General features: G+C 42.5%; 5 protein-coding genes and 1 pseudogene across 12 annotated transcripts in view; 3 read left to right on the forward strand and 3 right to left on the reverse strand.

The window, feature by feature from the left end:
• Nucleotides 1-19388: 19388 nt before the first annotated feature.
• LOC100554398 (riboflavin transporter 2-like) lies at nucleotides 19389-26400 on the reverse strand. Its single transcript, XM_062979848.1, has 3 exons — nucleotides 25035-26400; nucleotides 22819-22942; nucleotides 19389-19601 (listed from the first exon to the last, which is right to left on the reverse strand). The coding sequence occupies exons 1-3, from the start codon at nucleotides 25973-25975 to the stop codon at nucleotides 19389-19391; spliced, it is 1278 nt and encodes a 425-aa protein (XP_062835918.1). The 5' UTR covers nucleotides 25976-26400.
• A 17884-nt stretch (nucleotides 26401-44284) lies between these two features.
• On the reverse strand, nucleotides 44285-81132 carry LOC100564758 (solute carrier family 52, riboflavin transporter, member 2). Its single transcript, XM_062979855.1, has 7 exons — nucleotides 81035-81132; nucleotides 69050-69215; nucleotides 55912-56011; nucleotides 51006-51143; nucleotides 49185-50070; nucleotides 47604-47727; nucleotides 44285-46583 (listed from the first exon to the last, which is right to left on the reverse strand). The coding sequence occupies exons 4-7, from the start codon at nucleotides 51133-51135 to the stop codon at nucleotides 46371-46373; spliced, it is 1353 nt and encodes a 450-aa protein (XP_062835925.1). The 5' UTR covers nucleotides 51136-51143; nucleotides 55912-56011; nucleotides 69050-69215; nucleotides 81035-81132; the 3' UTR covers nucleotides 44285-46370.
• LOC134298601 (bromodomain-containing protein DDB_G0271118-like) lies at nucleotides 44764-45633 on the forward strand (annotated as a pseudogene).
• Nucleotides 81133-81331: 199 nt separating the features above from the next.
• fbxl6 (F-box and leucine rich repeat protein 6) lies at nucleotides 81332-110843 on the forward strand. Of its 5 annotated transcripts, none has more exons than XM_062979850.1 (10): nucleotides 81332-81455; nucleotides 87963-88549; nucleotides 91728-91886; nucleotides 94934-94997; nucleotides 95515-95646; nucleotides 98006-98113; nucleotides 100538-100651; nucleotides 102145-102376; nucleotides 105371-105626; nucleotides 110408-110843. In XM_062979850.1, the coding sequence occupies exons 2-10, from the start codon at nucleotides 88020-88022 to the stop codon at nucleotides 110574-110576; spliced, it is 1764 nt and encodes a 587-aa protein (XP_062835920.1). In that variant the 5' UTR covers nucleotides 81332-81455; nucleotides 87963-88019; the 3' UTR covers nucleotides 110577-110843. The 5 variants fall into 5 exon arrangements, with proteins under 5 accessions (XP_062835920.1, XP_062835921.1, XP_062835919.1 ...); XM_062979851.1 differs by lacking the exon at nucleotides 81332-81455 and adding an exon at nucleotides 81577-81777; XM_062979849.1 differs by lacking the exon at nucleotides 81332-81455 and adding an exon at nucleotides 83235-83288.
• Nucleotides 110844-115565: 4722 nt separating this feature from the next.
• tmem249 (transmembrane protein 249) lies at nucleotides 115566-127536 on the forward strand. Of its 4 annotated transcripts, XM_062979857.1 has the most exons (7): nucleotides 115572-115986; nucleotides 118342-118503; nucleotides 119403-119500; nucleotides 123600-123795; nucleotides 124699-124784; nucleotides 127081-127275; nucleotides 127380-127536. In XM_062979857.1, the coding sequence occupies exons 2-6, from the start codon at nucleotides 118377-118379 to the stop codon at nucleotides 127231-127233; spliced, it is 660 nt and encodes a 219-aa protein (XP_062835927.1). In that variant the 5' UTR covers nucleotides 115572-115986; nucleotides 118342-118376; the 3' UTR covers nucleotides 127234-127275; nucleotides 127380-127536. The 4 variants fall into 4 exon arrangements, with proteins under 4 accessions (XP_062835929.1, XP_062835927.1, XP_062835926.1 ...); XM_062979859.1 differs by having other exon boundaries at nucleotides 115566-115986; nucleotides 127144-127536; XM_062979856.1 differs by having other exon boundaries at nucleotides 115574-115986; nucleotides 127081-127536.
• Nucleotides 127537-133322: 5786 nt separating this feature from the next.
• The window catches only part of LOC100560890 (cytochrome P450 11B, mitochondrial), a 21445-nt gene continuing 10588 nt past the window's right edge, over nucleotides 133323-144179 (reverse strand). Inside the window, exons 4-9 of the mRNA XM_062979854.1 lie at nucleotides 143608-143811; nucleotides 141921-142075; nucleotides 141469-141635; nucleotides 139607-139685; nucleotides 137097-137288; nucleotides 133323-135718 (exon numbers count right to left, since the gene is read on the reverse strand). Of these exons, the coding sequence (XP_062835924.1) occupies nucleotides 135605-135718; nucleotides 137097-137288; nucleotides 139607-139685; nucleotides 141469-141635; nucleotides 141921-142075; nucleotides 143608-143811 (911 nt within the window). The 3' untranslated portion in view covers nucleotides 133323-135604. The remainder of the gene's footprint in view (nucleotides 135719-137096; nucleotides 137289-139606; nucleotides 139686-141468; nucleotides 141636-141920; nucleotides 142076-143607; nucleotides 143812-144179) is intronic.

Genomic DNA, 144179 nt, shown 5'->3' on the forward strand with positions numbered 1-144179 from the left:
GGTTGCTAGGAGACCCAAGTTGGAGGAGCTTAGCCTTCTAACTGGCAGCAATTGGATAAAAGCAATTATTCCTCTCTCTCTCTCTAATTAGGACTTTATTTTTCTTTTCTTTTTGTTGTATCAACCTAGAGGCATGGATGATGGGTTGTGTTGTCAAATTTCGAGGTTGGAGGGCCTGTAGTTTTGTTGCTTTGTGGGTCGCCGTGATGCCATTACTCTTTTAAATATATAGATCAGGGGTCCCCAAACTAAGGCCCGGGGGCCGGATGCGGCCCTCCAAGGTCATTTACCTGGCCCCCGCCCTCATTTATAATATAATATTTTTATATCTGTTTAAATAATATAATATATTGTATATACATATTATATTGATAATATTATTTTATACAATATAATACTAATACCATATAATATTAATTATATGTTATATATTACATATAATATTACAGTATAGTGATATAGTTCAATATAGTAACATATAATGCTAATATTGTGCTATGCTAATACAGTAGAGTCTCATTTATCCAACACTCGCTTATCCAACATTCTGGATTATCCAACGCATTTTTGGAGTCAATGTTTTCAATATATCATGATATTTTGGTGCTAAATTCATAAATACAGTAATTACTACATAGCATTACTGCATATAGAACTACTTTTTCTGCCGAATTTGTTGTCTAACATGATGTTTTGGTGCTTCATTTGTAAAATCATAACCTAATTTGATGTTTAATAGGCTTTTCCTTAATGCCTCCTTATTATCCAACATATTCGCTTATCCAACATTCTGCCGGCCCGTTTATGTTGGATAAGTGAGACTCTACTGTAATATAATATACTGTATGTACATACAGCTGTTCTGAGTCCCCTTCAGGGTGAAAAGGGTGGGATATAAATGTAGTAAATAAATGTAGTCAATGAATAAATAAATAATTTTGGACTTAGGCTCGCCCAAAGTCTGAAATGACTTGAAGACACAACAACAACAACAACAACAACAACAACAACCCTAATTAACTTGACTATCTCATTGGCCAGAAGCAGGCCCACACTTCCTATTGAAATCCTGATAGGTTTATGTTGGTTAAAATTATTTTCATTTTTAAATATTGTATTGTTCTTTCATTGTTATTGTTGTTGTTTTGCACTACTAATAAGATATGTGCAGTGTGCATAGGAATTTTTTTTCCCAAATGATAATTTGGCCCCTCAACAGTCTGAAGGATTGTGGACCGGCCCTCTGCTTTAAATGTTTGAGGACCCCTGATATAGATTGTGAATACATACCGTGTTTCCCCGAAAATAAGACATCCCCATAAAATAAGACCTAGTACAGGTTTGGGGGAATTGCCAAATATAAGACCTCCCCCGAAAATAAGACCTAGGAGGGAGCCGCCGCCGCTGCCGCCGGGGCTCCTTTCTCCTTCCTCGGCTGGTGCTGTGTGTGCCAGATAGTGTTTGAGAACCAGTGTCAGGACCCAGGCAGCAGAGCACCAATAACCATGCACAGAGGCCAGAATCTATCTAATATCTTTATTAAAGAAATATGTAAAGTTAATAAAAGCAAGCGTATGAATTAGTCCAGGAGTAGACCTTTCAGGAAAGGTCAAAATTAGTCCAAAGAAGCAATGTCCAATATGAAATATTAAGGTCCAAAGTTGTAATCCAATAACCGAAACACTCACTTTGCCAGGCAAAGTGAGGGGAGATGACAAGGTCTTTTAGTCCATGAACTTGAACGAGGCTAGGAAGTAACTTGATTCTTGGAAAAACAAGGCTTGGATACAAGGCAGCAAGGAACGAGGAGCAAGGACAAGATCCGTGGTATTTACTTGGCAAAATCCGGGAAACAAGGCAAGGCTGGGTCTTGGAAAGCAAGGCAAAATCCGTGGAGGAACAAGGCTGGAAAACGAAGGCTTGAATCAGGAACAAAGGCTTGGAAGCGAAGTAGCTGTCCACACACACTACTCCAGTTGCTGACGAAATTGACTCCGCAAGATCCCTCCGGGAGCAAGGAACCTAAATAGGCCTTGTTTTCCCCACCAGAGAACACTTCTCTGGGGAACCAGAAACGAAAGTCAATCTCTGTGTCCAGATGTATGACTCCCTAAAATTTCTCATGGGAACAGGCTTTAATCATCTGAATGCTTTGCTGCTATTCTCAAACTCCTGCGATTAGCCTGTTGCACTCCCTTCTGCTGGAGAATGTAATTACGGCGCGAAAAAGGGGGAGAAAAAGGGGGAGAACTCGACTCCGGGCTTGTTTGGGAGATTTCTGGAAGACAAGCCTCCTGCAGGTGCAGAGGCTCAATTTCTGGCTGAAATGGTTCCCTTTCTGGCTGAAATGGAGGAAAACCCAAGTTCTCCTCTTCGTCAGTCACAACAGCACTAGGAATGGGACTACATGACCCATGAGTCATCACAACCAGGTACATTTTTCAAGAAAGGTCTATTATTATTATTTCTACTTTTTGGAAGTGGGTTTTGCACTACAGGTCCCATCAGGCCTTAGCTATGGAATGGTGGGAGTTGCAGGCCAGCAATGTCTACAGCAGAATGCATGCAAAGAATGGCTTCCTCTGGGTCAAAATGAGCCACATATGGAGTGAATGCTTTTTCTTTCTTCCTAAGCCAGGGGTCCCCAAACTAAGGCCCGGGGGCCGGATGCGGCCCATCGAAGCCATTTATCCGGCCCCCACGGCACAAGGGTATTAGGGGGTTGGGCTAAATGACCCAAGGGGTCTCTTTTTCTCTTACAACCCCTATTATTATTATTATTATTATTATTATTATTATTATTATTATTATTAACATTAAGGCTGGGTGGCCATCTGTCAGGGGTGCTTTTGGTGCACAGAGGCAGACAGGGGTTGGACTCAATGGCCCAAAGGGTCTCTTCCAACCCTTTTTTTATTATTATTGCTATTATTATTATTATTATTATTATTATTATTATTATTATTATTATTAACATTGAGGCTGGGTGGCTATCAGTCAGGGGTGTTTTGCTTGTGCTTTTGGTGCACAAAGGCAGACGGGTTGGACTCAATGGCCCAAAGGGTCTCTTCCAACCCTTTTTTTATTATTATTGCTATTATTATTATTATTATTATTATTAACATTGAGGCTGGGTGGCCATCTGTCAGGGGTGCTTTGCTTGTGCTTTTGGTGCACAAAGGCAAAAGGGGGTTGGACTCAATGGCCCAAAGGGTCTCTTCCAACCCTTTTTTTATTATTATTGCTATTATTATTATTATTATTATTATTATTATTATTATTATTATTATTAACATTGAGGCTGGGTGGCCATCTGTCAGGGGTGCTTTGCTTGTGCTTTTGGTGCACAAAGGCAAAAGGGGGTTGGACTCAATGGCCCAAAGGGTCTCTTCCAACCCTTTTTTTATTATTATTGCTATTATTATTATTATTATTATTATTATTATTATTATTATTATTATTAACATTGAGGCTGGGTGGCCATCTGTCAGGGGTGCTTTGCTTGTGCTTTTGGTGCACAAAGGCAAAAGGGGGTTGGACTCAATGGCCCAAAGGGTCTCTTCCAACCCTTTTTTTATTATTATTGCTATTATTATTATTATTATTATTATTATTATTATTATTATTATTATTATTATTATTAACATTGAGGCTGGGTGGCCATCTGTCAGGGGTGCTTTGCTTGTGCTTTTGGTGCACAAAGGCAGAAGGGGATTGGACTCAATGGCCCAAGGGGTCTATATTATTATTATTATTATTGCTATTATTATTATTATTATTATTATTATTATTATTATTATTATTATTAACATTGAGGCTGGGTGGCTATCAGTCAGGGGTGCTTTGCTTGTGCTTTCAGTGCACAAAGGCAGAAGGGGGTTGGACTCAATGGCCCAAAGGGTCTCTTCCAACCCTCTTTTTATTATTATTGCTGTTATTATTAATTATTATTATTATTAATTATTGCTCGGTGGCCAACTATAGTCCGGCCCTCCAACAGTCCAAAGCATTGTGAACTGGCCCCCTATTTAAAAAGTTTGGGGACCCTTGTCCTAAGCCATGACCATGCCTCCAAAGCATTTACTCCATATGTGGCTCATCTTGACCCAGAGGAAGCCATTCTTTGCATGCATTCTGCTGTAGACATTGCTGGCCTGCAACGCCCACCATTCCATAGCTAAGGCCTGATGGGACTTGTAGTGCAAAACCCACTTTCCATTGACCTTAAAAGAGTGCTCTGACCATCCACCTGAATGCTAAGTGTATGTGTGAGATGGGCAATCTGCAAACCCCACAAGCTGTTTCCTGTGGCCCTCCATGTACCATAGATTGTGGCAGTAACAAGAAATTCTTGATAGGTTTCACAGTTTGTCTGGTTATGTTAGCTTGTAATGTTCATTTTTTTTGTTCAACAATAAATGTGAATTCTTCTTCATGAAAAAATAAGACATCCCCTGAAAATAAGTGTCTTCATTGTGTCTTTTCTGCATGGCAAAATAGCGTTGGACTGGATGGCCCCTGCAGTTGCTCTTTATTATTATTATTATTATTATTATTATTATTATTATTATTATTATTATTATTATTATTATTACTACTACTACTACCACCCTGTTTCCCCTAAAATAAGACATCCCCAGAAGTAGAGGTTTTGCTGAATTGCTAAATATAAGGCCTCCCCGAAAGTAAGACCTAGCAAAGTTTTTGTTTGGAAGCATGCCCGGCACCCGCCAAATGAAATACCAGAACTTGCAGGATCGGTAAATGTACATACCAGTTGTACATGGAAATAATGGTGATAATATATTAAAATGTTATATTATTTATATATATACAGTAGTAACAAGAAATTCTTGACAGACGTCATAGTTTGTCTGGTTTGGTTATGTTGGTTTGTGATGACAACTACTGTACAGTATATAATAAATGTTCATTTTTTTTGTTCAACAATAAATGTGAATTCTTCTTCATGAAAAAATAAGACATCCCCTGAAAATAAGACCTAGCACTTCTTTGGGAGCAAAAATTAATATAAGACACTGTCTTATTTTCGGGGAAACAGGGTATAATATTGATCATATTATAATGTAATACAATATAATGTTTGTTTATTTATTACAGTATTTCTACCCCACGCTTCTCACCCAGCATGGGACTCAGGGTGGCTAATAATAATAATAATACAACATAATAATATTGTATAATGTAATAATATGAATTATATATTATATATCAAATGTAACATTACTAATAATATTACGGTATAGTGGTATAGTACAATATAGTAATATCTAATGCTAATATTGTGCTATGCTAATAATATAATATATTGTTTGTACATACAACTTTTAAGCCCCTTCGGGGTGAGAGAGGGTGGGGTATAAATGTAGTAACAACATAAATAAATACATAAATAAATGTTGGGTTTTTTTTATTTTGCACTACAAATAAGACATGTGCAGTGTGCATAGGAATTTGTAATTTTTTAATGATAATTCGGCCCCTCAACAATCTGAGGGGCCATGAACCGGCCCTCCACTTAAAAAGTTTGAGGACCCCTGCCCTAGACTTTCCACAGACATTACCTCTTTGCTTAATTTTCTCCATACCTCACAGCGTAGCCAGCGTTAATGTTTCAGTTAATCACTCTAATTAGCATTGGAAAGGTTTTGTCTCTTGCCTGGGGGGCATCCTTTGTTCAGAGTCATTAGCCATCCTTGGGGCTCCTCTGCCCTCAGAGTGTTGCCTCCCATCTACTGTTTTGATTTTAGAGTTTTTTTAACACTGGTAATATAATAATAATAATAATAATAATAATAATAATAATAATAATAATAATAATAATTTATTCTTGTACCCCGCCCCATCTCCCCGAAGGGACTCGGGGCAGCTCACATGGGGCCTTGCCCAACATCACAATATAAAATCAAAACAAAAACACAAATTTACAACAATAAATCAACAATGGTAGCCAGATTTTGTTCATTTTCATCGTTTCCTCCTTTCTGTTGAAGTTGTTCACATGCTTGTGGATTTCTAACTGACAAAGGACTCTTGTCACACCCTGGACTCTCCACAGATATATATATATATTTTCCTTTCCTTGCCTAGTTTATCCATGCCTCACAACCTCTGAGGATGCCTGCCATAGATGTGGGCGAAACATCAGGAGAGAATACCCCGTTTCCCCGAAAATAAGACAGTGTCTTATATTAATTTTTGTTCCCAAAGATGCTGTAGGTCTTATTTTCAGGGGATGTCTTATTTTTCCATGAAGAAGAATTCACATTTATTGTTGAACAAAAAAATGAGTTGTAGTTGTCATCACAAACCAGCATAACCAGACAAACTGTAAATTCTATCAAGAATTTCTTATTATTGCCATTATTTCCATGTACAGCAATCTATGGTATGTACGTTTACCGATCTTGCATGCTCTGGTGTTCTGTTTGGCGAGCATAATTCCAAACAAAAACTTTGCTAGGTCTTACTTTCAGGGGAGGTCTTATATTTAGCAATTCAGCAAAATCTCTTCTAGGTCTTATTTTCTGGGGATGTCTTATTTTTGGGGAAACAGGGTACTTCTGGAACATGGACATACAGCCCGAAAGACGTACAACAACTCTGTGATCCCGGCCACGAAAGCCTTTGACAACATACTATCAAGATCTCACCTATTTGTTTCCGTATCCAGTCCCCAGAAAATCCGGATCCTGGCGGCCACGTCAGACTCAGATGTATATTCTCAATACTGGAAATAATACCAAGCTGGCTGGAGGACCCCTGGGGGTTATCGCCAGCTGTCGGACCCCCATTAAGCCATTTTAATCCACTCAAATTCCACTCCCGGTCCTTTGTTTCCTGCGTGGACCCCCCTCGCTCTTGATTGGCCGAGAGGCTGAAGCGGCGCTGGCTTTCTGATTGGCCGAGGCATCCACGCCTCCCCCCCAGATGATTACTACAACCAATCAGCGCGGAGCCGGCAGAGGGGGGCAGGGGTGGGAAATACAAAGTTGATCGCCCTGTTTTTTTTTACTATAAAATGTACTGTATACTAGCTTTGCCCGGCCACGCATTGCTGTGGCTTATGGGAATCCTTTGTTGACCAGGTGGAATAGCACTGAATAGCCTTGCAGTCTCAAAGCCTGGCTGTTTTCTGGAGCTGTTTGTTGTATGAACGTAGAGGCATGGATGAGGGGTTGTGTTGCCAAGTTTAGTGTTTCTGGGATGTGTCGTTTTGTTGTTTTGTCCTAGGCCGAAATCTCATTACCCTTTTATATATATAGACTAGCTGTGCCCGGCCACGCGTTGCTGTGACAAAGTCTGGTGGTATGGGAATTGGTGGTAGTTAAGGTAAAGGGTAAAGGTTTTCCCCTGACGGAGCTTAGCCTTCTAACTGGCAGCAATTGGATAAAAATAATTATCACTCTCCCTCTAATTAGGACGGATGAGGGGTTGTGCTGCCAAGTTTAGTGTTTCTGGGATGTGTCATTTTGTTGTTTTGTCCTAGGCCGAAATCTCATTACCCTTTTATATCTATAATAATAATAATATAATAAAACTTTATTTATACCCCGCCACCATCTCCCCAACGGGGACTCGGGGCTGCTTACATGGGGCCATGCCCAAGACAATACAATAAACCATAACATAATACAATTAAATAATACATTACATAAAATAAACAGTACAACATAAGATCAAAACAGCAATATAACACGAGCGGGCCGCATGAATATAGACTAGCTGTGCCCAGCCACGTGTTGCTGTGGCAAAGTATGGTGGTGTGGGAAATAAAGTATTGAGGTCTTGGTGGTAGTTAAGGTAAAGGGTAAAGGTTTTCCCCTGACGGAGCTTAGCCTTCTAACTGGCAGCAATTGGATAAAAACAATTATTCCTCTCCCTCTAATTAGGACTTTATTTTTCATTTCTTTTTGTTGAATGAACGTAGAGACATGGATGAGGGGTTGTGCTGCCAAGTTTAGTGTTTCTGGGATGTGTAGTTTTGTTGTTTTGTCCTAGGCCGAAATCTCATTACCCTTTTATATATATAGACTAGCTTTGCCCGGCCACGCGTTGCTGTAGCTTATGGGAATCCAGGTGGAATAGCAGTGAATAGCCTTGCAGTCTCAAAGCCTGGCCGTTTTCTGGAGTAGCTGGAGCTGTTTGTTGTATGAACGTAGAGGCATGGATGAGGGGTTGTGTTGCCAAGTTTAGTGTTTCTGGGATGTGTCGTTTTGTTGTTTTGTCCTAGGCCGAAATCTCATTACCCTTTTATATCTATAGACTAGCTTTGCCCGGCCACGCGTTGCTGTAGCTTATGGGAATCCAGGTGGAATAGCAGTGAATAGCCTTGCAGTCTCAAAGCCTGGCCGTTTTCTGGAGTAGCTGGAGCTGTTTGTTGTATGAACGTAGAGGCATGGTTGAGGGGTTGTGCTGCCAAGTTTAGTGTTTCTGGGATGTGTCGTTTTGTTGTTTTGTCCTAGGCCGAAATCTCATTACCCTTTTATATATATAGACTAGCTTTGCCCGGCCACGCGTTGCTGTAGCTTATGGGAATCCAGGTGGAATAGCAGTGAATAGCCTTGCAGTCTCAAAGCCTGGCCGTTTTCTGGAGTAGCTGGAGCTGTTTGTTGTATGAACGTAGAGGCATGGATGAGGGGTTGTGTTGCCAAGTTTAGTGTTTCTGGGATGTGTCGTTTTGTTGTTTTGTCCTAGGCCGAAATCTCATTACCCTTTTATATCTATAGACTAGCTTTGCCCGGCCACGCGTTGCTGTAGCTTATGGGAATCCAGGTGGAATAGCAGTGAATAGCCTTGCAGTCTCAAAGCCTGGCCGTTTTCTGGAGTAGCTGGAGCTGTTTGTTGTATGAACGTAGAGGCATGGTTGAGGGGTTGTGCAGCCAAGTTTAGTGTTTCTGGGATGTGTCGTTTTGTTGTTTTGTCCTAGGCCGAAACTTCATTACCCTTTTATATATATAGATGGCATGTCTGCTTGACGAAATATTGCGATTTGACATCCTTTCCAGATGGATCGCAATAAACAACTCGGTGGCATTTTCTTCATCTTTGGTGAGATTTATTTGGGAAATTCAGGGAAATTAGGCTCTCTTTTCTCGCCAGAGTACCGAACCCTCCTTTTGATGGGTATGTGGGTTCTCTCCCACTGGGTGAGACCCTCCAAATTCTAGCTCAACTGGTTGTAGCTGCGTAGTTTTAGCATCACAAACCACAAAATACTTCTTTGTATTATTACAATTGCCTTTCTATTATGCTCTGTTTTTCTCAAATAATATTTTTTTGCAAAAGTATAAAGAAAAGAATAAAGAATGTGAAAATATAAACTGCAAATAAAGTATAAGTCATTTGGAGTTGCAGTCCAAAACACTCTGAGGGAGGGCCAAAGTTGTCCCGTGCCTGCGATAAACATACAATACATAATGGTAATGTTCTATCGTTGAATACAAAAAAACAATGCAGATTTATTTCAAACTTTAGCCCTTGAGACATTATAAAAGATAAAGGTTAAAAAGCAGGAACAACAGTATCTGCATTGTGTTCAGTTTGCACAATGGTTCCATTGCCAATGGAAGTGAATTCATGTTTGCACTCAGATGGACCTTCACTCAGTAAGAAAGCAAAAAAGCCATTCATGACCAAGCATTAAGATGCAACACAACACAGATGGAGCTTCACAGATTTGGAGTCCAACAGAATCTCCTTCCTTCTCCGGAGGTTTTATAAGAAGAGGCTGGATGGCCAACTGTCGGGAGGGTTTAAGATGGTGCCTTCTTTCAGGGCAGGTTGGAATAGATGACCTTTGGGGGCCCCTTCCAACTTGAGGATATTAAAATTCTATCTTTGAACTTCTTTAAATAGAGTCGAGATAGCCATTTGTCAGAAGGGCTTCCTGGATAGAAGGTTGGGGCTGGGCTAGATGGCCTTTGGGTGCCACTTCCAACTCGAGGATATGAAAACTCCATCTTTGGAGGTCTTTAAATAAAGGCTGGATAAAAGGGATTTAATGGTTAAAAAAGCTTGAATGGTTAAACGGGCTTGAATGGTTAAAAGGGCTTGAATGGTTAAAAGGGCTTGAATGGTTAAACGGGCTTGAATGGTTAAAAGGGATTGAATGGTTAAAAGGGATTGAATGGTTAAAAGGGCTTGAATGGTTAAAAGGGCTTGAATGGTTAAACGGGCTTGAATGGTTAAAAGGGCTTGAATGGTTAAAAGGGCTTGAATGGTTAAACTGGCTTGAATGGTTAAAAGGGATTGAATGGTTAAACGGGCTTGAATGGTTAAAAGGGCTTGAATGGTTAAAAGGGCTTGAATGGTTAAACGGGCTTGAATGGTTAAACGGGCTTGAATGGTTAAACGGGCTTGAATGGTTAAAAGGGCTTGAATGGTTAAACGGGCTTGAATGGTTAAACGGGCTTGAATGGTTAAAAGGGCTTGAATGGTTAAACGGGCTTGAATGGTTAAAAGGGCTTGAATGGTTAAACGGGCTTGAATGGTTAAAAGGGCTTGAATGGTTAAACGGGCTTGAATGGTTAAAAGGGCTTGAATGGTTAAACGGGCTTGAATGGTTAAACTGGCTTGAATGGTTAAAAGGGCTTGAATGGTTAAACGGGCTTGAATGGTTAAACGGGCTTGAATGGTTAAAAGGGCTTGAATGGTTAAACGGGCTTGAATGGTTAAACGGGCTTGAATGGTTAAAAGGGCTTGAATGGTTAAACGGGCTTGAATGGTTAAAAGGGCTTGAATGGTTAAACGGGCTTGAATGGTTAAAAGGTATTGAATGGTTAAACGGGCTTGAATGGTTAAAAGGGCTTGAATGGTTAAAAGGGATTGAATGGTTAAAAGGGATTGAATGGTTAAAAGGGCTTGAATGGTTAAACGGGCTTGAATGGTTAAACGGGCTTGAATGGTTAAAAGGGCTTGAATGGTTAAACGGGCTTGAATGGTTAAAAGGGCTTGAATGGTTAAAAGGGATTGAATGGTTAAAAGGGATTGAATGGTTAAAAGGGCTTGAATGGTTAAACGGGCTTGAATGGTTAAAAGGGCTTGAATGGTTTAACGGGCTTGAATGGTTAAACGGGCTTGAATGGTTAAAAAAGCTTGAATGGTTAAACGGGCTTGAATGGTTAAAAGGGATTGAATGGTTAAAAGGGCTTGAATGGTTAAACTGGCTTGAATGGTTAAACGGGCTTGAATGGTTAAACGGGCTTGAATGGTTAAAAGGGCTTGAATGGTTAAAAGGGCTTGAATGGTTAAACGGGCTTGAATGGTTAAAAAAGCTTGAATGGTTAAACGGGCTTGAATGGTTAAACTGGCTTGAATGGTTAAACTGGCTTGAATGGTTAAAAGGTATTGAATGGTTAAACGGGCTTGAATGGTTAAAAGGGCTTGAATGGTTAAACGGGCTTGAATGGTTAAAAGGGCTTGAATGGTTAAAAGGGCTTGAATGGTTAAAAGGGATTGAATGGTTAAAAGGGATTGAATGGTTAAAAGGGCTTGAATGGTTAAACGGGCTTGAATGGTTAAAAGGGCTTGAATGGTTAAAAGGGATTTGAATGGTTAAAAGGGCTTGAATGGTTAAACGGGCTTGAATGGTTAAACTGGCTTGAATGGTTAAAAGGGCTTGAATGGTTAAAAGGGCTTGAATGGTTAAAAGGGCTTGAATGGTTAAAAGGGCTTGAATGGTTAAACGGGCTTGAATGGTTAAAAGGGCTTGAATGGTTAAACTGGCTTGAATGGTTAAAAGAGCTTGAATGGTTAAAAGGGCTTGAATGGTTAAACGGGCTTGAATGGTTAAAAGGGATGAATGGTTAAACGGGCTTGAATGGTTAAACGGGCTTGAATGGTTAAAAGGGCTTGAATGGTTAAACGGGCTTGAATGGTTAAAAGGGCTTGAATGGTTAAACGGGCTTGAATGGTTAAAAGGGCTTGAATGGTTAAACGGGCTTGAATGGTTAAAAGAGCTTGAATGGTTAAACTGGCTTGAATGGTTAAAAGGGCTTGAATGGTTAAACAGGCTTGAATGGTTAAAAGGGCTTGAATGGTTAAAAGGGCTTGAATGGTTAAAAGGGCTTGAATGGTTAAACTGGCTTGAATGGTTAAAAGAGCTTGAATGGTTAAAAGGGCCTGAATGGTTAAACGGGCTTGAATGGTTAAACGGGCTTGAATGGTTAAACGGGCTTGAATGGTTAAAAGGGCTTGAATGGTTAAAAGAGCTTGAATGGTTAAACTGGCTTGAATGGTTAAAAGAGCTTGAATGGTTAAAAGGGCTTGAATGGTTAAAAGGGCTTGAATGGTTAAAAGGGCTTGAATGGTTAAAAGGGCTTGAATGGTTAAACGGGCTTGAATGGTTAAAAGGGCTTGAATGGTTAAACGGGCTTGAATGGTTAAACTGGCTTGAATGGTTAAAAGAGCTTGAATGGTTAAAAGGGCTTGAATGGTTAAAAGGGCTTGAATGGTTAAACGGGCTTGAATGGTTAAAAGGGCTTGAATGGTTAAACGGGCTTGAATGGTTAAAAGGGCTTGAATGGTTAAAAGGGCTTGAATGGTTAAAAGGGCTTGAATGGTTAAACGGGCTTGAATGGTTAAAAGGGATTGAATGGTTAAACGGGCTTGAATGGTTAAAAGGGCTTGAATGGTTAAACGGGCTTGAATGGTTAAAAGGGCTTGAATGGTTAAACTGGCTTGAATGGTTAAAAGAGCTTGAATGGTTAAAAGGGCTTGAATGGTTAAACTGGCTTGAATGGTTAAAAGGGATTGAATGGTTAAACGGGCTTGAATGGTTAAACGGGCTTGAATGGTTAAAAGGGATTGAATGGTTAAACGGGCTTGAATGGTTAAAAGGGCTTGAATGGTTAAACGGGCTTGAATGGTTAAAAGGGCTTGAATGGTTAAAAGGGCTTGAATGGTTAAAAGGGCTTGAATGGTTAAAAGGGCTTGAATGGTTAAACTGGCTTGAATGGTTAAAAGAGCTTGAATGGTTAAAAGGGCTTGAATGGTTAAACGGGCTTGAATGGTTAAACGGGCTTGAATGGTTAAACGGGCTTGAATGGTTAAAAGGGCTTGAATGGTTAAAAGGGCTTGAATGGTTAAAAGAGCTTGAATGGTTAAACTGGCTTGAATGGTTAAAAGAGCTTGAATGGTTAAAAGGGCTTGAATGGTTAAAAGGGCTTGAATGGTTAAACGGGCTTGAATGGTTAAAAGGGCTTGAATGGTTAAACGGGCTTGAATGGTTAAAAGGGCTTGAATGGTTAAACGGGCTTGAATGGTTAAAAGGGCTTGAATGGTTAAAAGAGCTTGAATGGTTAAACTGGCTTGAATGGTTAAAAGAGCTTGAATGGTTAAAAGGGCTTGAATGGTTAAAAGGGCTTGAATGGTTAAACGGGCTTGAATGGTTAAAAGGGCTTGAATGGTTAAACGGGCTTGAATGGTTAAACGGGCTTGAATGGTTAAAAGGGCTTGAATGGTTAAACGGGCTTGAATGGTTAAAAGGGATTGAATGGTTAAACGGGCTTGAATGGTTAAAAGGGATTGAATGGTTAAACGGGCTTGAATGGTTAAAAGGGCTTGAATGGTTAAACGGGCTTGAATGGTTAAAAGGGCTTGAATGGTTAAACGGGCTTGAATGGTTAAAAGGGATTGAATGGTTAAAAGGGATTGAATGGTTAAAAGGGCTTGAATGGTTAAACGGGCTTGAATGGTTAAAAGGGATTGAATGGTTAAACGGGCTCGAATGGTTAAAAGGGCTTGAATGGTTAAACTGGCTTGAATGGTTAAAAGAGCTTGAATGGTTAAAAGGGCTTGAATGGTTAAACGGGCTTGAATGGTTAAAAGGGATTGAATGGTTAAACGGGCTTGAATGGTTAAACGGGCTTGAATGGTTAAACGGGCTTGAATGGTTAAAAGGGCTTGAATGGTTAAAAGGGCTTGAATGGTTAAACGGGCTTGAATGGTTAAAAGGGCTTGAATGGTTAAACGGGCTTGAATGGTTAAAAGGGCTTGAATGGTTAAACGGGCTTGAATGGTTAAACTGGCTTGAATGGTTAAAAGGGCTTGAATGGTTAAAAGAGCTTGAATGGTTAAAAGGGCTTGAATGGTTAAAAGGGCTTGAATGGTTAAACTGGCTTGAATGGTTAAAAGAGCTTGAATGGTTAAAAGGGCTTGAATGGTTAAACGGGCTTGAATGGTTAAACGGGCTTGATTGGTTAAACGGGCTTGAATGGTTAAAAGGGCTTGAATGGTTAAAAGAGCTTGAATGGTTAAACTGGCTTGAATGGTTAAAAGAGCTTGAATGGTTAAAAGGGATTGAATGGTTAAAAGAGCTTGAATGGTTAAAAGGGCTTGAATGGTTAAAAGAGCTTGAATGGTTAAAAGGGCTTGAATTGTTAAACGGGCTTGAATGGTTAAACGGGCTTGAATGGTTAAACGGGCTTGAATGGTTAAAAGGGCTTGAATGGTTAAAAGAGCTTGAATGGTTAAAAGGGCTTGAATTGTTAAACGGGCTTGAATGGTTAAACGGGCTTGAATGGTTAAACGGGCTTGAATGGTTAAAAGGGCTTGAATGGTTAAACGGGCTTGAATGGTTAAAAGGGATTGAATGGTTAAACGGGCTTGAATGGTTAAAAGGGCTTGAATGGTTAAACGGGCTTGAATGGTTAAAAGGGCTTGAATGGTTAAACTGGCTTGAATGGTTAAAAGAGCTTGAATGGTTAAAAGGGCTTGAATGGTTAAACTGGCTTGAATGGTTAAAAGGGATTGAATGGTTAAACGGGCTTGAATGGTTAAACGGGCTTGAATGGTTAAAAGGGATTGAATGGTTAAACGGGCTTGAATGGTTAAAAGGGCTTGAATGGTTAAACTGGCTTGAATGGTTAAAAGAGCTTGAATGGTTAAAAGGGCCTGAATGGTTAAACGGGCTTGAATGGTTAAACGGGCTTGAATGGTTAAACGGGCTTGAATGGTTAAACGGGCTTGAATGGTTAAAAGGGCTTGAATGGTTAAAAGAGCTTGAATGGTTAAACTGGCTTGAATGGTTAAAAGAGCTTGAATGGTTAAAAGGGCTTGAATGGTTAAAAGGGCTTGAATGGTTAAAAGGGCTTGAATGGTTAAAAGGGCTTGAATGGTTAAACGGGCTTGAATGGTTAAAAGGGCTTGAATGGTTAAACGGGCTTGAATGGTTAAACTGGCTTGAATGGTTAAAAGAGCTTGAATGGTTAAAAGGGCTTGAATGGTTAAAAGGGCTTGAATGGTTAAACGGGCTTGAATGGTTAAAAGGGCTTGAATGGTTAAACGGGCTTGAATGGTTAAAAGGGCTTGAATGGTTAAAAGGGCTTGAATGGTTAAAAGGGCTTGAATGGTTAAACGGGCTTGAATGGTTAAAAGGGCTTGAATGGTTAAACGGGCTTGAATGGTTAAAAGGGCTTGAATGGTTAAACGGGCTTGAATGGTTAAAAGGGCTTGAATGGTTAAACTGGCTTGAATGGTTAAAAGAGCTTGAATGGTTAAAAGGGCTTGAATGGTTAAACTGGCTTGAATGGTTAAAAGGGATTGAATGGTTAAACGGGCTTGAATGGTTAAAAGGGCTTGAATGGTTAAAAGGGCTTGAATGGTTAAAAGGGCTTGAATGGTTAAACGGGCTTGAATGGTTAAAAGGGCTTGAATGGTTAAACTGGCTTGAATGGTTAAAAGAGCTTGAATGGTTAAAAGGGCTTGAATGGTTAAACGGGCTTGAATGGTTAAACGGGCTTGAATGGTTAAACGGGCTTGAATGGTTAAACGGGCTTGAATGGTTAAAAGGGCTTGAATGGTTAAAAGGGATTGAATGGTTAAAAGAGCTTGAATGGTTAAACTGGCTTGAATGGTTAAAAGAGCTTGAATGGTTAAAAGGGCTTGAATGGTTAAAAGGGCTTGAATGGTTAAACGGGCTTGAATGGTTAAAAGGGCTTGAATGGTTAAACGGGCTTGAATGGTTAAAAGGGCTTGAATGGTTAAACGGGCTTGAATGGTTAAAAGGGCTTGAATGGTTAAAAGAGCTTGAATGGTTAAACTGGCTTGAATGGTTAAAAGAGCTTGAATGGTTAAAAGGGCTTGAATGGTTAAAAGGGCTTGAATGGTTAAACGGGCTTGAATGGTTAAAAGGGCTTGAATGGTTAAACGGGCTTGAATGGTTAAACGGGCTTGAATGGTTAAAAGGGCTTGAATGGTTAAACGGGCTTGAATGGTTAAAAGGGATTGAATGGTTAAACGGGCTTGAATGGTTAAAAGGGATTGAATGGTTAAACGGGCTTGAATGGTTAAAAGGGCTTGAATGGTTAAACGGGCTTGAATGGTTAAAAGGGATTGAATGGTTAAACGGGCTTGAATGGTTAAAAGGGATTGAATGGTTAAAAGGGATTGAATGGTTAAAAGGGCTTGAATGGTTAAACGGGCTTGAATGGTTAAAAGGGATTGAATGGTTAAACGGGCTCGAATGGTTAAAAGGGCTTGAATGGTTAAACTGGCTTGAATGGTTAAAAGAGCTTGAATGGTTAAAAGGGCTTGAATGGTTAAACGGGCTTGAATGGTTAAAAGGGATTGAATGGTTAAACGGGCTTGAATGGTTAAACGGGCTTGAATGGTTAAACGGGCTTGAATGGTTAAAAGGGCTTGAATGGTTAAACGGGCTTGAATGGTTAAAAGGGCTTGAATGGTTAAATGGGCTTGAATGGTTAAAAGGGCTTGAATGGTTAAACGGGCTTGAATGGTTAAAAGGGCTTGAATGGTTAAAAGGGCTTGAATGGTTAAAAGGGCTTGAATGGTTAAAAGGGCTTGAATGGTTAAACTGGCTTGAATGGTTAAAAGAGCTTGAATGGTTAAAAGGGCTTGAATGGTTAAACGGGCTTGAATGGTTAAACGGGCTTGATTGGTTAAACGGGCTTGAATGGTTAAACGGGCTTGAATGGTTAAAAGGGCTTGAATGGTTAAAAGAGCTTGAATGGTTAAAAGGGCTTGAATGGTTAAACGGGCTTGAATGGTTAAACGGGCTTGAATGGTTAAACGGGCTTGAATGGTTAAAAGGGCTTGAATGGTTAAACGGGCTTGAATGGTTAAAAGGGCTTGAATGGTTAAACTGGCTTGAATGGTTAAAAGGGCTTGAATGGTTAAACAGGCTTGAATGGTTAAAAGGGCTTGAATGGTTAAATGGGCTTGAATGGTTAAAAGAGCTTGAATGGTTAAACGGGCTTGAATGGTTAAAAGGGCTTGAATGGTTAAACGGGCTTGAATGGTTAAAAGGGCTTGAATGGTTAAAAGGGCTTGAATGGTTAAAAGGGCTTGAATGGTTAAAAGGGCTTGAATGGTTAAACTGGCTTGAATGGTTAAAAGAGCTTGAATGGTTAAAAGGGCTTGAATGGTTAAACGGGCTTGAATGGTTAAACGGGCTTGAATGGTTAAACGGGCTTGAATGGTTAAAAGGGCTTGAATGGTTAAAAGAGCTTGAATGGTTAAACTGGCTTGAATGGTTAAAAGAGCTTGAATGGTTAAAAGGGCTTGAATGGTTAAAAGGGCTTGAATGGTTAAACGGGCTTGAATGGTTAAACGGGCTTGAATGGTTAAACGGGCTTGAATGGTTAAAAGGGCTTGAATGGTTAAAAGAGTTTGAATGGTTAAACTGGCTTGAATGGTTAAAAGAGCTTGAATGGTTAAAAGGGCTTGAATGGTTAAAAGGGCTTGAATGGTTAAACGGGCTTGAATGGTTAAACGGGCTTGAATGGTTAAACGGGCTTGAATGGTTAAAAGGGCTTGAATGGTTAAAAGAGTTTGAATGGTTAAACTGGCTTGAATGGTTAAAAGAGCTTGAATGGTTAAAAGGGCTTGAATGGTTAAAAGAGCTTGAATGGTTAAAAGGGCTTGAATGGTTAAAGGGGCTTGAATGGTTAAACGGGCTTGAATGGTTAAAAGGGCTTGAATGGTTTCTTCCTGCCAGGCGGAAACTGGTTGGACTAGATGGACTTTGGGTGCCCCTTCCAACACTAGGATGTGAGGATTCCATCTATTGAGGTTTTTAAATAGAGGTTGGATGGTCATCTTTTGGGAGGGCTTTGACAGTGTACATCAGAAGGGGCTGGAGTAGATGACCTTTGGGTGCCCCTTCCAACTCTAGGATATGAAAATTCAATTTTTGGAGGTCTTTAAATAGAGGCTGGAGAGACATTTGTGAGAAGGGCTTGGATAGTGTCTTCCTGGATGGCAGATTGGGGCTGGATTGGATGGCCTTTGGGTGCCCCTCCCAACACTAGCATATGAGGATTCCATCTTTGGAGGCCTTTAAATAGAGGCAGGATGATCATATTTTGTCTTCTTATGTAGTTGTAATGAAGTACGAATTTTGGTTTACAGATATTATGTTTAATTGTGTGTTTAGGTTTTAAAAGGGTAAGTATTACAGTTATTGCATCTCAGCACTCAGAGGTTGGTTGCCATGGAGAAGTAGGCGGAGCCAACTGCCGTTTAGTGGAAGAAGTGCAGAGTTTTAAAAAGTCAGTCAGTCTGTGCTCTGATGAGGCACAGGGAAGATTGATTCCAGGTTGATGGGATCAAGGAGACTCAATTGTTCATTTTGAGTCGGTTTTAAATAAGTTTGGTGACTTATTTAATGTAGTCTGTGTCTTGGTAAGGAACAGAGAATCTGTGATCGTATATCACAAGGGTGACTGTGGTTTGAAGTCACTGGAAAGTCCAAGTTTCAGACTTTGGGAACCAATCCCAGCTGGACTCGCAGAGATCCATTGAAGTAACCATCTAAAAGTGGCAGAGGAAGAAGTTTTACCTTCTTTAAGTAAAAGAAGTGATACTTTAGAGAGTTAATTCATCTCATTCTAGTATTGTAACTGTTAATAAGAATACCTCTAAGTGAGAAACAATATTGTAACCAGTAAGCTCTGTGCCTGAATAAACTTGTTATTGTTCTTCCAACATCTAAGCCTCTGTTGCATATAGTCTAAACCAAATTACGCTACCCTTTGAAGTAAAAGGTCTCCTCCCTGGGTCTTTGGTGGTTGCATCTTTATAGTAGTGAAAAGGGCTCAGACTAGATAGCCTTTGGGTGCCTCTTCTAACTCGAAGATATTTAATTTCCCTCTTTGGAGGCCTTTAAATAGAGGCTGGGTAGACATTTGTGAGAATGGCTTGGATGGTGTTGTCTTCCTGGATAGCAGAAGGGGTTTGGACTAGATGACCTTTGAGTGGCCCTTCCAGTCGGGTCAGATTTCCTTCTTTGGGGGCCTCTAAGTGGAGGCTGAGTGGCCGTCTGTGAGAAGGGCTTGGGAGGTGTCTCCCTGGACAGCGGATTGGGGCTGGACTGGATGGCCTTTGGGAGCCCCTTGCACCCAACTCTACGCGGTGCAGCTGTGTCCGCAGGGCTGCCCGGCTTGGAAGAGTCCGTAGACACTGACCAGTGGGAACATGGCCATGGCCCCAATCATGGAGCCCAGCTGGACCACGGCCCCGCACCAGACCAGGGCGCTGCGCCCCTCGTCCCGCAGGATGACCCCGATCATCAGCTTCACGTAGGAGAGCAGCCCCACAAAGAGCACCCAGCACAGCACCTGCAAAGGCACAGACAGCGCATCATTCAAACCCATAAAGGTGGCTTCACAAGAAGAAAGCGGGAAGCCTCTATGCACCTTCTCCTGCACATGGAAATCCCACTGGGTTGCTTCCATTGGTGACAAAATAGTCGTGCAAAAACTCTGCACTGGGGTCACCATGCACTGACTGGCACAAACTCTGCTTTGATATTTTGGAAGAACATCGAGCATTTTTTCTAGTTCCTTTTGCACTGTTGCGATTCCGTGCATATCCCCATTACTCTTCATGGATGTGCTGTTCTATCTTTAGTATTCCAGTATTTTATTATGTGTTATTATTGTGTTTCTATATTATTTATATGAGGGTTGAATGAAAAGTAATGCCTCCACCTTCATAACTCCTCAACAGATGGCAGTCTTGGTCTACGGCAGGTCCTGGCTTGTTCAGGAGACTCTCCTCTACAGTTAGTTCCATTTGGCGGGAAGCCTTAGCATTGAACGGTTGTGTTGTTAAAGGGCAAAGTATGGAACCCTGCGCAGACAGTCGGTCAATGCGACTTAAGCAACGTGCAGTCATTGAATTCCTGACAGCAGAAGGTGTCACCCCAAACAAGAAAGTGTCACCTTCATTCTCATAATGTGAGAGGAGTTCCTGGCAAATTTCAAATCTGTGCACTTTGACTTCAGGCGTCAGCATCCTGGGTTCCCAGGATCTTCCAATAGCCAAGCAAAGCAATAATGTGACCCACATGTTCTTGTGAAATGCCGATGATGCTTGAAATTTCTCTCTGAGCAATACGACGATCATCCTGAATCAATCAATTGTGAAACACAGTGTTTGCTGTCACAGGACGTCCAGCTCTTGTCGCGTAAGTCAGATGTTCCCACCTCAACATCCTTGAACTTACTCACCCAACGACAACCAGGACTCACATCAACACAATCACCATACACAGCTTGCATTCTCTGAGGAATCTCCTTTGGGGTGACACCTTCTGCTGACAAGAATTCAGTGACTGCACGTTGCTTAAGTCGCATTGACCAACCGTCTGCACAGGGTTCCATACTTCGCACTATAACAACACAACCATTCAATGCTAAGGCTTCCCGCCAAAGGGAACTGTAGAGGAGAGTCTACTGAACAAGCCAAGACCTGCCGCAGACCAGGACTGCCATCTCTTGAGGAGTTAAGAAGGTGGAGGCATTACTTTTCATTCAACCCTTGTACTTCCCTTTCTCAAACAAGACTCTCTCCTGCAAATGGAAATCCCATTGGGTTGCTTCCATTGGTGCAAAAACAATCGTGCAAAAGCGGTGTAGTGTAATGCTGTGTATTAATATTGTTTATATTACATTATTACTATTATTATTATATTTATTTATACCACACTTTATCTCTCCAGAAGGAGACTCAAAACCACTTCGAAAAAAGCATCAGCTGTTGGAAATAGCAACCTTCCAAGCCTTCACTATGTGTTTGTTAATGAATATATTTGCTAATCTGTATTCTATGTATATGTTGATTTGCCAGTTTGACTGAACCTCTTTGGTGAAGGAGGGGCTAGAGACATGGGATTGTACTGAGCATGTTCAGATGCAAGACTCAATTTTGTATTCAGTATATTCTTGGATTTCAATAGAAACAGTCTGCTTTGGACCTCAGTGGAGGCGGATGCATGTATGCTTTTGGACTTCAATGGATACAGTATGAATTTGGACTTCAGTGAGTACAATGATACTTTGGGCTATGGGCTATTGGTTAAAAATGATACCCCGTGTTCACAATACAGACAGGAACTACATCCTATCTATAACTGAACTTTAATAAGAAATATACCTGTATGGTCAATTAATACAAGATGTTTATGAGTAAACAAGATATGTTGTTTTTCAAAGAAGACTTTGTTTTTATTTCTGAATGCATAATTTAAACTAAGAGGTTTCAAGGGAGTGTATATGTTTTGGGCAAATGCGACTGCAATTTCAACTTCAAAGAAACATCTTTAAAACTCTGCTCACCAAATATATTTCTGTAGAGGCGTGTCTTTGTTCTTGGCAGTTCAAAGACATGGTTCTTCAGTTTAACAGCTGAGTAACCTGTGTGCCATTACATGAATGCTTATGAACATCACTTGTTCATAGGGCTGACTTCTAACAAGATCATGGTTTTCTTTTCTTGACTAGTGGTTTTCAAAAGATGGTCTCCACATGTTCATGGTGATTCACATTTGCCAAATGGTTGCGACATCATTTTTCCCCTTTTCAATAAGGTTATAATTGCCATTTATTTCCAAAGGGATATCTGCCCAGAGACTGGGTGCAGATATTTCCAAAATCAGCATAGGATTTAAAGTATGCAAATATACACCTCAGGGTATATATTGTTGTGACTCAGCTGGAGCCTCAGAGTGACTTTGATGGGTATTATGGGATTCAGGTTCAAGATGATGGGATTCAGGTTCAATATGACTCTGATGGGAATTTTGGGAGTCAGGTTCAGAGTGTTTCTGCTGTGGAAGATGAGGGACAGGGAGGCTTTCCCATGGCAGGGAATGGGGTTGATGATACCGAAGCTAGCCAGGTGCAAGTTGACTCAGGAAGGGAGGACAGCTGTCAGTCAGATAGCATGCAGACAGACGTTAACGCTAACGAGCTGTCTGGCCTTGACAAAACAGAATCTTTGGATTGAGCTGGTCGTTTGGTTCGCAGAAGTGTTAGAATAGCAAACCAGAGGGAGGTCAGAGGCCAAAGAAATGCTTTCATGCTGTGCAAGGGGTATTAAAAGAGTGTGCTGAGAGAGAAACCTTTGTCAAAGCAACTTCTGGTTCGAGTCAAGAAGCAAGCTCTTGCTTTCCCGAATTATCTTATAGCCTTTGTGTGTTCATGTTTATGGGACTTTGTCATGCATTAATGGAACCTTGTTTTATGCCTAATGTTTTCTTGGATTATTCTTTATAGCCTCGTTTTGCAACAATCTTTTGGAACTTTACTTTTGCTTTTTAAGAACGATTTATTCCCTATTTCCTAATAAATTACAAAAGACTTCAACCTGTGTGCAGCCTGGTGTATTTAGCAAGGTAAAGCTACCCTGAGGTGCAACATATATAATATATTAGTAGTGGTGGTAGAAGTAATATTCCATGTACATACACACAGCCCTCTTTGGGTGCATCTACACTGCAGAGCTAATGCTGGATTTTAATCCAGGTTAGGATTCGAACTGGCGACTACTCACGATGAGGATGACCCCAAGAGATGACCGCATCAGAGGAGGGCAGGGGCTGAGGATGGCCATGGCCATGATGTAGGAGGCCACCAAGGAGCCGGCCAAGGAGAGGCCGCCCAGCAGCACCAGAGACCTGGAAGGAGAAGGAAGAGAAAGCGAGGAAGAGGAAGGTGACGGAATGGCTAAGGAAAGTGACACTAAAACTATAGGACCACCCAGGGTGTTGGACTAGGTGGCCCATGTGGTCTCTTCCAACTCTTCTGTGACTCTGATTCAGTCCTTTTACTTGGCTTTCTTTAAATCTACTCTGCCCTCCAAGAGTCCAGATTTCTGGGCGTCCAACTCCATTGCGTATTTGCTCACCTTCTCCTTCTCTTTCCTCCTTCTCATAGAATCCTAGAGTTGGAAGAGACCTCATGGGCCCTCCAGTCCAACCCCATTCTGCCAAGAAGCAGGACAACCGCCTTCAAAGCACCCCAACAGATGGCCATCCAGTCTCTGCTTCAAAGTCTCCACCACACTCCAGGGCAGAGAGAGAGTTCCACTGATGAACAGCTCTCACAATTAGGAAGTTCTTCCTCACATTCAGGTGGAAATGTTCTCCTCCATTCCCATCTCCTTCCTCCTCTTTCATTTTCCTCCTGCCTCCTCCTCTTCTTTTCCTTCACTTTCCTTCACCATCAGTGGTTCCCAAACATTTTTGACCAACAACCACTTGACCAGGGATCACCTTGACCAGGGACCACTTTGGCCAGAGACCACCCTCCAACATGAGTACCTAAAGGGTTATGAATCAGTTTTTGGTCAACTTTAGATTTGGCTTGGTTATCTGTGGTGCTGATTCAGAAAATGGCATTGGATAGACCACATCAGCTCTAGTTTCTGATACAGAACATATACCATCCAGTAGTCGCCATCTACTCACCCACGGAAAACCATATTTAATCATCTAGAGATGATTTCACCACGTGTCTCAAGGACCTTATTTTAGATCTCAGGCCCACAGGTTGGGAACCACGGCTCTACCTCTTCCTTTCCTTCTTCATTAGCTCCACTTTTTTCTCGTCTCCCTCTGCTTCATTCTCTCCTTCTCTTCCTCTTCTTTCTTCTCCTCTTGTCCTTCTTCCTCCTCCTCCTCTCCTTCTTCTGAGTCTATTTCCCTTTCCTCTTCCCCCGTTCCTCTCTTTTTCCACCTTCTTCTCCTCTTCTCCTTCCTCCTCCTCTGCCTCTCCTTCTTTCTTCTCCACTTCTCCTTCCTTCCTTCCTTCCCCCCTCCTCCTCTCCTTCTTCTGAGTCTATTTCACCTTCCTCTTCCCCTGTTCTTCTCTTTCTCCACTTTCTCCTCCTCTCTTCCTTCCTTCTCTGTTGTCATCCTGGACTACACAAGTCTCATTTTTACTAGGCAGGTCGTGGATAGAATAGACTGAGGGAATCCTCTCCATAATCCCACGCATGCCCAAACAGGCTTTGCTGTTTTCTCTCTTCTATCTTGTTTACATCCACTCCCTCCTCTTGTTGTTTTAGCAATGTGATCTCTGCAGGGATGAGGTTACATCCTCTACGTAGATTAGAATTTTTATGGCCCAAAAGAGAAGGCACAGACCATGCGGTGGGTCGCCATTCCCTCCACATTCTTCCTCCCTTTGTTTCACCAAGAAGGATGCATTTGCCCATCTCTTCAGCAAAATGTAGCTATCTAGAAATCTTTGTTATTTTTACCTACCTACCTACCTTAGAAGCTAGCTTAGACAGCTAGTTAGCTCCAAACCCTTTGCTATCTACAACGGATTTCTTTTTACCTCAATAAATACCTTTTGAACTTTTAAGCTGACTTTACAATCCTTTGCCATCCTAAAGAAGAAAGGCTTTCCCTAAACTCACCTCACGTAAGTTTCCTGTTGTTTTGGATGTGTGCTTCTGCACTCTGTTATATTCTTGGGAATCTACCTCACAAAGAAGGTTATTTTGAGGCTAACAGCTCAGAGATTCTCAACATTCTCCCCTCTTCCTCCTTCCTCCTTTGGGACTCCTTCCTTCTCTCCTCATTCTCCTTCTTCTCCTTTTCTCCTTCCTTCCTCTCCTCTTTCTCCTTCTTTCACCTCTTTTCCCCAAGGGAGATATTGATCCCTCTGCTCTGGCCAAAGGACCCCATTCATCCTCTTCCTTTGGCTTTGCAGCTCTATGTCCGGTCCCCCCCCTACCCGCTTTGGCCACTGACCGCTCACCGGCTGGGCAGGAACCTCCCCAGGAAGCAGGCCATTGGGTTGGCCAAAGCGGCCAAGGTGGCCGAGAGGTGGTAGGCGGTGTGGCCGTAGGGCAGGCAGGAGTAGGACTGGACGGCCGGCAGGACCCCGTTGGTCAAGGCGTTGACCCAGGCCAGCAGGACAAAGATGTAGGCCAGTTGCGGCCTGGAGTAGACCCCGGAGCCGAAGCAGCGTCCTGCGGATCCCTGGACCATGGAAGGCTTTTCTGCCTTGACCTTTGCTCGCAATGCGTTGTCCTCCTTTGTGTAGCCGGTCTCCTTCTCTCGCTCCTTTTTGGCCACCGGGAGGTGGTTGAGGAGGATGAAGGAGGCCAGCGAGAGGCCCATCATGGCGGTCAAGAAGAGGAAGAAGGTCTGGACGGAGAAGTGGGGCGCTTGGTAGTTCCCAGTGGTGTTGCTGCCGTTGCCGTGACACTGGGGAGTGCCCACTCCTTGACCCAAGGCCACCAAGCCGGGCAAGAGTCCGCTCAAGCCTTCGCCGATGAAGTAGGTGGTCAAGTACACCGGCTGGAACCTCCGCATGTAGGGCAGGAAGGTGACCGAGGAGGTGCAGTCCACCAAAGCCAGGAAGAAGAGCAGGGCCAGGAGGGCCGTGCTTCGTGGGACCCCGGCCACGACACTGGTGGAGCCCCAGAAGAAGGCCAGCAGCAGGCAGGACAGGCAGCCCAGCGCCAGCACGCCGTAGATGACCCCGACTTCTCCCAGCCGGCCAAAGCGGTGGGCCAAGGTGAAGACCAGGGGGCCCAGGTTGGCCAGCTGGATGATGACCGTCAGGTAGGAAGGCAGGAGCCAGCCCTCGGGGGCCGCGGCCACCACCAGTGGCAGCTCCACCCACACGCCGTTGATGGCCACCCAGGAGCCGGTGCCCAGCAGGCAGGACAGCAGGTGGACCACCAAGGCCATGGCCGGAGGGAGGCCCAGTGGTCAGCCCTGGGAAACAAGGGGAGCAAGGGTCATTGGGTTATTATCATTGCTTACATCTATATAGCAACAACAACAATAATAACACTTTATTTATATTCTGACCTATCTCCCCAGAAGGGGGTGCTGTTGCTCTATTCTCTATGACGAAGATCCATCAGGACTTCCTCCTTCCTTTTGATCGCCGGCATTTTCATTCCTTTTATGGTGTCTAAAATCCTTCCTCTGCTAATTAGTGGTACAGTAGAGTCTCACTTATCCAACATAAACAGGCCGGCAAAACATTGGACAAGCGAATATGTTGGATAATAAGGAGGCATTAAGGAAAAGCCTATTAAACATCAAATTAGGTTATGATTTTACAAATTAAGCACCAAAACATCATGTTATACAACAAATTTGACAGAAAAAGTAGTTCAATACACAGTCATACTATGTAGTAATTACTGTATTTACGAATTTAGCACCAAAATATCATGATATATTGAAAACAGTGACTACAAAATTGCGTTGGATAATCCAGAACGTTGGATAAGCGAGTGTTGGATAAGTGAGACTCTACTGTACCTAATTTATCTACTTACAGAGAGATGGGCTTGACAGTCAGGTGCTCACCCCGACCAAGCTTCGAACCGGGCACCTTTCGGTTGGTGGATCTTATTACTGCTGGTGATTTACGAGCTTTGCTAAAGCTCAGCCCAGCTAAAGCTTAACCTAACAACACCGCACACATGCATATAATAATAACTCACATACATGCACATACGTTGTTTTGGTTGTTATTTATACCCCGCTTTATCTCTCCTGCACCTGCAATGGGAGCGGGGCAAAAACAGCGCATCATTCGGCGCAAATAGAAAGCACAAAGGGATACCCATAGCCACCCCATAAAGGCTGTGTTGATAGACTCATAGAACAATATTGGAAGAAACCTCATGGGCCATGTAGTCCAACACCATTCTGCCTTCATGCAGTAAAGCACAATCAAAGTATCCCTGACAGATGGCCATCCAACCTCTGTTAAAAAATTTCCAAGGAAGTAGCTGTTGGAGTTATGGTTTGTGTAGTATGAAATTTTCACTTATGGTTTAAAGCTAGTGTGTTGGAGTTATGGTTTGTGTAGTATGAAATTTTCACTTATGGTTTAAAGCTAGTGTGTTGCGCGTATGCCTGCAATGTGCAATGTAGTGCAACATTCCAGTAGGGTAAAAGTTAAATGCATAGAGAAAGATTAATTGCTAGAGTGACACCGTGAAGTTTCCGCAATGCTGCCAGACATAAGTCACTGTTGTGGAATGTGGGCATTGACATGTTTAGAGATAATGTTCTTTGCTCATCCCCATCAATCAAGCCGGACATGTAGATGGTCTTCTCCGGCTGTGCTGTGTATATCGATGCAATTAACTCAATAAAGATAAGAACCGCCAGGTTCAGCTGACAGCTGAAAGTGTGGATTTATGTTTGTGCAACTAAGCAGATTGCTAGATTGCCGACGAAGAGGAATTGAGACAGAAAGGTGAATGTGTCTCAATTAAACTCTCACACCAATAGTATTCTCATATTCCTTCTCATTTTGGATGCTAAGCAGGGTCAGCCCTGGTTTGGAATCGGATGGGAGACCACTAGACAGTGGGTCTCAATGTAAAGAACTTCTTATTTTCCTTCTCATATTCCTGCTCATTTTGGATGCTAAGCAGGGTCAGCCCTGGTTCGGAATTGGATGGGAGACCACAGTATGCTGGATTCCAGTGTAAAGAACTTCTCATATTCCTTCTCATTTTGCATGCTAAGTAGGGTCAGCCCTGGTTCAGAATCGGATGGGAGACCACTAGACCCTGGGTCTCAATGTAAAGAACTTGCAAAACCACCTCTGAGTCCTCCTGGACTCAGAAGAAAACCCCATTAAAGATAGGTATAGGACCATATAAGCACATGGATAAAAACGAATAATTAAATGGAAACAAGTCATGCCAGACTAATCTGATCTCTTTTTTCGATAGAGTTACGAGTTGGGTCGATACAGGGAATGCTGTGGATGTAGCGTACCTGGATTTCAGTAAGGCCTTCGACAAAGTCCCCCACGACCTTCTGGCAAACAAACTAGTAAAATGTGGGCTAGGCAAAACTACGGTGAGGTGGATCTGTAATTGGCGAAGCGAACGAACCCAAAGGGTGATTCTCACCAATGCGTCGTCTTCATCATGGAAAGAAGTGACAAGTGGAGTGCCGCAGGGCTCCGTCCTGGGCCCGGTTCTGTTCAACATCTTTATTAACGACTTAGACGAAGGGTTAGAAGGCACGATCATCAAGGTTGCAGACGACACCAAACTGGGAGGGATAGCTAACACTCCAGAAGACAGGAGCAGAATTCAAAACGATCTTGACAGACTAGAGAGATGGGCCGAAACTAACAAAATGAAGTTCAACAGGGACAAATGCAAGATACTTCACTTCGGCAGAAAAAATGGAAATCAAAGATACAGAATGGGGGACGCCTGGCTTGACAGCAGTGTGTGCGAAAAAGACCTTGGAGTCCTTGTGGACAACAAGTTAAACATGAGCCAACAATGTGATGCGGCTGCTAAAAAAGCCAATGGGATTCTGGCCTCATCAATAGGGGAATAGCGTCTAGATCCAGGGAAGTTATGCTCCCCCTTATTCTATTCTGCCTTGGTCAGACCACACCTGGAATCACACTGTGTCCAATTTTGGGCACCACAGTTGAAGGGAGATGTTGACAAGCTGGAAAGCGTCCAGAGGAGGGCGACTAAAATGATGAAGGGTCTGGAGAACAAGCCCTATGAGGAGCGGCTTAAAGAGCTGGGCATGTTTAGCCTGCAGAAGAGAAGGCTGAGAGGAGACATGATGAGAGCCATGTACAAATACGTGAAGGGAAGTCCTAGGGAGGAGGGAGGGAGCTTGTTTTCTGCTGCCCTGCAGACTAGGACACAAGGGAACAAGGGCTCCAAACTACAGGAAAGGAGATTCCACCTGAACATCAGGAAGAACTTCCTCACTGTGAGAAAGGCTGTTCGACAGTGGAACTCTCTCCCCGGGGCCGTGGTGGAGGCTCCTTCTTTGGAGGCTTTTAAGCAGAGGCTGGATGGCCATCTGTCGGGGGTGCTCTGAATGCGATTTCCTGCTTCTTAGCGGGGGGTTGGACTGGATGGCCCATGTGGTCTCTTCCAACTCTACTATTCTATGATTCTATGATTCTATGATTCTATGAAACTGTATTTTAAAAAACAAAATAACATTGCAACCAGAAACATTTCTATTAGGATTATTAGATAAGAAAACGTTGTTGTTCTGTACATATCCCCACTGTTTTTGCATGGATATGCTGTTCTTATTTTTATGATCCCAAAGAACTGGGACCAGGAGTGACCTTTGATTGGGCTTTTCCTGCATGGAAGGGGTTGGACTAGATGTCCCATGGGGTCCCTTCCAAGTCTATTATTCTATGATTCCAAGCTATGAGTGTTTTGTTTACTAAAAGCGGGTTCATCCTAACAGAGGATCCAATAATCTTAGGTTACAGAAAGCATCTTTTCCCCTCTAAATTCACTTCCAAAGGGAGGTAATATGGCCAGGAGACCCTAGAGATGGAAGGGGCTCCCAAAGGCCATCTAGTCCATCCCCATTCTGCCAGGCAGGGAAAAAATTGGAGCTAAGGATGCCCAACCTCCAGATTCGTATTCACGATCCCTGTGCATTCAATTGAGAAATTCCTTCAAACCTGATAGGCTGCAAGAAATGCAGAGGGGCTGGACTAGATGGCCACTGGGAGACCCCTTCCAACTCTCCAGCTCTAAGATTCTGCTTTGGGATGTGTAGGATTCGAAGCAGAGTTTAGAGACAGCCAACATTCAGGAGAGCCTTATATTTTTTAATCCACTTTGACAGGGGATGGGCTAGATGCCCTCTAGGGTCCCCTCTCCGAATGGACATCTGTGTTGTCCCCAATGTTTAGAAAATCTTGGCCAAATTCACCGTCCATCCTTCCTTCCTTTTTGGGTGCGGAAATGGGAACCACGGGTAGTTATCCCCGCTTTAAAACCCAGGCATTGATGGCCTCATTTGCTACAACAGCAATTACTACTACTATCATGTGTAGTCACTTGCAAACAAGCAGAACAAATGACCAGAGAAGCACACGACAACCCTGGCACCAGAGGGTCAGGGGGCACCCAAAGGCCATCTAGTCCAACCCAATGCCATAAAGTGCCTGAAGAGAGATGAAAATACAAACCAATGGGTGCAAAGTCCAAGAAACAAGATGATTTTAATTGCTTGTGATTAATAATAATAATATGAACCAGATGATGCCAAATCCTGAAATTAGAGGGTCAGAGGGGCACCCAAAGGCCATCAAGTCTAACCCAATAGCAAAAAAGTCCCTGGAAAGGGATGGGAATACAAACCAATGGGTGCAAAGGAGACCTTGCCCAAAAATTAATAATAATAATAATAATAATAGAACTAGATGATGCCAAATCCTGAAATCAGAGGGTCAGAGGGACACCCAGAGGCCGTCTAGTCCAACCCAATAGCAAAAAAGTCCCTGGAAAGAGATGAGAATAAAAACCAATGGGTGCAAAGGAGACCTTGCCTGAAAATTATTATTATTATTATTATTATTATTATTATTATTATTATTATTATTAATAATAATAATAATCAGATGATGCCAAATCCTGAAACCAGAGGGTCAGAGGGGCACCCAAAGGCCATCTAGTCCAACCCAATAGCAAAAAAGTCCCAGGAAAGCGATGGGAATACAAACCAATGGGTGCAAAGGAGACCTTGCCCGAAAATTAATAATAATAATAATAATAATAATAATAATATTAACCAGATGATGCCAAATCCTGAAACCAGAGGGTCAGAGGGGCACCCAAAGGCCATCTAGTCCAACCCAATAGCAAAAAAGTCCCAGGAAAGGGATGGGAATACAAACCAATGGGTGCAAAGGAGACCTTGCCTGAAAATAATATAATAATAATATAGTAAGAATAATATGAACCAGATGATGCCAAATCCTGAAATCAGAGGGTCAAAGGGGCACCCAAAGGCCATCTAGTCCAACCCAATGCCATAAAGTCCCCGGAAAGAGATGAGAATACAAACCAATGGCTGCAAAGGCCAAGAAAGGAGATATTTTAATTGCTTGTGAAAATTACTTAAAAAATAATTTAAATAAACCAGAGGATGCCAAATCCTGAAATCAGAGGGTCGGGGCACCCAAAGGCCATCTAGCGCAGCCGAATGGGTGCAAAGTCCAAGAAAGGAGATTATTTTAATTGCTTGTGAATAATAATAATAATAATAATAATAATAATAATAATAGAACCAGATGAAGCAAAATCCTGAAACCAGAGGGTGAGAGGGAAACCCAAAGGCCATCTAGTCCAATCCAATGGCATAAAGTCCCCAGAAAGAGATGAGAATACAAACCAATGGGTGCAAAGGAGACCTTGCCTGAAAATTAATAATAATAATAATAATAATAATAATAATAATAATAACAACCAGATGACGCTAAATCCTGAAATCAGAGGGTCAGAGGGGCACCCAAAGTCCATCTAGTCCAACCCAAAGCCAAAAGTCCATGGAAAGGGATGAGAATACAAACCAATGGGTGCAAAGGAGACGTTGTCTGAAAATTAATAATAATAATAATAATAATAATAATAATAAGAAGAAGAAGAAGAAGAAGAAGAACCAGATGATGCCAAATCCTGAAATCAGAGGGTCAGAGGGGCACTCAAAGGCCATCTAGTCCAACCCAAAGCCAAAAGTCCCTAGAAAGGGATGAGAATACAAACCAATGGGTGCAAAGGAGACCTTGCCTGAAAATTAATAATAATAATAATAATAATATAAGAATAAAATGAACCAGATGATGCCAAATCTTGAAATCACAGGGTCGGGGGGAACCCAAAGGCCATCTAGTCCAACCCAATCCCATAAAGTCCCCAGAAAGAGATGAGAATACAAACCAATGGGTGCAAAGGAGACCTTGCCTGAAAATAATAATAATATGAGGGTCAGAGGGGAACCCAAAGGCCATCTAGTCCAACCCAATAGCAAAAAAGTCTCTAGAAAGGGATGAGAATACAAACCAATGGGTGCAAATGAGACCTTGCCTGATAATAATAATAATAATAATAATAATAATAATAATAATAATAATAATAATAATAATAATAATATAAGAATAATATGAACCAGATGATGCCAATCCTGAAATCAGAGGGTCAGAGGGGCACCCAAAGGCCATCTAATCTAACCCAAAGCCAAAAGTCCCCGGAAAGGGATGAGAATACAAACCAATGGGTGCTAATTCCAAGAAAGGAGATTATTTTAATTGTTTGTGAATAATAATAATAATAATAATAATAGAACCAGATGATGCTAAATCCTGAAATCAGAGGGTCAGAGGGGAACCCAAAGGCCATCTAGTCCAACCCAATGCTGTAAAGTTTCCTGGAAAGAAATGATAATACAAACCAATGGGTGCAAAGGCCAAGAAAGGAGATGATTTTAATTACTTGTGAAAATTAATTTAAAAAATAATTAAATTATCAGAGGGGCACCCAAATTATCAGAGGGGCATCCAAAGGCTATCTAGTCCAACCCAATAGCAAAAAAAGTCTCTGGAAAGGGATGAGAATACAAACCAATGGGAGCAAAGGAGACTTCACTTGCAGCTTTCTGAGCCCCCCATTAATGCAAAGGCCCCCTTTGCCTTCCTCTCTGTTTCCTACCTTGGTTTATATCTGAAGATGCTCCCAAGGACCGGCTCTGCTTTCCATGATGCCTCCGGCTGGCAAATGCCACTCAGAGCCTGGTTTTGGAAGGAAGGGGGTGGCGGTGGAGGCGTGGCATGGGCTCCAGGGACACGTCCCACCCTCCTTGGCTTCTTTGGGGCCAGCCAAGCCCCCCATTAACCCATATATAATTGCAGGAAGGGGCTGAACCCCTCTGGAATCCCACCCAATGCTGCAATGATGGGTTCTCAGCTTCTTCTATTGGATGTTTGCACTAAAAAAGCAAACGGTCTCAGGCTGTGAGGGTGGCCACTTTAACTGTTACCCTTGGGTTTGGGTCTGCCAGAAATTAGTGCAAGTAAAACCAATCAATTCTTCCAGGAATGCTTTGTAGAATCGGGTGGATAAAAGTTATGTCGGAAGCCACAGTAGAAGGAACAATAGAGCCATACTTGTCTTATCGTCTCCACTGAGCCAACTGTGGTCAGTCAGTCATGTTAGCAAGTCATCTTAATATTTGTAACCCGTCCAAAATACAGAAAAGCAATAAAAAACCCTAGCAAAATTCAATGTATTGCCTTCAGCCTTATTAGAGGAGAGGCATAATCATGTTCCCTATGATGCACGCTTATGTCCTTGTGGTGTTGGCTCAGTGGACAGACAGACAGACAGTAGATAGATAGATTTATAGATAGGCAGATAGATAGAAAGGCAGATAGATAGATAGATAGATAGATAGATAGATAGAGGATGGATGGATGAATGGATAGATAGATTCATAGATAGAGAGTAGATAATTGAATGGATGGATGGATAGAGATTCATAAATAGATAAATGGATGGATGGATGGATGGATAGACTCATGGACGGATAGATAGAGATTCATAAATAGACAGATGGATGGATGGATAGACTCATGGATGGATAGATAGATAGATAGATAGATAGATAGATAGATAGATAGATAGAGATTCATAAATGGATAGATGGATGGATGGATGGATGGATGGATGGATGGATGGATGGATGGATAGACTCATGGATGGATAGATAGAGATTCATAAATAGATAGATGGATGGATGGATAGACTCATGGATGGATAGATAGATAGATAGATAGATAGATAGATAGAGATTCATAAATAGATAGATGGATGGATGGATGGATGGATGGATGGATGGATAGACTCATGGATGGATAGATAGAGATTCATAAATAGATAGATGGATGGATGGATAGACTCATGGATGGATAGATAGATAGATAGATAGATAGATAGATAGATAGATAGAGATTCATAAATAGATAGATGGATGGATGGATAGACTCATGGATGGATAGATAGATAGATAGATAGATAGATAGATAGAGATTCATAAATAGATAGATGGATGGATGGATGGATGGATGGATGGACTCATGGATGGATAGATAGAGATTCATAAATAGATAGATGGATGGATGGATGGATGGATGGATGGATAGACTCATGGATGGATAGATAGAGATTCATAAATAGATAGATGGATGGATGGATGGATAGACTCATGGATGGATAGATAGATAGATAGATAGATAGAGATTCATAAATAGATAGATGGATGGATGGATAGACTCATGGATGGATGCATGGATAGCTAGATAGATAGATAGATAGTGGATGGATGAATGGATAGATAGATTCATAGATAGACAGTAGCTAATTGAATGGACGGATAGATAGAGATTCATAAATAGATAGATGGACGGATGGATGGATGGACTCATGGATGGATAGAAAGATATTCATAAATGGATGGATGGATGGACTCATGGATGGATAGAAAGATAGAGATTCATAAATAGATAGATGGATGGATGGATGGACTCATGGATGGATGGATAGATAGATAGAGGATGGATAAATGGATAGATAGATTCATAGATAGACAGTAGCTAATTGAATGGACGGATAGATAGAGATTCATAATAGATGGATGGATGGATAGACTCATGGATGGATAGATAGAGATTCATAAATAGATACATGGATGGATGGATTGACTCATGGATGGATAGATAGATAGAGATTCATAAATAGATAGATGGATGGATGGATGGATGGATAAAGATTCATAAATAGATAGATGGATGGATGGACTCGTGGATGGATAGATAGAGATTCATAAATGGATGGATGGATGGATGGATGGATAGACTCGTGGATGGATAGATAGATGAATCATTTGAGCCACATGGTTGTGCCTCTGTTTGTAGTCTGTCTGTGCAATTTTAAAAGCCTGGCCGCCTTCTACCAAAGTTAATCCTTTGTTGGTCTGGTTAAATCGCACTGAATATCCTTGCAGCTTCAATGCCTGGTTGTGTTATATCTAGACCAATCCGCTTTTTTTTTGGGGTGGGCGTTGAGTGAAGGACATTGGGGGGATGGGGGGGTTGAGTGAAGGACATACCTTGGATGTGTTGGTGTATTGTGGCCAAATTTGGTGTGATTCAGTTCAGTGGTTTTGTTGACATGACCTTGGAGGTGTCTACGGACAACGCCGGCTCTTCGGCTTAGAAATGGAGATGAGCACCAACCCCCAGAATCGGACACGACTGGACTTAATGTCAGGGGAAAACCATGACCCTTGACCTTAACTCCCACCAATTCCTCAATACTTTATTTCCCAGACCACCAGACTTCGTCACAGCAACACGTGGCCGGGCACAGCTAGTACAATATATAAAAGATTTCATGCTATAACAAGATTGAGAAAAGCCAGTAAAACCGCAGTGTATCCTTCTTGGTTATTCTAATATAATTATAACTCACACCGACGTTCCGAACGTGCTTATGGAACTTCTCACAGAAATAACAATTGGTCCTTACAGGGAGAAAACTGAGAGCTGAGATCTTCTAAACCAGGAAAACATATTTTATTTAATGTTTCAATATGATTCACCCTCTATTTACAAAAAGTGACTATAAAACAAAGATTGCAGTTCTGTTCAGGTGGAACAGACACCACATTTGCAGTACTGACATAAACCATAAAGCACCTGAATTTCCATCCCCAATAAATAAATTCCTGACAAGCAAAGAGAATTCAACTTATGCTAAAATCCTGCATAAATACGAAATAACTACTTAATACATTAATGTGTACTCATAGCCATATATATTTATATACACATACACATACACACACTAGCTGTGCCCGGCCACGCGTTGCTGTGGCGAAGTATGAGGCCCCTTCTTCACAGCTGTATAAAATGCACACTGATATGGATTATATGGCAGTGTGGACTCAAGATAATCCAGTTCAAAGCAGATAATATAAAATTATAAATGGGTTATATAGCTGTGTGGAAGGGCCTTGAGTCTACACTGCCATAAAATTCAGTTCAAATCAGATAATCTGTATCTTATAGGCAGTGTGGAAGAGGCCTAACTCTGCCTGTCCCCTGGGCTGAGTGGGTTGCTAGGAGACCAGGTGGGCAGAGCTTGGCCTTCTAACTGGCAGCAATTGGATAAAAACAATTCTTCCTCTCCCTCTAATTAGGACTTTATTTTTCTTTTCTTTTTGTTGTATCAACCTAGAGGCGTGGATGATGGGTTGTGTTGTCAAATTTCGAGGTTGGGGGGCCTGTAGTTTTGTTGTTTTGTTGGTCGCCGTGATGCCATCACTCATTTATATATATAGAAGATGTGGACTCAATATTATCCAGTTCAAAGCAGATAATATAAGATTATAAATGGGTAATATAGCTGTGTGGAAGGGCCTTGAGTCTACACTGCCATATAATCCACTGCAAATTAGATAATCTGTATCTTATAGGCAGTGTGGAAGAGGCCTAAGTGAGGCCTAACTCTGCCTGTCCCCTGGGCTGAATAGGTTGCTAGGAGACCAAGTGGGCAGAGCTTAGCCTTCTAACTGGCAGCAATTGGATAAAGACAATTATTCTTCTCCCTCTAATTAGGACTTTATTTTTCTTTTCTTTTTGTTGTATGAACATAGAGGCATGGATGAGGGGTTGTGCTGCCACGTTTAGTGTTTCTGGGATGTGTAGTTTTGTTGTTTTGTCCTAGGCCGAAATTTCATTACCCTTTTTTATATATAGATACACACACACACCAGGAAAATGAGAACCCAAGAGTTGCGGATGCAAAATATTATTTTGCCTGCATGGCATCACAAGGTTGGACTAGATGGCCTTTAGAGGTCCCTCCCACTCTCTGAGCCTGTGGTTCCCCAGTGGGTGCCTGCAAGTTGCACAACCAGGAAAAGCTTTCTATATAAAGGCCAGCCGTGGACCTCGGAGCATGCAATGCCCTGGGGTCCGGACACTCTTTCTCTGCCTCGTGGGCAGATTGCCACGGCCGCCTTGTGTCTTGCCCATGTGGCCCCACCTGACCGGGCCCACAACAAAGAGGGGGCCTGTTTGGCAGGGGTCAAGGAGGGATACATTGCGTAGGCTGGTGTATACATTAGAAGTGCGTCAGTGCGTTACTACATGGAGTAGTTTGGCAGAACTGGAAAAGATCAGGCGGGCGTATCACCCTTTCCACACTGGAGAGAGTGATGCTTCCCATACGATGTCTTAGGAGACTAAGGATAAACTTGCAGTGTTGCACTAGAGCAGGCATGGGCAAACTTGGGCCCTCCAGGTGTTTTGGACTTCAACTCCCACAATTCCTAACAGCCGGACAAAAAACCAGTACAAGAAAACCGCACTACAAACTAGAGCTGACAGCTGGCACAACAAAGCATTGCATGGAAAGTTCCTTGACAAAATTGAAGGAAAAGCTGACAAGGAGAAGACCTGGCTCTGGCTCACGAATGGGACCCTGAAGAAGGAGACAGAAGGCCTGATCCTTGCAGCCCAGGAGCAAGACATCAGGACAAAGGCCATTAATAATAATAATAATAATAATAATAATAATAATAATAGAAGACCTGGCTCTGGCTCACGAATGGGACCCTGAAGAAGGAGACAGAAGGCCTGATCCTTGCAGCCCAGGAGCAAGACATCAGGACAAAGGCCATTAATAATAATAATAATAATAATAATAATAATAATAATAGAAGACCTGGCTCTGGCTCACAAATGGGACCCTGAAGAAGGAGACAGAAGGCCTGATCCTTGCAGCCCAGGAGCAAGACATCAGGACAAAGGCCATTAATAATAATAATAATAATAATAATAATAATAATAGAAGACCTGGCTCTGGCTCACGAATGGGACCCTGAAGAAGGAGACAGAAGGCCTGATCCTCGCAGCCCAGGAGCAAGACATCAGGACAAAGGCAATTAATAATAATAATAATAATAATAATAATAATAATAATAATAATAGAAGACCTGGCTCTGGCTCACGAATGGGACCCTGAAGAAGGAGACAGAAGGCCTGATCCTTGCAGCCCAGGAGCAAGACATCAGGACAAAGGCCATTAATAATAATAATAATAATAATAATAATAATAATAATAATAATAATAATAATAGAAGACCTGGCTCTGGCTCACGAATGGGACCCTGAAGAAGGAGACAGAAGGCCTGATCCTTGCAGCCCAGGAGCAAGACATCAGGACAAAGGCCATTAATAATAATAATAATAATAATAATAATAATAATAATAATAGAAGACCTGGCTCTGGCTCACGAATGGGACCCTGAAGAAGGAGACAGAAGACCTGATCCTTGCAGCCCAGGAGCAAGACATCAGGACAAAGGCAATTAATAATAATAATAATAATAATAATAATAATAATAATAATAATAATAGAAGACCTGGCTCTGGCTCACAAATGGGACCCTGAAGAAGGAGACAGAAGGCCTGATCCTCGCAGCCCAGGAGCAAGACATCAGGACAAAGGCCATTAATAATAATAATAATAATAATAATAATAATAATAATAATAATAATAGAAGACCTGGCTCTGGCTCACAAATGGGACCCTGAAGAAGGAGACAGAAGGCCTGATCCTTGCAGCCCAGGAGCAAGCCATCAGAACAAAGGCAATTAATAATAATAATAATAATAATAATAATAATAATAATAATAATAATAGAAGACCTGGCTCTGGCTCACAAATGGGACCCTGAAGAAGGAGACAGAAGGCCTGATCCTTGCAGCCCAGGAGCAAGACATCAGGACAAAGGCCATTAATAATAATAATAATAATAATAATAATAATAATAATAATAGAAGACCTGGCTCTGGCTCACGAATGGGACCCTGAAGAAGGAGACAGAAGGCCTGATCCTTGCAGCCCAGGAGCAAGACATCAGGACAAAGGCAATTAATAATAATAATAATAATAATAATAATAATAATAATAATAATAATAATAGAAGACCTGGCTCTGGCTCACGAATGGGACCCTGAAGAAGGAGACAGAAGGCCTGATCCTTGTAGCCCAGGAGCAAGACATCAGGACAAAGGCAATTAATAATAATAATAATAATAATAATAATAATAATAATAATAATAATAGAAGACCTGGCTCTGGCTCACGAATGGGACCCTGAAGAAGGAGACAGAAGGCCTGATCCTTGCAGCCCAGGAGCAAGACATCAGGACAAAGGCCATTAATAATAATAATAATAATAATAATAATAATAATAATAATAATAATAGAAGACCTGGCTCTGGCTCACGAATGGGACCCTGAAGAAGGAGACAGAAGGCCTGATCCTTGCAGCCCAGGAGCAAGCCATCAGGACAAAGGCAATTAATAATAATAATAATAATAATAATAATAATAATAATAATAATAATAGAAGACCTGGCTCTGGCTCACAAATGGGACCCTGAAGAAGGAGACAGAAGGCCTGATCCTTGCAGCCCAGGAGCAAGACATCAGGACAAAGGCCATTAATAATAATAATAATAATAATAATAATAGAAGACCTGGCTCTGGCTCACGAATGGGACCCTGAAGAAGGAGACAGAAGGCCTGATCCTTGCAGCCCAGGAGCAGGACATCAGGACAAAGGCCATTAATAATAATAATAATAATAATAATAATAATAATAATAATAATAATAATAGAAGACCTGGCTCTGGCTCACAAATGGGACCCTGAAGAAGGAGACAGAAGGCCTGATCCTTGCAGCCCAGGAGCAAGACATCAGGACAAAGGCCATTAATAATAATAATAATAATAATAATAATAGAAGACCTGGCTCTGGCTCACGAATGGGACCCTGAAGAAGGAGACAGAAGGCCTGATCCTTGCAGCCCAGGAGCAAGACATCAGGACAAAGGCAATTAATAATAATAATAATAATAATAATAATAATAATAATAATAATAATAGAAGACCTGGCTCTGGCTCACGAATGGGACCCTGAAGAAGGAGACAGAAGGCCTGATCCTTGCAGCCCAGGAGCAAGACATCAGGACAAAGGCAATTAATAATAATAATAATAATAATAATAATAATAATAATAATAATAATAATAGAAGACCTGGCTCTGGCTCACGAATGGGACCCTGAAGAAGGAGACAGAAGGCCTGATCCTTGCAGCCCAGGAGCAAGACATCAGGACAAAGGCCATTAATAATAATAATAATAATAATAATAATAATAATAATAATAATAATAGAAGACCTGGCTCTGGCTCACGAATGGGACCCTGAAGAAGGAGACAGAAGGCCTGATCCTTGCAGCCCAGGAGCAAGACATCAGGACAAAGGCCATTAATAATAATAATAATAATAATAATAATAATAATAGAAGACCTGGCTCTGGCTCACAAATGGGACCCTGAAGAAGGAGACAGAAGGCCTGATCCTTGCAGCCCAGGAGCAAGACATCAGGACAAAGGCCATTAATAATAATAATAATAATAATAATAATAATAATAATAATAATAATAGAAGACCTGGCTCTGGCTCACGAATGGGACCCTGAAGAAGGAGACAGAAGGCCTGATCCTTGCAGCCCAGGAGCAAGACATCAGGACAAAGGCAATTAATAATAATAATAATAATAATAATAATAATAATAATAATAATAATAGAAGACCTGGCTCTGGCTCACGAATGGGACCCTGAAGAAGGAGACAGAAGGCCTGATCCTTGCAGCCCAGGAGCAAGACATCAGGACAAAGGCCATTAATAATAATAATAATAATAATAATAATAATAATAATAGAAGACCTGGCTCTGGCTCACGAATGGGACCCTGAAGAAGGAGACAGAAGGCCTGATCCTTGCAGCCCAGGAGCAAGACATCAGGACAAAGGCCATTAATAATAATAATAATAATAATAATAATAATAATAATAATAATAATAGAAGACCTGGCTCTGGCTCACGAATGGGACCCTGAAGAAGGAGACAGAAGGCCTGATCCTTGCAGCCCAGGAGCAAGACATCAGGACAAAGGCCATTAATAATAATAATAATAATAATAATAATAATAATAATAATAATAATAGAAGACCTGGCTCTGGCTCACGAATGGGACCCTGAAGAAGGAGACAGAAGGCCTGATCCTTGCAGCCCAGGAGCAAGACATCAGGACAAAGGCAATTAATAATAATAATAATAATAATAATAATAATAATAATAATAATAGAAGACCTGGCTCTGGCTCACGAATGGGACCCTGAAGAAGGAGACAGAAGGCCTGATCCTTGCAGCCCAGGAGCAAGACATCAGGACAAAGGCCATTAATAATAATAATAATAATAATAATAATAATAGAAGACCTGGCTCTGGCTCACGAATGGGACCCTGAAGAAGGAGACAGAAGGCCTGATCCTTGCAGCCCAGGAGCAAGACATCAGGACAAAGGCAATTAATAATAATAATAATAATAATAATAATAATAATAATAATAATAATAGAAGACCTGGCTCTGGCTCACGAATGGGACCCTGAAGAAGGAGACAGAAGGCCTGATCCTTGCAGCCCAGGAGCAAGACATCAGGACAAAGGCCATTAATAATAATAATAATAATAATAATAATAATAATAGAAGACCTGGCTCTGGCTCACGAATGGGACCCTGAAGAAGGAGACAGAAGGCCTGATCCTTGCAGCCCAGGAGCAAGACATCAGGACAAAGGCCATTAATAATAATAATAATAATAATAATAATAATAATAATAGAAGACCTGGCTCTGGCTCACGAATGGGACCCTGAAGAAGGAGACAGAAGACCTGATCCTTGCAGCCCAGGAGCAAGACATCAGGACAAAGGCAATTAATAATAATAATAATAATAATAATAATAATAATAATAGAAGACCTGGCTCTGGCTCACGAATGGGACCCTGAAGAAGGAGACAGAAGACCTGATCCTTGCAGCCCAGGAGCAAGACATCAGGACAAAGGCAATTAATAATAATAATAATAATAATAATAATAATAATAATAATAATAATAGAAGACCTGGCTCTGGCTCACGAATGGGACCCTGAAGAAGGAGACAGAAGGCCTGATCCTTGCAGCCCAGGAGCAAGACATCAGGACAAAGGCAATTAATAATAATAATAATAATAATAATAATAATAATAGAAGACCTGGCTCTGGCTCACGAATGGGACCCTGAAGAAGGAGACAGAAGGCCTGATCCTTGCAGCCCAGGAGCAAGACATCAGGACAAAGGCAATTAATAATAATAATAATAATAATAATAATAATAATAATAATAATAATAGAAGACCTGGCTCTGGCTCACGAATGGGACCCTGAAGAAGGAGACAGAAGGCCTGATCCTTGCAGCCCAGGAGCAAGACATCAGGACAAAGGCAATTAATAATAATAATAATAATAATAATAATAATAATAATAATAATAGAAGACCTGGCTCTGGCTCACGAATGGGACCCTGAAGAAGGAGACAGAAGGCCTGATCCTTGCAGCCCAGGAGCAAGACATCAGGACAAAGGCCATTAATAATAATAATAATAATAATAATAATAATAATAATAATAATAATAATAATAGAAGACCTGGCTCTGGCTCACGAATGGGACCCTGAAGAAGGAGACAGAAGGCCTGATCCTTGCAGCCCAGGAGCAAGACATCAGGACAAAGGCCATTAATAATAATAATAATAATAATAATAATAGAAGACCTGGCTCTGGCTCACGAATGGGACCCTGAAGAAGGAGACAGAAGACCTGATCCTTGCAGCCCAGGAGCAAGACATCAGGACAAAGGCAATTAATAATAATAATAATAATAATAATAATAATAATAATAGAAGACCTGGCTCTGGCTCACGAATGGGACCCTGAAGAAGGAGACAGAAGGCCTGATCCTTGCAGCCCAGGAGCAAGACATCAGGACAAATGCAAATAAGTCCAAGATCGAAAAGTCAGCTGATGACCCAAAATGCAGACTGTGCAAGGAAACCGACGAAACCATTGATCATATCCTCAGCTGCTGTAAGAAAATTGCACAGACAGACTACAAACAGAGACACAACTATGTGGCCCAAATGATTCATTGGAACTTATGCCTCACGTACCACCTCCCAGCAGCAAAGAACTGGTGGGATCACAAACCTGAAAAAATATTGGAGAATGAGCACGCAAAGATTCGAACCTGGCAGCCTTCAGGTCAGCAGCCCAACCTTCAAGACACGAGGTTTTTATCCCCTAGGCCACCGGTGATAAATCCATGTCACAACTTCGACATGGATTATCACAAGGTTTTTGGACGAAGGGATTCATGCACTTTATATGCTTTAAGTTTAGTAAATTGTTTTCATGTGCTTTAATGCCTAATGTAAATTGTTTTTAATTGCTCTTTTCGCCCCGGTGGCAAAGTGTGTTAAAGTGCTGAGCTGCTGAACTTGCAGACCGAAAGGTTCCAGGTTCAAACTCTGGGAGTGGCGTGAGTGGCTGCTGTTAGCTCCAGCTCCTGCCAACCTAGCAGTTCGAAAACATGCCAATGTGAGTAGATCAATAGGTACCGCTCCGGCGGGAAGGTAATGGCGTTCCATGCAGTCATGCCTATGGCCACATGACCTTGGAGGTGTTACGTATTGCGCCAAAATGCTAATGTGTATATGTGTGTGTAAAAGAAATCCCTTGAAAGATTCTTGCAAAGAAAGAGCTCTGCAAAAAGGGAGCTGATCTTTTTGCAGAGGCAAGCCATGCCTCAAACAATGTATCGGTTTGATGGCAGATGGCTGGTTTTGTCAGTTGGAATTTGAGCTTGCTGGGAGAGCACAGAAAAAGACAGGCTCTCTAATAGCTACGGTCAAGTAGCTGATTTAAATAGGCTATGCTGTATATATTTTGAATGCTGATTGATTGGTTATTGATCCTGAGCAACTACAAGGACATTGTATGATTGCTGAACTGTTTATTTGACTTCAACTCAACAAGTAAAGTTTCCTTTTGTTCTTTCAATTCCTCTGCCAGGTCTGAGTCTTTTGCACATGGTGTTAACTGCACGCTGCTGATTCCGCTGCACACTCACCTGGTAACATTACGGACAACGCCGGCTCTTCGGCTTAGAAATGGAGATGAGCACCAACCCCCAGAGTCAGACATGACTGGACTTAATGGCAGGGGAAACCTTTACCTTTTATTGTTGTTTTATTGGCATTGCGTCTTTGCCAGATCTGTACGCCGTCTTGAGTCCCCTCAGGTGAGGAAGGCGGGATAGAAATGACGTAAATAAATAAATAAACAAACAAACAAGGATGTTTGGATCCTATGATGGACCATAAAGGATTCTTCAGAAGCCAAGTCTCAAATAGAAAATAAAACTTTAATTGTCCCGCAGCGCAGCCTGGAACCCGCTACCAATCGCAAGGCTGTGCCCACCTTGGGACCACTCCCCCCCCCCCCATAAAACGTAAGGCTAAGACCCCAAGAGCTTCATGACTGGCTGGTGCACAAGGCAGCCCCCCATCAGGGGTTGGTTTTGGTCCCAAAGGGAAGAGGGGGCTGCTGTTAAGGCAAAGCGGGCCAGGGAAGGGACCCCATCCCCAGGCCGGGAATGAAGCAGCCCCCCCAAAAAAGGAATGAGGAAAAGTATCATGACGGTGATCAGATTCAGAGTCACCCATGGCCTGGGCCCTGGAGTGGGAGAGAGCGGCACTCATCCAGTATGTGCACACGTGCATACGCATTAATGCTTATGCACACACATATACATACATATACATATGCATTGATAGTTATGCATACACATATACATACATATGCATTGATACTTATGTATTTCTGCACATGTATACATATTAATACATATGCACACATTTATACATACATGTGCATTAATACTTATGCATTCACATATACATACATATGCATTAATAATTATGCACACACATGTACATACATATGCATTAATACTTATGCACACATATATATATATACATATGCATTAATACTTATGCATGCACATATGCATACATGTGCATTAATACTTATACATACATGTGCATTAATACTTATGCATATGTATATATATTAATATATATGCACACATTTTTACATACATGTGCATTAATACTTATGCATACACCTATACATACATATGCATTAATAATTATGCAACGTATGAATATTAATACATATGCACACAGATATACATACATGTGCATTAGTACTTATGCACACATATATGCATACAAATGCATTAATACTTATGTACATATATCTATACATATGCATTAATTATGCACACACATATGCATGCATATGTATTACTACTTATGCAATGTATGAATATTAATACATATGCACACCTATATACATACATGTGCCTTAATAATTATGCACACACATATGCATACATATGCATTGATACTTATGCAACATATGAATATTAATACATATGCGCACATATACACATACATGTGCATTGATACTTATGCACACACATATACATACATATGCATTGATATGTATGCACACATGTACGTGAGCCACTCCAAGTCCTCTTGGGGAGATGGGGCGGGATACAAAGGATTATTATTATTATTGTTACTATTATTATTATTATTATGCATACACATACATATGTATTATACATACATATGCATTAATACATATGCACACACACACACACACACACACACACATATATATATATATTCAATGGTGAATAGGGAGTTCTTTTTCAAACACCCTGAATATTAATGTGTGTGTGTGTGCATATGCACACACACACATTAATATACAGAGTGTTTGAAAAGGTACTCCCTATTCACCATTGAAATTCAATGGTGACTAGGGAGTTCTTTTTCAAACCCCCTGTATATGCCCACAGGTATGCATCCATGCTCTTCCCTTCTGATCAGAGGGTCAGTGGACTGAGAGAAAGGAGTCACTTAGTGTTGCTGCATTAGTTCGGCCTGGCCATTCAAGTGCTAGCTGGACATTCACCAAAAGGTCACATTGGCACCGTAAGGCCACAAAGAGCAATGATCCACACGTCCTGGGAGCCACAGGGTTTGTGGGAAGGCGCATAGGAGTGTGTGTGCCGTATAGGGAAAGGCCAGAGGAGAACGAGAGGGCTCAGTGGCCTTACTGGACAACGGATGTCCAGGACAGGGAGAGATTTCCCCCAAAAGTCTGGGGAAGCCCCACTGCCGCAAGTGCTGAGATGCAGCCGGGGGTCCTCTTGGGGGTCCGTGGCTCAGGCCGTGCAGTTGTCCACGCAGTCCTTCCCGCTCTGGAAGAGGTGGTAGATGCTGGTGAGGGGGAACATGGCCAGGGCCCCCACCAGTGAGCCGGCCTGGATGACCGCCCCGCACCAGACCAGGGCCGAGTGTCCGGCCTCGTGGAGCAGGCTCCCAATCACCACCTTCAGGTAGGAGAAGAGGCCCAGGAAGAGCGTCCAGGAGACAATCTGCACGGGAAGGAAGGGCATCGTCAGCCAGTCTCACTCCTCACCACTTGGACAGACATCGGCATTCATAGTCATGCTCACACATACACATACGTATGCAATAATACTTATGCACACACATACATACATGTGCATTGATACTTATGCATGGGCATATATACACATATGCCTTAATACTTAAGCACACACATACTAAAACTTATGCACACATAAACATGAATATGCATTAATACTTATGCATGGGTATATACATATGCAGTAATACTTAAGCACATACATACATATGTTTGCATTAATACTTATGCACATGCACATACATACGTTCACATTAATACTTATGCACACATATACATGCATATGCATTAATACTTAAATACACACACACATATGCATTAATACTTATGTACACATATACATGCATATACATTAATACTTATGCACATGCATATACATACATATGCAGTAATACTTAAGCACATACATATATATGTATGCATTAATTTCTATGCACACATATACATGCATATGCATTAATACTTATGCAAATGCATATACATACATATGCATTAATATTTATGCACACATATACATGCATATGCATTAATACTTATGCACATGCATATAAATACATGTGCATAGATACTTATGCATGGGCATATACATATATGTGCATTGATACTTATGCATATGCATAATTCATATGCAGTAATACTTAAGCACACACACATTTACATATGCATTAATATTTATGCACACATATACATGCATATGCATTAATACTTATGCACATGCATATAAATACATGTGCATAGATACTTATGCATGGGCATATACATGCATATGCATTAATACTTAAGTACACACACATGCATATTCATTAATACTTATGCACATGCAGTGCAAGGGGGCACTACTGGAAGGTAAGCTGCTGCCTTGAGGTGTGGGGGGTCTCTTTCAGGTCTCTTGGAGAAAAAGAGAAGCAATGTCTCTGAATGCAACCACGACTGTTACTATACTTACCACCAAAGCGGCTCCGGCTGTGCTCCCGACCAGCGGCGGGCAGGGGCTCAAGGCCGCCAGAGCCATCAGGTAAGCAGCAAAGACACACCCGGCTGCGGAGATGACGGTCAAGCCCACAAGTGACCTGGAAGGCAAAAGAAGAGGCAACCAATGCATTGGGGTGGCCACATCTGGAATCCCAACCAACCATTCACTACTGCAGGCATGGACCAACTTTGGCCCTCCAGTTGTTTTGGACTTCAACTCCCACAAATCAATTCCAACTCTATGATTGGATGATTCTTGCATAATTACATCTGGTTGTATACCACTTGAGAAGATTCTACTCAAATGGGTTTTTGGCTCTTCTCTAAAAGTTAATGAATACAATTTTCTAAAAGGTTATGATCACTAAAAGGTCATGCTTGTTAGGGATTCCTCTTCTTCAGAAGAGGAAGGGGAGCAGGAAAGTGTTCATGAATCCGAGGGTTAGTTGGAATCTGAGGGGGAGATTTTGCAAGTACCCACATTTCAGGAGAGACGAAAGGAAACAGCAGAGACGAGCTAGAATAGCTGCCAGAAATGCAGCTGAGTAATTAGGAACTGCCCTAGCAGCTGTGAGGGGACTCAGGTCCGTAAAGCAGAAGGAGGTGCAGCCAGCTCTTGCTGGTAACAAACTGACTCTAATACCTAAGCCTTTGCTCCCCGTGTGCCTGCTCTGAGTCTGCATCTGGATTTATTGCTGTTTCTTTGTCTGAAGTAAGACTGCTATTTGATTTGGGAGTTTATCAGAGACTGTGTTTGCCCTATGACTTCCATGCTTCCTTTTGCATTATTCCACTGAGTGTGCGGTACTTTATGTTTTGCTGAAGTAAAGCAGTTTTCATTTACTTAACACAGTGTTTTAAGGCTGTTCTTGAAAGACAAAACAGGACAATGCTTTTTTAAAAAGCTTAGATGATCTGTAAGTGTTTACCTTCTTTCTAAAAGTTGCCCTGATATACTCTCTCACTGAAAACGCAATTAAAAGGACCTTTGTTTAAAAAGTGTGGGTGACACTTGGAGGTCCCCTTCCTGTTGTGCGAAGTCTGGCAAATACTAGAATTCCCATTATCCCCATAAGAAGAACTTGGGGATAAGGGGCTTTAGATTTTCCTTTGTTTGGTTCTATTTCAAGCCTTGCTGGCCTCTAAAACACATCAGCTCGTTCTGCAAAGTCTGGCAAATACTAGAATTCCCATTATCCTCATAAGAAGAACTTGGGGGTAAGGGGCCTGGGGTTTTTCCTTTGTTTGGTTCTATTTCAAGCCTTGCTGGCCTCTATAACACATAAGCTCATTTTGCAAAGTCTGGTAAATACTAGAATTCCCATTATCCCCATAAGAAGAACTTGGGGGTAAGGGGCCTGGGGTTTTTCCTTTGTTTGGTTCTATTTCAAGCCTTGCTGGCCTCTATAACACATCAGCTCGTTTTGCAAAGTCTGGCAAATACTAGAATTCCCATTATTCCCATAAGAAGAACTTGGGGATAAGGGGCCTGGGGTTTTTCCTTTGTTTGGTTCTATTTCAAGCCTTGCTGGCCTCTAAAAAACATCAGACTCACCGGCAGAGCAGGAACATGGCGAGGAAGCAGGCCACGGGGTTGGCGATGTTGCTGAGCACCACGGAGAGGTGGTAGGCCATGGATCCGTAGGGCAGGCAGGAGTAGGTCTGGACGGAGGGCAGGACCCCGTTGGTGAGGGCGTTGGAGACCCCCAGGAGCACCAGCAGGAAGGCGTTCCGTCTCGTCCAGAAGGGGACGGTGGTGGCGGTGGTGGTGCCGGGCTTGGGGGGTCCGCCCGTGGCCACGTCCCCCGGGGCGCACTCGGAGGAGGGCGTGCTGTCCGTCTGCAGCGGGAAGGACTCCTCGGTGGCCACGCTCTCTTTGGAGGAGCCTGTCTCCCCGCTCCCTCCGTCACGGTCGTGCCACATCACCAGGGCCAAGAAGGCCAGCGCCGAGACGGCCAGGAGTCCCACCAAGAGCCAGAAGTAGGTCGTGGCTGAGAAGTTCTCCTCCAGATAGCGTGGGAAGGAGGCGTTGGCGCCTTGCGTGGCGTTGGGGCACTCCAGCTGGCCCACCCCCTGCCCCAGGGCCAGGACGCAGGGCAGGAGGGCGCTCAAGCCCTGGCCGATGAAGAAGGTGCGCACAAAGAGCGGCGGGAAGCGGTACATGAAGGGCAGGAAGGAGACGTTGGAGGTGCAGCAGGCCAGGGCCAGGGCGAAGGCCAGCGCCAGGTAGGCCAGGCTGTGCTCGGCGGCCCCCATCACCACCGTGCGCTCCCAGAAGGCCGCCAGCAGGACGGAGCCCCCCACCAGCAGCACCTGGATCCCGTGGATCAGCCAGCGCTCCTTCAGCCGCCCCGGGGCAAAGTGGTGCGCCAGCGTCACGCTCACTGGGCCCACGTTGCCCAGCGCAATCAGCACCGACAGGTAGGCCGGCAGGTTCCAGCCTGTATGGAGAGGGAGCAGAACACAAAGCAGGTGAGCAGCGGCAGTAAGCATATCTGGTCCTACACCAGGAACACTGGGAGGATATGTGGTCCTATAGCAGAGCGGAGGGCTGCGGAGCATTTTGTCCCCCAAAGGCTCCTCCTTCGTGTCTTGATGGATCTTGACCAAACTTGGCACACAGACCCTTCATTATCCAACCTGGGGATCACAACCAGGCACAGTGAAGACATCTGCCCTGCTGCTGAATACACATGCCCAGTGTGGAATAATAATAATAATAATAATAATAATAATAATAATAATACTCATGACCATTCATCATTCACTGCCCCCTCGCAGTGATGTTGACCGGCTATATCTGCCTAGAAGGTCAGGGGGCAGAGGACTCTTACAAGTAAAACAAGCAGTCAAAGAAGAAGAACATGCCCTGGCAGAATATGTAAAGCAAAGTGAAGAACCTGCTTTGATTGATTTTGAAAAATCAGAAACTCCTCAAAACACAGCAGACAAAAAACCAGTACAAGAAAACTGCACTACAAACTAGAGCTGACAGCTGGCACAACAAAACACTGCATGGAAAGTTCCTTGACAAAATTGAAGGAAAAGGTGATAAGGAGAAGACCTGGCTCTGGCTCACAGTAATCCTAAAAGGCACATTTCTGGGTTTTTCTTATCCTTTATGGCGATTATATTATTTTTTTTCTATAGCCACCTTTTCCCAAAAGTGTTGTATTATTGCAGGACCACCAGATGTAAAAAAAGAGAGTCTTTCTGCGTCCTGCACCTCCAGCATTCCTCTCGACAAGTTTTATCTATTTTGGCCGTTCACTCTGGGGTGGTATAGCTTCTGCAAAACATTTTATACATGTTTTGTCTAACTGAACGATCTATGGAGAATGTAGACCCCCTTTCCCAGAGATGTTCCCAGTCCTACCTTCCGGGAGCCTCTTGACCACCACGGGCAGCTCCACCCACAAGGAGTTGATGGCGACCCAGGAGCCCATCCCAAAGAGGGCCACCAGGAGGTGGGAGACCGCGGCCCGGCCACTCAGCCAGGGAGACATCTCTGCGCCTGGGAGGGGAGGAAACACATACACAAACAAACAAGTAAACAATGAGCGCTGCCTTCATTTCCCACTCAAGCCCATGCACAGACAACTGTCTCTTCTCATGCCTGCTTCCATTACGTTACCCAAGCCTCTGTGGCACCTGAAATTGCATTTATTTATTTTCACTCCACTTTTACCCTGATGCAGGGACTCAAGGCGGCTGATAACAATCATGCGGCCTACAATACAATTAAAATAGAGAATCATAAGGTTGGAAGGGATCCCAAGGGCCAACCAGTCCAACCCCCTTCTGCCATGCAGGAAAACACAATCAAAGCACCTCCAACAAATTGTCATCCAGCCTCCCACAAGTGTTGGAAATAGCAACCTTCTTCAAGCCTCCACTAGTAATTTGTTTATATATGGTTCTGTTTGCTTACTGTATTGTATATGTATGTTTTGGTATGCAGCTTTCCCTTTACTCTATGTTTCCTGAGGTTGTGGGAGGGGCTGCAGACCACATGATCAGATCTGGGACTGCTCAGACTCCATTTTAGAACACAGAATGATGCTTTGGATTTCAGACTCCATTAGACACCATGTAGACTCTGGACTGTTAAGAGCAAACTCATATTGCTTCTGATCATAAGAGAGATGCCCTCTGTTATCTGCACAGAGAAACTACAAATCCTATCTGTAACTGGATTAACACGTTATGTCCCTGTATGCAGGATACATGAAGTGTTGCACCCCAAGGTTGCGGGAACACTCTGAGAAACAGGAAACCCTAACACACAAGCGGTTTATTGAGATATATATATATATATATATATATATATATATATATATATATATATATATATATCTGCAGTTAGCGAAATAAGTCAGTATTAAAAGTAATCCTTAATATAAAGTCTATAGCATTTTCAAACAAATTCAGCAAAGTCCTTTCTGTAATCCACCAGTGAAACTCGATAGTTTCACCCAAAAGTCAAGGATAGTTCTTAAACCAGAACCAAGAACCAAACACTGCAAACTGCAACTGTAATCCACTTGGTGAGTCCCATCTCAGAACAAGGAAAGCAACATAAACAAGGCAAAGTCAGTCTCAACTCAGGAGCAAGGAGAGCAAGGTAACAAGGTGAAGTTTACTCAGGAGTAGCGGCACAGCATGGCTTGCAAGGAACTGGAAACCTGGCTTGGTTTCCAAACAGGAGTCAAGGCTGGGAGCTGGATACTGGAACCTCTTCCGAGGAAAGGCAAAGTTGACACCGCAATGAGGAACACAAAGGGGAACACTTTTAAGGAGATTCCAAGGTTGTGAGATTAAGGGAGTGCAGGACCCACAAAACTTCCCACGGGAAACAGTTAGTCATTATCAAGCTTCAGAGCTAACCTCTTGCTTCTTCGAACCCCCTCCTTCTTGCTCCTATCTCTAGTAAAACACTCCCTCCGACTGAAAACCCCACCTTCGCCCAGGACAGCACCATCTGGTGTAGGCAAGATTGCCGAGGCATCGGACTGTTCTCCAATTATCGGATCCTCCTGTGTAATAATATCAGGCAGCTGCAAGGCCAAGGGGCCTCGTTCTGGGCCTGGATCCGTAGCATAGTCTATTTCCAACTCCAACTCTTGATGAACTATAGGCCGCGATGGCTGAGCTACAACATGAAGGTTGTGAGTAAACCAAATATGTTACTTTTAATGAAGTCTACCTTCTTTTTTTTTCCTCTTGAGAGTATGATATAGAAACAAGAGGTTTTATGGGAGAGATGTTTTTGGGCACTGAAGAGAACACTTCTGAAACTCTGCTGTTTCTGTGCATTGGCATAATTGTTGCTGGTTGAAGATGAGAAACAGAAGCTCTTACATGTGCCCATGAACCCAGAGTCACCCTGCAGAGCAATGATGCACCACTCAGCTTTATAGAACAAATAATACAGGAACTTTACTAACTTCAAGTGAACAACAGAACAATGGTATTTACAATAGTTCCTCTGATTGCTTACAGAAATTCACAGTCATAAACAGTCCTTTCTTAGTCCCTAAATCTGTTTCAGTGAAGGATTGGTAGCAGCAGCCATCTTGTCCAGGCAGTGCTCAGCAAGAGCACACAATCTCTCTTTCTGACTGAACTAAACCTGCTCAAACCGGTTCTCCGGCAGCCGAATAGAAAAAATAACAAATCAAATTCCCGGGTCTTTGCAGGCTCGGCCAATCGGTTTCATGCACTTCATTTCCCAGTTAATGCATACATCACAATGTCTTTTGCAAACCATAACAATAATCTCTGTTCCTAACAGATCAGAGACAACGAGGTTATCAGTCTAACAACTGAAAGTCGAATTGCCTTGCATAAGTACATGTGAATATTGAGATTTTACTCAAACGAGATTTTGGCTTTGCTCTGGAAGATTATATTTTTACAAAAGATACTGATTTCCAAATGGTTGTGAAAGCCATTGTTCTCCATGAGGCTATGGAAATTGTGCTTTTTTCAAAAGATCTCTAACAAGGTCATGCCTTTCCAAAAGCAAGGTCCATTTGATGAAGGTGTATTGGGAAAATATAATACTTGTATTGGAAACTATATATTGAATGTAATCATATTAGAAATAGGAATAGGAAAAATGTAATCACAAGTAGAATGTGTGCATATAGCCCCAAAATACACTTTGCCTAGCAAGACCCAGCAGAGACCAAAGTTCACCCTAAGTGCCAGGGACATATGTTAAGTGTCAACAAGAATAGATAAGCTAATGGACAAGAGACAAATTAAGGCTTTTTGGGATGTCAAGATAAGACCTGGCACTATGGAGAAGTGTGAATGACTCTCTGACAGCTAAGGTAGGGGGAAATTCCTTAATTAATGGATCCTGAGAGCTTAGATGGGATTTCCTTAGATAAGGCCTAATAGAGGGTCAGAGGTCTTGAAAGTAACCGATATTTTAGGAAAATGCAAAATTAGCTTTTAGTAAAGTGCAAAGTAAGACTTTTTTGACACTAATTGGTGATGGATAATGCCTCTATGACGTAAATAGATGAATGCAAAATAGTATATAAGGACCTGTGTTTCTTTGTTTCGTACCTTCGCTTTCCTGATTACAGGGGAAGGTCATTTTCTTATTGCTTATTCTCTCTGGCCACTGAGAATAAACGTCTTTTTTTCTACAGCCACCGGAACTCTTTTTGTCTCATTACCTCAAACCTTTGTCTGCCATTTCACATTCTCAGGGCCGGCCCTAGGTAATTTTCAGGTGTAAGCAAGGAGTATTTTGCCCCCCCCCAAACCAAGTGCTCCTTTGCTCTCCCCCCCCCATCTCTCGGCTTTGGAGGGTTGGTGGGAAAACAACAGAAGCACCTCAACTGCACCCACTAGAGGATTGTGCCTTCCGCAATTGCGTAGTTCGCGTATAGCTTGAACTGCCCCTGTCCATTCTCCATCCCCTCCTTGTCAACGCTAAGCTTGTAATCTCCTTGCGGCAGAGCCCGATGCTTCCACTCCTTGTCTCCTCTACGCATGGACACTAGTTAGTTCAAGTTGTTTCTGTCTTACGGGAACTGTAAAATGACTCCATCATGATGCGACTTGTCTAGGGTCACGCAGTGGGTTTCCAAAGCTAGACAGAGAATCAACCCATGACCTCCATAGCCTTTGCTTAACGCATGCATGGTAGAGGATTGGACTGGATGTCCCTAGGATTCTAGGATTCATGGAAAGAAGGGTGCAGAGAAGAGACGTCGGAATGTTTATTTAATTTATATTATTATATTATAACTGCTGCCACTACTTGTAAAGATGGTTATAATGCGGCCACCAGATGTAAAGGGGATTATCCACGCTTGCCACCACTATGGGAAGATATAGCCACTAACTACTTAGAGAGCAGACCTTTAAATTTTTGTTTTTCTTCTTTCTTCTTGTTTGTTTTTGATGGTAATATATATATGACAGAAGCTGAGATGTTTAAAAGAAAAATAACACGTTTATTCTGGCACAAAGCTTAATGGTTATACAGTAGAGTCTCACTTATCCAACATAAACGGGCCAGCAGAATGTTGGATAAGCGAATATGTTGGATAATAAGGAGGCATTAAGGAAAAGCCTATTAAACATCAAATTAGGTTAAGATTTTACAAATTAAGCACCAAAACATGATTTTATACAACAAATTTGACAGAAAAAGTAGTTCAATACGCAGTAATGCTATTTAGTAATTACTGTATTTACGAATTTAGCACCAAAATATCATGATGTATTGAAAACATTGACCACAAAAATGCATTGGATAATCCAGAACGTTGGATAAGTGAGACGCTACTGTAGTAACTTTCTCTTTAGAGGCACTTTGGTTAACAGTTGCAAAGCTAGAATGAGGTGTTTCAAACTTCTTAAAATGTCACTTCTTCCTTTACTGCTCTAAACTGCAGTCACCCTATGAATTACAATCACAGATTATCTGTTCCTCATCAGGAGACAGTCTACCTTAAAATAAGTCACCAAACTTATTTTAAATTGACTCAAAAATAAGCATTTGAGTCTCCCTGATCCCTTCAACTGAGGGTCAGTCTTCACTGTACCTCATCAGGGCACAGACTAACTGCTTCTTTTTCAAACCTGCACTTCTCCACCAAAATGGCAGTTCGCCCACTTCTCCATGGCAACCAACTCATGAGTGCAGAGTAACTGAAATATTGACCCTTTTAAAACGCAATTAAACATGACATCTGTAAACTAAAAAATTCACACTTCGTTACAAAGGGGAAAGGCCACGAGCGGGGTAAGCGTACCTTTGATGAATGGAGATCTCCAGCCACGGAAACCAAAGGAAGGCTGGGTCTGGCAGCCGGAGCTACGAAGGGCGTTCCTCAGGAGCACCGCTGCTCATCCCTATGGAAAGGAGACATAATTAAGTGGTGAGATGAGAGCCACCTCTAAGCATCTGCAGGGATGTCACATGGACAACGGAGCCAGGTTGTCTCCTGCTGCTCAACAGGACAGGACACAAAGCAACAGATTCAAATGGCAATTTACTAATGCACATTGTTGTACTTGTGGGTATATATTAGTTTGGTGTGTAACCAGGAATCCATTTACTTAATGTTTATTTCATATTGCCTTTGTGAAAAAGTAGTTGAGGAAGTGAAGAAGGGAATGAAATGTCTCTCAACCTCAAATGAAGCTACGAGGGTTGAATGAAAAGTAATGCCTCCACCTTCGTTACTTGGGTTTGGATGGGAATATTTTAATAAACCAAACGCAGAAATAATCCTTAGAATGTGCTCTTTAACTACCACTGTTCACTTTTCCACATCATCGCCAGACAATTGGATACATTTCTGCCAACGATGAACAGGTTTTCTGAAGCCGTCACGGAAGAAGTCGACACTCTGTTTCCGCAACCGGCGTCTCGCAGTCCCCACTGTGCGCAGATCTTCCGATAGCCAAGCAAAGCAATAATGTGACCCACACGTTCTTGTGAAAGGCCGATTATGCTTGAAATTCTTCTCTGAGTGATACCACGATCGTCCTGAATCAATCTGTCAACCTTTTGCTTGTGAAACTTGGTTGCTGTCACAGGACGTCCAACTCCTTGTTTGTCACACAAGTCAGATGTTCCCACTTCAACATCTTTAAACTCACTCACCCAATGATGCACAGGACTCACATCAACACAATCACCATAAACACCTTGCTTTCTCTGATAAATCTCCTTTGGGATGACACTTTCTGCTGCCAAGAATTCAGTTACTACACATTGTTTAAGTTGCATTGACCGACTGTCTGCGCAGGGTTCCATATTTTGCACTTTAACAACACAACCGTTCAATGCTAAGGCTTCCCCGTCTGCGCAGGGTTCAATACTTCACACATTAACAACACAACCGTTCAATGCTAAGGCTTCCCTGTCTGCGCAGGGTTCCATACTTGGCACTTTAACAACACAACAGTTCAATGCTAAGGCTTCCCCGTCTGCGCAGGGTTCCATACTTTGCACTTTAACAACACAACCCTTCAATGCTAAGGCTTCCCCGTCTGTGCAGGGTTCCATATTTGGCACTTTTACAACACAACCCTTCAGTGCTAAGGCTTCCCCATCTGTGCAGGGTTCCATACTTCACACATTAACAACACAACCGTTCAATGCTCAGGCTTCCCCGTCTGCGCAGGGTTCCATACTTTGCACTTTAACAACACAACCGTTCAATGCTAAGGCTTCCCACCAAATGGAACTAACTGTAGAGTCTACTGAACAAGCCAGGACCTGCCTCATACCAGGACTGCCATCTGCTGAGGAGTTACGAAGGTGGAGGCATTACTTTTCATTCAACCCTCACACTAGCAAGCATGTTTGCCTGAACAAGGTGGAGACATCTGCTGTTTTACTGAAAAAGGTTGAAAAATGTGCTCTTTGCCTCCTCATCTGGAAGCGCCCGGGATCAAGTTGAAAGTGGCCTGGAAAAAGCAAGGCAAGTACTTTTCGCCCTTGGGTGGATGCTTGCTCACCTGTGGCTCACCTGGCTGGTCTGACCTGTCAATGTCACCTGGAGCAAAGCCTTTGCCAGGAAGGAAGGAAGGAAGGAAGGAGGGGAAGGAGTTGCAAAAGGAAGAGGAGGCCCTTCTTTGCACCACGGAGAGGTCAGGATTTGATCAAAAATGACAGCACATCCAGGTGATTGATTGCTGAGTCAGGATGACAAAGCAAGCGTCTGATGCAACCAGGAAGGTGTGTTTGCATCAGGTAGTGAATTATGAAACCAGGAAGGCATCATTGCACCACGTGGATGAGTATAAAAGCACGACAGGCATCGTGTACTGTGCAGAGCACTTGATGAACCAACCTGGGCTCAGAATAGTATTATTTGGGAACACAGAAATGGTGGGCCACTGAGAAGCCACTGAAATCCATATGAAGCATATGGACAATGTCAACAGAAAGGAGGAGACCATGAAATCTGATTTCTAGTATTAAAAAAACACCAGAATCAAGACAGTAAATAAAGGATGCCACATAGAAAGAGGGGAATTGCAGACAGCGAACAATCAAGTGCCAGCGAACACCTCCCAAACAGAGGGCGCCTCCAGGCAACAACAGCCAGGCTCCCTCTTGGAACATCAAAGGGAACCTGTGCCTTCTCCCGTCTTTTAATTATTATTATTATTTCGAAAGAGTGCACATTATAACATACTCTTGGTACAATAAAGCCACCAATTAACAGTAGTAATTTCACACCTTCTAATAATATATATATATATATATATATATATATATATATATATATATATATTTATATATTATATATATTTATATATACAGTAGAGTCTCACTTATCCAAGCTAAACAGGCTTCTAGGCTATATCTGCCTAGAAGATCAGGGGGCAGAGGACTCTTACAAGTAAAACAAGCAGTTAAAGAAGAAGAACAACATGCCCTGGCAGAATATGTAAAGCGAAGCGAAGAACCTGCTTTGATTGAAGTCAAAAATCAGAAACTCCTCAAAGCACAGCAGACAAAAAACCAGTACAAGAAAACTGCACTACAAACTAGAGTTGACAGCTGGCACAATGAAACATTGCATGGAAAGTTCCTTGACAAAATTGAAGAAAAAGCTGATAAGGAGAAGACCTGGCTCTGGCTCACGAATGGGACCCTGAAGAAGGAGACAGAAGGCCTGATCCTTGCAGCCCAGGAGCAAGACATCAGGACAAAGGCCATTCAGGCCAAGATCGAAAAATCAGCTGATGACCAAAAATGCAGACTGTGCAAGGAAACTGACAAAACCATGGATCATATCCTCAGCTGCTGTAAGAAAATTGCACAGACAGACTACAAACAGAGGCACAACTGTGTGGCCCAAATGATTCATTGGAACTTATGCCTCAAGGACCACCTCCCAGCAGCAAAGAACTGGTGGGATCACAAACCTGCAAAAGTATTGTAAAATGAGCACGCAAAGATACTGTGGGACTTCCGAATCCAGACTGACAAAGTTCTGGAACACAACACACCAGACATCACAGTTGTGGAAAAGAAAAAGGTTTGGATCATTGATGTTGCCATCCCAGGTGACAGTCGCATTGACGAAAAACAACAGGAAAAACTCAGTCGCTATCAGGACCTCAAGATTGAACTGCAAAGACTCTGGCAGAAACCAGTGCAGGTGGTCCCGGTGGTGATGGGCACACTGGGTGCCGTGCCAAAAGATCTCATTTGGAAACAATAGACATTGACAAAATTACGATCTGCCAACTGCAAAAGGCCACCCTACTGGGATCTGCGTGCATCATCCGAAAATACATCACACAGTCCTAGACACTTGGGAAGTGTTCGACTTGTGATTTTGTGATACGAAATCCAGAATGTCTATCTTGTTTGCTGTGTAATAATAATAATAATAATAATAATAATAATAATAATAATAGCAGCAATCCCAGGGACTATCCAGTCCAACCCCTTTTTGCCAGGCAGGGAAAGCACAACCAAAGCAACCCTAACAGATGGCTATTCAGCCTGTGTAGTAGTAGTAGTAGCAGTAGTAGTAGTAGCAATAATAATAGGAGCAACTCCAGAGGCCACCCAGTCCAACCCACTTCAGCCATGCAGTAAAAGCACAGATCATACATCCCCAACACATGGCCATCCAGTCTTTGCAATAATAATAATAATAATAATAATAATAATAATAATAATAATAATAATAATAATGATTTTGTGATATGAAATCCAGCATATCTATCTTGTTTGCTGTGTCATAAAATGATGATGATAATAATAATAATAATAATAATAATAATAATAATAATAATAATAGGAGCAACTCCAGTCTAACCTGTTTCTGCCATGCAAGAAAAGCACAGTCATAATTAACTCCCACATGTTTCCTCTCCTGTTTCCTATTATAAGCCTATATATATATGTGTGTGTGTGTGTGTGTGTGTGTGTGTGTGTGTGTATACAGTAGAGTCTCACTTATCCAACATAAACGGGCCGGGAGAACGTTGGATAAGTGAATATGTTGGATAATAAGGAGAGATTAAGGAAAAGCCTATTAAACATTAAATTAGGTTATGATTTTACAAATGAAGCACCAAAACATCATGTTAGACAACAAATTTGGCAGAAAAAGTAGTTCAATATGCAGTAATGCTATGTAGTAATTACTGTATTTACGAATTTAGCACCAAAATATCACAATATATTGAAAACATTGACTACAAAAATGGCTTGGATAATCCAGAGGCTTGGATAAGTGAGGCTTGGATAAGTGAGACTCTACTGTATATATATGTGCGTATATGTGTGTGTATATATATATATATATATAGTACTGACTACAATGCACTCGACTCTGCTGGGTAGGTCAAATATTCCTATTATTATTATTATTATTAATAATAATAATAATAATAATAATACCCCATTTTTTCTCTTCATGGAGGGGACTCAAAACAACTTACATTAAAAGCAGTTGAATACAATGTTTACAATATACAAATATCAAAACAGAATTAAATATCCTAAACTTCCAGACTCACAGATTTCCAGCAAGAGGGGAATCAGGAGTCCGGCTCTATTGCAGGCATCAGCTCCCTTCACCAAGAAACGAGCTTTTTCATTATATATCAGGGCAGGTTTCTTCTTGCCCATAAGAAGCAAGAACGGGGAACATTTCCCACCCGCAACTTTCCCGGCTAAAATCCAGTCCCAACAAGCAGGACGGCTAATTCCCCTTCAGCACATTTGCGCATCGTCTTCGTGAATCTCTTGCCTTGTGCCAACACTCAAGGGGAGAGACATGGAGCGAAACGCAGCAGCTAAAAAGGCCGATGCAATTCTAGGCAATAGTCCAGATCAGGGGTCCCCAAACTAAGGCCCGGGGGCCGGATGCGGCCCATTGAAGCCATTTATCCGGCCCCCACGGCACAAGGGCAGAAGGGGGTTGGGCTAAATGACCCAAGGGGTCTCTTCTTCTCTTCCAACCCTTATTATTATTATTATTATTATTATTATTATTATTATTATTATTATTATTATTATTATTATTATTAACATTGAGGCTGGATGGCCATATGTCAGGGATGCTTTGCTTGTGCTTTTGGTGCACAGAGGCAGATGGGAGTTGGACTAAATGTCCCAAGGGGTCTCTTCCAACCCTCTTTATTATTATTTTATTATGAAACAGCAAACAAGATCGATATGCTGGATTTTGTATCACAAAATCACAAATCGAACACTTCCCAAGTGTCTAGGACTGTGTGATGTATTTTCGGATGATGCGTGCAGATCCCAGTCGGGTGGCCTTTTGCAGTTGGCAGATCGTAATTTTGTCAATGTCTATTGTTTCCAAATGCCGGCTGAGATCTTTTGGCACGGCACCCAATGTGCCGATCACCACCGGGGCCACCTGCACTGGTTTCTGCCAGAGCCTTTGAAGTTCAATCTTATTTTATTATTATTATTATTATTATTATTATTATTATTATTATTATTATTATTACTATTAACATTGAGGTTGGGTGGTCATCCATCAGGGGTGCTTTGCTTGTGCTTTCGGTGCACAAAGGCAGAAGGGAATTCGACTCAATGGCCCAAAGGGTCTCTTCCAACCCTCTTTTTTATTATTATTATTGTTGTTGTTATTATTATTATTATTATTATTATTATTATTACTATTATTTATTGCTCAGTGGCCAACTATAGTCCGGCCCTCCAACGGTCCGAAGGATCGTGAACTGGCCCCCTGTTTAAAAAGTTTGGGGACCCCTGGTCCAGATGGAAGGAAGTGTCAGTCCCACTCCCTTCTGCTTTGGTCAGGACTGACCTGGACCATGCATTTCACCAATGCATGCATTTCCCTTAGGATGCATTACACCAGGGCTTCTCAAACTTTTTCAGCCATGGAGCCCTTTTTGGTGCAAAAGTTTTTTGTGGAGCCCCAATAAATGTTTACTGTATATACTTGAGTATAAGCCTAGTTTTTCAGCCCTTTTTTAGGGCTGAAAAAGCTCCCCTCGGCTTATACTCGAGTGAGGGTCCTGGCCGGCTTCTATTCAGGTCGGCTTATACTTAAGTATATAGGTCAGGGGTCCCCAAACTAAGGCCCAGGGGTCGGATGCGGCCCTCCAAGGTAATTTACCTGGCCCCCGCCCTCAGTTTTATAATATTTTATATCAGTTTTAATATATTGTATATACATATAATATTGATAATAATCTTATGTTATACAATATAATACTAATAGTAATACCATATAATAATATTAATTATATGTTATATATTACATATTATATAATACTATAGTGGTATAGTTCAATATAGTAATATATAATGCTAATATTGTGCTATGCTAATAATATAATATATTGTATGTACATACAGCTGCTCTGAGTTCCCTTCGGGGTGAGAAGGGCGGGATATAAATGTAGTAGATAAATGCAGTAAATAAATAATTAATTTTAGACTTAGGCTCTGCCAAAGTCTGACATGACTTGAAGGCACACAACAACAACAACAACAACAACAACAATCCTAATTAACTTGACTATCTCATTGGCCAGAAGCAGGCCCACACTTTCCATTGAAATCCTAATAGGTTTATGTTGGTTAAAATTGTTTTCATTTTTAAATATTGTATTGTTCTTTCGTTGTTGTTGTTGTTGTTGCACTACAAATAAGACATGTGCAGTATGCATAGGAATTTGTATTTTTTTTTCAAATGATAATTCGGCCCCTCAACAGTCTGAAAGATTGTGGACTGGCCCTCTGCTTCAAAAGTTTGGGAACCCCTGATATAGGTATTCAGAGTTGGACAGTCTTATCTTATTAAAGTCTTATTATTATCTTAAATTACAGTTTTATATAAATATTCAAAAACACTTAACTGATGCCTCAAATAATGCCATTTTATTAATATCTATTTTTATTTTTGAAATTTGACCCGTAGCTGCTGCATTTCCCACCCTCGTCTTATACTCGAGTCAATAAGTTTTCCCACTTTTTGTGATAAAATTAGGTGCCTTGGCTTATATTTGGGTCGGCTTATACTCGAGTCAATATGGTATATATTATATTATATATAATGTACAGTGGAGTCTCACTTATCTAACACTCGCTTATCCAATGTTCTGGATTATCCAACACATTTTTGTAGTCAATGTTTCAATATATCGTGATATTTTGGTGCTAAACTCGTAAATACAGTAATTACTACATAGCATTACTGCATATTGAACTACTTTTTCTGTCAAATTTGTTGTATAAAATGATGTTTTGGTGCTTAATTTGTAAAATCATAACCTAATTTGATGTTTAATAGGCTTTTCCATGATGCCTCCTTATTATCCAACATATTCACTTATCCAACGTTCTGCCGGCTCATTTATGTTGGATAAGTGAGAGACTACTGTATTCAAAAACATTTAACTGATGCCTCAAATAATGCCATTTTATTAATATCTATTTTTATTTTTGAATTTGACCCGTAGCTGCTGCATTTCCCACCCTCGTCTTATACTCGAGTCAATAAGTTTTCCCAGTTTTTGTGATAAAATTAGGTGCCTCGGCTTATATTCGGGCCGGCTTATACTCGAGTATATATGGTATATATTATATTATGTAGTATATATAATGTACAGTAGAGTCTCACTTATCCAACATAAATGGGCCGGCAGAACATTGGATAAGCAAATATGTTGGATAATAAGGAGAGATTAAGGAGAAGCCTATTAAAGATCCAGTCCACCCCCCTTCTTTCTGCCCTGCACAAAAAGCACAATCAAAGCACTCCCAACAGATGGCCATCCAGTCTTTGTAATAATAGTAGTAGTACAGTAGAGTTTCACTTATCCAAGAAATGCTTATCCAAGGTTCTGGATTATCCAAGGCATTTTTGTAGTCAATGTTTTCAATATATCATGATATTTTGGTGCTAAATTTGTAAATACAGTAATTACTACCTAGCATTAATGTGTAATGAACTACTTTTTCTGTCAAATTTGTTGTATAACACGATGCTTTGGTGCTTAATTTGTAAAATCATAACCTAATTTGATGTTTAATAGGCTTTTCCTTAATCCCTCCTTATTATCCAAGATATTCGCTTATCCAAGCTTCTGCCGGCCCATTTAGCTTGGATAAGTGAGACTCTACTGTACTAGTAATAGTAGTAGTAGTACTAGTAATAATAATAATAATAATAATAATAATAATAACACATCATCCGAAAATACATCACACAGTCCTAGACACTTGGGAAGTGTTCGACTTGTGATTTTGTGATATGAAATGCAGCATATCTATCTTGTTTGCTGTGTCATAATAAAATAATAATAATAATAATAATAATAATAATAATAATAATAATAATAATAATAATAATATACATCACACAGTCCTAGACACTTGGGAAGTGTTCGACTTGTGATTTTGTGATATGAAATCCAGCATAACTATCTTGTTTGCTGTGTCATAAAATAATAATAATAATAATAATAATAATAATAATAATAATAATAATAATAAGGAGCAACTGCAGGGGCCATCCAGTCCAAGCTTCCAAGCTTCCAAGCTTCTGGCGGCCCATTTAGCTTGGATAAGTGAGACTCTACTGTACTAGTAATAGTAGTAGTAGTACTAGTAATAATAATAATAATAATAATAATAATAACACATCATCCGAAAATACATCACACAGTCCTAGACACTTGGGAAGTGTTCGACTTGTGATTTTGTGATATGAAATGCAGCATATCTATCTTGTTTGCTGTGTCATAATAAAATAATAATAATAATAATAATAATAATAATAATAATAATAATATACATCACACAGTCCTAGACACTTGGGAAGTGTTCGACTTGTGATTTTGTGATATGAAATCCAGCATAACTATCTTGTTTGCTGTGTCATAAAATAATAATAATAATAATAATAATAATAATAATAATAATAATAATAAGGAGCAACTGCAGGGGCCATCCAGTCCAACGCCATTTTGCCATGCAGAAAAGACACAATGAAGACGCTCCCAACAGATGGCCATAAAAACATGGGAAACGTTTATTAAACTGCCAAAACTTTGTCTTTTTGTGAGAAAAATCCTGCTATAGCACACTTTGCTCTAGTTTTTCAATGAATATCTCCCACCCAATTCAATCTGCTTTGTGTCAGCCACAAAAGCGACAAAGTTTCTGGAGTAATAATAATAATAATAACAAAAACTTTATTTATACCCCGCCACCATCTCCCCATGGGGACTCGGGGCGGCTCACAACTTTATAAAAGTAACAGCGCAAATACATTAAACAATATACACAGTTTAAAACACAAGAAGATGATAAAACAGAAGTTAAAACAAAGGTTTATACAACAGTAATAATTTCAAACAACCACCAATGCAAATCCGTCAACTTCAAAGGTGGTGGGGGGGACTATAGCAGCAATAAAAGAGTGATGGCACCACGGCGACCAACAAAACTACAGGCCCCCCAACCTCAAAATTTGACAACACAACCCATCATCCACACCTCTAGGTTGATACAACAAAAATAAAAGAAAAATAAAGTCCTAATTAGAGAGAGAGGAATAATTGCTTTTATCCAATTGCTGCCAGTTAGAAGGCTAAGCTCCTCCAACTTGGTCTCCTAGCAACCCAATAAAAAATAATAATAAACACTAAAAAATTAATACAATAAAATACTATAATAACAGAAAATAACTAATATTTTATTATAATAAAATATAATAAATAAAAATATAACTTACAATAAAATTAATTAAAAAAATGCAAATAAAGTCAAATAAAAATTACACAACAATTTTTAACCAATACCACCACCACTTTGCCACAGCAACGCGTGGCCGGGCACAGCTAGTATAAGATAAAATCATTAGATTAAAATACCCCGATGAAAGGAACCTAATAACATTCAGAATAAATTATAATGAGTCTGGTCATCCAACGGCTGTCTCTCCAAAGGCCAGCAACGTAGTTCTCCAAAGTAGAACAACGACTTTTAAAGCAAGGACCGCACAATTAAACAGGAATCACACTTCCAAACCAGGAACAGAAGTTTATTTACAAATTTTGTTGCATAGTGCTATAAATAAATATAATAAATAAATGGCCATGCTACTCTCTGGGACCCCCACCTCCAGCCCTCTTCGAATGATACTCACCAATTCATAGAGCTTCCCTTCACCAGGTAAATGCTTCCTTGCAATTTATAAGAGACGTAAATGTTTGCATTTTACAAGGAAGCACAAGGCAGCAGGTCTCCTCTTGCTCACAACATTCCCAACTTTTTGGGGGAATTTCCAGCCCCAACAAGCAGAACGCTTTCCTGCCCTTCAGCGCATTTGTGGATCGTCCAAGGCAGGGATGGGCGCAATGGCAAGGATCCCAGCCTGGGAAACACACCTTCACGCCATGTTATTTAATTTAATTGGATTTAATTTGCACCCCAGTTTTCTCAAGGCAACTAATAATGTATTTGAAACCAATCCAGGCTGCAGCCAGATCTCTAAAGCGATTAGCTTAAAGCAAAACAACATTTGGTACAGAAAGGTACCTTATTTATGTATTTATTTATTTATTACCTTTATTCACCTCGAAGGGGACTCAGAGCATCTGTGGCTTACAAATAATAAGTACACACAATACATTATATTATTAGCATAGCACAATATATGCTATGAATGGCATAAGCACTTGGCATTGTTTTAAACTCTGTATATTGTATTTTATGACTGTTTTAGCTATTTTAACGTTTTAGTTCATTGTATAACGGTGTAATGTTTTAAACTTTGTATATTGTATTTTATGACTGTTTTAGCTATTTTAACGTTTTAGTTCATTGTATAACGGTGTAATGTTTTAAACTTTGTATATTGTATTTTATGACTGTTTTAGCTATTTTAACGTTTTAGTTCATTTTATAACGGTGTAATGTTTTAAACTTTGTATATTGTATTTTATGACTGTTTTAGCTGTTTTAACGTTTTAGTTCATTGTATAACGGGTGAGAAGGGCGGGGTATAAATAATTGGAATAAATAAATAAATAAATAAAATATTACCATTAAATATTACTACAGTAAAGTCTTACTTATCCAACACTCGCTTATCCAACGTTCTGGATTATCCAACACATTTTTGTAGTCAATATTTTCAATAAATCGTGATATTTTGGTGCTAAATTTGTAAATACAGTAATTACAACATAACATTACTGCGTATGGAACTACTTTTTCTGTCAAATTTGTTGTATAACATGATGTTTTGGTGCTTAATTTGTAAAATTTATTTATTATTTATTTATTTACAGCATTTATATCTCGCCCTTCTCACCCGAAGGGACTCAGGGCGGCTTACAAAAATTGGCAAAATTTAATGCCCAAAATACAATCATAAAAACAAAACAATAACAGATCTATTAATAACATTGTTAAAACACATTATAAAACCTTAAAAACGTATATATAATTAATTCCATTTGTCCGAGATCCTCATGTTTCATCCTTAAATCAGGCCATGTCAATTTTGTCATTTACTCATCAAAAGCTTGGGCACATAACCATGTTCTCATGTCCCTTCTGAATCCCAGCAGGGTCGGAGCCTGTCGGATATCTCCAGGGAGGGTGTTCCACAGCCAGGGAGCCACCACTGAGAAGGCCCTGTCCCTCGTTCCCACCAGCCGCGCCTCCGAGGCAGGTGGGACTGAGAGCAGGGCCTCTCCAGGTGATCTTAGGGATCTTACTGGTTCATAGGAGGAGATACGTTCGGACAAGTAGATTGGGCCAGAACTGTTTAGGGCTTTATAGGTCAAGACCAGCACTTTGAATTGGGCTCGGTAGCATATTGGCAGCCAGTGGAGCTGGCTTAGTGGGGGGGGGGGGCGCTCCCTGTAAGCCGCCCCAGTTATTAATCTGGCTGCCGCCCGTTGTACTAGTTGGAGCTTCCGGGCCGTCTTCAAAGGCAGCCCCACGTAGAGCGCGTTGCAGTAGTCCAAACGAGCTGTAACCAGAGCGTGGACCACCGTGGCCAAGTCAGACCTCCCAAGGGACGGGCGCAGCTGGCGCACAAGTCTTAGTTGTGCGAAGGCTCCCCTGGCCACCGCCGAGACCTGGGGCTCCAGGCTCAGCGATGAGTCCAGGAGAACCCGCAGACTGCGAACCTGTGTCTTCAGGGGGAGTGCGACCCCGTCCAACACAGGCTGTAACCCTATTCCCTGTAACCCTATAACCTAATTTGATGTTTAATAGGCTTTTCCTTAATCTCTCCTTATTATCCAACTTATTTGCTTATCCAACATTCTACCGGCCCGTTTATGAGTCCCCTGTTGGGTGAGAAGGGCGGGATATAAATATTGTAAAATAAGTGAGACTATACTGTAATAAGTACATACAATAAATTATATTATTAGCATAGCACAATATGTGCTATGAATGGTGGGGGCCGGGCTGTGGCGCAGGCTGGTGAGCAGCCTGCTGCAATAAATCACTCTGGCCATGAGGTCATGAGTTCGAGGCCAGCCCGTGGCAGGGTGAGCACCCGTCAATTAAAAATAAAATATAATAAAATATATAAAATATAGCCCCTGCTCGTTGCTGACCTAGCAACCCGAAAGATAGCTGCATCTATCAAGTAGGAAATAAGGTACCACTTAAAAAAGTGAGACTACTGTACATTGTATTAATATTATATGTATATATTCGCTTATGTAGGATAAGTGAGACTCTACTGTATAAACACACACACACACACACACACTCCACTTGCCTCACCTCCAACAGACCTCTGAGGATGCCATTAGCCGCAGATGCAGGCAAAATGTCAGGAGAGAATGCTGCTGGAACATGGCCAGACAGCCCGGGAAACTCACAGCAACCCAGTGGTGAAATAATTGGGCTGAGTTTTAAGATCTTACCTGCTGCCAGAAGTTTTAGGCGCAGCCTCTTCTGCAAAGCCATGGAGACAGGAGCATCATCTCAGAAGTCAAGCGACCAAGTCCAGCATCGTCTTCCGTTGCTTTTCTGTCGATCCCATCAGCCCCAGAAGCTGAAGCTCACCTGCGCTCTCTGCAACCAGGAGTCCTTGTATTGGGAGAAAGGCAGGGGAAGGAGAAGGTAAATAAAGAGAAGCAGGTGCGGGCCAAAAGGAGACACGGCCCTGTGCACCTCGAAGGAAGCTCAATGCAATCAAGGCTGAATCCCTCCAGATAGAGATCCTCACTCCCGGTCAATGGCACCTTCCAGGTTTGCTTTTCCTTCCTGAAACCAACCCCAGGAGCCCTTTGCCCCCCTGGCCCCGAATGACTCATTTACAGACCCAATTAGGAGCCTTCATCAGGCAGGAAACGCTCCTCAATCCCTATGGAAGAACAAATAATCTCCCAGCACCTTGAGACTCCGAGAGATAAAACGTTGGCTGAGAGATAAAGGAAAGGTCCCTGCAGGACAGGGAAACGGGCTCAAAGGGCAGGAAGAGGGAGGGGACCGTGGCCTCACAATGTTGGGAAGGGGCAAGGCAAATGCCTTACGGACCTGCACAGGGAGATGTCCTTTTAATAAATCTCTTGCAGCAGGACACCAGTATCAAGACAAGAAATACTTTCCAGGATGTTATCCAGAAGAGTGAACCCCAATGCATGGAAAACACAGCTGGCAGCATCATGTGACAAGAGGACCAAAGACAGGCCTACAGATTAATAATAATAATAATAATAATTTATTATTATTATTGACACAACGACGTTGTATGACACAGCAAACAAGATAGATATGCTGGATTTCGTTTCACAAAACCACAAGTCGAACACTTCCCAAGTGTCTAGGACTGTGTGATGTATTTTTGGATGATGCGTGCAGATCCCAGTAAGGTGGCCTTTTGCAGTTGGCAGATCGTAATTTTGTCAATGTCTATTGTTTCCAAATGCCGGCTGAGATCTTTTGGCACGGCACCCAGTGTGCCCATCACCACCGGGACCACCTGCACTGGTTTCTGCCAGAGTCTTTGAAGTTCAATCTTGAGGTCCTGATAGCGGCTGAGTTTTTCCTGTTGTTTTTCATCTATGCGACTGTCACCTGGGATGGCAACATCAATGATCCAAACCTTGTTCTTTTCCACAACTGTGATGTCTGGTGTGTTGTGTTCCAGAACTTTGTCAGTCTGGATTCGGAAGTCCCACAGTATCTTTGCGTGTTCATTTTCCACAACCTTTGCAGGTTTGTGATCCCACCAGTTCTTAACTGCAGGGAGGTGATACTTGAGGCATAGGTTCCAATGAATCATTTGGGCCACATAGTTGTGCCTCTGTTTGTAGTCTGTCTGTGCAATTTTCTTACAGCAGCTGAGGATATGATCAATGGTTTCATCGGTTTCCTTGCACAGTTATTATTATTATTATTATTATTATTATTATTATTATTATTCCAGGGAGATTCATTGTCCCCTCTGCTTTTCATTATTGCCATGATCCCTCTGTCAACAATCTTACAAAAAACAAATCTCGGCTATCAAACATCTAAGAAATCTCACAAAATTTCACATCTGATGTACATGGATGACCTGAAGCTGTATGGGAAAACAGAAACTGAAATCCAGTCTCTGACCAACACTGTCCGAATTTTTAGTACTGATATCAGCATGGAGTTTGGTTTGGACAAATGTTCGACAGTTGCATTGAAGAAAGGAAAAAAATCATCGAAAGTGAGGGCATAAATATGCCTAATGGCCAAACAATAAAGTGTCACCAGCCAAAGGCCTATAAATATCTGGGCATATTACAGCTGGACAACATCAAGCATGAACATGAGAAAACTGTGGTCAGAAAAGAATACACACAAAGGGTCAGAAAAATTCTCAAAAGCAAGCTCAATGGAGGCAACACCACCAAGGCCATAAACACCTGGGCCATACCTGTCATAAGATATACTGCTGGCATCATAAACTGGACACAGGTGGAACTGGACAATTTGGACAGAAAAACAAGAAAACTCATGACCATTCATCATTCACTGCACCCTCGCAGTGATGTTGACCGGCTATATCTGCCTAGAAGATCAGGGGGCAGAGGACTCTTACAAGTAAAACAAGCAGTCAAAGAAGAAGAACATGCCCTGGCAGAATATGTGAAGCAAAGTGAAGAACCTGCTTTGATTGAAGTCAAAAATCAGAAACTCCTCAAAGCACAGCAGACAAAAAACCAGTACAAGAAAACCGCACTACAAACTAGAGCTGACAGCTGGCACAACAAAACACTGCATGGAAAGTTCCTTGACAAAATTGAAGGAAAAGCTGATAAGAAGAAGACCTGGCTCTGGCTCACAAATGGGACCCTGAAGGAGACAGAAGGCCTGATCCTTGCAGCCCAGGAGCATCAGAACAAATGCAATTAAGGCCAAGATCGAAAAATCAGCTGATGACCCAAAATGCAGACTGTGCAAGGAAACCGATGAAACCATTGATCATATCCTCAGCTGCTGTAAGAAAATCGCACAGACTACAATGTTTTGTTATGCCAGCTGTCAGCTCTAGTTTGTAGTGTGGCTTTCTTGTACTGATTCCTTGTCTGCTGTGCTTTTAGGAGTTTCTGATTTTTGACTTCAATCAAAGCAGGTTCTTCACTTTGCTTTACATATCCTGCCAGGCCATCATCATCTTCTTCTTCTTCTTCTTCTTCTTCTTCTTCTTCTTCTTCTTCTTCTTCTTCTTCTTCTTCTTCATCATCATCATCATCATCATCATCATCATCATCATTATCATTATTATTATTGCATCTGGCTACTAACCAGCTACGCCACAGCCCGGCCTACGTTGTCTGGTTGCCCATAAATCACAATCTCCCAAAGCAGTTACTCTACTCTCAACTCAAGAATGGAAAAAGGGAATGTTGGTGGGCAGGAAAAGATTCGTAACCTGGAAGCCCAGAGGAAGGAGCTCGTGTCCTTCCAGGCTTCTGCACGAACCTGAAACATTTACCATGAAGCACAGGAAGCCAGACGAGACAGACCTTTGCTCCGGCTTTTACAATCCATTGTAAAACCAATTGCTACTGTGCACTGCAATGCTCACCCGATCTGACCTTGTTATAAACACTGAGTTTGCCCTTGTTTTGTCCTGATGCTGGACTTTACCTTCCCATGGTTGGTTCAAGGAAAGGGCCAACTCAGCAAGAGGAAGATCCCTGTTTGCAAAGGAGTTGCAACTTTTCCAGAGATCAGCAAATGGTAGGAGCAGACTGTGCCTTCCCTTTATTCAAGGTCTAGGTTTCAAATGCCTATGTGCTTATGTTTTATCCAGCCTTTTTCTCCCAACACAGGGACTCAAGGCGATTAGCGGGGAATGTGATGTGAGACAATATAAATTAAAAACAAAACAAATGCGTCATTTTCCAGCTGATTTGAACTCAGAAAAGGAAACTTCACAAATGAACAAATACAATGTATTCAGTGGCCCTGCAAAAATGAAAGAGAGCACCAAACACTGAAAACAAAGGGTTGTTGTATGTCTTTCGGGCTGTGTGGCCATGTTCCAGAAGTATTCTCTCCTGACGTTTCACCCACATCTATGGCAGGCATCCTCAGAGGTTGTGAGGCATCCTCTGAGGATGCCTGCCATAGATGTGGGCGAAACGTCAGGAGAGAATACTTCTGGAACATGGCCACACAGCCCGAAAGACATACAACAACCCTGTGATCCCGGCCATGAAAGCCTTCGACAACACGCTGAAAACACACCTACAATTAACTTTAGTCACCGATGGAGACTCCAACTTGGACATCAGAAGAGCTGCAAGGCCAAGAACAAGCCACAAGAGTCAAGACAAAGATCCACCCAGAGGGAATGTTTTCTTGCCAGACATCAAGGGAACCACTGACCGGAGAGGGAAGCAGAGGAAGAAACACACGTACAAGACCCACAAAGAAAATTCAACAAATGCGATGTTCAGCGAAGGACAAGAGGGATCCTTAACCTCTGCAGGAGTCTACTGCATATCATGCAGCTCACTTGATGAACCAACCTGGGTTCAGCATATTTATTTATTTCCATCATTTCTATCCCACCCTTCTCACCCGAAGGGACTTAGGGGGGCTTACAAAACTGGCAGAATTCAATGCCAATATACAACAATACAAAATAATAAAACATAAGTGTAATGAAGTACAAATTTTTGTTTTACAAATGTTATGTTTAATTGTGTGTTTGTGTTTTAGAACGGTAAGTATTGCAGTTGCTGCTCTCAGCTCTCAGAGGCTGGTTGCCATGGAGAAGTGGGCGGAGCCAACTGCCGGTTTGCTGAGGAAGAGCAGAGTTTAAAAAAAGAAAGCCAGTCTGTGCTCTGATGAGGCACAGGGAAGACTGATCCTAGGTTAAGGAGATCAGGGAGACTCAATTGGTCATTTTGAGTCAGTTTAAAATACGTTTGGTGACTTATTTGATATAATCTGTGGCCTGATAAGGAACAGGCAATCTGTGATAGTAGACCTCAGGGGTGATTGTGGTATAAAAGTGGCTGAGGAGTTTCCTTAAGTGAAGGAAGTAATATTTTAGCGAGTTGATTCAAATATTGTAACTGTTAATAAGAATACCTCTCCGTGAGAAATATCATTGTAACCACTAAGCTTTGTGCCTGAATAAACTTGTTCTTGTTTTTCCAACATCGAAGCCTCTGTCATATATATAATCTGAACCAAATACGCTACCATCTAAAATAAATAAGTAAAAGAGAAAAGGAATAAAAAGTAAAAGGTCTCCTCCCTGAGTCTTTGGTGACTAGATCATTTCAATTGGTGGTTCCATCTTTCCAAATTGGTGGCAGTCATAATTAGCTCTATTACAATTGGTGGCAGCTATTCGTAATTAAGAGCCTTAGATGTAATAATCAATAATAACATCACTACTTTATAATAAACAATTAAAATCAGATTTGAAATAATACAAAATACTTGAGCCATTCATCCACAAAACCTTAGTCCAGACCGAGTCGAAGCCAACAAAACTTATTTTTTGAACGCTTGCTCGCATAGCCAGGTCTTCACTTTCTTTCTAAAACTCAAAAGGGATGGAGCCTGCCTGATGTCATATGATTTGAGAACACACAAATGCTGGACCACTCTCACAATCACCATGTCAGACCACACAAAGAAGCCACTGAAATCCACAAGAAGCAGGTGGACAAGGTCAACAGAAAGGAGGAAACCATGGAAATGAAAATCTGGCTTCCAGTACTAAAAAACTCTAAAATCAGGAGCGCAAATAAAGAACAACACTCAAAAACAGGGGAATTTCAGACAATCAGGGCCAGCTAACACCTTCCAACAAAGGATTCCCTCAGGTAAAAAGCAGCCAGGCTTTGAAGCTGCAAGGTCATTCAATACTAATCAAGCTGGCCAAATGCAACATTCACATGTGCCTCAAACAGATAAGAGTTCTTTCTCCCACCCTGGACATTATTCACAGATATACATATACAGTAGAGTCTCACTTATCCAACATAAACGGGCCGGCAGAACCTTGGATAAGCGAATATGTTGGAAAATAAGGAGGGATTAAGGAAAAGCCTATTACACATCAAATTAGGTTATGATTTTACAAATTAAGCACCAAAACATCATGTTACACAACAAATTTGACAGAAAAAGTAGTTCAATATGCAGTAATGCTACGTAGTAATTACTGAATTTACGAATTTAGCATCAAAATATCATGATATATTGAAAAAATTGACTACAAAAATGGTTTGGATAATCCAGAACCTTGGATAAGCGAGTTTTGGATAAGCGAGACTCTACTGTATACACACACATATACAGTAGAGTCTCACTTATCCAAGCTAAACTGGCCGGCAGAAGCTTGGATAAGCGAATATCTTGGATAATAAGGAGGGATTAAGGAAAAGCCTATTAAACATCAAATTAGGTTATGATTTTACAAATTAAGCACCAAAACATCATGTTATACAACAAATTTGACAGAAAAAGTTGTTCAATACGCAGGAATGTTATGTTGTAATTACTGTATTTACGAATTTAGCACCAAAATATCACGATATATTGAAAACATTGACTACAGAAATGGTTTGGATAATCCAGAACCTTGGATAAGCGAGTCTTGGATAAGTGAGACTGTTATGGTTGAGCCTTATGGCTCCGATACTGGGAGACGTGGTCGTAAGACTCCTCGGGAGTCAGACTCTCTTGAGGAGCGAGAAAGGAAACGGCTGCGGGACTTATTTGCAGAACCAACTGACGAAGACTCCTTTGAGGGTTTTACCGAGGGAATGGAGGAAGAGATGGTTAGCTCAGAGGAGGATGACATGGAATGGACTCGTGTGAGAGAGGATCTGGGTGCCACTGGCAATGATAGTGTGGGAGGCGACTGGCAGGTTGCAGGATTAGACCCGTGGACAAGCTGGAGGGATGGAACGGGATCCACAGCTGGGGATGCTGTGGGGCGTAGTCAAAGGTGTTTTAGTTCTGATGAGGATGATGATGATGAGGCACCTGGAATTAGGGTAACAGCTGACAGCGATGAGGAGTTGTAACTGGCATAAAATGGGGTTTAGAATCCAGGGCTAATTGCGTTGGGCAAGGTAATCTGGACGAACGCTTGGGCTCTTGTTGGGAACTTCCTGAAGACGGGTGTGATTCATTTGCTGAATACGTAAGTTACCAAGGACACTGGGCATAGACGGCGGGAGGAACTGTGTGGGCTTTTCCTGTGCAACTTGTGTTTAATCTTAATAGCTTGGACCTCCGTCGTCTTTTTGACGGACCCTAATTGCCTACTCTGGACTGACTGACTGACTGACTGACTGACTACGACCTCGGACTATCCCTTCTGTGGCTATCGGTGGAACTGGTGAACTGAAGACATCTGTACCTGGCTTTCGACCTCGGACCGGATTGAGACCCCGCTGACCGCTGCTGCCCTGATTGATGTGTTTGAACCCGGAGTTCGCTCACTGCTCGGAGGAGTAACATCTTAGTTACTCAATCACAGCTTTTGGGTAGCAGAGAGGAATCTGCTGCCAGTTATTTGTGTTTCTTTGAATCTTGTTTACCAGCTTTTGTTTGTTTAAAGTGCCAGGCTGAAGTAAGCATTTTTTGGTTTAACCCGGATTAAACTCCAGTTTAATCCGGTTTATCTTTTGAATCGTTTTTTAGTTTCTTTTTCTCCGAAGGCAAGTGTTTGCCTAGCCCTTTGTCTTTTATGGGCGTTTTTGGTTCTGTAACTTTAATAAACTGTGTTGAATCTTATTTTGGTGGCGTTCTGTCTCTGACAGAGACTCTACTGTATAAGATTCCTCTCACTTCCTGCAATCTCACCTGTTAACTAGGAGTCATTTGTAAGTCAGATGTTTGCAACTGGGGGACGGCCTGTATATAAGAATACTAGCTGTGCCCGGCCACGCGTTGCTGTGGCGAAGTCTGGTGGTCTGGGAAATAAAGTATTGAGGAATTGGTGGTAGTGAAGGTCAAGGGTCAAGGTTTTCCCCTGACGTTAAGTCCAGTCATGTCTGACTCAGGGGGTTGGTGCTCATCTCCATTTCTAAGCCGAAGAGCCGGCGTTGTCCGTAGACTCCTCCAAGGTCATGTGGGATGACTGCATGGAGAGGCGTTACCTTCCCGCCGGAGCAGTACCTATTGATGCACTCACATTTCCATGTTTCCGAACTTCTGGGTTGGCAGAAGCTGGGGGGCTATTAGTGGGGGCTCTCTCCGCTTCCCCCAATTCAAACCTGTGGCCTTTTGGTCCAGAAGTTCAGCAGCTCAGCGCTTTAACACGCTGCGCCATCAGGGGATATTATTTCCTAAAGGTTGTGAATATACAATATTTCTGATTGCGTTTTTTTTGTCTGTTGGAGGCAAGTATGAATGCTGCAATTAGGAAAAATGATTAGGATGTAATGGCCTTGCAGCTTTAAAGCCTGGCTGTTTCCTCCCTGAGTGAATTTTTTGTTGGGAGGTGTTTGCTGGCCCTGATTGTTTCCTGTCTGGAATTCCCTTGTTTTCAGAGTGGTGTTGTTTGCGATATTTTATGTGCTTCTACTGTCTGTGGCCCTGAGAAAACAGAGGATTTTCCAGACTTTGATGATGGGAATACTTAGTCGGGAGGTGTTAGCTAGCCCTGATTCTTTCCTGTTTGGAATTCCCTTGTTTTCAGAGTGGTGTTGTTTGCGATATTTTATGTGCTTCTACTGTCTGTGGCCCTGAGAAAACGGAGGATTTGCCAGACTTTGATGATGGGAATACTTTGTTGGGAGGTGTTAGCTGGCCCTGATTGTTTCCTGTGTGGAATTCCCCTGTTTATTTACTGTCCTGGTTTTAGAGATTATATTGTTCTGCATTATTCTATCCCAGTAATTATTTCATATTAAAGTAGAATCTCACTTATCCAACATTCACTTATACAATGTTCTGGATTATCCAACGCAGTCTGCCTTTTCATAATCAATGTTTTTGTAGTCAGTGTTTTAAATTCATTGTGATATTTTAGTGGTAAATTTGTAAATACAGTACAGTAGAGTCTCACTTATCCAACATAAGTGGGCCGGCAGAATATTGGATAAGCGAATATGTTGGATTATAAGGAGGCATTAAGGAAAAGCCTATTAAACATCAAATTAGGTTATGATTTTACAAATGAAGCACAAAAATATCATGTTAGACAACAAATTGGGCAGGAAAAGTAGTTCAATACACAGTAATGCTATGTAGTAATTACTGTATTTATGAATTTAGCACCAAAATATCAATGAAAGCATTGACTACAAAAATGTGTTGGATAATCCAGATAGTTGGATAAGCGAGTGTTGGATAAGTGAGACTCTACTGTAATTACTACATAGCATTACTGCGCATGGAACTACTTTTTCTGTCAAATTTGTTGTATAATATGATGTTTTGGTGCTTAATTTGTATAACGATTACCTAATTTGATGTTTAATAGGCTTTTCCTGAATCCCTTCTTATTATCCAACATATTCACTTATCCTGCCGGCCTGTTTATGTTGGATAAGTGAGACTCTACTGTATATTTCTAATCTTATATTATTTGCTTAGAACTGGATTATATGGGGCCCCTTCTTCACAGCTGTATAAAATGCACACTGAAGTGGATTATATGGCAGCGTGGAGTCAAGATAATCCAGTGCAAAGCAGATAATATAAGATTATAAATGGGTTATATAGCTGTGTGGAAGGGCCTTGAGTCTACACTGCCATATAATCCAGTGCAAATTAGATAATCTGTGAAAGAGGCCTAAGTGAGGCCTAAGTCTGCCTGTCTCCTAACTGAAACCTGGCTGTCCCTTGGCTGGTTGCTAGGCAACCAAGTGGGCAGAGATTAGCCCTCTAAACTGGCAGCAATTGGATAAAAAAATATTGCTCTCCCTCTAATTAGGACTTTGTTTTTCTTTTCTTTTTGTTGTATCAACCTTGAGGCATGGATGATGGGTTGTGTTGTCAAATTTCGAGGTTGCGGGGCCTGTACTTTTGTTGTTTTGTGAGTCGCCGTGATTCCATCACTCTTTTATATAGATATAGATAGATTCCAAAATATTCAGATAAGGGGGCTCAGCCCTGTACTTGCGTGTGTGTGTTTTGTTTTCCTCGTGGGATTCCCAGACTTGCTTCTTGCAAAACAGGCCTGAGTCACTGAGTCCTGCGTCTGTCTCCTGTGCATGGAACGAACATTGCAAGCGCATGGCTCTTGCCAAACACCCTCCGGGCCGTTTCTCTGGTTACACTCCTGGCAGGACCCAAGACTCGGCAGCTGAATTCAAAACAACAAGGGGCAAACTTGTGCCCTCCAGGTGTTTTGGACTTCAACTCCCACAATTCCCAGCTGTTAGGAATTGTGGGAGTTGAAGTCCAAAACACTTGGAGGGCACAAGTTTGCCCAGGCCTGGTCTAGATTCTCTCGGGAGACCCCCATGGCTAACCATTCCAACTTCTTTCTGCCATGAAGGAAGACACCATTCGATCCCCCCGGCAGATGGTCATCCAAACCACCTAAGCCAATGATGGGCAACCTTTTGCGCTTGGTGTGTCAAAATTCACCAAAAAGCCTAGCATGACTTGGGTGGTGTGTCACTTCGAGAGAAAAAATCCCATAATTTCGCAATATGTATAGTTTAAATAACAAAAATATATAATTGTAATATATAACTGTATTAAATAAATCAAAAACTATTTACTACCATTATTTCCATGTACAACAATCTATGGTACCTCTTGCATCTTCCATGCTGATTTCTCTCAGTTGTAGTTTCAATATGATAATATACTACAATAATAATAGAATAATAGAATGATATAATTTTACACACACACACACACACATATATATATACAGTAGAGTCTCACTTATCCAACACTCGATATCCAACATTCTGGATTATCCAACACATTTTTGTAGTCAATGTTTTCAATATATTGTGATATTTTGGTGCTAAATTCGTAACTACAGTAATTACAACATAACATTACTGCGTATTGAACTACTTTTTCTGTCAAATTTGTTGTCTAACATGATGTTTTGGTGCTTAATTTGTAAAATCTTAACCTAATTTGATGTTTAATAGGCTTCTCCTTAATCTCTCCTTATTATCCAAGATATTCGCTTATCCAACGTTCTGCCGGCCCGTTTATGTTGGATAAGTGAGACTCTACTGTATATATACACACACATACATATACATACATACATACATACATACATATATATAAAAGGGTAATGGAATCACGGCACCGGACAAATCAACTAAACTAAATGCCCCACAACCTTGAAAATTGACAGCACAACCTCTCATCCACGCCTCTACGTTCATACAACAAAAAGAAAAGAAAAATAAAGTCCTAGCCACAGCAACGCATGGCCAGGCACAGCTAGTGTGTATGTATGTGTGTGTGTGTGTGTGTGTGTATGTGTGTGTGTATATATATATATATATATATTGCATAATTCCCATGGAGTAAACAACAAAACCACTGGACCAAATCACACCAAATTTGGCCACAAAAGACCATAGTCATCCAGTCAATCTGCATGCGGCAAGGTGTCAGCAAAAATGGCTAGGCGTGTCAGTGATGACATGCGTGTCATAGGTTGGCCATCACTGGCATAAGCCATTCCTCATAGAGAAAAGGGACCCCTAAAGGCCATCCAGTTCAATTCCTTTCTTCCAGACAGAAGGACACAATCAAAGCACTCCTGGCAGATGGCCATCTACCTCTGTTTAAAGAGTTGGAAGGGACCCCCAAAGGCTATCTAGCCAAGCAGGAAGACACCATCCAAACCCTCCTGACAGATGGGCATCCGGCCTCTCCTGAAAAACCTCCAGACAATGACACTACTGGAGGGAGAAACAGAATCCTAGAGTTGGAAGGGATCCCTAAAGGCCATTCAGTCCAACCCCTTTCTGCCATTATGCAGGAATACACAACATAAGCCCTCCCAGAAGAGGACAATCCACACTATACTTTTGTTTCATTTTACATCTAGATAATAAAAATGAATAAGAGTAAAATTATTTAAAATAATAAAATTAGTAAGAATGACAAAATTGATAATAATAAATAAATATATTAAAATAGTAATAAGAATATTATAAATTAATAAGTATAATACTAATAATAATAATTTATTTATTTATTTATTTACAGTATTTATATTCTGCCCTTCTCACCCCGAAGGGACTCAGGGCGGATCACAGAGCCAGGGGAGTTAAAGTGGTACCAAACTGCGTTAAGTCCACTGTGTAGACGCACCCAGAGTTGGAAGATTAAACAACAGCATGTATTTATTGGGCTATAAAACCCAAAATCCCCAAAGAGGGCGATCTAGATCTCGTAGTGAACCTTGGCCCACTACAACTCCCATAATCCCCAACCAGGCCCAGACTCACCAGCCTCAAAGTCGGTCAGAGTTGAATGAAGAGGAAGAACAGAAGACAGGGGCGGGGCAATGGAAAACCACGCCCATTTTCAAAGGAAACCCCGCCCATAAAGCAGTAAACAGGCGTCTTATTGGTCAGGGGGCGTGGTAAAACGAAAGCCACGCCTATTCCTACAGGAAGTCACGCCCCCCTTGAAGAGGCAGTCGGGGTTCAATTTGATTAGGGGGCGAGGCGACACCAAAGCCACGCCTTTCTCCTCTGATTGACACCAAAGACACGCCCCTTTCTTCCAAAAGCCCCGCCCCTTGGACAGCAGCCAGACCTCTGATTGGTCAGTGGCCGGGCCGTCACTTAAAACCCCGCCCATTTTCCGGAAGCCACGCCTCTTGAAGCAGAAGCAGCCGGGCTTTCCTTCCTTCGCGCCTGACAGGTGAGAAGCGCCGCCATCTTTCCCCGCTGCCCCAGAATGCTCCGCGCGCGGCCTAGTCTCAAAGGAGGCGGTTTTTCCCAGCAGGATATCCGACAGAATAGGCCTGGTTCGGCTCCGTAGAGGCCTTACAGGGCCTTCCGTTCTCATTCAGGGCCTTTCCCAGCCCTTTCAAGAAGATAAACTACAACCCCCATGCTCCCTTGCGCATATAACCGCCAGGCCTCAATGCTGTGGAACTCTGGGAATTGTAGTTCCGTGTAGGAAGCGGGGTTTTTCTTAAAGGGGAAGCGATGCTTAAGGATTTTGGTTGTGTTTGTTACAGGTATGGGCCAACTTGGGTCCTGCAGGTGTTTTGGACTGCAACTCCCATCATTCCGAACCGCCTCAGGCCCCTTCCTTTTCCCCCTCAGCCGCTTAAGCGGCTGAGGGGGAAAAGGAAGGGGCCTGAGGCGGTTCGGAATGATGGGAGTTGCAGTCCAAAACACTTGCAGGGCACATATCTGTTCTATTATAATATCCAGGGTGGGAGAAAGCAAGTGTAAATGTTGCAAAATGACCAAGCTTGAATAGCACTGAGTAGCCATGAAGTTTGCAAAGTCAATCAGTGAGGGCACCTGCAGAGACGTCACCTGGCTGTTGTTGCCTGGAGGCACCCTCTGTGGAATGATTTCCAGGGTGGGAGATAGAACTCTTGCCTGTTTCAAGCAATTGTAGATACTGCAAAATGAGCCAGCTTAATTAGCACTGAGTAGCCATGAAGTTTGCAAAGTCAATCAGTGAGGGCGCCTGCAGAGACGTCACCTGGCTGTTGTTGCCTGGAGGCACCCTCTGTGGAATAATGTCCAGGGTGGAAGAAAGAACTCTTGCCTGTGTGTGCATGTTGCAAAATGACCAAGCTTGAATAGCCTTGAGTAGCCATGAAGTTTGCAAAGTCAATCAATAAGGGCACCTGCAGAGACGTCACCTGGCTGTTGTTGCCTGGAGGCACCCTCTGTGGAATGATTTCCAGGGTGGGAGAAAGAACTCTTGCCTGTTTCAAGCAATTGTAGATACTGCAAAATGAGCCAGCTTAATTAGCACTGAGTAGCCATGAAGTTTGCAAAGTCAATCAGTGAGGGCGCCTGCAGAGACGTCACCTGGCTGTTGTTGCCTGGAGGCACCCTCTGTGGAATAATGTCCAGGGTGGGAGAAAGAACTCATGCCTGTGTGTGCATGTTGCAAAATGACCAAGCTTGAATAGCCTTGAGTAGCCATAAAGTTTGCAAAGTCAATCAGTGAGGGCATCTAAAGAGACGTCACCTGGCTGTTGTTGCCTGGAGGCACCCTCTGTTTGGGAGGTGTTCACTGGCCCTTGGGCCTGTATCTTTGCATTGCATTTTTTTTTTCTGCCAAAGTGTAGTATCTTACATTTGTCCTTGTTGAAATTCATTTTGTTAGTTTTGGCCAATCCTCTCTCTCATCTGTTGAGGTCCTTTTGAATCCTGATCCTGTCCTCTGCAGGATCTCCCTCCTAATTTGGTCCCATTTGCAAACTTGATTAGCCTGCCCTCTAAACCTTGTTTTAATTGATATATTGTATTACTGTTTTATCTTTTTATAGTGTGATTTGTATTATGTTGCCTATGTTTTGTCCTATGTTGTTTGGGCCTCTGCCCCATGTAAGCCGCCCTGAGTGCCCACGGGGAGATGGTGGCGGGGTATAAATAAAGTTTTTTATTATTATTATTATTATTATTATTATTATTATTATTATTATTATTACTATCATAGAATCCTAGTGTTGGAAGAGACCGCATGGGCCATCCAGTCCAACCCCATTCTGGCAAGAAGCAGGTACAGTAGAGTCTCGCTTATCCAATGTAAATGGGCCGGCAGAACGTTGGATAAGCGAATATATTGAATAATAAGGAAAGATTAAGTAAAAGCCTATTAAACATCAAATTAGGTTGTGATTTTACAAATTAAGCACCAAAACATCATGTTATACAACAAATTTGAAAGAAAAAGTAGTTCAATACGCGGTAATGCTATGTAGTAATTACAGTATTTACGAATTTAGCACCAAAATATCACGATGTATTGAAAACATTGACTACAAAAATGGCTTGGATAATCCGGAATGTTGGATAAGTGAGTGTTGGATAAGTGAGACTCTACTGTAATCACATTCAAAGTACCTCCTTCATCCAACAGTTGTAGGTTTGACATGAAAGGCACTGCAGACTAATTCAACCAGAGAAATCAGCCATAGCAGAGCACTTGATGAACCAGCCTGGACACAGCATATTATTTGAGAACACAGAAATGCTTGACCATTCCAACAACTATCATGTCAGACGACACAGAGAAGCAATGGAAATCCACAAGCATGTGGACAACTTCAACAGAAAGGAGGAAACCATGAAAATGAACAAAATCTGGCTACCAGTATTAAAAAACTCTAAAATCAAAACAGTAGATGGGAACCAACACTCTGAGGGCAGAGGACAGCTAATGACTGAACAAAGGATGCCCCCAGTTTATCCATACCTCACAACCTCTGAGGATGCCTTCCATAGATGTGGGCGAAACGTCAGGAGAGAATACTTCTGGAACATGGCCACACAGCCCGAAAGACATACAACAACCCCATCCTGTGATTATTCTGCATGTTTCGTTCACTGCTATGTCCACCTGCTGCACGTAGGCAGACTTGTGCCAGACAGGACAGGCGTACTCATCTGCGTCGCAAGCGCGGTTGGTGGGGACACGAGATAGGGCCTTCTCCGTGGTGGCCCCCCGACTCTGGAACACCCTCCCCAAGGATCTCAGACAGGCCCCTACATTGGCAGTCTTCAGAAAGAACTTGAAGACCTGGCTGTTCCAATGTGCCTTCCCAGATTAATAGGAAATCTCCAACACCAAGTCCCATCAGCACTTTATTAGAATTAAGATCGCCTATCGCACTCTGCACTTGCCCTATAAGCCTTATATATCATCTGTCACATCAGCACTTTTAATCTTGTACCCATTACTCTGGTCCGGCCCAGTTCTATTGTGTTTTAGCGTATTGTTATTGCTTGTGGTTTATACTGTTTTAATTCTTTTAATTTGCCTTTGTTTTGTATTGTTATATTGTGTGTTGAGGCCTTGGCCTTTGTAAGCCGCATCGAGTCCTTCGGGAGATGCTAGCGGGGTACAAATAAAGTATAATAATAATAATAATAATAATAATACTCAGCAGTTGAGTCAGACAAGGCAGGGCTGATGTTCTTATTAATTTTGGGTCTGGACCCCATGCACTATTAGTAGGTTTCCGCAGGATGTTATTGTGTGCAGCTACTCTGTACTTGGTGTTCTCACAGTGTTTCCTAAATGTTAGCATTTGGTCTAAGGTAGGGGTCCTCAAAATTTTTAAATGGAGGGCCAGTTCACGATCCCTCAAACCATTGGAGGACCAGACTATGATAAAATAGTTCAAAATTAGGATTGTTGTTGTGTGCCTTCAAGTCATTTCAGATGTAGATCTAAAGTTTATGACAGAGGTTTATGACAAGCTTTAGTTTGGGGACTACTGGATAAACATATATCTATTCTAAACAATGTAATGAGCTATACAAAACACAATGATGGTTGAAAACATAAGTAGTACACAATATTTATATTAGAGCATCATATACATACCGGTATTACATTCACAAAGTCAATGCTCTTTCCTATGTGCAGTAGAGTCTCACTTATCCAACATAAACGGGCCAGCAGAACGTTGGATAAGCGAATATGTTGGATAATAAGGAGAGATTAAGAAAAAGCCTATTAAACATCAAAATAGGTTATGATTTTACAAACTAAGCACCAAAACATCATGTTAGACAACAAATTTGTCAGAAAAAGTAGTTCAATACACAGTAATGCTATGTAGTAATTACTGTATTTATGAATTTCGCACCAAAATATCACGATATATTGAAAACATTGACCACAAAAATGCGTTGAATAATCCAGAACGTTGGATAAGTGAATGTTGGATAAGTGAGACTTTACTGTATATAGCGCAAAAGTATCTTACTCAATATTGTAAATCAAACATGATGATATAAGTCTCTGCAGACCTAAAAGGATTTCATTGGCTTAAAGGCAAACCGATTCAGAGTCTGCAGTTCTGGAAGAATTCCTCAGGACTCCACAGGTTTAGAATCAATAGTAATGTAGATCCTGAGTACCTGGTTACTGACTGGAGTAGGTGGTAATATAGCCGTTTACAACTGGTTCCCGGGTTTTATCCCAGTTTCGGTAACCCTTCTGGTAAGCGGCAAATGTTTTATAGTTTCTTTATTGATGGCTCTGCTTCAGGTATTATGTTTGCGGTATCAGTATGCTGTCGTGGATTTTGTGGTAGGCATATGATGCTCTAATATACATATTGTGTACTACTCATGTTTTGAACCATAATTGTGTTTTGTTTAGTTTGGGGACCCCTGGTCTAAGGTGACGCTGATATATTTAGGATGGAAACAGTGTTCAAACTCTTGGCCTTCCCAGGTAACTTTCAATTTCCCGTGGGCTTCAGGGTTATGTAGGTGGAAAGCACACACTTGTGTCTTATCAGGGTTAGGCTTCTGGTTGTTCTCTTTGTAGTAGCTGGAGAGATCTTTCAGGGCATTAGTACGTTGGTTCTCGACTGTTTCGGAGTCTTTTGCTTGAATAAGACAAGGCCTTGCTCAACTTATTTTTTACTACAAAGGCATTTGGGGGCCACTACCAAATGTTAGCTTTCCAGTTCAAACACTCACATTGCTTCAAACATGAACCAACAGTGTGATGCGGCAGGTACAAAAGCCAGTGCGATTCTAGTTTGCATCAGCAGCATGGTGCATATCGTGTTTCCCCGAAAATAAGACAGTGTCTTATATTAATTTTTGCTCCCAAAGATGCTCTAGGTCTTATTTTCATGGGATGTCTTATTTTTCCATGAAGGAGATTTCACATTCATTGTTGAACAAAAAAATGAACATATATTATATACATAATTATATATAGACCGAAAGGTCCCAGGTTTAAACCCTGGGAGCAGTGTGAGCGCCCTCTGTTAGCTCCAGCTCCTGCCAACCTAGCAGTTGAAAACATGCAAATTTGAGTAGATCAATAGGTACTGCTCTGGCGGGAAGGTAACGGCGCTCCATGCAGTCATACCAGTGGCCACATGACCTTGGAGGTATCTACGGACAACCCCGGCTCATCGGCTTAGAAATGGAGATGAGCACCAACCCCCAGAGTCAGACATGACTGGACTTAACGTCAGGGGAAAACCTTTACCTTTTTTATATACTGTACAGTAGTTGTCATCTCAAACCAGCATAACCAGACAAACTGTGAATCCTATCAAGAATGTCTTGTTACTACCATTATTTCCATGTACAACAATCTATGGTACATACACTTACCGATCCTGTATGCTCTGGTGTTCTGTTCCGTGGGCATGCTTCCAACAAAAACTTTGCTAGGTCTTACTTTCAGGGGAGGTCTTATATTTAGCAATTCAGCAAAACCTCTACTAGGTCTTATTTTCTGGGGATGTCTTATTTTAGGGGAAACAGGGTAGTAGGAAGTAGAACCAGTTGACCTTAGTAGTCTCTTCCAACTCGTCCAATCTGTGATGTCACAGAGACCTTCGGGTCCTGACCCGGTACTCGTTGCGGACCAGAGCGATGAGGATTTGGGAATTTTGCCGACTCAGCAAGAGCCCGCTTCCTTCCAGATGCTCCCTGTTGACAATTCAAGCCCAGAGCTCATTAAAAGAGCCCTTGAAGCCGAGTGTTCCCACCGGTTCCCCTCCTTTTCAAAGGCGGCTGTTTTGGGAATCGAGAAGGCCAGTCTGAGGCGAAGCGCAAGATTAGCTGCCAGAGAGAATGTTGATTAAGCCGGTTCCCATGGGAGTTTTCAGGGAGGCTGCTGAAGATGTTGTCTCTAATCAGTTTTTCCCCTGGGGAAAGTGTTGGACACCTGTTTGAAAGGGAGATTTGAAGCCCCTTAAAAGTTCTGCGCGCTGGCCAGCCAATGCGGTGTCAACGTGTCAGTTGGAGTGTTAACTTCGCCTCTAGTCCTTGTGGCGTTCTACTCGTGTGTAGATTGGGCGCGACGCCTCGCCTTCGAGTCAAGTTCGGATCGTGTTTGGATCCTCTATCTCCAGCCTTGCCTTGTCTTGAATTCCTTGCCTTGAGACTGGTCTCCTTGGAACTCTTGCTTAAGATCCGGATTATTCCCCACTCAAACTGCTTGGAAGTTTGAGTGTGTTTCGGTTAACTGGATTTTCACCTTTAAACTCTAATATTGGACATTGGACTTTATAATACTGGACTATATTTGACCTTTCCCACAAGGTCTATTGATGGACTATATATTCTGCTTATTTTTGTTCTATTTCTTCAATTCTATAATAAAGATATTAGATTGTTTATTGGCTTGGTGTCTGGTTTCCAGTGCTCTCGCAGCCTAGAGTATCACACAATCCTTCTCTCATTCTCCCAGGTTGGATTCCTTGGCGAGCCCGGCTGGTCAGCCATCAATGAGAAGAAGGGTTCCGGGATGGACGAGGAGTCCACGGGTAGTGGGGGGGCTCCAGACTCCCAGCCAAAGTCAAGGCCCCCCCAGAAGCGGAAAAGGGAGGTGAGCGGGGACGCAGGCCCCTCCGGCCGAGCCCCAAAGGAGAAGAAGAGGAAGAAGAAGCCCCGCCGAGCCCCCAGGACCCCAGCCCCGCACTATTTTGTGCACGAGACGGACAACGATATGCTGCTGATCATTTCCAATGTGGGGGAAGCCCCTGAGCGGCCCCTTCGGAAGACCTCCAGGAGGAAGAAGGGAAAGGCAAAGCAAAAGAAGCAGCAGCAGAAAAGTTCCAAGAAACAGCCCACAAACAGAGGGAAATCCACCAAAAGAGGGTCTCTGGCAAAGGAACCGGGGAGTGTCGGAGTTCCAGAAGGAGGCAGAGAGGTGCTCCCAGTTGCCTCCCAGTCAGCCACTGGGAGCTCCTGGGGAGAACGCCTCCCTGTGGAGATCCTGGTGCAAATCTTCCAAGCGGTGGTGGCTTCGGATGGAGCAGTGCCCTTCCTCTGCAGGTACATGGAGATTATTTAGCTATAACTATAAATGTCGTTATTTATTAAGCTTGTTTTATATGGTTTATGCAATATCTGTTTGCTTATTGTTTATTTGCTTTGGTTGGGTGTTGTATCATGTAATTTCGGTTTTTTAACCATTTGTTTGCCACTTTGAGTTCCACCCATGGGAGAAAAGAGGGCTATATATAAATAAAGAAATAAAATTATTATGTATTCACATAAAATCAGAAGACACCCCCACAGCTGTCATGAATATTTTTTAAAACTCCAAAAAGCATTAGAAAAGATTCCCAGTTGAAATGAAAAATGAGACATAAATGTTTGAAATCTTAAAGGTAAAGGTTTTCCCCTGACGTTAAGTCTAGTTGTGTCTGACTCGGGGTTGGTGCTCATCTCCATTTCTAAACCAAAGAGCCGGAGTTGTCCGTAGACACCTCCAGGGTCATGCGGCCATTGGCATGACTGCATGGAGCGTAGTTACCTTTCTGCTGGAGCAATACCTATTGATCTACTCACATTGGCATGTTTTCATTGGCAACCTATCCCTTAGAGAAAATTGGTGGGTGGACTAGGCTCCACTGTCTGCCATAATTTTTGGAATAGTAAAGTGTCCCTTATACAGCAGCATTTATTGCTGATATTGTTCCAAATCATTGTAAATGAATGAGAGGTGTTTTTTTCCAGCTAAAACATCCTGACTCCCATCAGTTCCTGGACAGATGTTGACTTTGCTTCCTTAAGTGAGCATTGGCTTTCCTTCTTAAGGAGCCTTGTTTGCTTCCTTGACAGAAGGGACTTGTAAACACTTCCTTAACTTAAAGAATAATTGTGCTTGGTAATGTAAACATGTTGTTTTCCACCACAGAGTTCAACAGTTAATCATTTGTTTCTGGACATCAGTTTAAGCAGATAACAACAACAATAACAACAACAATAACAACAACAATAATAACAACAACTTTATTTCCCCAAAGGGACTCGGGGTGGCTTACATATGGCACAAGGTGCCTAAAATAACGCATAAAATAAACACACAGTACAATACAAAATAAAACCACTAGTATATAAAACAACAATTTGAACTCAATGTGTTGTCGAAGGCTTTCATGGCCGGGATCACAGGGTTGTTGTATGTCTTTCGGGCTGTGTGGCCATGTTCCAGAAGCATTCTCTCCTGACGTTTCAACTCAGTTCAGCAACTTTTAATTACAGTTTATGAATTCAGTAATTTTCCAGGCCTCACTCTTAGGATGGCATCTTTAGCTTCTATATAGTCCCAACCATACACCTTTCATACAATTTCATTCAAACTGTATATCATATTTCATGACATGGTCATCCAGTGCAATCCCTTCTGCCAGGCAGAAAAAACACAGCCAAAGCCCTCCCAACAGATGACCATAAAGCCTCTGTTTAAAAACTTCCAGAGAAGGAGGCTCCACTGGATAATGAGGCAGTTGAAGAGCTGTCACCATCAGGAAGTTCTTCCTAATGTTTAGGTGGAATGTCTTTTCCTGCTATTTGAATCTATGGCTCCATTGCGTCTCAGTCTCTGGAGCAGCAAAACAAGCTTGCCCATTCTTCCTCAATAGGACATCCTTTCCAATATGTAAACATGGCTCTCATATGCCTTTTAAGTGTCTCTTCTTCAAGATAAACATCCCCAGCTCCCTCAGCCACTCTTCAGAGGGATTTATAGTTTCCAGACTTATGATAATTTTGGTTGCCCTTCTCTGGATACCTTCTGTTTTAGCAATGTCCTTCTAGAATTGTGTAGAATTGGACACAGGGCTATTCCAAGTGAGGTCTCATCAGTGTAGGATAGAGTGGGACTATGGATTTGGATTGTCAGAAAATATACCTGACAGGTGAATTTAGACCTTCTTATCCTTATACATATGGTGTAAAACAATGTTATCTATGCATTGCGAGGATCTTCTTTGCTGTAGCTCCTCAGTTGTGAAATACAGTAGAGTCTCACTTATCCAACATAAACGGGCCGGCAGAATGTTGGATAAGCGAATATGTTGGATAATAAGGAGGCATTAAGGAAAAGCCTATTAAACATCAAATTAGGTTATGATTTTACAAATGAAGCACCAAAACATCACGTTAGACAACAAATTTGGCAGAAAAAGTAGTTCAATATGCAGTAATGCTATGTAGTAATTACTGTATTTATGAATTTAGCACCAAAATATCATGATATATTGAAAACATTGACTACAAAAATGCGTTGGATAATCCAGAACGTTGGATAAGCGAGTGTTGGATAAGTGAGACTCTATTGTACTCCCCATCAGACTGTGACTGGCACCATTTAGTCTGCTATTCTAGTGCCAAGTAAAAACATGTTTACTTAAGCTTATGTGGCCTAATTAGTTTCCACTAATCCATATGCATGCCTGAGTTTAAATGGCTTAAAACGAAGTTAAACTGCATTCTTCAACCTGTTTGTTATTTTAACATGCTTTCCAACTCCTTTAAAGTACAGTAGAGTCTCACTTATCCAAGCCTCGCTTATCCAAGTTTCTGGATTATCCAAGCCATTTTTGTAGTCAATGTTTTCAATATATCGTGATATTTTGGTGCTAAATTCGTAAATACTGTAATTACAACATAACTGCTGCGTATTGAGCTGCTTTTTCTGTCAGATTTGTTGTAAAACATGATGTTTTGGTACTTAATTTGTAAAATCATAACCTAATTTGATGTTTAATAGGCTTTTTCCTTAATCCCTCCTTATTATCCAAGATATTTGCTCATCCAAGTTTCTGCTGGCCATTTAGCTTGGATAAGTGAGACTCTACTGTAATTTGCTTTTCTTTGTATTGTCTTAAATGGATCGAGATTATTTTATCGTGTTTCATTCTGAGTTCTTAAGATAGAGTTTGGAACATAGATTTATACAGATACGCATACATACATACACATATTAGCATACATAAATGCATATATGAGAAGATATGGCAAAGTCATCCCCTTTCACTGTTGGTTTTGCATTTTGTTGCCACTGTATTTTGATCTTGGTACCATGTGTTTTTGTGTGTCCTGATCTATGTATTTTGTTGCATGCATTATATGCTGATGTGTTTTGACTGTGTCATATCCTTAGGAGAGGTGTGTAACAAATACAATTTATTATTGTTATTGTTGTTGTTGTTGTTGTTGTTAGAGTGTCCCGTGTGTGCCGGCTGTGGTACGGAGCGGCTTCCAACCCCGTCCTGTGGCAGAAGGTGTCCATCGGCCACTGCTGGGTGGCTCCAGGGAAAAGGCTTCCCGCTGTGGCAGAGAAGAAAGTCCTTGGCACCATGGAATGGCTGGTCCCCAACAGGTGAGGGCTCCTTCATTTAATTTATATATTTCTGTTTACGATGTTATTGTTGACCTCTTATTTTATCTTATTATTTATTTATTTATTTTATAGTATTTATATTCCGCCCTTCTTTCTCACCCCGAAGGGGACTCAGGGCGGATCACATTATGTACATATAGGACAAACATTCAATGCCCATAAGCACATCGAAACAGAGACAGACAGACAGACAGACAGACACAGAGGCAATTTAACCTTCTCCTGAGGGGATGTTTGATTCTGGCCACAGGGGGGAGCAGCTGCTTCATCATCCACTCTGATGGCACTTTCTCATTCCAACGTTGTAAATTAGTTAAACTTGCCTCCCCACTTTTATAAGTGGTACCTTATTTCCCACTTGATAGATGCAACTATCTTTCGGGTTGCTAGGTCAGCAACGAGCAGGGGCTATTTTTTATTTTTAATTGACGGGTGCTCACCTCGCCACAGGCTGGCCTTGAACTTATGACCTCATGGTCAGAGTGATTTATTGCAGCAGCTTCTTACCAGCCTGTGCCATAGCCCGGCCCACATATTACTATGTTGCTGTGTATAAAAATGTTTTGCTTCATTTTAATATTATTTGTTGATGATATTGTCTTTATGTATGTATTTTATTCTGTTTTATTATGTCTATTTGAGCTTGTCCTCACGTTAGCCTCCCGGAGTCCCTACAGGGAGATGGAGGCGGGAAATAATAATAATAATAATAATAATAATAATAATAATAATAATAATAATAAATAATAATATTGTTGGAATCACAGGCTCATAGAGTTGGACGAGACCACAAGGGCCATACAGCCCAACCCCAATTCTGCCATAAAAATATCCACAGTCCAAACCCTTGATAGACTGTTACTTCCCTTGATCTTGAGCACGTGTGTCGAATCTGGCCTACCATGCCTTCCAGATGCTGAACTCCAACAATTGTATTCCTCATCATTCGACATAATAACTAGAGCGGATGGAAGTTGGGATACCGGGACATCTGGAAGGCTGCTGTTTGCTCTGTTTAATCAGAATAGTAGGACTTGGCTTTGGATGCAGGGCTTGTGGATGTGATGCTTGACATTAGGATGCTGTTAGGAATGGTCGGAGTTGAAATCCAAAACACCTGGAGGGCCCAAGTTTGCTCATGCCTGCTCTATATCCATTGATACTCTATCCTTGGGCAGCCTTGGTGTAGACCTTATCCTCCTGTGGATGCAGCCTAGCATCACATTGGCTTTTTGAGCTGCTGCATCACACTGTTGACTCACATTCAACTTGTGGTCCACAAAGACCCCTTCTACACTGCCATATAATCCCAAATTTACAAAGCAGAGAATCCAGGTGATCTGATTTGAACTGGAATATTTGAGTCTACATTGCCTGATAATCCAGTTGGATTTTATATGGCACTAGCTGTGCCCGGCCACGCGTTGCTGTGGCAAAGTGGTGGTGGTATTGGTTAAAGATTGTTGTGTAATTTTTATTTGACGTTATTTGTATTTTTTAATTAATTTTATTGTAAGTTATCTTTTTATTTATTATATTTTATTATTTTCTTGCATTATTTTTTAGTTATGTTCTGTTATTATAGTATTTTATTCTATTAATTTTTTAGTATTTTTAAATTATTTTTAGTGTTTTTTTATTATTTTTATTGGGTTGCTAGGAGACCAATTTGGAGGAGCTTAGCCTTCTAACTGGCAGCAATTGGATAAAAGCAATCATTCCTCTCTCTCTAATTAGGACTTTATTTTTCTTTTCTTTTTGTTGTATCAACCTAGAGGCGTGGATGATGGGTTGTGTCATCAAATTTCGAGGTTGAGGGGCCTGTAGTTTTGTTGTTTTGTGGGTCGCCATGATGCCATCACTCTTTTATATATATAGATTGTAGAAGGGGGCTAAGACTCCCAGATCCCTTTCCCATGGACTGTTTCCAAGCCAGGGGTATCTGTATCCTGTATCTGTACATTTCATTTCTTCTACCAAAGTGTAGGGGTAAAGGTAAAGGTTTTCCCCTGACGTGTCCGACTCTGGGACTTGGTTCTCATCTCCATTTCTAAGCCCAAGAGCTGGCGTTGTCCGTAGACACCACCAAGGTCATGTGGATGCTGGAATGACATCATGGAGCGCTGTTACCTTCCCGCCGTAGCAGTACCTATTGATCTACTCACATTTGCATGTTTTCGAACTGCTTGGTTGGCAGAAGCTGGGGCTAACAGCGGGCACTCACTCCGCTCCCCGGATTCAAACTGCCAACCTTTTGGTCTGCAAGTTCAGCAGCTCAGCGCTTTAACACACTGTGCCACCGGGGGCTCCTCTGTAGTGTAGTCCCTTACATTTCTCTCTTTGAAATTCATTTTGTTTAATGTGTTGTCGGATTGTTGTATGTATTCCGGCCTGTATGGCCATGGTCCAGAAGTATTCTCTCCTGACGTTTTGCCCATATCTATGGCAGGCATCCTCAGAGGTTGTGAGGTATGGAGAAACTAGGCAAGGAAGGTTAATATATATCTGTGGGAAGTCCAGGGTGTGAGAAGAGTTCTTTGTCAGTTGGAATGTTGTGTGAATGTTTCAGTTAATCACTCTAATTAGCATTGGAAAGGTTTGTCTCTTGCCTGGGAGGCATCCTTTGTTCAGAGTCATCAGCCATCCCTGGAGCTCCTCTGCCCTCAGAGTGTTGCTTCTTATTAACTGTTCTGATTTTTGAGTTTTTTAATACTGGTAGCCAGATTTTGTTCATTTTCATGGTTTCCTCCTTTCTGTTGAAGTTGTCCACATGCTTGTGGATTTCCATGGCTTCTCTGTGTCGTCTGACATGTTAGTTGTTGGAGTGGTCAAGCATTTCTGTGTTTTCATATAACATGCTGTGTCCAGGTTGGTTCATCAAGTGCTCTGCTATGGCTGATTTCTCTGGTTGAGTTAGTCTGCAGTGTCTTTCATGTTCTTTAATTCTTCATTTTGTTTGTTTTGGGCCATATCTCTAATCCGTTAAGATCCGTTTGGAATCATTTTATTCCTATTTTACTTTGCAGGTTTTCCCACCTCCGGGAGTTTTCCCTCTGTCACTGGAAAAGCCTTGTGCCAGTAGTCTTGAAGGTGAGCGGGGCTGCTGTGGTCTTGCCCCATATATCATGCCCTGGTTTACTTACAGTGAGGATGAGGGTGATGATCTGTTACCCATGGATCAAGGTGGGGAATAAGAACATAGGATTTTATTATCTGATGAAAACACATGAAGCATAAACCACTTAACACCTATAAAGATAAAGGTTTTCCCCTGACATTAAGTCTAGTCTTACATGCAAATTCAACTTAAGAACAAACCTACAGGACCTTTCTTGTTCGTAACTTGGGGACTGCCTGTAGAATCAATACATACTCAAACAACCAGTTTGGGCAATATATATATATACTAGCTGTGCCCAGCCACGCGTTGCTGTGGCAAAGTGGTGGTGGTATTGGTTAAAAATTGTTGTGTAATTTTTATTTGACGTTATTTGTATTTTTAAATTAATTTTATTGTAAAAAAATCTCATTTTTTGTTCTTTTACTATGTTTTATTTCTGAATAACAATAATATAATAAGTCCCTTTTGCATTTCTCTTTTTTCCAGGCGATTGGCAGTTCCTGCCCCTTCCTGTCCTCCCTGAAGCTGTCCCATTGCAATGGGGTGACCACTGAGTCGCTCTGTGCAATGGCTGAGAGCTGCCCACACCTGGAGAGCCTGAACCTACAGAATTCCCAGGTGAGGTGTGGTTTGGCTTGGAGGGTATCTATAGACCAGGCATGGGCAAACTTGAGCCCTCCAGGTGTTTTGGACTTCAACTCCCACAATTCCTAACAGCCCAGTCTATTAGATATGGAAGTACAACTGGATTACTGCCTGGATTCAGTATTGGGTGTAAGGGCAGTTTCATAGTACAATAGACTGCCTTTGACAATCTTTAATCAGAGGTTAGATTGACATTTTAAAGCAGAACTATAGTATTTATTTATTTATTTATTTACAGTATTTATATTCCGCCCTTCTTTCTCACCCCGAAGGGGATTCAGGGCGGATTACAATGAACACATATATGGCAAACATTCAATGCCAACAGACAAACAACATACATTAGACAGACTCTGAGGCATTTTTAACATCTTTCCAGCTTCACGATTCCGGCCACAGGGGGAGCTGTTGCTTCACCATCCAGTCGTGGCTGTACTTCCTCATTCCTTTCCTCGTGTTTTGCTGGCAGTTTTATGGTGTTGTAAATTAGCCTCCCGCATAAAGTGTCCCTAAATTTCCCTAATTGACAGGTGCAACTGTCTTTCGGTGCTGCATAGGTCAACTGCAAGCCAGGGCTATTAATGGTCGGAGGCTTAACCCGACCCGGGCTTCGAACTCATGACCTCTCGGTCAGTAGTGATTTATAGCAGCTGGTTACTAGCCAGCTGCGCCACAGCCCGGCCCCTACTACTACTACTACTACTAGTAGTGATAAATTGCATTTGTTTCCTGCCTCTCCTCATGGGGCATGACACAATCAAAACACATCAGCATAAAATACAGTAAAGTCTCACTTACCCAACATAAACGGGCCGGTGAATAAGTGAATATGTTGGATAATAAGGAGAGATTAAGAAAAAGCCTATTAAACATCAAAATAGGTTATGATTTTACAAATTAAGCACCAAAACATAGTGTTTATACAACAAAATTGACAGAAAAATAGTTCATTACACGTTAATGCCATGTAGTAATTACTGTATTTACAAATTTAGCTCCAAAATATCACAATGCATTGAAAACATTGACTACAAAAATGCGTTGGATAATCCAGAACATTGGATAAGTGAGTGTTGGATAAGTGAGACTCTACTGTATACATATATAAAAGCACACACTGTTGCATTGTGGCCCTGAAACACCTTTTCACCCACCAGAGTCCATTAGTACTATCTACAAAAGTTTATTAAAGAAAGCATGTACAAAGGGGGAAAAAGGCTTTCCCTGAAAGTGTAGTAGAGTATAAAATACAAAATAGCAGCAATCTAGAAATGTCTAAGTACATAAAGTTAAGAGAGCCAAAATACATGACAGACTTTCAATCATTTTCCAAGAAAATCCCTTCAAGGAACAAAGGCAAAAACAGGAAACTTGAATCATGAACTTGAGAGCTGAGAGAGGAAATCATTCTTATGGCAACATTGTCTCCTCTGAGAGGTGTAAAGCCAACACCACTTCATTTAAGCCAGACCAAGTTGTCATGAGATCATGCCGAATGCACCTGGGCTTCAAGGTCTTCTCACTGATTCTCTCAAAAAGTCTAATTAATCTATTTTCACTCCCTCCATTCTCAAACCTAATCTGGCTTCTCAGGAAAACTCCCCATCATCCAAAGGCCGTTTTACAAGGAAACTGAAACCTTCACTTTCTGTTGCCTGGGAATGAGCACAGGAATCCCAAACACCGGCCTCCTTGGCCTGAAATTCTCTCTAATCACTAGCAGATTCTTCCCTTTGAAACCCATCAATTCCCTCATCCTCTGAAATATTTTAAAAATCCTCTGCCGCTTGCTGAGCCTGACAACAACCACTATAAAATATATGATCCAAAGATAAGAATGTGGCAGTCATAGAATGCAAATCCCAAAACTCACGGTTCATAGTTAGCTGGGTCGGCTCATATAGGCCAATGGTAGCACTTTGCTTTAGATCAGGCACGGGCAAACTTTGGCCCTTTAGCTGTCAGGAATGGTAGGAGCTGAAGTCCAAAACACCTGGAGGGCCAAAGTTTGCCCAGGCCTGATCCTAGATACCAAGCATTCCTAATTTATTTATTTATTTATTTACAGCATTTATATTCCGCCCTTCTCACCCCGAAGGGGACTCAGGGCGGATCACATTACACACATCAGGCAAACATTCAATGCCTTTTTAACATAGGACAAAGACAAACAACAAACATAGCTCTGAGCGGGCCTCGAACTTATGACCTCCTGGTCAGTGATTCATTGCTCTCCCGTCTGCGCCACAGCCTCGGGCCATTCCTAAAGGGCCCCCTTCTTTGGCCTTGGGAGAAGGAAGCTCCAATCCTTTCCTGCCTTCTTTCTTTCCAGACGGACTCTTCAGCGATGCTCAGCTTTCTGGAAGCAGCTGGCTCTCGCCTCCGGCACCTCTGGTTGACATACAGCAGCCGCATGAGCGCCATTATCGGAGTGATTTTGGTAAGCATTTTATGTGTGTGCAGCTGGTGGCAAAGCAAGCTGGGTTTCATCACTGTTTTCCCAGGCTTTCACCTATTCATTCAGCCTTGGTGCTGCTTTGAGTGTTTCAAATCCTGTGTCCTTCTTGGCAACAGCAGATTTGGCCACAATCTCACTCACCCTTGTTTGGCTTGCATCTATTGTCGCACTTCAGAATAGTTCACCTTGCTATAGACACTCAGTCAAACACAGAAGAAAGTCCTTTGAAGTTTTATTGAGCAAAAGCAAATATATATCAAAGCAGACAATTTAAAGGTTTTTTCAAAGTTGCAATAAAAGGGACAATAGGAATCCAATAAGTTCATAAGCCATAAAAATCCATTAGTCCGTAAGCCATAGCAATCCAATAATCCATGGGTCAAAACAGTAGACAGTAGATCCCAAAGAACAAAGGCCCCAAAGGTTACAAAGATCCAGAAAACTTCTCTTAGGCATGAAGCATGAACATCCAAACAGGAGAAGCGAGAATTTGCTTTGACGAAGATCTATCTGCAAACACACAATTTTAAAAGCACCCCAGAAAAGCATTTCTCTTCCCTGAAGAGGCCTCTTTCTTTCCCGCCAGCCTCTCACTCCTACGGACCTGAAAACCTCTCCATAACAGACGGTCCGCCCTAGATAATTCAAGGTCTTCATTATCTTGCACCTGAACCGGGACTTGAGACATCTCTTGCTCATGAATTCCCATGGGAATGTCATCCTGGCTGTTATCTATGGCTTCTGGGGTCAACAGTTCATTCTGCTCAAACTGCAATTCTCGAGCCTCTGAATCAGCCTGTATTCCCATGCCATCTTCCTGCAGCCCATCTTCTGACTCAACTGGCTCTTGTATCTGAAACCCAGAATCCCCTTCTTCATCCTCACTCTGGCTATACTGAGGCTGAGTCACAACATCTATTCATCATCATCATCATCATCATCATCATCATCATCATCATCATCATCATTTAATTACTTATTAATCACCCTCCATCCACGATGCTCTAGGCGATTTACAAGATAAAATTGTAAAGGATAAAAATACATACATACAAATATTGATAAAATTAACATAGATTAAAAGCTCTAGTAAAGAGCCAGGTCTTGAGTGCTAGGGTAAAAGGTCTATTGTGAAAGGTGTGTGTGTGTGTGTGGGTATGTGTGTATATATATATATATAAATTTTAGACAACATCGAGCAACAATCAGGGAATGCTGTGGATGTAGCATATCTGTTCTATGTTATGGCATTGAATGTTTGCCTTATATGTGCAATGTGATCCGCCCTGACTCCCCTTCGGGGTGAGAAGGGCGGAATATAAATACTGTAAATACATAATAAATATCTTGATTTCAGTCATTGGTTAAGTGACGGAACCCAAAGGGTCCTTCTTCCTCATGGTTCCCCTTCTTCACCCTGGAAAAAAGTGACTAGTGGACTGCCATGAAGAAGGTTCGGTCCTGGGCCTGGTTCTATTCAGGATCTTCATTAATGACTTGGAGGACCCCAAATTGGGAGGGAGAGCTACCCTGTTTCCCCTAAAATAAGACATCCCCAGAAACTAAGACCTGGTAGAGGTTTTGCTGAATTGCTAAATATAAGGCCTCCCCCGAAAGTAAGACCTAGCAAAGTTTGTGTTTGGAAGCATGCCTGCTTAACAGAACACCAGCGCATGCAGGATCGGGAAATGTACATGCCATAGATTGTTGTACATGGAAATAATGGTAGTAACAAGAAATTCTTGATAGGATTCAGTTTGTCTGGTTATGCTGGTTTGTGATGACAACTACTGTACAGTATATAATAAATGTTCATTTTTTTTGTTCAACAATAAATGTGAATTATTCTTCATGGAAAAATAAGACATCCCCTGAAAATAAGACCTAGAGTATCTTTGGGAGCAAAAATTAATATAAGACACTGTCTTATTTTCGGAGAAACATGGTAATACTCCAGAGGACAGGATCAGGATTCACAATGACCTTCACAGATGAGAGAGCTGAATGGCCAAAACTAACAAAATGTATTTCAACAAGGACAAATGTAAGACACTCCACTTAGGCAGAAAACAATGAGATGCAAAGATACAGGATGGGTGATGCCTGGCTCCATGTGAAAAAAGATCTTCGAGTCTTTGTGCAGAACAAGCTGAACATGAGCCAAGAGTGTGATGCAGCAGCTGAAAAGGCCAATGGGATTTTGGGCTGCATCAAAAGGAGGTGGAGTCTCTTTTCCTGGAGTTTGAACCCATTGAGCCAGTCGGTCCTAGTTTTTGGAGCAGCCGAAAACCAAGCCGGCTCCATTTCCAGTCTGAGGCTTGACTGCAAGGAATGCAGGATGAAGCCTTCTCCCAGGCCTTTGTGCTTCTCCTGTTCTCCAATATTTGTGCCTGACTTTCCTTCCAGAACGGCAGCTGCCCGGAACTGCAGCTCCTCGAGGTGAACACGGAGCTCAAGCAGAGTCCCCACCACTTCCAGCTCCCCATCGAGCAGCTCCAGGCTGCCTGCCCAAAGCTCCAGGTGAGACCAGTTTGGCTTACAGCAGGCCTGGGCCAACTTCGGCCCTCCCTCGAGGTGTTTTGGACTTCAACTCCCACAATTCCTAACGGCCGGTAGGCCGTTAGGAATTGCGGGAGTTGGAGTCCAAAACACCTCGAGGGAGGGCCGAAGTTGGCCCATGCCTAATCTAAATATATTTCCAATCCTTCTCAGAATGTTGTAAAACGTATCTTTGCAAACATGGTCACAACAATGGAAATTCTCAGAACAACTGCAGCCACCCTCACCTTTCTCCTTCTCCTCCTCCTCGGCCTTACTTTGCCAACCGGCTTGTAATGAAGTATGAGTTTTGTATTCATGTTTGTTGTGTTTAACTATGTGCTTGTGGTTTGGTTGGGTAGGTGTGAGACGGCGGCAGCCATTTAGTGGCTCTCCTCTGAGGCAGTTGCCATGGAGATGTGGGCGGAACCATCTGCTGAGGGGAGGAGAAGTGAAGAGGTTTTTAAAAGTGAAGCCTCAGTCTGTGCTCTGATGAGGCACAGGGAAGATTGATTCCAGGTTGATGGGATCAAGGAGACTCAATTGTTCATTTTGAGTTGGTTTTAAATAAGTTTGGTGACTTATTTATTGTAGTCTGTGTCCTGGAAAGGCACAGAGAATCTGTGATAGTATATCATAGGGGTGACTGCGGTTTGAAGTCACTGGATAGTCCAAGTTTCAGACTTTGGGAACCAATCCCAGCTGGACTCACAGAGATCCATTGAAGTAACAGTTTAAAAGGAGCAAAGGAAGAAGTTTTAACTACAGTAGAGTCTCACTTATCCAAGCCTCGCTTATCCAAGCCTCTGGATTATCCAAGCCATTTTTGTAGTCAATGTTTTCAATATATCGTGATATTTTGGTGCTAAATTCGTAAATACAGTAATTACAACATAACATTATTGCATATTGAACTATTTCTGTCAAATTTGTTGTATAACATGATGTTTTGGTGCTTAATTTGTAAAATCATAACCCAATTTGATGTTTAATAGGCTTTTCCTTAATCCCTCCTTATTATCCAAGATATTCGCTTATCCAAGCTTCTGCTGGCCCGTTTAGCTTGGATAAGTGAGACTCTACTGTACTTTAAGTAAAAGAAGTGATACTTTAGAGAGTTTGATTCATCTCATTCTAGTATTGTAACTTAATAAGAATACCTCTAAGTGAAACATCTTTTGTAACCACCAAGCTTGTGCCTGAATAAACTTGATATTGTTCTTTACATCAAAGCCTCTGTCTATAGACTCCCTCAGCACAATTGCACTACCATTTTAACACCGAATAAAGTATAAGGCTTCCTCTGAGCTATTGGGTGGTTGAGCACTTTTATAATCTAAAGGTGTCTCTCCACACAGTGGTGGCTGCATTTCCACTAATCGGTGGCAGTTATCTTTTATTATTTGGGACATCTATTTGTTATTAATTGGGTCTTCTAGGCTACCCTCCTTCACACGGCTCTTCCCTCTTTCCAGGTGCTGCGGCTGCTGAACGTCATCTGCTACCCAAAGTCGGTGCCCTCCTCGGCCCCGCAGTCCCCGGGGTTCCCGCACCTGGAGGAGCTCTGCCTGGCCACCACCTCCTTCTCCTTTGTGGACAACAACATGCTGCGACGCATCCTCTGCGCCTCCAGCCGGCTCCGCGTCCTGGACCTTCGCGGCTGTTTCCGCGTCACACCCAAGGGCATGGAGCTGCTGCCCTGCCCAGGTGAATCCGTTCTGGGCCTTAGCAATGCCCTTCAATCCGTTCTCAGCAGGACAGAGAGCCTGAGACACTTTCGGAGGAAGAAGTAGGCACACTGGCACCGCTTGCTGGTTACGAACAAGATAGATTCTCTAGGTTTGTTCTTAAGTGGAATTAGCATATACTTCACTTCACTTCACTTTATTTCTTAATTAGTCGCTCTCCACCAGAGTGCTCCGAGCGACTTACAATTTAAAATATCATTCCACAATATAAAAACATTCAACATAAAAACATTCAACAGTGACTATTTGGCAAATTAGATCTGATTTACTTAAATGCACAACCAAACAGCCAAGTCTTGAGAGCTTTTACAAAAGGTCGCAACTCCGACATTGCTCTAAGATATGGAGGCAATGAGTTCCACAGAATTGGAGCAGCGGTCGAAAAAGCTCTACACCTTGTAGCTTCCAGGTATGCCTCCCTAGGGCCCAGTACCATATATACCATATATACTGGAGTATAAGCCAACCCGAATAAGCCGAGGCACCTAATTTTACCACAAAAAAACCTGGGAAAACATTGACTCCAGTATAAGTCGAGGGTGGAAAATTTCAGAAATAAAAATACTGTAGATACCAATAAAATGACATTAATTGAGGCATCAGTAGGATAAATGTTTTTGAATATTTACATAAAGCTCAAATTTAAGATAAGACTGTCCAACTCTGATCCAATCATTATTCTCATCTTCTTCCATATCGATGTGTTTATTTATCCTTCTAATAATAATAGAGTAAAATAATACATGTACAGTAGATTCTCGCTTATCCAACGTAAACGGGCCAGTAGAACATTGGATAAGCGAATATGTTGGATAATAAGGATTAACAAAAAGCCTATTAAATATCAAAGTAGGTTATGATTTTGCAAATTAAGCAACAAAACATCATGTTATACAATAATAATAATAATATATTGAAAGCATCGGCTACAAAAATGCGTTGGATAATCCAGAACGTTGGATAAGCGAGTGTTGGATAAGTGAGACTCTAATATTAATAATAATAATAATAATAATAATAATAATACAGGAAAATAATACAAGTACAGTAGAGTCTTACTTATCCAACATAAACTGGCCGGCAGAACGTTGGATAAGTGAATATGTTGGATAATAAGGAGAGATGAAGGAGAAGCCTGTTAAACATCAAATTAGGTTATGATTTTGCAAATTAAGCACCAAAACATCATGTTATACAACAAATTGGACAGAAAAAATAGTTCAATACGCAGTAATGCTACGTAGTAATTACTGTATTTACGAATTTAGCACCAAAATATCAAGATGTATTGAAAACGCTGACTACAAAAATGTGTTGGATAATCCAGAACATTGGATAAGCGAGTGTTGGATAAGTGAGACTCTAATAATAATAATAATAATAATAATAATAATAATAATAAATACAGGAAAATAATACAAGTCATAATAAATAGAGTAAAATAATCATGATTGGGTTGCTGTGAGTTTTTCCAGGCTGTCTGGCCATGTTCCAGAAGCATTCTCTCCTGACGTTTTGCCCACATCTATGGCAGGCATCCTCAGAGGTTGTAAGGTTATAATTTCACTCTGATCATATTATTATTATTATTATTATTATTATTATTATTATTATTATTATTATTGCATTTTTTATTTTACTCTATTTATTATGATTTGTATTATTTTTCCTGTATATATTATTATTTTATTATGAAATCCAGCATCTCTATCTTGTTTGCTGTGTCATAATAAAATAATAATAAATACAGGCAAATAATACAAGTCATAATAAATAGAGTAAAATAATAAATGCAATAATAATAATAATAATAATAATATGATCAGAGTGAAATTATAACCTTACAACCTCTGAAGATGCCTGCCATAGATGTGGGCAAAACGTTAGGAGAGAATGCTTCTGGAACATGGCCAGACAGCCTGGAAAACTCACAGCAACCCAATCACGAATTGTCAGGACCCAGGCTGCAGAGCACCAATAACCATGCGCAGAGACCAGATTCTATCTAATATCTTTATTAAGGGAATATATAAAGTCAATAAAAACAAGTGAAGAATAAAGTTCAGAAGTAGACCTTTCAGGAAAGGTCAAATATAGTCCAGGAAATCAATGTCCAATATGAGATATTAGAGTCCAAAGTTATAATCCAATAACCGAAACACACACTTGCCGAGCAAGTGTGGGGAAATGACAGGGTCCTTTAGTCCAATAGAGCTTGACAACAAGGCTGGAAAACAAACTAGATTCTTGGCAAACAAGACTTGATACGTGGCAACAAGAAGCAAGAACGAGGTCCGAGGCGAGGTCCGGGGAACAAGGCAGGCTTGGAACTAGAACAAGGTCCGTGGCAAGGTCCTGGAAACAAGGAACTGGAGTAACGTAGTCCACACACGATCTCACTCCTGAAGCTGACGAATTGACTCCGCAAGGATCTCCTTGCGGGTAAACACCTATATAGGATCTTGTTTTCCCGCCAAGGAACACTTTCCCTGGGGAACAAGAAGTGAAACCCATACTATGTCCAGATGCATGACTCCTTAAGATTTCCCAAGGGAAACAGGCTTAATCAGCTAATTGTCTGGCAGCGATTCTGGCGCTTCGGCGATTCGCCTCCCTAGCGCCTCTATCTCGATTATAATTATCCTTACGAGAGAACGGGGGAGAATTCTGCCCAAGGCTTGTTTGGCTGGCTTCTGGAGGGCAAACATCCTGCAGGTGCAAGGGCTCCAAATCTGGCTGAAACGGTGGGAAACCAAAGTTTTCCTCTTCGTCTGCCACAATAGTACTGGGAACGGGACTACATGGCCCATGAGACATCACACGAATATGCTTATGGTGCTACCATTTTACAAGCTGTAAGGAATCGTTGAAGTTGAATTCCAAAACCCCTGGGTGAGGGCCGAAGTTTGCCCGTGCCTGTCCTAACCCCAGGCGTCTTCTTCTTCTTCTCCAGACCTAGAGCAGCTCTACCTGGGCCTCTACTGCAGCGCCATCCACCTCCACCTGCCGCTGGAGGGCTGCCCGCTCATCACCCGGAAGTGGAACCACAGCCTGCGGGAGCTGGACCTGACCGGGCAGAGCTTCAGCGAGGCCGACCTGGAGGAGGCCATGGCGGCCTTTGGCCAGAAGCCCGGAGGTGGAGCAGAAGGAGAGCCCGGCCTGCGCTCGCTCAGCCTCACCGGGACCAAGGTCACCCTCAACACCGTCATGTGAGTTATTTATTTATTATTGATTTATTTACAGCATTTATATTCCGCCCTTCTTTCTCACCCCAAAGAGGACTCAGGGCGGATCACATTGCATACATAAAGGCAAACATTCAATGCCATATCATAGAACAGAGACAGAGACCAGATGCAGGCATGGGCTGGCCTCGAACTCATGACTTCTTCGTCAGAGTGATATGTTGCAGCTGGCTTGCTTTCCAGCCTGCGCCACAGCCCAGCCCGGAGTTCCATGCGGTGGCAAAAAACGCCAATGTGATTCTAGGCTGCATCAAGAGGAGTCTAGTGCCAAGAGCAAGAGAAGTCCTAGAATCCTAGAGTTGGAAGAGACCTGCATGGGCCATCTAGTCCAACCCCATTCTGCCCTGCAGGAAAAGCACCAAGTGTCACACCTCAGGATAGCTTCACCTTGCTGTACATACCAGGCTGTACACTGGTTGAAGTCTTTTGCAGCTTATTAGGAAATAGGAAATAAATAGTTCTTAAAAAGCAAAAGTAAAGATCCAAAAGATTGGAGGGTTGTTGTATGTTTTTCGGGCTGTGTGGCCATGTTCCAGAAGTATTCTCTCCTGACGTTTCGCCCACATCTATGGCAGGCATCCTCAGAGGTTGTGAGGTATATGGAGAAACTAAGTAAGGAAAGGAAAGAATATATATATCTGTGTAGAGTCCAGGGTGTGGCAAGAGTCCTTTGTCACTGGGAGCCAGCATTAATGTTTCAGTTAATCACCCTAATTAGCATTGGAAATGTTTGTCCCTTGCCTGGGGGCATCCTTTGTTCAGTCATTAGCTGCCCTCTGCCCTCAGAGTGTTGGTTCCCATCTACTGTTTTGATTTTAGAGTTTTGTAATACTGGTAGCCAGCTTTTGTTCATTTTCATGGTTTCTTCCTTTCTGTTGAAGTTGTCCACATGCTTGTGGATTTCAATGGCTTCTCTGTGTAGTCTGACATGATAGTTGTTGGAATGGTCCAGCATTTTTGTGTTCTCAAATAATATCCTGTGTCCAGGGTGGTTCATCAGGTGCTCTGCTCTGGCTGATTTCTCTGGTTGAATTAGTCTGCAGTGCCTTTCATGTTCTTTGACTCGTGTTTGGGCAATGCTGCTGCGTTTGGTGGTCCCTCTGTAGACTTGTCCACAGCTGCATGGTATCCGGTAGACTCCTGCAGAAGAGAGAGGATCCCTCTTGTCCTTTGCTGACCGTAGCATTTGTTGGATTTTCTTTGTGGGTCTGTAGATAGTTTGTAGGTTGTGCTTCTTCATCAGTTTGCCTATGCGGTCAGTGGTTCCCTTGATGTTCCCTTGAAGTTTTACTGCTCGGTTTAATGTTTTATCTGATTTGTGCTGTCGTGTCTGGGCATGGCCCCATGTAAGCCGCCCCGAGTCCCTCCGGGGAGATGGGGCGGGATATAAGAATAAAATTATTATTATTATTATTATTATTATTATTATTATTATTATTATTATTATTATTATTATTATTATGTATTGTAAGAACACCTTTCCTCTGGGTGGGTCTTTGTCTTGAAATTATTACAAGCATGTGGACAACTTCAACAGAAAGGAAGAAACCATGAAAATGAACAAAATCTGGCTACCAGTATTACAAAACTCCAAAATCAAAACAGTAGATGGGAACCAACACTCTGAGGGCTTGACTGAACAAAGGATGCCCCCAGGCAAGAGACAAAACATTTCCAATGCTAATTAGGGTGATTAACTGAAACATTAATGCTGGCTCCCAGTGACAAAGGACTCTTGCCACACCCTGGACTCTCCACAGATATATATTCTTTCCTTTCCTTACTTAGTTTATCCATACCTCACAACCTCTAAGGATGCCTGCCATAGATGTGGGCGAAACGTCAGGAGAGAATACTTCTGGAACATGGCCACACAGCCCGAAAGACATACAACAACCCTGTGATCCCGGCCATGAAAGCCTTCGACAACACATCCAAAAGATTGTTGCAAAACCAAAGCTATACAGATTAATCCAAGAAAATCTTAAGACATAAAACAAGGTTCCATTAATACATGACATAGTCCCATGAACTTGATTACAGGATAATCCAAGAAAACAAGAGCTGCTTCTAACTCAAAGGAGACGTTGCTTTGACAAAGATTCCTCTCTCAGCAGACTGTTTTAATAGCATAACATGAAGGCACTCCTTTGCCCTTCAACCTCTCTCTTATTTGCTACTAGCTTGGGGACCTGGCGATGCCCGGGTCATTCGAGAATGGTATTATTTGTCTTTTAATGTTATGTATTCTGTTTGGAGTGGGTGAACTACAATTCCCAGAATGGTTGCTGAATCCTCCCCAAACCCTGTCAGTATTATAAGTTGGCCATTTTGGGTGTGTGTACCAGGTGTGTTGCAGTACTCTCTGAATGGGGGTGAACTACTGCAATTTCCAGATTCCCGGGGCAATTGCCCCAAAATGTCTATCAGTATCCCCAGCAGGCAATATTCAGTCTGTGTGCCAAGTTTGGTCTACATTTGTCATTGGCTGGGTTCAGTGGTGTTTGGATGGAGGTGAACTACAACTCCCAAAATCAAGGCCCCTTCCCAGAAATACCTGCAGTATGTTCAGTAGGTCATGAGGCTTCTCTGTATGAAGTGTGGTCCTAGTGCATTGTCGGTGGGGGTCAGTGTTTATCTGGATGCAGGTGAACTATAACGCCCTTTTTCCCTAACTTGTCCAATATGTTGTATTGGTTATGGGGGCTCTGTGTGCCAAGTGTGATGCTCATTCATTGCAGCTGAACTATAAATCCCAGTACCCACTACTCCTCAACTTCCAGTCCAGTTCCCTTCCAAACCCACCAGTATTCAAATCTGGGCATATTGGGTCTGCATGGCAAGTTTGGCTAAGAGCCATCATTGTTTGGGTTATAATAATAATGGCTGGTATCTTCAGAGGATCTGATGGTGGTCAAGCAAGTGAAGCGTATTTAATAATAATGATGATGATGATGATGATGATGATGATGATGATGATGATGATGATGATGATGATGATGATGGCTGGCATCTTCAGAGGATCTGATGGTGGTCAGGCAAGTGAAGTATATTTAATGATGATGATGATGATGATGATGATGATGATGGCTGGCATCTTCAGAGGATCTGATGGTGGTCAAGCAAGTGAAGCATATTTAATAATAATAATAATAATAATAATTAATAATAATAATGGCATCTTCAGAGGATCTGATGGTGGTCAAGCAAGTGAAGTATATTTAACGATGATGATGATGATGATGATGATGATGATGGCTGGCATCTTCAGAGGATCTGATGGTGGTCAAGCAAGTGAAGCATATTTAATAATAATAATAATAATGGCTGGTATCTTCAGAGGATCTGATGGTGGTCAAGCAAGTGAAGCATATTTAATAATAATAATAATAATAATAATAATAATAATAATAATAATAATAATAATAATAATAATGATGATGGCTGGCATCTTCAGAGGATCCGATAGTGGTCAAGCAAGTGAAGTATATTTAATGATGATGATGATGATGATGATGATGGCTGGCATCTTCAAGGATCTGATGGTGGTCAAGCAAGTGAAGTACAGTAGAGTCTCACTTATCCAAGCTAAACGGGCCGGCAGAAACTTGGATAAGCGAATATCTTGGATAATAAGGAGGGATTAAGGAAAAGCCTATTAAACATCAAATTAGGTTATGATTTTACAAATGAAGCACCAAAACATCATGTTATACAACAAATTTGACAGAAAAAGTAGTTCAATACGCAGTAATGTTATGTTGTAATTACTGTATTTACAAATTTAGCACCAAAATATCACGATATATTGAAAACATTGACTAAAAAAATGGCTTGGATTATCCAGAGGCTTGGATAAGTGAGGCTTGGATAAGTGAGAGACTACTGTATATTTGATGATGATGATGATGATGATGATGATGATGATGATGATGATGGCTGGCATCTTCAGAGGATCTGATGGTGGTCAAGCAAGTGAAGTATATTTGATGATGATGATGATGATGATGATGATGATGATGATGATGATGATGATGATGATGATGGCTGGTATCTTCAGAGGATCTGATGGTGGTCAAGCAAGTGAAGTATATTTAATGATGATGATGATCATGATGATGGCTGGCATCTTCAGAGGATCTGATGGTGGTCAAGCAAGTGATGTATATTTAATGATGATGATGATCATGATGATGATGGCTGGCATCTTCAGAGGATCTGATGGTGGTCAAGCAAATGAAGTATATTTAATGATGATGATGATGATGGCTGGTATCTTCAGAGGATCTGATGGTGGTCAAGCAAATGAAGTATATTTAATAATAATGATGATGATGATCATGATGATGGCTGGCATCTTCAGAGGATCTGATGGTGGTCAAGCAAGTGAAGTATATTTAATAATATACTTCACTTGCCATCAGAACAAATGCAATTCAGGCCAAGATTGAAAAATCAGCTGATGACCCAAAATGCAGACTGTGCAAGGAAGCTGACGAAACCATTGATCATCCCCTCAGCTGCTGTAAGAAAATTGCTTGAGTACCATCCGATCCTCTGAAGATGCCATTAGCCACGGTTGCTGGAGAAAATGCAGCTCGAACATATTGGCCATACAACCTGGAAACCACACAACACCCTCCCCTCCTTAATGATCTACTCCTAGTATTGAGGTCAGGCTGACTGGAGTGGGCATGGGTTTGGGGCCTCTGAAATGACCCCATTTCTTCCTGCTTGACCAACAGCTCCCTGATTGCCAGCTGCCCGGCCCTGCTCTCGCTCAACCTCTCCTCCTGCCGCCACTTGCCCCGAGGCATGAAGAAGGCCTACCGGGGCCAAGAGGAGATCCGACGCTGTTTGCAGCAGCTCTTGAGCAGCTCGGAGGGCTCCGCCGGACTGGACAGCACCACGTGAAGCAGCTCCAGAGGCCCAGCACAGTCCCCTCAACCCTGGACGGCTTCAGCCGCTGACCGCTCCAAGAGGGGGTCTGTTGGGCAGGGTGCCTGACCCCTAGCAAGACCGCGGGCAGCCCATTCCCTTGTAATATATTCGGGGCAGGAAGGGTCTGGTGTGGAGGACGCCAGGCACTCCTCCCTCTCGTTTTGTACTTTTGTTTCCGTTGTCTTTTTTCTAATGTTTGTAGGTGTCAACTCTACCTGAATAAAAGGGGTTTTTCACTTCTGGGCGAGTCGCTTTATTTATACCCTGCTTTATCTCTCAATGCAATGTTTTTGGTGGTGAGACTCAAAGCGGCTCACAACCAAAAACATTGCAACTTCAAATATACAAATATATAATAATAAAACAGTATTATTGTTATATGCTTTATATATATATATATATATATATATATATATATATATATATATTCCCAAAACAAACAATGCCTTCTTCTAAGGCACCGCCAGGTCCCCAAGCTAGTTTCATATACAGTAGAGTCTCACTTATCCAACACTCGCTTATCCAACGTTCTGGATTATCCAACGCATTTTTGTAGTCAATGTTTTCAATATATCGTGATATTTTGGTGCTAAATTCATTAATACAGTAATTACTACATAGCTTTACTGCATATTGAACTACTTTTTCTGCCAAATTTGTTGTCTAATGTGATGTTTTGGTGCTTAATTTTTAAAATCATAACCTAATTTGATGTTTAATAGGCTTTTCCTTAATGCCTCCTTATTATCCAACATATTCACTTATCCAACATTCTGCTGGCCCATTTATGTTGGATAAGTGAGACTCTACTGTGTATATATATATATATATATATATATATATATATATATATAGTCCCAAAACAAACAATGCCTTTGAAACTGTCAGGATGGAGTTTAAAAACATCTGCTTTGCAGCACCCTGGTTTATTGGTGATCCATTGACTCTCACCAATTCATCCTTGGTCAGACTGCTTGCCTGTCCGGAAAAGCAGTACCGACAAACGACACCAACAGTCGTTAATCAGCTGAATGCAGCGGTTCTTAGACTTTATTCCATATATATACAAGATATTTACAAGTTGCAAAGTCCATCGCTCACAGCAGACATGCTTCCTCCTTGCCAATCAGCTAAGTTCACACAGACACTAATAAGAGCACATTTCACAGCAGAATGACGAACGTCCTGTCAGACCGGAGGTCACGACCTATTGGCTGTTGCAGGCTATCACTCAAACTGGCCTGCCGTTTGCTGGAACACATGCCTGGTATACACAGTTGCAAACTACTAACCGTAAAAACACTTGATTCATCATTTCACCCTTATACAAAAACACATCAACAGAAACTAGCTTGGGGACCTGGCGGTGCCTTAGAAGAAGGCATTGTTTGTTTTGGGATGTTAGGTAATATCACTGAAGTTTGGTCCAGATCCGTTGTTGGCTGGGTTCGGTGCTCTCTAGGTAAGAGTGAACTACAACTCCCAGATCCGAGGTCAATCACTCCCAAACCCGTCCTGTATGCACAGTTGGCCATGTTGGGTCTGTGTGCCAAGTTTGGTCCAGATCTGACATCAGATGTGTTCAGTGCTTTCTGGATGCAGGTGAACTACAACTCCCAAAATCAAGTTCAGTTCCCCTAAACTTCTGCAGCATGTTCAGTTGGTCATGGGGTTTTTCTGTGCCAAGTTTGGTCCCAGACCATTATCAGCGGGAGTCACAGGATCAATGAAGGTACTGCAAGTCCCATCATCCGTGACAAGTTTGGTCCAGATCCATTGTTGGTTGGGTTCACAGTGCTCTCTGGATGTAGGTCAAGTAAAATGATTATAAATCATGGTGAATTCTCCCCAAACCTCTTCTTCAGTTGCTGACCAATTCCTCTGTAAACTCTGTGGCATACCGTGTTTCCCCGAAAATAAGACAGTGTCTTACATTAATTTTTGCTCCCAAACTTGCGCTAGGTCTTATTTTCAGAGTATGTCTTATTTTTCCATGAAGAAGAATTCGCATTTATTGTTAAACAAAAAAAAAAAGAACATTTATAATATATTGTACAGTAGTTGTCATCACAAATCAGCAGAACCAGACAAACTGTGAATCCTATCAAGAATTTCTTGTTACTACCATTATTTCCATGTACAACGATCTATGGTATGTACATTTCCCGATCCTGCATGCTCTGGTGTTCTGTTTGGTGGGCATGCTTCCAAACAAAAACTTTGCTAGGTCTTACTTTCGGGGGACGCCTTATATTTAGCAATTCAGCAAAACCTCCACAAGGTCTTATTTTCAGGGGATGTCTTATTTTCAGGGAAACAGGGTAGGAAAGGGTTAAGGGAGAGGCGGTGGGCGGGGTCATGCAAATTAAGGAACTCTGGGTTGTCCATTCTGGAGGAAAAACAGAATATCTAGGATGAAATTTTCCCCGCATGGAAGCCTTCCCTTGGTTGGGGGGCAGGATGGGTTTGGACATTATGTTCATGTGCTCACTATAACTTGCATGTCAGTGGAAGGAGGGCCATGGGTGTCTCCTACTCAGTGGGAATTAGAGCTCTTTGTGGAGATGGAAAGCCGTCTGTACAAGTGGACACTTCCTCCACATACACATTTTTCACTTTTATTATGTGTATAGATAGATACAGATATGTGTAATCATGAGTCCATGCTGATCTGTGTGGCCGTTGCCTGACCCATGTGCTGGGAGGATGGTTCTTCTGGGAAGGTCGTGCAAAGGACATCTGGTGAAAGGCGCTTTCATGTGTTGCTGAAAATGATGTGTTCCTTCAGGGAAGTTTTGAGTTCATCAGGGTGATTCTTTCTATGAGGGTTTTGTATTTGGGAGCTCAGATGTTTTGTAAATAAATCCCATCCTGAATTGGAGCAAAAACAACCCAAAATGGTGCCAAAGGCACTCAGTGTAAAGTAGGAGCAGTACATACATTAGGCACACACAGAGGAAAGAAAGGAAGGAATTATATAATATTAAACTATGCAATATAATTGCAATGCGTATTACTGTATTCAGATATGATAGAATCATTGAGAGTTGGAATAATAATAATAATAATAATAATAATAATAATAATAATAATAATAATAATAATATGCTGGATTTCGTATCACAAAACCACAAGTCGAACACTTCCCAAATGTCTAGGACTGTGTGATGTATTTTCGGATGATGCGCACAGATCCCAGCAGGGTGGCCTTTTGCAGTTGGCAGAACGTAATTTTGTCAATGTCTATTGTTTCCAAATGCCGGCTGAGATCTTTTGGGATGGCACCCAGTGTGCCCATCACCACCGGAACCACCTGCACTGGTTTCTGCCAGAGTCTTTGAAGTTCAATCTTGAGGTCCTGAGAGCGGCTGAGTTTTTCCTGTTGTTTTTCGTCAATGCGACTGTCACCTGGGATGGCGACATCAATGATCCAAACCTTGTTCTTTTCCACAACTGTGATGTCTGGTGTGTTGTGTTCCAGAACTTTGTCAGTCTGGATTCGGAAGTCCCACAGTATCTTTGCATGTTCATTTTCCAATACTTTTGCAGGTTTGTGATCCCACCAGTTCTTTGCTGCTGGGAGGTGGGACTTGAGGCATAAGTTCCAGTGAATCCTTTGGGCCACATAGTTGTGCCTCTGTTTGTAGTCTGTCTGTGCAATTTTCTTACAGCAGCTGAGGAGATGATCAATGATTTCGTCAGTTTCCTTGCATAGTCTGCATTTTGGGTCATCAGCTGATTTTTCGATCTTGGCCTGAATTGCATTTGTCCTGATGGCTTGCTCCTGGGCTGCAAGGATCAGGCCTTCTGTCTCCTTCTTCAGGATCCCATTCGTGAGCCACAGCCAGGTCTTCTATTATTATTATTATTATTATTATTATTATTATTATTATTATTATTATTGTTATTATTATTATTAATTGCCTTTGTTGTGATGTCTTGCTCCTGGGCTGTCTCCTTCTTCAGGGTCCCATTCGAGAGCCAGAGCCAGGTCTTCTTCTTATCAGCTTTTCCTTCAGTTTTGTCAAGGAACTTTCCATGCAATTCTTTGTTGTGCCAGCTGTCAGCTCTAGTTTGTAGTGTGGCTTTCTTGTACTGATTTTTTTGTCTGCTCTGTTTTGAGGAGTTTCTGATTTTTGACTTCTATCAAAGCAGGTTCTTCACTTTGCTTGACATCTTCTGCCAGGGCATGTTCTTCTTCTTTGACTGCTTGCTTTACTTGTAAGAGTCCTCTGCCCCCTGATCTTCTTGGCAGATACAGCCGGTCAACATCACTGCGAGGGTGCAGGGAATGATGAATGGTCATGAGTTTTCTTGTTTTTCTGTCCAAATTGTCCAGTTCCACCTGTGTCCAGTTTATGATGCCAGCAGTATATCTTATGACAGGTATGGCCCAGGTGTTTATGGCCTTGGTGGTGTTGCCTCCATTGAGCTTGCTTTTGAGAATTTTTCTGACCCTTTGTGTGTATTCTTTTCTGACCACAGTTTTCTCATGTTCATGCTTGATGTTGTCCAGCTGTAATATGCCCAGATATTTATAGGCCTCTGGCTGGTGACACTTTATTGTTTGGCCATTGGGCATATTTCTGCCCTCACTTTCAATGATTTTCCCCTTCTTCAATGCCACTGTGGAACATTTGTCCAAACCAAACTCCATGCTGATATCAGTGCTAAAAATTCGGACAGTGTTGGTCAGAGACTGGATTTCAGTTTCAGGCTTATACTGGGGTCAATGTTCTTCCAGTTTTCTTGTGATAAAATTAGGTGCCTCGGCTTAAATTCGGGTCGGCTTATACTCGAGTATATACATTATATGATAATTATTATTTTGATTTATATCCTGCTTTCCTCTCTTAAAGGATGCTCTTCTTGCTCCTTGTCTATTATTATTATTATTATTATTATTATTATTATTATTATTATTATTATTATTATTACCCACCTCTCCTTGTAGCTTGAAGCAGGTCACAGCACAACCAAAACACACAAACACTGCAAAAATTCTATAAACACATATATTGAAATGTAGTTCTATAAAATACATATTAAACACACAGGGCAGAGATTAGAACACAAGTCACAAGTTTTTTCCTGGGCCATCTCTCTACAGTGGCTTCCTGTCTTGGGAACAGGTCAGACTAGATGACCCTTGGGGGTCCCTCCCAACTCTCTGTGTCCCTTATCTGCCCTTGTTGCTATCTAAAGTCCGTCAAGCCAATGGCACGAAGAGGTGGGATTCTGTTGCCCGCAGTTGCCATGGAGTCATTGGCCGGCGTTGTTGGTCTCTTGGCCATCTCTACGGAAAGCCTTGGTGGCCCTTCGGACCTTGGAGTGACCGCTTGGACTCTCTTCTTCGGACAGGAGCCAAGGACAGTTTAGAAGGGTCAGTTCCTTTGCATTCTGAGGCAGCAAATCACAGAAAGATGGATTCACAGAGCGGGAAGGGAACCCCAAAGGTCAAACATTGGGCTCGTTTAAAATTAAGTCAAAAATCCTAACCTACAAAGTAGTATCTGTGGTTTTCTCCCCTTCTAATACAAATGCCATTTGATTATATTTGTAGTTTATTGACATTAAGTAATCACAAACACTTCCTCAGCATGGTAAACTTATTGGCATCACAGCATTGCAAGACCTTATAGCAGGAAGGGACCCCCAAGGGCCATCTAGTCCCATTCTGACGTGCCAAGGGGCACAACTAAAGCCCTCCCGACAGATGACCATCCATTTGCTGAAAGACCTCCAGAGAAGTCGCATCTCCGAGGCAGATCACACTTCACAAGAGTTGGAAGGGACCCCCAGAGGCTATCTAGTCTAAATCCATTCTGCCAGGGAGGAAGGCACAACTAAAGCCCTCCCAGCAGAGGCCCATCCAACCTCTTCTGAAAGACCTCCAGAGAAGGACTCACAGCCTTCAGTATCCTTCAGAAGACATTTATTTTATTCTATCCCTGATTTGATTAAACAAAATATCAGAATCCTAGAGCTGGAAGGTCGTTCAGTCTAACCCTCTTCTGCTAAGAAGGAAGGCACAATTGAAGCCCTCCCAACAGATGGCCATCCAATCTCAGTTTAAAAGGAGACTCCATCAGAATCCAATCTATATGAGATCATTTCATAGCAATTCAAATATGTCTCCAAATTTCCTATATAACACCCTGTTTTTGAGAAAATTACCCAATATTTTTTTTTAATCTCAGAAACTTTAGAAAAAAGAAAGGAAAAGTGCAATCAAGGTGAAAAACCAACTACAGTAGAGTCTCACTTATCCAAGCCTCGCTTATCCAAGCTTCTGGATTATCCAAGCCATTTTTGTAGTCAATGTTTTCAATATATCATGATATTTTTGATGCTAAATTCGTAAATACAGTAATTACAACATAACATATTGAACTACTTTTTCTGTCAAATTTTTTGTATAATATGATGTTTTGGAGCTTAATTTGTAAAATTATAACCTAATTTGATGTTTAATAGGCTTTTCCTTAATCCCTCCTTATTATCCAAGATATTCGCTTATCCAAGCTTCTGTCGGCCCGTTTAGCTTGGATAAGTGAGACTCTACTGTATGTACCAATCGCTTACATGCTGGAATGCCAATTATTTTCTTTTCCAGTGGACCAGGGTCTGGCACTACATTTATGCCCATTGGGTTTCCCTTCCTTTCTTTCTTTCTTCCTTTCTTCTTTTCCTCCTTCTTTCCTCTGTCAGGTCTCAGAGGGAAGGAGCAGGTGGAGAAATGAGATACTACCCTCGCCCTGACCTGTTGATGAACAACTTCTCATCAGTCAGACCACGTATGCAGCCAGCAAAAGTAGCACTGACAAACGACACCTCAGTCGTAGATTTACTACTGATCCCAGCAGTACTAGGCTTTATATACAAGACTATATACAACTCCAAACACCATCACTCTCCGGGCACATGTTCCCCAGCAAGGGAAAAGCATGGCACATCCGTTCACCAAGCCGAGTCTCTAATCAGTGCTTGCAGGCACATCCCACATTCCACAGTTCATGACGAATGTTCCGTCCCTGCAGTTGAAACTGAAGTCTTGACCCATTGAGTCAGAGCATCCTAGAGACGGAAGGGTCCCAGAGGTCATCTACGTCAGAGTAATTCGCAGCATAGCAGCAGTTGTATGTTGTCAATGGAGCGCAGAACGAAGAGATGTCAGAGACGATGTTAAAAAATATATACAAAGTTTTACTATACAAGATAAACAGAATTGCAGACGAACACAGGCTTGGCTTTCACTCTAGGCAGACACAAACTCAGAGCAAGATCTCAACTGACACAATCAGTAATGAACAAACACACTTGAGTCTGGATACTCCCCAGGTTCCAGCCACACATCAAGGTCAACACAGCTTCCCAGTCATTAACTCTTTACAGACTATACCATACTCTGGATGATGCAACCTGTATGCCATACATGCCAGACACAAATTTCATTTAAACACTACTAATACACAAATCCCACATTAACAATCTAGTCCAACCCTTTTCTGCCAGGAAGGAAGAAAGAAACAATCTAATCCCTCCCAACAGATGGCCATTCAACTTCTGTTTAAAAACCTTCCAAAGAATGAGATTGGACTTTGGGTTGGAAGGAGCACCTAAAGATTATCCAGTCCACCGCCCTTTGCTCAAGCAGGAATGCACAATCTGATCCCTCTCAACTGATGTCCATCCAGCTCCTGTTCAGAACCCTCAATTGCTGTCTCCTCCATTCTAGATTAGAGAGGGAGGCTCTCTGTTGGACCCATCGTGATGTCAGTGTCTCCGTTCAAAGGTTCCTTCGCTCTCTGGAACTTGAACTACTTCAATTCAGAGAAGAAACTCTCAGATAAACTCCAGGAGAACAAGTTCTTCCCCTTCCAGGTGCAGCAGCCCAAAGGTGAGTCTGTCTTTGGTCCAACTTTCTTCCAAAGCAGATCCCAAAGAAGTATTAATGTGGGTCATTCTGATGGCGCTGAACACAAGAGGGCTAGAATAGATTGATATTACCCAGATCCTGTTTCCCATCTGCTGGACAACCAGCCGATAATACATCTGTAGTATCCAAGTCCCAAACTGTTCTGTTTTGTCTTTCAAGAACAGCCTTAAAACACTGTGGTAAGTAAATGAAAACTGCTTTACTTCAGCAAAACATAAAGAACAGCACACTCAGTGGAATAATGCAAAAGAAAGGAAGGAAATCTTAGGGCAAAAGCAGTTCTTAGTCTCTGATAAATACCCAAATCAAATAGCAGTCTTACTTCAGACAAAGAAATAGCAATAAATCCTTAGGAGCAGTTTCCCAGATGCAGACTCGAAGCAGGCACAAGGGGAGCAAAGGCTTAGGCATTAGAGTCAGTTTGTTACCAGCAAGAGCTGGCTGCACCTGCTTCTGCTTTATAGCCCTGAGTTCCCTCACAGCTGCGAAGGCAGTTCCTAATTACTCAGCTGCATTTCTGGCAGCTATTCTAGCTGAACGACGTCTCTGCTCTGTTTACTTTTGCCTCTCCTGAAATGTGGGTACTAGCAAAATCTCCTCCACAGATTCCAACTCACCCTCAGATTCATGAACACTTTCCTACTCCCCTTCCTCTTCTGAAGTAGAAGAATCCCTGACACAGTCACTAGAGACAGGAGACGGATACAACCTGTAGAAATAGCTGGTAGGCTGTTAGGAATTGTGTGAGTTGAAGTCCAAAACACCTGGAAGGCCCAAGTTGGCCCATGCCTGCTCTACAATGCCATACATTGCCATTCAATACAAAGTGGTTCTCCCCCTTGTGCAACTCTTGCTTGCAGTGTTTGTGATGGAGTATTACAAGGACATGGTTTGGAAGGGAGCCCTGCTTTTTGTGATCTCACTGGTGGGCACCGTCTTCTACTTCCGGACTGAAAAGGTAGGTTTGGCACCTCCTGGGAAGCCCTCTCCTCTTCCCTGCAATCCTTTACCCCAGGATTCCATAGCAGTGAACCATAGCAGATAAAGTGGTGTCAAACTGTGTTAATTCGACAGTGTAGATGCACCCTGAGTTAGACTCAAACTGTTACCGAAATCAGCTTTCTGCCATCAGAGGGCAGTGTAGGTCAATTGCCTGGCGCACCATGCTACTTTGAAAGCCAGGAAAAACATGGCCGGGTTTGAAGGCAGTAACAGAAGTTTTATTCATCTGGCCAGCTGGATATCAGAACAGTGTAATCACAAAAGAACGGACATAACTCATACAGAAAAGTGCAGCACGCTTTGGTAGCTATTCAAACCCCCCCACTCCCTCCCCTGATTGGTCAGGAGACATGGCTCCTAGAATCCATCATTTTCATTGGCTGAGACTTCCTCCTGATGTCACAGATTGGGGGAAGATGAAGAGAGAATGGCTGGGATTGGTTTGCTGTTGTGCCCACCTCTGAGTGGTGTGGACCCATTGTCCAGACTGGAAGGAATGTGTATTTAGCAGTAATGGGCTTTGGAAGCTTGGAATAATCTCTACACAAAGAGGCTCGGGAAACTGGAAAGTCAATCAAGTGAGTAAACAAAATCCTTGATGAGTCCTGGGGGATACAGGCAATCCTTCTCTCAACAGGGAGTCCACTGGAAGAATCCGTGTTGTTTCTCAATACAACCATATACCGTGTTTCCCCAAAAATAAGACAGTGTCTTTTATTAATTTTTGCTCCCAAAGATGTGCTAGGTCTTACTTTCAGGGGATGTCTTATTTTTCCATGAAGAAGAATTCACATTTATTGTTGAACAAAAAATGAACATTTATTATATACTGTACAGTAGTTGTCATCACAAACCAGCATTACCAGACAAACTCTGAATCCTATCAAGAATTTCATGCACAGCTGGTATGTGCATTTACCAACCCTGTATGTTCTGGTGTTCTGTTCGGCGGGCATGCTTCCAAACAAAAACTTTGCTAGGTCTTACTTTTGGGGGAGGCCTTATATTGAGCAATTGAGCAAAACTTCTACTAGGTCTTATTTTTCGGGGATGTCTTATTTTCAGGGAAACAGGGTAGTCCAAAGTCATATAAGCACTACATAATACATAATATTATTTGATATTTGATAACTAGTGGATCTTCTGCTGGACTGTTGTACAGCAAAGGCTCAGTTGTAGAAACAGAGAGTAGGGAGTAGGCAGTACAATTATGCAAAGTTTTGCAACAGTGAAAGGTTACGAAAAAGAGACACCCATCGGACCCAGAAGAGGAAGAAGAGCTGGGTCTGTTTTATCAATTAAAGTAAGTGTGTGTGTGTGTGTGTGTGTGTGTGTGTGTGTGTTTTGTATTGTAGGTGTAGAGGAAGCAGATAACACCATGTAACAAAATTTGAACATTTTTCTGTTCCTGGTTTGAAAATCTTATTTCCTGTTTAATTGTGCAGTCCTTACTTTGAAAGTAGTTGTTCTACTCCAGAAACTTTGTTTTTGTGGCAGCCATGTACTACGTTGAATTGGTTAAGACTCTACGAGATATTCATGGAAAAATTAGAACAAAATGTGCTATAGCAGGGTGTCCTTCCCACAAAAACAAAGCCTTTGCAGTTTAATAAACCTTTCCCATGTTTTCATGATAGAATCAATTAGGAAATGCTATTTATAATTTTTATGTTTATGTGTTTTAATTATGCTGGAACCCGCCTCGAGCCACAAGGAGAGGTGGGTAAGAAATAACAACAACAACAACAACAACAACAACAACAACAACAACAATCATAAATATTACTATTACATAGTGTAATGGGCTGGCCTGATGGGTTTCCTCAGAATCACGAATGGAGAGTTGATCAGATCAATCCTACCAGGAATGTTTGGGACTGGGCTGAGGCTGAACTTGGCTGAAACCCAGCTGAACTCTAAAAATACATTATACATTTATAGTTATTATTATCAGAGGAGGAGGGTCAATTTCTTGACGACAATACAAGATCAAACTGGTGCACGTTCCTCCTCATTCAAATCTTTGGCCACCTTGACCACGCTAATGTTTCTTCGCCATGCCTATCCTAGCTTAAAGCACACAAAATTATATATGTGTCTGGAATACTGAAATCTGAAATACTCCAGAAATGGTCCACCGGGGTGGCTAAGATGGTGACATCTTTGCTTTCTGATGGTTCAGCTTTGCTTCATGCACAGAAACATGTTGCATGAAATTCCGTTTGTGGATGAGGTCCCCTCTCCAAGATCTCTCCTTATGTATGTAGATGCAAATATAGCCTGGCACAGTCTGGCTTTAGGCCGGGTCATGGGACTGAAACAGCCATGGTCGCCTTAGTGGATCATCTACGCCGGGAACTGGACAGGGGAGTGTGTCCCTGCTGGTTCTGCTGGACCTTTCAGCGGCCTTCGATACCGTTGACCACAGTATCCTTCTGGGATAACTTATGGGAATGGCTTGCAGTGGCTCCGGTCCTTCCTGGAGGGTCTCTCCTAGAAGGTGTTGGGGGGCACCTGCTCGGCCCCGCAGCTGCTGTCCTGTGGGATCCCGCAGGGCTCAACACTGTCCCCCATGTTGTTTAACATCTACATGAAACTGTTGGAAGAGATCATCCGGAGTTTTGGAGTTTGATGTCATCTGTACGCAGATGACATTCAACTCTATCACTCCTTTCCACCGGATGGTAAGGAGGGTGTTCAGGTCCTGAACTGGTGCCTGGCCGCTGTGATGGTTTGGTTGGGGGCAAACAAATTGAAGTTGAATCCAGACAAGAAGGAGGTCCTCCTGCTCAGTCGCAAGTTTGAACAGGGTATAATAATATAATAATAACTATTATTATATCCTGCTACCATCTCCCCGAAGGTGTCAGGGAATCGGCGCCCCCGACTGATTGATGAGCCAGGTCCCAGTCTAGCTTATAAAGCCCTATAAAGCTGCCTTTAGCCTATAAAGCCCTAAACGTACCTTTCCGAATGTATCTCCCCCATGAACCATCTCAGAGTTTAAGATCATCTGGGGAGGTCCTGCTCTAGGTCCCGCCTTCCTCACAGGCGAGGTTGGCGGGGACGGGAGACAGAGCCTTCTCGGTGGTGGCCCCTCAGCTGTGGAAATTGTTGGTGTATTTTGGTGTAAGGGTGAAATGTTGAATCAAGTGTTTTTGCTGTTGGGTTTTTGCAACTGTGTATTCCTGCATGATTTCCAGCAGCATATGGGTTAATGGCAGGCCAGCTTGAGTATAGCCTGCCTAGCCAATAGGTCAAGCCTTCCGGTCTCAGAGGGCGGACAGGATGTTCGTCATTCTTCTATGGAATGTGGAAGTTGCCGGCAGAAGAGCTTCGCTGCCAATCGGCAAAGAGAGAGGACATGCTTTGCCTTGCTAGGGAAGCATGGGTCCTATGAGCGATGGACTTTGTAGCTGTATATAGTTTGTATATAATAAAGCCTTGGAACCGCTGTGATCAGCTGAATTACGACTGTGATGTCGTTTTTTCGGTGCTGCTTAGCCAGATGCTTAAGCGGTCTGACGGAGGATGGACTGGTGAGAGGCCTGACTCACCAATAAATCAGGGTGGTTCGGAGCTAATTACCCCCTGACAGAATTCCCTCCCCAGGGATATTAGATCAGCCCCCTCCCTTCTGGTCTTAAGTAAGAGACTGGAAATGTGGCTCTCTGACAAAGCCTTTGGAGAACTTGTGCAATAGACATATATGGATTGATATGCCATGACTTTGGAACTGTCTGGATAACGCTTGTGGGTTACGCAATTAATTGTGAATGTATTGTTTAAATGTTTTAATTGTTTAATGTATTTTATGATTCTCTTTTAACGTTAATTTGAATTGTACATTGTTTTTAAGGCATCGAATAGTTGACTATTTGTAAGCCGCCTTGAGTCCCCTTCGGGGTTGAGAAAGGCGGGGTAGAAATGTCATCAATCAATCAATCAATCAATAAATATAGACACATTCCAAAATCTGGCATCCAAAACACGCCTGGTCCCCACAGGTGTGTTGTGCTGATGCTCTCACCTGTCTGGCTTGACCCCCCGACTAGCAGGGCTCCCAGGACTTCTCGGTCCTTTTCGTCTATGCCATGGTGACCGGCATGTGGCTCATTGCCAGCAACATGAACAAGCGGCGGCTGATCATCAACCACGCCAAGGAGTACTACCAGTTCTACATCAAGGGCATCCTGTGGCATGAGGGGCCCTTGCACCAGATCTACGTCCGGATCGTGGCCCAGAAGGATGGTAATGGGGCCTGGCAGGGAGGGAAGCACACGAGGCATAAAGCCCTAGGGTTGGAAGGGACTCCCAAGGGCCATCTAGCCCAACCTCATTAGACCAGGAAGCCATGCTCACCTATGGCGCTCCCAAAAGATGCCCATGTTGAAATGTCTTCAAAGATGGAGACTCCATGGCTCCTTCCATCCATCCATCCATCCCATGCTTTGAATCTTAGGAAGGGACCCCCAAGGGCCATCTAACCCAACCTCACTAGACCAGGAAGCCATGTTCACCTATGGCGCTCCCAAAAGATGCCCATCTTGAAATGTCTTCAAAGATGGAGACTCTGTGACCCCTTCTATCCATCCATCCCATGCTTTGAATCTTAGTATTGGAAGGGACCCCCAAGGGTCATCTAGCCCAACCTCATTAGACCAGGAAGCCATGCTTACCTATGGCCCTCCCCAAAGATGCCCATGTTCAAATGTTTTCAAAGAAGGAGACTCCATGGCTCCTTCTATCCATCCATCCACCCATCCATCCATCCATCCCATGCTTTGAATCTTAGCATTGGAAGGGACCCCCAAGGGCCATCTAGTCCAACCTCCTTCTGCCAGGAAGCATTGCTCACCTATATCACATGTTCAAAGGCCTTCAGCGATGGAGAGTGCCTATCTACAACTCCCAGGATTCCATAGCACAGAACCATGGTGGTTAAAGTGGCATCGGATTGCATTCATTCTACAGTCTAGATGCACCTATAATGTGTCTGTATGTTGATATGCCTCCACCTGTCCATTTATGGCAACCCCATGGGTTACATAGACAAGAAAGGCTCCTTCCTCCAGTTTTCATATATTTTTAGGAAGCCCAATTAAATGAGTAAAGTCCTAATTAAAACCTGGCCTGTCTCCCTCCTCCTTCCAGCTTATGGCAAGCTGTTCTACAGCCTGATCATCAATGGATACCATTTGGAGGTGCTCACCTTGTCGAACCTATCAGAGAAATATGAGGTGAGGAGACACATGCATTATTTTTATATCTGAAACACCAGTTCTGCAATTGAATGTGGCCATTCTGTGGCCAGGATCCCAGTGTTTCTCTAGGGAAACTTACACACGAGTAAGACACTGACTGGACTCTAGAGGCAATGGGCTCAAAGCTGACACACTCATATACCACACAAGACGTGCTCTCACCTCCCATAGAAATGTTTGGTGTTCTCTTTCCCAACCTGGACAACCCTGTTCCCTGTGTCTTTGGCATCCATCTACTCATCCATCCTGTTGTCTGTCTATCCATCTGACTGGCTGGTTGACTGCCTGTCCATTGGTTTGTCCATCTGACAATCCATTTATCTCCTGTGTCCGTCCATTTGTCTGCCTGTTCATCTGTTCATCTATTTGTCTATCTGTCTACCCTTTCATCCACTCATCCATCCATCCATTTATCCATCAGTCTGTCCATCCCTCAATTAATTACTTTGTTCAACCCATACTTCTACCCTTTCATCCATGTGTCCATCCATCCATCCATCCATCCATTTGTCCATCTGTCCGTCCATCCATCCATCCATCCATCCATCCATCAATTTATATATCTTTCTGTCCACCCACCCACCCACCCACCCATCCATCCATCCATCCATCCATCCATCCATCCATCCATCCATCCATCCATCCATTTGTCCATCTGTCCGTCCATCTATCCATCCATCCATCCATCAATTTATCTATCTTTCCGTCCATCCACCCATCCACCACCCACCCATCCATCCATCCATCCATCAATTTATCTATCTTTCCGTCCATCCATCCATTCCTCTGTTCATCCATACCTCTAATCTCTCATCCATCTGTCTGCCCATCCATCAATCCATCTATTGTCCACCCATCCTTTCTTTTGTATCCTTCTATTTATTCCTCTGTGTCAATCTATCAATCTATCCATGTGCTCATCCACCCATCTCCCCATCAATCTTTCTATCTATTCATCTTTCTGTCAACCCATCCATATATCTCATCCATCCAGTTGTCCATCCGTCCATTCACCCATCAATCCATCTATTTGTCCACCCACCATTTCATTTGTCCATAAGTACTTCTATCTATTCATCTGTTTGTCGATCCATCCATGTATCCATGTGCCCATCAGTCCATCCACCCATCTGTCCATCCATCCTTCTATCTATTCATCTGTCAGTCAATCCATCCAGATGTACATCTATCCATGTGCTCATCCATCTATCCATCCATTTGTCCATCTGTCCGTCCATCTATCCATCCATCCATCCATTCATCCATCCATCCTTTCATTTGTCCATCCATCTTTCTATCTATTCCTCTGTCGATCCATACATATGTTCATCCGTCCATTTCTTTGTCCATCCATACATCTAATCTCCCATCCATCCATCCATTTGTCCACCCATCCTTTCATTTTTCCATGCATCCTTCTATCTATTCATCTGTCTGTCAATCCATCCATATATCCTTCTATCCATGTGGTCATTTGTCCATCTATCCATCCATCCACCCACCCATCCGTCGATCCATCAATCCATTCATCTATTGATCCATCTATTTGTCCACCCATCCTTTCATTTGTCCATCTGTCCTTCTATCTATTCCTCTGTCTGTCGATCCATCCATCCATCCATCCATCAGTCCATCCATTTGTCCATCCATCCTTTCATTTGTCCATCCGTTCTTCTATCTATTCACCTATCTGTTGATCCATCCATCCATCCATCCATCCATCCATGCATCTATTTGTCCGCCCATCCTTTCATTTGTCCATCCGTTCTTCTGTCTATTCACCAGTCTGTTGATCCATCCATCCATCCATCCATCCATCCATCCATCCATCCATCCATCCATCTATCCATGTGCTCATCTGCCCATCCATCCATCCATTTGTTCACCCATCCTTTCATTTGTCCATCTGTCCTTCTATCTATTCCTCTATCTGTCCATCCATCCATCCATCCATCCATCCATCCATCCATTTGTCCACCCATCCTTTCATTTGTCCATCCGTTCTTCTGTCTATTCACCAGTCTGTTGATCCATCCATCCATCCATTCATCCATCCATCCATCCATCCATCTATCCATGTGCTCATCTGCCCATCCATCCATCCATTTGTTCACCCATCCTTTCATTTGTCCATCCATTCTTCTGTCTGTTCACCTGTCTGTTGATCCATCCACCCACCTGTCCTTCCCTGCTTTATCTATTCATCTGCCTGTGGTTCCACCCACCTACCCAACCACCCGTCCTTCCACCTGTCGCTCCATCCCTCCCTCAGATGTTGGACGTTCTGGGGCGCCGCATCGCCCGCAACCTGAACCTGAACTACTTTGACTACCAGGACGTCTCCACGCGGCACGTCATCCGCCACACGGCGCCCACCAAGGAGGAGGAGGAGGAGGTGGAAAACACCGACATCATCAGCGTCTGAAGGAGGATGGACCTCGAGATTCTTAGGGAGGTCTTCTCCTAGGTTTAAAAAAGATTTAATATTTGTGTTTCCCCTGTTTTTATGGGGTCCCGTGCCCCCCAGTTGAGTTTCCCACTGACATCATATTGTGTTTTATTTTAAAACAGGTATTGCAGAGTCAGTCTCTTGGAGAAAGTTGAAGAATGTCCTTCCATAATCTCCAGAGTGGGCCCACTGGACCAAAGCCTTCCTTTCTTTATCTATCTATCTGTCTGTCTGTCTATCTATCTATCTATCTATCTAATAAAAAAGCCACATACTTTTCTTGAAAGTTGCTTGCTTTTTTTTCCAGGGAGAGCTTTGCTTCTGTGAGGGTGCGCCTACATTGTGGACTTAATGTGGTTTCATCCTACATGGCTCAATTCGATGGAAGCCTGGGAGATGTAGTTTTGCAAGGCTTTCTCTACCAAAAAAAAAATGCTGGTGCATCCCTAAACTACAACTCCCATGGTTTTATAGCATGGGGCCATGGCAGGTAAAGGATATGGGGTCAAAATGCATTAATTCCACAGTGGAGATGCATTCTGAAGTCAAGGCAGTGCTTTGTCTCCTTTCTCCCACCAGATGGCGCTGTTGGCCTTCCATGCTGGGCATATTTGGCATCTCATACTGGGACCAGTTGCCCTCTTTGCATTGCAATGATGGTGATGATTATGATGATGATGGTTATTATTATTATTATTATTATTATTATTATTATTATTATTATTATTATTTATGACACAGCAAACAAGGTAGATATGCTGGATTTCATATCAAAAATCACAAGCCGAACACTTCCAAAGTGTCTAGGACTGTGTGATGTATTTTCGGATGATGCGCGCAGATCCAAGTAGGGTGGCCTTTTGCAGTTGGCAGATCGTAATTTTGTCAATGTCTATTGTTTCCAAATGCCGGCTGAGATCTCTTGGCACAGCACCCAATGTGCCCATCACCACCGGGACCACCTGCACTGGTTTCTGCCAGAGTCTTTGAAGTTCAATCTTGAGGTCCTGAGAGCGGCTGAGTTTTTCCTGTTGTTTTTCATCAATGCGACTGTCACCTAGGATGGCGACATCAATGATCCAAACCTTTTTCTTTTCCACAACTGTGATGTCTGGTGTGTTGTGTTCCAGGACTTTGTCAGTCTGTATTCGGAAGTCCCACAGTTTCTTTGCATGCTCATTTTCCAATACTTTTGCAGGTTTGTGATCCCAACAGTTCTTTACTGCAGGGAGGTGGTACTTGAGGCATAAGTTCCAAAGAATCATTTGGGCCACATAGTTGTGCCTCTGTTCGTAGTCTGTCTGTGCAATTTTCTTACAACAGCTGAGGATATGATCAATGGTTTCGTCGGTTTCCTTGCACAGTCTGCATTTTGGGTCATCAGCTGATTTTTCGATCTTGGCCTGAATTGCCTTTGTTCTGATGTCTTGCTCCTGGGCTGCAAGGATCAGGCCTTCTGTCTCCTTCTTCAGGGTCCCATTCGTGAGCCAGAGCCAGGTCTTCTATTATTAGTATTATTATTATTATTATTATTATTATTATTATTATTATTATTAATGGCCTTTGTCCTGATGTCTTGCTCCTGGGCTGCAAGGATCAGGCCTTCTGTCTCCTTCTTCAGGGTCCCATTCGTGAGCCAGAGCCAGGTCTTCTATTATTATTATTATTATTATTATTATTATTATTATTATTATTAATTGCCTTTGTCCTGATGTCTTGCTCCTGGGCTGCAAGGATCAGGCCTTCTGTCTCCTTCTTCAGGGTCCCATTCGTGAGCCAGAGCCAGGTCTTCTCCTTTTCAGCTTTTCCTTCAATTTTGTCAAGGAACTTCCCATGCAATGTTTTGTTGTGCCAGCTGTCAGCTCTAGTTTGTAGTGCGGTTTTCTTGTACTGATTTTTTGTCTGCTGCGCTTTGAGGAGCAGAACCAAGTGCACCGAACCCATTAGCATTATGGAGAATCAAACCCAAACGAAGTCTATACTGGCTCGGTCGTCGCCCAGGATAAAAAGGACCGCGGTGGATGCTGCTGATTCTGGACATCCATCGACAAGTGGGCTACGGAATCATCAAAACCCAAATGAACAGTCACAGAAGCAGCAGAAATACACAATGCCAGAAAACCGCACAATTATTATTATTATTATTATTATTATTATTATTATTATTATTATTATTATTATTATGTATGCCATCCTATATTATTACTTGCTGTGCCCGGCTACGCGTTGCTGTGGCTTCGTCCTAAGTGGGATTCCTAGGGGAATCCTTTGTTGAGAGGTGTTAGCTGGTCCTGATTGTTTCCTGTCTGGAATTCCCCTGTTTTCAGAGTGTTGTTCTTTATTTACTGTCCTGATTTTAGAGATTATATTGTTCTGTATTATTATACTACAGTAGTTATTATATATGATATTTATAATCCTATATTATCTGCTTAGAACTTGATTATACTATGAGGCCCCTTCTACACAGCTGTATAAAATCCACACTGAACTGGATTATATGGCAGTGTGGGCTCAAGATAGTTCAGTTCAAAGCAGATACTGTGGATTATGTGCCTTGGCATTCTGGGTTATATAGCTGTGTGGTAGGCCCTTGAGTCTACACTGCCATATAATCCAGTTCAAATCTGATAATCTGTATTTTATAGGCAGTGTGGAAGAGGCCTAAGTGAACCCCAGCTGTCCCTCAGTGCCATTGTAGCTGAGGGGGTTACTAGAAGACGAAATGGGCGGGGCCTAAAGGAGGCAGGGCCTACCCTTCTGACTGGCAGCCAGGGTTGAAAACGGCTCTTCCTCATCATCTAATTTGAATTTTATTTTTCTAGGTTTTTTTGTTTGAAAGACATAGATTGGATGACTATGTCTTTTGTGGCCAAATTTGGTGTGATCTGGTTCCGTGGTTTTGTTGTTTACTCAGTACTACAAAAATACACTACATTTTTATATATATAGATTATTATATTGCTCTATTGCTGCTGGCCATCCTCTTCTTCTTCTTCTTTGGCAGAAAGGAGTTGGACTAGATGTCTTTTTGGGTCTCTCTCAACTTTGGATTTGACAATTCTGCCACATAAGAGGACACAATCCAAGCCCTCCCAATAGAGAGCCATCCAACTTTGGCTTGAAAGCCACCAGAGAAGGAGAGCTCACTTCCAGGCCGTCTATGTGCCACTAAAGTTAGAAGGGAACCCCAAAGGCCATCCAGTCCAGCCCCATTCTTCCAAACAGGAAGACACCATCCAAGCCCTCCCAAGAGATGGACATCCAGCCTTTGCTTAAGACCCTCCAGAGAAGGAGACTCCACCAGGATCCAAGACAGCAGCTGATTCCGCTATTTTTGGCCATGATGTCCATGTTCAGTTCACAAGTGTGCAGTCCCACAAGTATCACTGCTGCATAGACAATTCATTGCATGTCTTTGGAAAGCATCTCACTCCTGTTCCAAGCCTTTTGTTGTGCCATTGGGTTCACTGGGATTGAGGCTCCTGTGCAAGTGGGTTGCATACTGGTGATGCTTAAAGTGGGTGCAGATACAAGGGCTGAATGAAAAGTAATGCCTCCACCTTCGTTACTTGGGTTTGGATGGGAATATTTTAATAAACCAAACGCAGAAATAATCCTTGGAATGTACTCTTTAACTACCACTATTCACTTTTCCACATCATCACCAGGCAATTGGATACATTTCTGTCAACAATGAACATGTTTCCTGAAGCCATCACGGAAGAAGTCGACACTCTGATTCCGCCACCGGCGTCTCACAGGACCCCTCGTGCACAGATCTTCCGATAGCCAAGCAAAGCAATCGTGTGACCCACACGTTTTTGTGAAATGCTGATGATGCTTGAAATTTCTCGTCCTGAATCAATCTGCCAACCTTTTGCTTGTGAAACTCGGTGGTTGCTGTCACAGGTCGTCCAACTCTTTGTTTGTCACTCAAGTCAGATGTTCCTACCTCAACATCTTTAAACTTACTTGCTCAACGACGCACAATAGTCACATCAACACAACCCCCATAAACAGCTTGCATTCTCTGAGGAATCTCCTTTGGGGTGACACCTTCTGCGGTCAAGAATTCAAAGACTGCACGTTGCTTAAGTCATATTGACCGACTGTCTGTGTAGGGTTCCATACTTCGCACTTTAACAACACAACCGTTCAATGCTAAGGCTTGGTGGAGGCATTATTTTTCATTCAACCCTCGTATGAGTTTGTAGTTGTATGTGTGTGTGTGTGTGTATAGCTTATGGTACAGTAGAGCATGGAGTATAGCATTAGTTCGGTATATTTTTACTAATATCTCTGTTAAGCAACCAGAAACTACATTTATCCAGCGTCTACCTATCCTCATGCATGGGTGGTTGTGCATTTTCTGGGCTGTATGGCCATGTTCCAGAAGCATTCTCTCCTGACATTTCGCCCATATCTATCACAGGCATCCTCAGAAGTGGTGAGGTATCTTCATGCATGCCGGTCATCTGAGAATCTGATATATATGTATGTCTATGCATATATAAAATTATCTATCCAAATCTAGAATCCTACTGCATAGCCTATGGTAAACAAAAGGCCTGGGGAATGATGGGTCAGCACATTGTTAAGTCCCAATGATTTCCATGGGTTTAACTGGGACCAGGAACTATCCAGGTTGCTGTATTCTCTCTAAGTGAACACAATCAACAGGACTGGGCCGCAACATGTGTGTGATTCTGTCTCTTTCAAGGCAGCGCTCTCGCCCTGAGACGCCTCCTCCTTGACCTGAGTGTCCAGCAAGGGAACCTTGAGCTCTGCATGGTCCATAGAGAGCATGTTGCAATCACGTACGGGATAAAGCCCCACACTTGTAGGTCTTGATCCCAGACAGGTGCACAAGTGTGTGTGTGTGATAATGGCGGTGTCTTTCCAGGCATGTGCAAGAGTGTGTGAGAGGGAGAGAGACCCTCCTCTGGCTCCTGCATTGTTTCCCTGAAGCCAATGTGGGCAAAAGCCCCCCTTTCCCACCCCGATCCCCTCCTTCCCTCCCCAGAGATTTGGGGGCTTGGCTTTCATGAGCCTTATCTTGGCTGCCACCTTTGCCCATGCATCACAAGGGCTGGTGCATGTGTGTGCTTGTGGGTCTCCCCCACAATTACAGAGGGAGAGACTGATCTCGCTCAGTGGGGCTGAATGGGAGTGGGGACAGGGACCCCCATTTATCTCCATTTGCCCGATCTTTTCCCCTCTCGGGGCAAAGGCCATGGCCAAAGCGTTCTTTGCATGTGTGTCCTGCAAGGCATCAAACCCGCTTTGGAAGAAGGTGATTGGAAGAGACGCCAAGCAGGCAAGACTGTTGTGGTTCAGTCGGATGACGAAGGGGGATTTGGGTTTGCACAGTCTGACACTGACAATGTTAGGCAGTCTGAGCAGCCAGATGCTGAGAAGGCCGCAGTCAGGCAGCCAAGACGGCCAAGAAGGTGAGATAACAGAGGCTTCGGATCAGAGTGACCTTTCCCAGCTCTCAGAACAGAACGGGAGGAGGGCAGGGAAAGGCAACAACAGCCAGGTGGTTCTGAAAGTGATCACGAGGAAGTCCAATTAGACAGAGAAACTAGACTCAGCCTGAGAACGAACCTCCCTAAATGTTCGCAAGGGATTGCTGCCAAGAGGCTAGGTACCCAAGGTCAAAGGAATGCTTTTATGTCTTGCAAGAATGGGTAACTTTCAGATCAAGCAACTTTGCCAGAGCAAGATCTCCTGCCTTGTGCCTGTCTATGGTTCCTGGTTTCAAGTCTCAAGTCTTGGTTCAAATGGGACCCCCCATTTGCCCCCATTTGCATGGTCTCCATTTGCCCAATCCTTCCCCCTCTCTGGGCAAAGGCCACGGCCAAAGCGTTCTTTGCATGTGTGTCCTGCAAGGCATCAAACCTTCTTTGCAAGAAGGTGATTGGAAGAGACGCCAAGCAGGCAAAACATTGTGAACAGGGAGGAATCTCTGGGCGAGAGAAATGCCTTGGAAAATGCCTGTAATATGGGCCTGGAGGAGAAGGAAGCCTGGGCTGAAAGAGAGGCAGGCACTTCATGACTGGTCATTTATAAATGGTTTATTATTATTCCCCAATCTGCCAGGGAACCGAAATAAAAAACATGCCAATGAGAGATCTTCTGCAGCAGCCACTTCAACTCCTTGATTGCACTACAGTGTGGATGCAACACCAGTCCCAGAGCTTGCGGGAGAAAGGACTGCAAGGTCCCCCATTTAACCCCACCATTTTGCAAGATGATCCTGCACAGAATAATAATACTTTTTTTGGGTGGGGGGGGGGAGTGCAGGGTTAGTTGTGTATTTCTTCAAGGAAAGGGACTTGGACTAGATGGCCTTTGGAAGCCCCTTTCAGCTTTAAAGGCCCAAGGCTCCACAGTGTTCTTAGATCTTTAAATGGGGATCGGATGGACATCTTTTGGGAGTGCTTGAGTTAGGAGTGCCTGCATGGCATTAGGGGGCTGGACTAGATGGTCTTTGGAGGCCCCTTCCAACTATAAGATTGCAAGACTCCATAATATTCTTAGATCTTTATATGCAGGTCAAATAGGCACCTTTTGGGAGTGCTTGAGTTGAATATGTCTGCATTGCATTTAGAGAGCTGGACTAGATGGCCTTTGGAGGCCCTTTTCAACTCTAAGATCCCAAGACTCCACAGTGTTCTTAGATCTTTAAATGGGGATCAGATGGGCATCTTTTGGGAGTGCTTGAATTGGGCATGCCTGCATGGCATTAGGGGGCTGGACTAGATGGCCTTCGGAAACCCCTTCCAGATTTCATATCCCAATACTCCCCTGTGTTGTGTGTTTTCCGGGCTGTATGGCCATGTTCCAGAAGCATTCACAACCTCTGAGGATGCCTGCCATAGATGTGGGCAAAACATCAGGAGACAATGCTTCTGGGACATGGCCACACAGCCCAGAAAACACACAATAACCCTAAGATCCCGGCCGTGAAAGCCTTCGACAACACACTCCACGGTGTTCTTAGATCTTTAAATAGGGATCAGATGGGCATCTTTTGGGAGTGGTTAAGTTGGGCATGCCTGCATGGCATCAGGGGGCAGATGGGCAGCTTTTGGGAGTGCTTGAGTTGGGTATGCTTGCGTGGCATTAGGGGGCTGGACTAGATGGCCTTTGGAGGACCCTTCCAACTTAAAATTCAATGACTCCACCATGGTCTTAGATTTTTAAATAGGGATGAAATAGGCATCTTTTGGGAGTGCTTGAGTTGGGTGTGCCTGCATGGCATTTCGAGGGCTGGACTAGATGGCCTTTGGAGGCCCCTTCCAACTCTTAAGACTGCAAGGCCCCACAGTGTTCTTAGATCTTTATATAGAGGTCAGATGGGAATGTTTTCGGAGTGTTTGCGTTGGGCGTGCCTGCATGGCATTTTTAGAGGGCTGGACTAGATGGCCTTCAGAGAGCCCTTCCAGATTTAAGATCCCAAGACTCCACAGTGTTCTTAGATCTTTAAATAGGGATCAGATGGGCATCTTCTGAGAGTGCTTGAGTTGGGCATGCCTGCATGGCACTAGAGAGCTGGATTAGATGGCCCTTGGACTCCTTTCCAACTCTAAGATCCCAAGACTCCACAGTGTTCTTAGATCTTTAAATAGGGATTAGATGGGCATCTTTTGGGAGTGCTTGAGTTGGGTGTGCCTGCATGACATTAGGGGGCTGGACTAGATGGCCTTTGGAGACCCCTTCCAACTCTAAGATCTCAATACTCCACTTTGTTCTTAGATCTTTAAATATGAATCAGATGGGCATCTTTTGGGAGTGCTTGAGTTGGGTATGCTTGCGTGGCATTAGGAGGCTGGACTAGATGGCCTTTGGAGGCCCCTTCTAGCTTTAAGGTCCCAAGACTCCACAGTGTTCTTAGATCTTTATATAGAGGTCAGATGGGCATGTTTTGGGAGTGTTTGTGTTGGGCGTGCCTGCATGGCATTTAGAGGGCTGGACTAGATGGTCTTTGGAGGCCCCTTCCAACTCTAAAATTGCAAGGCCCCACAATGTTCTTAGATCTTTATATGGATGTCAGATGGGCATCTTTTGGGAGTGCTTGAGTTAGGCATGCCAGCATGGCATCAGGGGGCTGGACTAGATGGCCTTTGGAGACCCCTTCCAACTCTAAGATCTCAATACTCCACTTTGTTCTTAGATCTTTAAATATGAATCAGATAGGCATCTTTTGGGAGTGCTTGAGTTGGGAATGCTTGCGTGGCATTAGGGGGGCTGGACTAGATGACCTTCGGAGAGCTCTTCCAGATTTAAGATCCCAAGACTCCACAGTGTTCTTAGATCTTTATATAGAGGTCAGATGGGCTTAGTCAATGGGGCGGAAGGTGAGCAGTGGGGGCTTCTCCGGCATCAGGATGAACCTGTAGACCGTGTTCAGGTCCGCCTTGGAGACCGTGTCGATCTTGAAGTTGCGCAGGACCTGAATGAGAGAAATGAGAGAGATGCACAATCAGTCCATGAAGGTGCAAATCAAGGGGTGCCTCCGCACTGGGGAGTGAATCCACTGTTGGAGTTTTGTATTGTGTAGTGTTGAAATTTCACTTATGGTTTAAAGCAAACAGTAGTGTAAGAGTTAAATGCATAGAGGAGAGAGTTATCGCTAGAGGGAAACAGTGTGCAGTTTCCGGATACATAACAGGACATTGGTCACTGCTCTGGAATGTGGCCATCAATCTTGTCGGATGCTTAGATGTTACGCTCAGGCAAAGCTATGTAAATATTGTAATTACTTCAATAAATACAAGTACCACAGGCTTCAGCCCACAGCTGTGAAGTGTGGATTTATTTCTGTGTGACTAAGCAGCTAGATCACTGGAGGAGAAGGGAAATTGAGACGGAAGGTGAATGTGTCTCAATTTAATCCTTTCCTGACACCCACTTCAGCCCCACTTTGCCGGCCATGACTCAATGGGATCTGTAGTTGTAAAAGGACCTTGCAATTTAGTTTTTTCTGCCTAAGAGGTCTGTTGCCTCACCAAAATACAACTCCTAGGATTTCATACTCAATTTGAGTCTCTCTTATGCTGCTTTGGGTCTCTTTTAAGAGAGAGAAATCAGCACATAGATGATGATTTCTTTTTTGTGCGAGATGCGACTTGAGAGAATCGGCTGTCTGCCAGGATGTTGCCTAGATGTTTTGATGTTTTTACCATCCTTGTGGAAGCTTCTCTCATGTCCCTGCATGGGGAGCTGGAGCTGACAGAGGGAGCTCATCTGCACTCTCCCTGGGTTAGATTCAAACCGGCACCCTTCAGGTCAGCAACCCAACCTTCTAGTCAGCAGTCCTGCCGGCACAAGGGTTTAACCCACTGAGCTATCAGGGGCTCCTATTGATGATGATGATCGTGATGATGATAACACTATGTAACATGATTTTTATTCCTAGGTTATGGGTGTCATTTCCAAATTGGTTCTATCATAAAAACATGGGAAAATATTTATTAAACTGCAAAATTTTATTTTTGTGGGAGGGCCAGCCTGCAGCCAGATGTTGCTCTTGTTTTTCTTGAATATCTCATTGAAAGATACTCAATTTTTGCTATGTAGTGACACCAAGTCCTTGATGGAGTACTTCCTCGTTCTTCCATCATATTGCAAATCCAACACATACTGTAGGATGAATACAGTTTGACCCTACTTGAACTGCCATGGCTCAGTGCTATGGGATCCTGGGAGTTGTAGCTTCACAAGGTCTTCTCCTTCTCCAAACCAGACGTCCCAGGAGTGAATACCACAGAACCAGGGCCGTGCAAGGCTGTTTGGTGCCCGCTCTGTGCCCACAGGCGCCCGGGACTCACGTGCATCAGGAAGAGCATCATCTCCGACTCGGCCAGTCTCCGGCCGATGCACTGGCGCGACCCAAAGCCGAAGGAGAGGGCCTTGAAGTGGTTGTCCTCCTTGCCCAGCCAGCGGGTCGGGTCGTAGCGCTCCGGGTGGCTGAAGACCTCAGGGCTCCGGCCCAGGACATACAGCCCCACCTGGCACAAGGTCTGCGGAAGGACACAGCGGTCGGGGGTCAAAGGGACCCCAAGGGACATCTAGTCCAGCCCCCCTCATGCCAAGACCTCCCAAAAGATGCTCATCTGACCTCTATTTGAAGATCCAGGAACACTGTGGAGTCACATAATCTTGGAAGGGATCTCCAAAGGCCATCTAGTCTACCTCCTAATGACACGCAGCTATGCCCAACTCAAGCACTCCTGACAGGTGGCCATCTGACCTCTATTTGAAGACCTAGGGACACTGTGGAGTCATATAATCTTGGAAGGGATCTCCAAAGGCCATCTAGTCTACCTTCTAATGCCATGCAGATATGCCCAACTCAAGCACTCCTGACAGATGGCCATCTGACTTCTATTTGAAGACCTAGGGACACTGTGGAGTCTTATAATCTTGGAAGTGACCTCCAAGGGCCATCTAGTCTACCTTCTAATGCCATGCAGATATGCCCAACTCAAACACTCCTGACAGAAGGCCATCTGACTTCTATTTGAAGATCCAGGAACACTGTGGAGTCACATAATCTTGGAAGTGACCTCCAAGGGCCATCTAGTCTACCTTCTAATGCCATGCAGATATGCCCAACTCAAGCACTCCTGACAGATGGCCATCTGACTTCTATTTGAAGACCTAGGGACACCGTGGAGTCATAGAATCTTGGAAGGGACCTTCAAAGGCCATCTAGACACAATTGCCATGCAGACATGCCCAACTCAAGCACTCCTGACAGGTGGCCACCTGACCTCTAGCCAGAGCCGGCCCTAGGTATTTTTCAAGTGTAGGCGAACAGAATTTTGCCCCCCCCCTCCAAACCAATCACTGAAAAATAAAAGCACTGGATAAGCGAAAATGTTGGATAATAAGGAGGGATTAAGGAAAAGCCTATTAAACATCAAATTACATTAAGATTTTACAAATTAAGCACCAAAACATCATGTTTTACAAGAAATCAACAGAAAAAGCATTCTCGACTGCGCCCCCATATGTTTTGCGCCCAAAGCGACCGCTTAATTCGCCTCATTGCTGGACCGGCTCTGCCTCTAGCTAAAGTCCTAGGAACACTGGAGAATGTGAAGCTTAGACCTGGAAGGAACCCTAAGGGCAATCTAGTCTTACTTCTTGATGCCATGCAAACATGCCCAACTAAAACATCCACAGATTACTATCTGACCTCTATTTGAAGATCTAGGAACACTGTGAAGTCACATAATCTTGGAAGGGACCTCCAAGGGCCATCTAGTCTACCTTCTAATGCCATGCCGACATGCTCAACTAAAACACTGCCAAATCCATCCCACAATGTCCTTTGGTATGACTTTCCTCCAGTTGGAATTGAATGTAAGTTAACACATGCATGTGTTTCTACTTGTTGTTATTTATACTATTTATCTGTCATTCTGTGTTAGTGGGTGCCTTTTGGCATATCTATTGTTTTTGTCTGTTGGTATTTATGTAGGAACAAGAACTCAACGAAAAATATAGAGTCTCTGCAATCTAATTGTCCATAAAAAAAAACCTGAAGAAGGGCTCGACCCGAAACAAAGAAAAAAACCCGGGACTCTTTGTCGTGCATCCTTTCTAGGACACAACAAACATTTCTCATACCAGAGACTTCTCTTATTTCTACTTACCAGCCTCCTCCGCATATGCAGAAAAGCAAAGAAGACAACTATTTGCAGCATACAGCGCAACCATAATATCGTCAAAAAAAGAAGCAAAAGAGTGAATTGAACTCTAACTATTTTGTAACTTGTGCGGATATGAGTAAAAGTTTTTGTGCGGATATGAGTAAAAGTTTTTGTGCGGATATGAGTAAAAGTTTTTGTGCGGATATGAGTAAAAGTTTTTGTGCGGATATGAGTAAAAGTTTAACCCTGCACTATATGTTTTAAGCAGTAGAGTGAATTGAACTCAAACTGTTTCGCTATATGTACACATACTTGTGAATATGTAATCCTGTATTATTTATTTAAGAAATACCACACTGCTGCTTACTATTATTTTGTAGTATATATATGCATAAGATTACTGTGATTTAACCGACACTACTTTTGTTTCACCTCCCCTATACGATATAGATATCTGTGACCTTTTGGGTGAGAGAATTGTCTGTCTACAAAGACATTGCCCAGGGGATGCCCAGATGTGTTACCATCCTGTGGGAGGCACCAGACATCATGACTAGAGTAGATGGGAGTTGTGATCCTGTAACGCCTTGTTCTGTTGAGCCAGCAGAGTGGGATGTGAATGGCAGCACTGATCGGTCTGGGAAAAGATGCTGAAACACCTTATTGTGTGAAATACTGACCCCGGCAGGCACGCAGTAATTCTGGAGCACCATGTCTTGGGTCAGATAGCGCTGGACGGTGATGCCCACCGGGTACAGCCTGCAAGAGAGAACACAGTTGCAATGGAAATGGAAAGGGACACTTTTAAATGGAGGAGTGGGGGGGGGGGGGGGCTTCCAGGGAGATTGGGGGTCTCTTTGGGCCTGTTTTGAAGCCAAAGGGGGTCCAAGAGCAAGCACAGAGTGCAATGCAATAGTCCCTTGCAAGTGCCCATCCTTTCCTTTTGGTTGCCCGTTTCATGGGATCGTAAGATCCTAGAGTTGGGAGAGACCCCAAGGACCATCCAGTCCGACCCCCTTCTGTAATCAAGGAGACACCATCCAAGCCCTCCCAACAGATAGCCATCCAGCGTCTGTTGAAAAACAGAGAAGGAGAAGGAGGAGACTCTGCCAGATTCCCAGGGAGCAGCATATCCCATTAATGTCATCAAGAGGTTCTTCCTCATGTTATCTTGCCATTTGATTCCATGTTTCCATTGTTGTTGCATGAGAAAACCAGCCCTGGGCCCTAGTTTACCTGGGCCAGGTCACAGCTCACTGAAGTCTCATTTTTTCCTCTCTTTCTCTCTCTCTCTGGAGCCTGCCGGAGCACTAACCCAATGAAAGGCAAAGAGCACTCCATAGATGCCTTGCCATCGCCTTCCTCTGAAGGTCTATGTGATGTACCATGACAACTTGGGGTATATTACCATTGGCCATGACTTACTTGAGCCTGGCTTGTTAAAGGTACTTTGGAAAACTATGTCTCTCATATATATAATTTTCCCTAAACACTCCATGTTTTTTTCTATGTGTTCCTATTTTGCCTATATGTTGTGTTAACCTAATGTTTTATGCTCCTGAGATCCCCATTCCTTCCCTTTGGGGGAAACCTTGTTCCTGAACCCAAACATGTCTTGCATCTCACACAATTGCATAGCCTGGGGGAAAGAAACCAAGCTGGGAATTTCCTCATCAAGTTCCCAGTTTCACCTATATTTTTGGACATTGCAACATAATACTTCTATTCAGGCAGGGAAAATCACCTCTCCCTGCCCTTGGGGAAGAATCAATTTCACCACCCTGTACCTGATGAATGGGACCTCTCGCATCGGAAGGAATCTGAATGTCTACAGCCAAAACCCATCCTCTGTCATTTTTGCATGATTGTATTAATATATGATGTTTTGTTTCTCTGGGGTCTGGAACTGCTAGGCCAGCCCTCTTAATGGGCCATGCCATGTTCATCTCATAAGAAAATAGCCTTCCTGGGTAGGGCCAGAGACACTCAATCACTTTGTTATTTTTCCTGTTCAATAAAAGGAACCTCATTTATCAATGCTTAATCATCCCTTGTTCCCAGCCCACGCAGGCCAGTGAGCTGACCAGCGTGAGCTGACCAGTAGCCAGTGAGCTGACCAGTGTGACTGGTCAGAATTAGAGGCTTGGCTGCAGCCTATGTATAAAAAGGGCTGTGAAACACAACCTCTGAGTATGCCTGCCACAGATGTGGGCGAAATGTCAGGAGAGAATACTTCTGGAAAATGGCCATACAGCCCGGAATACATACAACAACCCTGTGATCCCGGCCATGAAAGCCTTCGACAACACATTGTATTCTGTATGCTATCTACTTTGTGAATGTATCTAGCTAGCATCTTATCTCCAGATAATAAAATCTTCCTTGGCTGAAAATCACCTTCTCTCCCAGCTGAAACCCAATTTGGTGTGTTTTGGCCAATCCACTCTCACCTGTGAAGGTCCTTTTTGATTTGGACCCTGAAATATGAGCTACCTGGGACCACCCTAGGACCCCCTTTTAATCCCCAAAGGCCCTTCCTCACCGGAGTGTCTCCTTGATGGCTCCCTTGAGCAGCGGCAGGCTGTTGAGGACCTTGGAGATCTCCCCGAAGCCTTGCTTCTCGGCTGCCTGGATCTCCTCCCGGATGGACGTCTGGACCTGGGGGTTGCGGGCCAGTTCAAAGAGCGAGAAGAGCAGCGGGACAGCCGTCTGGGGCCCAGAAAGGGAGACACAAAGCGAGACAAAGAGGGCAGTGAGCCTCCGTCCTGTTGAAGGAGGTCTACCCTTGACTCCCCCTGAGGCTGAGAAAGTGTGATCCACCCAAGGCCACAGCTGAGCAGGGATTCGAACTCCGGTCTCTCCAAATCTTGGTCCCAAATCACTGCACTGAGGGCTCCAACCTGGCCACCTCGCAGTGAGTGGCACCTTCCCAGGTTTTCTCTGCTGTCGTCTGAGGCTGAGAGAGTGTGACCAACACAAGGGAGGTCCCCTCACCGTATCGACGCCGCCGGCGGTGAACTCGGTCATGTTGGCCTTGATGGAGTCGAGGGACATCTCCTCCTGCAGCAGCAGTTCGGCCATGATCCCCGAATACTTACGAGGCTGGCCCAGGCAGAACTCCTGGTAGATGTTCTGGATGCACTTGTCCGCTGGAGGAGGAGGAGCGAGAGGGACAGGCAGGGGTCAAAAACCACTCCGACTCCCATCATCTCCCATCATCTCCGATGCCCGCTTTCTGGCACATAGAGCCCGGGCACACTGGCCACCTGCTACCTCCCCTTCCTTTACATTGATACATCGCTTAATGATTTTAGCTTAATGATTTTGTTGTCATATTGATTTCTATCTCGCTTTGATCTCAAAGGAAATCCAAAGCATCTCACACCACACCTTGAGACTTAGGAATGTAAGACTTTTCATAACACCTTGTAACACAATTATGGTCCCTGGGTCATAAATGTCATTTCCTAATTGTTCTATCATAAAAATATCGGAAAAGTTTATTAAACTGCTAAAACTTTGTTAGTATATTTTGCTCTAGTTTTTCAAAAAAATAGCCCCGGCTTGCTGTTGACCTAGCAGCCCCGAAAGACAGTTGCATCTGTCAAGTAGGGAAAATTTAGGGACGCTTTATGCGGGAGGCTAATTTAACTAATCTACAACACCATAAAACTGCTCACGAGGAAAAGAATGAGGAAGAACAGCCACCAATGGACGGTGAAGCAACAGCTCCCCCTGTGGCCGGAATCGTGAAGCTGGAAAGATGTTAAAAATGCCTCTGTGTCTGTCTAAAACTGAATGTTGTTTGTCTGTTGGCATTGAATGTTTGCCATATATGTGTTCATTGTAATCCGCGGTGAGTCCCCTTCGGGGTGAGAAGGGCGGAATATAAATACTGTAAATAATAATAATAATAATAATAATAATAATAATAATAATAATAATAATAATAATGCCTATCTCTTGGAGTCTCAACCAATTCAACATAAGTTTGTGGCAGACGCAAAAATAAAGTTTCAGGAGTATAGTAACTACTTTCAAAGTACCTACTGCAAACGAAACAGGAAATAACACTTTCAAACCAGGAACAGAACATTTTGAAGAAGTTGCATAATGTAAACAATCAATCAATCTGCTGGGTATCTACACTGTAGAATGGATGCAGCTTGACTCCACTTTAAACGCCATGGCTCAATGTTATGGAATCCTGTTACGGAGTTGTACTTTGGGGAGTAACCAGACCTCTTGGACAGAGAAGTTAAATTACTCTCCCAGGATTTGTAGCATAGGGCTAAACCTTGCAATGTTACATCTCCTAGGATTGCATAGCGCTGAGCCTTGGAGGTTAAAGGGCTGTCAATCTGCAGTCATTCTGCACTCCAAATGCACACTCTGCATCAACAGAACCTAGATCAGAACCCAGAACCCAGGATGATAAATGCTAAACAGTGGCAACTTCGGTTACGGTGCATCCGCTCTGGGATTCAGTCTGAACTTCTTTAAAGGGAGGTCTCCAAAGGTGCATCAACACTGGAGAATTAATGCAGTTTAGAATCATAGAATAATTTGGCACTGTTTCTGCCCTATTTTTGCTCAGCCCCTTTGAATGTTTGTCAACCAACCCAGGAGCCACTGCTTGCCCTCACTGTCCCTTTGCTGACCGCTCGCCTGTGACCCTGACCGTGGGCAAAGATGGCGTCCCAGGCGTCCATGTGGTCCTGCCACAGCTTGGGGCTGACCCAGCGCACGACCCCCGGCGGGAGGAAGAGCAGGGGTAGCGTGGTCTGCAGCATGGTCTCCACGGCCACAATGAACTTCTGCGACTCCGGGTTTGGGTTCTCCTCCAAGAGGCCCAGGCGCTCCCCGTACAAGGCGTAGCTACTGGCTGGCTCCGCAGAGTAGTAAATGGGTGGAAAGAAAGGGAGGGAAAGAGGAAGTCATTGTCATGAAAACGCAGCAAAGGAAAGAGTTCGGACGGAGATTGCTCTTGTTGCATGGTCAGCCTCACCCACCTCTTGGACTTCATCTGGACATTGCAACACAATAGCTTACTTGGGCAGGGCAATCACCTCTTCCTGCCCTTGGGGAAGAACCAATTTCACCACACTGCGCCTTTGATGAACGGGACCTCTCGCATAGGAAGGAAATCAGCATTTCTACAGCCAAACCCATCCTCTGTCATTTTTGCATGATTGTATTAATATATGATGATTTATTTCTCTTGGGTCTGGAACCACTAGGCCAGCCCTCTTA

This window comes from Anolis carolinensis, chromosome 4 (assembly GCF_035594765.1).
Source record: "Anolis carolinensis isolate JA03-04 chromosome 4, rAnoCar3.1.pri, whole genome shotgun sequence".
NCBI classification, from domain to species: domain Eukaryota; kingdom Metazoa; phylum Chordata; class Lepidosauria; order Squamata; family Dactyloidae; genus Anolis; species Anolis carolinensis.

Coding starts and splice junctions, on each gene's coding strand:
- LOC100554398 (XM_062979848.1), bottom strand. CDS start 25,975: ATGGCCTTGGTGGTCCACCTGCTGTCCTGCCTGCTGGGCACCGGCTCC. Junction 22,943..25,034: donor GGGAGGTTCCTGCCCAGCCG/GTGAGCGGTCAG, acceptor TTCTCCTTCCAG/GTCTCTGGTGCTGCTGGGCG. Junction 19,602..22,818: donor CTCTTGGGGTCATCCTCATC/GTGAGTAGTCGC, acceptor GTGCCTTTGCAG/GTGCTGTGCTGGGTGCTCTT.
- LOC100564758 (XM_062979855.1), bottom strand. CDS start 51,135: ATGTCTCCCTGGCTGAGTGGCCGGGCCGCGGTCTCCCACCTCCTGGTG. Junction 50,071..51,005: donor GGTCAAGAGGCTCCCGGAAG/GTAGGACTGGGA, acceptor CTCTCCATACAG/GCTGGAACCTGCCGGCCTAC. Junction 46,584..47,603: donor CAGCCGGAGCCGCTTTGGTG/GTAAGTATAGTA, acceptor CTTCCCGTGCAG/ATTGTCTCCTGGACGCTCTT.
- fbxl6 (XM_062979849.1), top strand. CDS start 83,250: ATGGGCCATCCAGTCCAACCCCATTCTGGCAAGAAGCAG. Junction 83,289..87,962: donor CCCATTCTGGCAAGAAGCAG/GTACAGTAGAGT, acceptor TCATTCTCCCAG/GTTGGATTCCTTGGCGAGCC. Junction 105,627..110,407: donor GTCACCCTCAACACCGTCAT/GTGAGTTATTTA, acceptor CTTGACCAACAG/CTCCCTGATTGCCAGCTGCC.
- tmem249 (XM_062979857.1), top strand. CDS start 118,377: ATGTCAGTGTCTCCGTTCAAAGGTTCCTTCGCTCTCTGGAACTTGAAC. Junction 123,796..124,698: donor GATCGTGGCCCAGAAGGATG/GTAATGGGGCCT, acceptor TCCTCCTTCCAG/CTTATGGCAAGCTGTTCTAC. Junction 124,785..127,080: donor ACCTATCAGAGAAATATGAG/GTGAGGAGACAC, acceptor TCCCTCCCTCAG/ATGTTGGACGTTCTGGGGCG.